Here is a 121,896-nt window from a genome sequence, read left to right as displayed (position 1 = left end):
TTGAGACCTCTAAAGGCTCATAATTTTGTTGAAGAAAGGACAGCCATCTTTGCTCCCTAATTGTAAGACTTTTGTATTTTTGGCTTTATAAGTAATCAACCTAAAGAATTTTTAATTTCTGGGTTATCTATTTCCTTAGATATCATCTTGTATATACATAGCTGCCATTAGCATTTGTCTACTTAAGAATCATATTAAGTAAATTTATCCACATAAACATCATAAAAGATGAAAGAAATACTGTAATATGTGTTCTTAGCAAAATGAGATGGTCCAGATTTTTGTTGCAAAAGATTGTGTAACCAAGTTATCCTTTTGAATGAATAACTGGATGAAAATAACATTTTTTTGACCTTAGAAATGTTAACACGATGATCCTTGAGTTTGAGAAATTCATCTAGGAGATGGTAATCCAAAGATTAACAGTCTAAGATTTCACAGTCATTATCAGGATCTAGATTGCTGTTCTCTGTCTCTTGGCATTCATCTTCCAAATTCTGAATTCTCAACTATATTTATTGAAAACTAAAAACATGTACAAAGGTCTTGAAAAATGCTGCAGTACTTTAGGCATTGCAAAGAGAAAATGCAAGAATGATAGCTTACTCCACTATTGTATTGTCTTGGGTAATTCTATCATTTTTCTGGTTGTCTTATTATTTTAGTCTTTTTAAAAGAAGAGTTGGAATAATTGATGAGTAAATCATTTCATGATGAATTAGCAGAATGTTTCAAGATACAGGAAAAATAAGATCACTAAGATCCCATAATGTATCCTAGATTTACAAGAGTCCAATGGACTCATAAAGCAATTGCAAGTTTTATTCTATTTTTTTTTTTACACTTGATCTTAGCCAAAAGGCCGAGAAGCGATATTCTATTTTTTTTTTTAAAAAAAGCGTCTGACTCTTGCTTTTGGCTCAGGTAATGATCTCATGGTTCGTGGGTTTGAGCCCCATGTTGGGCTCTGTGCTGACAGCATGGAGCCTACTTGGGATTGATACTCTATCTCCCTCTCTCTCTGCCTCTCCCCCTTCACTCCCCTCTCAAATAAATAAATTAAAAAAATTATTTTCTGTGTTCTTTGGAAGATCTCTAAGAAAGGTTAAAAAGTCATTAAGTATGGATTCTTACATATAGAACTCAAAAAAAAAAGAAAATTCCAGAAAACTAAAGTTGGGTCCAGTAGATCTTGATGCTGTATCTGATGGTTAAATGCAAACCAGTTCATCTTAAAGTACATAAAGACAGATCTAAATGAATTCATTACCCATCCTAACATCTGTTTCATTGTAACAGGGAACAGAGGCTTTTGTTCAGCCAAGAACAAGGGAATTATGACTGTTTAGTCTTCATTGAGCTGCATGGTGGCAAGACACATTTCTGGGGACAATGAAATGAATGAAATTACCGAAGGTACTATATTTTGGTTTATTCCTCACTGAATTCCAAGATCCCCATGGATCCTCTCTTCTATGTCTATTGGTTATTGGATCGTGTTTCTTTTTGTGTATGTCCTTATTCCACTTTTATACCATAGTCCACAGCTGTTTACTTGCTGTGCTTTCAGTCAAGAATCCTCATTGAGGTAGCATCCTGAGCTCACCTTATTTGCAGGCCTATGCTAAATTTTGTGGTTTATTTTTTTTATTTTTTTTATTTTTTAGTGTTTATTTTTGACAGAGAGAGAGAGAGAGAGAGAGAGAGACAGAGCACGAGTGGGGGAGGGGCAGAGAGGGAGACACAGAATCCAAAGCGGGCTCCAGGCTCTGAGCGGTCAGCACAGAGCCCTACGCAGGGTCCAACTCACAGACCAGGAGAGCATGACCTGAGCCGAACTCGGACACTCAACAGACTGAGCCACCCAGGCACCCCTAAATTTTGTTTGATTCCCATTTCCTCCTCAGAATTTTATTCAAATTTGACAGACAAAGTCATCCTCTTCTACCTTACAAAACAACCTTAGCATACACTTTATAGGCCGAAAATACATGTTTGGTGCACATCTTATTTCTCAACTATAATGAAGAACAAGGATTTGATCTTTTTTCCAACTCCTTAAAATGCTTCGAGGGCTAAGCCTGGCAAGGTTTTAGGTGTAGTCATGTCTGGAATTAATTCCATGAGCAACCTCACTTAGGGATGAGGTGCTTGAGATCGCCAAGCTGTAATGTCTTTCCAACCCGTTTCTGTCTCTCCCATTTTGCTCAGCTCTTCCTTTGGGAAAGAGAAGCAGAAAACGCATTAAGATGAATCAGCCAGAGATTGCAGTAGTGGGGAGGAGAGGTGGCCGATGTAGTATAGGAGGCAAGAGGTAGACTGTCTAGGAATACAAAAATCCAATGTACAGGCCACGGATTTTGGCCTGTTTTGCCTACATCAATATCACTAGCATTGCTACTGTACCTGGCACATTGTAGATGTTCAGTAAATATTTGTTGCACTAAGTGAACAAACGAACTTCTCACTTTGTATTTTTTTTGGGAGATGCGGTTTTGTAGTCCTAGGAATCAACCAGGGCCCTACAGGTGAGGATGTCCTCCTACTGGACGTTGAGTGGCCACAGAAGGTGCCACTCTGGCCTGCGGCCCTCAGGGAGTGGGGCCGGACGCGGTTCCTGGGAAGGGATTAAGGCGCTCCAGTTCCGCTGGGGTCCCTAGCCCTCTGGAGTTTCCCAGTCTGGTTTGTCTTGGTTGTCCCCGCCCCTCAGGCTCCGTAGCCTCCCTTCCCTCCAGCCTCTTCTCCTTCCCCACCCTTCACTCGGCTCCGCCCGGGTCCCGCACTCTCACCATTAGTTCCCTCCCCTGGTAGCCCCGCCCCGGCTCCGTCCCCGCCCCTTCCACCTCCCTCCTCTCCCCTCGCGCCTTATACCCGCTCGGTTCTGCCCGGTCCCGCACTCTCCCCTTAAGTTCCCCGGCGCGGCCGCCCCGCCCCGCCAGCCCTTGACGTGGCAGAGGCGGCACCAGCCATGTTGGCCCAGTCGTGTTCTGCGCGGAGGCCGGGGGCGGGGCGGCGCCGGCCCTGATCGAGTGCCACGGCTGCTCCAGCTCGTCGGAAAGGACCGATTTTGCTGGGCGGAGGTTGCAACCGGCGCGGATCTTGTCTGGGGGCACGGTGGTAGGGACTGACTTCTGGGCCGCCTCCTCCCGGCTCCCTGGAGGGGACGCGGGCTCTCAGCGGAAAGCGGGGGAGGGGCAGCTGTGCGGCTGTGGGCCGGCGGGCGGGTGGGCCGGGGTCTCCGGGATGGTGCCCGCTCTGCTTCATGATACTCGGGAACAGGTTGGACGCGCCTGCTGTGGCGAGCGGGCTCTGGGGGGCAGCCTTGAATCTTGACCCCTTCGCCCTCTCACCAACCGCTCTGCTTCGTTTTTCCGGGGCCTGGGGGCCCGGTCCCCTCACCAAGCTCCCTTGGATAAGGTGCGAAAGATAGAAGTCGGGTGAAAAAAGGTAGTTCAGCATCTCGCCCAGCGCCCACTCCCGCCTCCCGGGCGATCTGCCTTCCTTACTCCAGCCTATCACCGGTTCTGGACCCTTGGGCTTCTTGGTTCTTACCTTGCTGGATCTGAAGTGCCCTAGACTTTGAACCCAGGTGACTTCGTCACCGGTAGTTTGGCCTTGGGAGTCAAAGGGGATAAGGAGAATTGCCAGGTAAAGCTAACGCCTTAGGCCTCAATTACAAGTGGAGTTCAGTTTTCAGGTCCGATCAGTCTTTTCTGTTGTGCTAGTGTTTTCTTCCCGTTTTGGTGGGAAGGGAAAAGCATGGTCAATCTACATGTAACCTCTGGGGTATGTTGAATTCACGTGAATTTCTTCGACCTCCACCCTGCAAAGCCATGTATACCTAGCCAAATTAACTTGGTTAAAAAAAGTTTTAGATTTAAATATAAATGTTAAGTCTCCCTTCTCTCTCCTTTTCAGTAGCCTAATTAACATCGTTTTGGAAGTCTGACCATTTTTATTTGACTCATACAATTTTAGAGTTAGAAGGGGCCTTGTAGTTTCTAGCCTAAGCCCCTTATCTTTTTCATGAGAAATTGAGGATCATAGAGGTTAAGCTTTTGTCCAAGATCAACAGCTATGGAAAGCAATTGAAAACACTTTATTGAGGTTTTTACAATTGAAAAGTAGAGAGGCACACTTAATTGTTAAATACATCTGATTGGAAGAAACTCAAATTTTACTTGCAACTGAGGATATTTTTCATTTAGAGTCTGTAAAAGTGCTCTAATATTGAAAATTTCCCATTATTTATTGAATAAGTGAAGCTTTTAAAAATACTGTGGGCATGTATTTGATATGCTAGGTTAAAGAAACATTAAGTGTTTTGCTTCTTTGCTTTTAGTTATACCAGGAGTAATTAATTAACCAAAGTAACTCCCACTCACAATAAGTTGTGCTGGGAAATGACACATTTCTTTAGAATGGTCTTTTGTATTTGTACCACTTAAAAAAATATGACTACTATATTAAATCTCCATCCTAATATAGTGTCTGAATCATTTTTATTTGGCTTTAACATAATTTTAAGGGAGAGAGTGCTGATCAAATAATGATATTTTATAAAAAGCTAGTTTGTAAAAAGAATTTATTTCAGATATGCCATTGTTGGATATGGGGCCCAGCCTGGCAGGTGTTCTATTAGAAAGCTATCTAGAAATTAACACTAGAAAAAACACTACCTAGAAAATCTAGAATTAGTGATTTTGAAATGGCACAATACCTACTGTGGAAAGGTGAGGGAAGTCAAGGAGGTGTTGTGCATGGCCATGTAATTGGACCAGTTCAGAAGAAACAGGTGGGACTTTTTAAAAAATAATACTGGAAAGTGAGAATGTACAACATAAAACAGATGTTATATAGTGAGCATATATGATCTTAGAGCAGAGAGATTGAAAGGAAAAAGTGAGGAAAAGGAAGTTAATTGTGCACAAAATATCACACAGGTGGTATTTAGTGTGTCATAATAAAAAGTCAGGATGTGGAGTTACAATCTGGTTATTGTGTGTAAATGTCTTTATGCTAAGTCTCATAGAGCCTTTCTCTACTGGGTTCCTTGATGGTATTAAGTAAGCCCTATTGTCCTAAGATGGTCGTCCTTAGGACCACTTTAGACTCTTAAACATTACTGAGGATCAAAACAAAAAGAAAAAAAAACAAAAAAGAAAAACCACACCCCTGCCTTAATAGAAGACAGGTGGATTTTCATATCTATTTTTGCGGTCAGTCTATTGTGATATGTTATTATACTTGAATTGTATGAAAGAAATCTGGCTTCACATAGATATGTAGTTGGAAAAAGGGGTATTTTAATAGCTTTTTCAGGTAATTCTGCATATTCTTCTTTAATACTACACTGCAGGGGCACCTAGGTGACTCAGTGGGTTAAGCGTCCGACTCTTGATCTCAGCTCAGGTCTTGATCCCAGCCCTACAAGAGGATGAGTTCGAGCCCCACGCTGGGGTTTGGAGTTCAAGCTCCACACCCAGTGCAGAGCCACTTTAAAAAAAAAAAAAAAAAAGATACTGCACTACAACTTGATGGTTAATTCATAAATCAAGGGTTAATAGCAGTGTGAAATTTGAAATCTTAGAAATGAACTTTTTGCACTCTATTGCATTAAAATTCATTGGTCTGTTCTGCACTTTGAATGGGTCTTTACTCATGCATGGATCTTTACCTTCGCATGATTTTGTAACATCATGAATTGATCATTTGGGAGATTTTGCTTCACTGAGTAAGGTATATTTTCTAAATGTGGACATGGTTCATTATATAATAGAAAAATCACAATAATAACATTACTGATCTCAGAAAAATCTTTACATATTAGCAAGCTGTGAAGCTCATGGTAGTGGACCCAAGGTTTTCAAAAATTTTGATATTTGCTTGAAAACTCAAATTTTTTCGTTGTTAATAAATACTGTCAATTATTTTCCAGGTTACAGGCTCACTTCAACATTATTGAGAAAATGTATGCCACATAGCTAACTACTAGTTATGTACCAGTTTTGGAGAATTGAGAAAGTAGTCAAAACATTTTTTTGTGTTTTTGTGGTTCAGATAAAAAACCCTGATTGGTCTGGTATTTTAATGCTTTTTGGTGATGCATTTTAGATGACATAGATTATACATTGCAATTAGGTAATAAACAGAAAACTTCATTTGCTTAACATTCTGTAGAAATTATGGGAAGGTTTGCATAGTTCTGGAATTTATATTCACATCTGTAACACAGAAGCTATTGCTAATCTGCAGACTATGAAGCAGGCTCCAGGCTCTGAGCTGTCAGCACAGAGTTCGGCACGGGGCTCGAACTCCCGGAACCATGAGATCATGACCTATGCCCAAGTTGGATGTTTAAATGACTGAGCCACTCAGATGCCCCTGTTTCTCCTTTAAAACTGAGGTTGGAGGTTGGGGGGGGGGGGGGTCGCCTGGGTGGTGGAGTTGGTTAAGCACCCGGCTCTTGATTTCAGCTCAGGTCATGATCTCACGGTTTGTGAGATTGAGCCCCATGTGGGGCTCTGCACTGATAACTTGGAGCCTGCTTAGGATTCTCTCTCTCTCTCTCTCTCTCTCTCTCTCTCTCTCTCTCTGTCTCTCTGTGCCCCCTTACCCCCTCCCTGCTTGTACTCTCATGTTGTCTCTTTCAAAATAAATCAATGAATGTGAGAAAAATTAAAAAATAAACAAGTAAAACTGAGATTGGCATGTAACACACCTCTGACTATCCCAGATCTTTGTTTTATCATTATTTTTCAACACCCACATTTTCTTGAAAACTCACAGTCTGTCTCTCCAAACTGCCTTCTATATTTAGTTTAAAGATAATCTTTTCTAAACAAATTTAGTTACCTTAGGATTCCTCTTTATCCTTATCAGCCTTTGAAAACTCTGTCTGCTTTTGATTAGTGTAAAATTCTCTAGTTGTGTCTGAGATTCTGATAGGAAATAGTGGTTAATTTTTCTTTTTTTTTTTAAACTGAGGTATGTTTAATATATAACATTCTTATTTCTTTCAAAGAAAAGAAAATTCTTAGCTGCTAAGGTAGTCATATTTGTTGAGCTTCACTTTTTGGAATGTTCATTATCAAATCTTTGAAAAATTTTCTAAAATTAAAATTATTGTATTCAGTATGTTTTTTTCAAATACCTTTTCTTCCCTCAGTTACATTTTAGAATCAGTTCCTCATCCTATTGTTCTTTGCAACTTCACCTTCCATGTTGGCTCTTTTGGCATCCTACCTTCGTAATTCTTCAGTTCTTGATGTCCTTCATCTCTCCTACAAATCTTTTGGCCAGCCACCTAATACTTGAAACTCTCTGTCCTCTCAGAACTTTGTATTTTACAATTTCCTTCCATCACTGATCACTGCCGAAGTTTGAGATTGTGAGATAGAACTGTTGCCTAGGCAGGAAAGCTGGCATTCTAGACAGGCAGTAAGAGAGTAACAAGATGGAGATGTCTCTTGATACTGGGCCCAAACCAGAGTGGCATCCTCTTCCGCCTGCTAATAAATGTAAATGATTATATTGAAATTGTATACCTCAAATTAGAGTTTAAAATGCTCTCCCACTTTCCAAAATAATAAAAAAAAATGCCCTCCTAAATTGGAATATTAAAAATATTCTGGGTGAGGGGCACCTGGGTGGCTCAAGTTGGTTGGGTGTCTGATTGGTTCAGGTCATGATCTCATGGTTCATGAGTTTGAGCCCCACATGGGGCTCTCTGCTGTTAGCATGGAGCCCGATTTAGATCTCTGTCCCCCTGTCTCTCTGCACCTCCTCCACTCATGTGCTCTTTCTGTCAAAAATAAACATTTAAAAAAATATTCTGGCTTAATTTTCTGCAAAAGAAGTTAAATGGCATGTAAATCATAGGGAACACCACTTATGAAGCATTTTATTTATTGTGCCACAAATTCCCTATATTTGCACAATGAAAAAATTACCTGTCTAAAACAGCAGTACCTAGTTTTAGAAAAATCTTTTTGTTATGCACTGTTAAGCATTCACTTCTAGCAAGTTTAGTAGAAACTTGTCATTTTCTACATACAAAACCATATGAACTTTAGAATTTAATGGTTTCAGTAATCTGTTCATTAGAATAATATAACTTACAAGGCTGATATGGAAAACATGGGATCTAAATTTTCCCCCATTTTTACCTTTGTTTCTTATACACACTTAAATAAATAGGACACATATTTCATTATTATTATTATTTTTTGCTCTAGCTTTTTCAAGAATGAATAAATAAGGATAAAATACCTCTTGCTGGGCTTAATGAGCATTGGGTTCTGGAGGGTGATTTATTTTTTTTGTTATAAGTGAGGTTATTGTTGCTTGCTAATTTTTTTCTGAGATGAATACCTTTATTTCATTTTGATTTCTCGTGGATTAATATTGCTGAACATGGGAAAAACATTTATTTTAGATTTCCTTACGAGGATTTTTAAACATCTTAAATTTTGTCACAGAAATAAGAATCAGGCTCTACAATGACAACCTATTTGGAATTCATCCAACAAAATGAAGAACGAGATGGAGTCCGATTTAGCTGGAATGTTTGGCCATCAAGTCGACTAGAAGCTACAAGAATGGTTGTTCCCGTAGCAGCCTTATTTACACCACTGAAGGAGAGACCTGATTTACCACCTATTCAGTATGAACCTGTTCTGTGTAGCAGGACCACTTGCCGTGCAGTTTTGAATCCTTTATGGTAATTAAAATATATTGAAACAATTAATGTGGCAATATGATTTATTTTTATTATTATTATTATTTTTTAAAGTTTATTTTTGACAGAGAGAGAGAGAGAGACAGAGCATGAGTGGGGGAGGGGCAGAGAGAGGGAGGCACAGATTCTGAAGCAGGCTCCAGGCTCTGAGCTGTCAGCACAGAGCCCGATGCGGAGCTCGAACTCACGGACCTCGAGATCATGACCTGAGCCGAAGTCGGGCGCTCAACTGACTGAGCCACCCAGGCGCCTCTGTGGCTATATGATTTAAAAATGTAGTTTCTTGTTCATTTATATAAAAATGTCTTTTTTATTTATAGTTATTTTTTCAAATTAGGATAGTCAAATCCAAACAGCTGTAAAATTGAAGGATATTCTAGTTGTAGTGAGTTGATTACAGACCAAATGTAAAATTGTCACTATATGAACTGTTAGATCCAATCACTAGTATATCTAGATGCTGTGTGTCATTAGACCCATCTCGTGTCATTAGAAGTCATAATTGATTGGTATGGTGTTTGAATTAAAAATGTTACAATTTCCTATAGCATAAACCAGAATATCAAGAATCTTCCTTTATTCCTCTTTCCATTCTGTCTCCCCACCCAGTCCATTAGCAACTCAGATTGATTCTGCCTCCAGAACATTACTGATTCTGTCTCCTGTATTCAGTTGCTGCTAGTACACTCTACTTTAAGATACACCATCTTTTTACTGGACAATTTCATTACCCACCTAACTGGCCCCCTTGTTTCCATTCTTGTCTTTCAGTACTTTATTCTCTATCCAGATGCTAGAATGTTACAAATGGATATCAGATTATTAAAATCCTTCAGTTTTGTTTTATTATACTTGGAATGAGAAATCCAAACTGCTAGTTAAGACTTACAAAACCCTGTGTGTTATATCATCCATTTCCCTTATTGTTATCTACCTTATACCTTACCCTCTTTCTGATCCTTGAACATACCAAATTTATTCCTATCTTGGAATTTGTATAATAGCTGTATATTCTGCTGGATTACTCTGCCCCTAGATTTTCCTGTGCCCTGTTCTTTTCATTTAGATCAAACTTCAATTGTTTATTTCAGAAGGTCTTCTTTTAAAGTAGCCATCCCAGGGGACCATGGTGTCTCAGTCTGTCAAGTGTCTGACTCTTGATTTCATCTCAGGTCATGATCTCATGGTTCCTAGGTTTGATCCCCACCCCACCCCATTGGGCTCTGCGCTGACAGTACAGAGCCTGCTTGGGATTCTCTCTCTCCCTCTCTCTCTGCCCCTCCCTTTTCTCTCTTTCAAAATAAATAAATGAACTTTAAAAAATAAATAATGTAGTCCTCCCAAACACACTTTCACATCCTTCTTTGTTATCTTTAGTCTCTTATTGTCACTGTCTGAAAGTATCATTTGTATTTATACATCTACTTTCTTTTTGTATGTCTTTCTGTTCCAGAATAAGCTCCATGATAGCAGGGACCTTTGATCTCTTGTTTACTGCTGTATCACCAGCACCTAGGATAATGGCTGGTACATATTAAGCATTGAATAAATACATTTTTGAATTAAATGAATGTTTTCTAGATCTGAGTGTAGAAATCACTGAATCATTTGAAAAAAAAAATCATTTTTACTGATATTTGCTATATATTAAAAGTGATAATATGTTCATTTGAACATTTGTATATACAGTTAAAAATATGAGTTCTTTTAGAAAGAAGTTAATTTTATTAAAATTAGGATCATTGTACAATGGAACTGAAACATGAGCTCTATTGTATCTTTTCTTAAAACAGTCAAGTGGATTACCGAGCAAAACTCTGGGCTTGCAACTTTTGTTACCAAAGGAATCAGGTAAGAAAACCCCCAATGCAGATGTTAATGCTGTAGTACTGGTCTTAATATGTAGAAAAATGCATATTTTAAAAAAAGATGAAATAATTTTTCATATGATGAAAAATAGTTTTTAGTAGTTAAGTGATCAGAAAATTATTTGCAGTTTAAAATTTCATTCTGGCAAATAATTCATTCAAAATGTTCATTGTTTTCTCTCTGTAGTTTCCACCTACTTACGCTGGTATATCTGAATTGAATCAACCTGCGGAGCTCTTACCTCAGTTTTCTAGCATTGAATATGTAGTTCTGGTAAGAACATAAATCCTTAAGAAAGTCTTAAATATTCGGCGATTTACTTTATACCAATAGAATTGTTAAATTGAGATGACCTAAAGGGCATTGTTCTCGATTCCCACATTGAATTGATGGAGCATTTGAGAGGTAAGAACTGTCCTATTCAATTTGAACAAGGTAATTTCCCTGTTGTAGTTATTTAATGGGTGGCTAGGATATTGGGTGGTGTGGTGTGATTTGCTATACTGAGTAGATCAATAAACAGTACACTCTCAATGTTGCTGTGTGGTTGGAAGGTCAGTTCACAAATAGTTAAGTTACTATGATGCTAGAACCTGATGATATATAATCCAAGTCTAACTGTTAAAGTTACTTTTGCATTGGTCCTTGTTAAGAAAATCATTTTTCTTCCCTTTCTGAACAGCTTTACGTAGTTGTTTACATATTTAAGTTGTAAAGTAACGATATCCTCTGTGATTCTAGTAGAGAAAGCAGAGTATGGTTCATGTGCGCCAGGAAGTAGCAGCCTAACTAGTTCCCAGTTCTCTTATGGTCTAATTCAGGTTGAGATCTTTATTGTTTTCTTTTTAAGCTTTATAACTACTGTTTCCTTATTTTAGGAGAAATAAATACTTGTTATAAGAAATGAAGCCTTATGCAGTTAAACAGATCAAAGATGAAAGTCTCCTTTATGTAATTATAAATAATGTTTTTAAACTTAATTTTTCCTTTGATATGTCTCATATATCTCTCCATGCATAGATAACTTCTCTCATTTCTGAAATGATTTTATTAAGATTTCATTGTATGAATGTATTTTAAATTATTTAGTCCTCTACTAATTATCCTTGTATATTGTGCTGACTGTTAATACATTATTTCCTAATTATTACAACATTTTTTAAAAGCGTGGTCCTCAGATGCCTTTGATATTCCTCTATGTGGTTGATACTTGCATGGAAGATGAAGATTTACAAGCCCTGAAAGAATCTATGCAGATGTCATTGAGTCTTTTACCACCTACAGCTTTGGTTGGACTTATTACTTTTGGGAGAATGGTACAGGTTCATGAACTTGGATGTGAGGGCATTTCAAAAAGCTACGTGTTCAGAGGAACAAAAGATTTGTCTGCCAAACAACTGCAGGTAAACAACAAGAATGGTAGTTTCAGCCTTATCTGTGGGCATCACTCCATAAATGTCTATAAATGCCTTCTGGATTTAAGTTTCTAGAAAATATTTTTACTGTGAATGACTAATATAATTGTATTATGACAAAGGCTTTATTTAATGTTGACATCAGTTTTCTTTCATTTGCCCTTGAATTGTTGTTATACAGATGGAAGACCCCTCACTTTTTCTTTTTTTAGTTTTTTTTTTAAGTTTATTTATTTTTGAGAGAGACAGTTTGTGCACACATATGAGCAGGGGAGGGGCAGAGAGAGAGGGAGACACAGAATCCAAAGCAGGCTCCAGGCTCTGAGCTGGCAGCACAAAGCCCATCGTGGGGCTCGAACTCATGAGCGGTGAGATTGTGACCTGAGCTGAAGTCAGACGCTTAACCAACAGAGCCACCCAAGTGCCCCAAAGACCCCTCACTTTTAATGGTGAGACTGAAGGTGTTTTGCTAGAGATTTGAAGGGCTAATGGGAGAGTCATGCTGAAGACTGAGGGAAAGCAACCACAGAATATTAGCTTTTGTTTTTTGACATCTCATTTAGGACCTGAACACTCTTACTATGTTTGGCAGGGGGAGGTATTTTAAGTCTTGAGAGTTGTATGTATGTATGAACCAAGAGTACATATTTTTTCATACACTGGACAACATTTTTATTTTTGGAGCAAATTGAAGCTTTATCTTCCAAGGCGGAGAGGTTATGTGTGACTTACTAGGATCATCTAGGGATATTTTTCAATAATATATATATATATTTTTTGCCCAGAGATTTTGCTAGACCATGAGAAAGTAAGTGAACGTGTGCTTGTTTTGGGAGGCTGTTGAGAGGGTAGGATTGTTCATGTAAGGCATTTGAAAAACTTTATAAATGATTCTGATACAATGTTGATAAGAACAGTTACCCTGGAAGATGGTAGGTAAGTCTTGCATAAAGTAGACAGCTAGGAAGTCAGACTTTGGAGCATCCAGGTATCCCAAATGAAAAGGAAAAGAAGATTTTGAGAACAATATTAAATGATTCTAATTTGAAGCTTAGCAGACTGGGGTAGTAGTGCTGCAGTTAACTGAGATAGAAAGTAGTGGAGGAATTTGCAAGTTTGGATGGGGAGGATGATGAACAGTGAATAAGATCACGAATAAGGTTTGAGGAGGTGAAGAAAATTAGAGTTTGCGCTCTTTCCAGAGGTTTGTTGAAGGTAAGGAAGACAATAGTGTGGGAATTTGAGAGAACCGAGTTAACAGGTTTAGGTTAGGAAGGGAACTTGAATGTGTTTATACATAGAAGGGGAAGAGAGACTAAAGAGGGTGAATTGAAAGCAAGAGTGAGCTGAGCTTTCAGAGGACATGATAGGGATGCCTTCAGGAAGAGAGGAAGCAGAGTACCTTGGAGAGGAGGCTCATCAGTTTCCATGAGACAGGACAGAAAGTGGGCAAGTTTAATCTTTCTGTGCCTTAGTTTTTTTCATCTGTGGAAGAGTTAAAAATAGTGTCTACCTTATACAGTGGTCATGAAAATTGAATGGATTGTGCCTGTAACTGTTTCCTATTGTTATTTTGAAGCTGCAAACTTATTTAAAGTTCTGTAGTGTTACTTCTGATTGTAGAGTACATTTTACTTGAGTTACGTTATTGCATTTGAAACACATAAGATACCTGCTTTTTTATTGCAGGCAATAAATGCCTACAGACTAAATTTTTTCCTCCATTGAAATGTTTTTATTATTTTTTTTTTTGCCATCTTTATTCAAATATTTCACGGCAGTTATGTTAACAATTACAGTAAAGGTTCAAAATTCCAGAATCCAAAAATGAAATAATTTACTTCAAACTAATGTAAAATGAAGTCAAATGCAAAATGTCAATTTAATACAATTCTGAATTAAACTATAAACTCAAAATAGACTGTAGTTGATGAAGTCTATTTAACCTACAAAGTTGATTAGGAGGTCTCCCAAAGTCTAAATAACTGAATGTACAAAATACTAAAGATGCAGGTATAAGCCCAAATTCAAGCTTACAATGTGATTACAAGTAATTATTATAATAACAATGGCATTCAGCTATGGAACCTGACACTGAAGATACCTACTGAATAGCACCATAGCTGAACCAGCTTAATCAAAAAATGGGAAGATACTCTCACCCCACTCCCTAAAAATAAAATCTAGGAAACCTACAAATACATTGGCATATGAGAGAAATCAAGTCATGAAAGGACATTAAACAAAACTAAATCACAGGTGAGATTCAAGCTGAAAAACACAACTCTACAGCCATTAGTTTCAACCCTAGTGCAGTTCCATCATCTTCAGAAAGTTCCCATGGTCCCCATAGCTGAGCATTAACTATTGTTGGGCTGTGCTGTGATGAAATGCTTTTGTTTTCCTTCTCTATCCATTTGGTTGAAAAGAGCCTGGTCTTTGCTCCCCAAATAGTCCTGAATTCAAATCCGAAACTCTTCTAGTTGTGTAATATTGGGTTGATCTCTGCTTGTTTTCTTATCCTCTGTGGAAAAGGGTAAATAATTCTTACTTTACCAGATTACTATTCATGCTAAGGGAAATAATGTAAGAACAGTCAGTATAGTGTTAACTCTTACAGGGCTTTGTGGCAAACCCTGGCTTAATATCTTGCTGTGCAACTTACTAGTTGTGTAACCTTTAGCAGGTTAAAAACCTTTCTGAGTGTCAGTTTTCATTTATAAAGCAGGGATTAAAAAATATTCTTCATTATTATTCTGTGAAGAAATAGTATATGTGAAGAGTTTAGCACAGAGTCTAGCACGTAGTAAGTTCTTAGGAAAAAGTTGCTCTTCCTGCTAGGAGTGTAGGAAATATAGGATTAGTTCAATAATTTTTTCTTTGCAAATCTTTAGACTTTCTGATTTTCTGTTGTATACTTTTACTCTGTTACTTCATGACCAAGATTCAAGAAAACTTCAGTAAAATAACATTATTTTCATGTGTCTAGAGAGGAATTTTGTACACTTAAAAATCAAAACAAAACTGGTTAGGAATTAAGTCAGGAAATTAAGTATAGACATACATATGTATATCTTATAACCCCTTTTATACGATTCCATGTACCTCTCCTTTATAACATTTAATACAATTGTAATTTTATACTTTTTTAGCTAATGATTTTATTAACTGCTGTCTGTTTCACCAGATCTTAATTTCATAAGGTCAGGGGCTATATATATATATTTTACCATTAGATGCCTGGCACATAGCAGGTACTTGAAATATAGTTGCTCAAAGGGATGGATGAATACAAGTTAAGAAATATAGACATTCATGCGGGGCGCCTGGGTGGCTTAGTCTGTTAAGCCTCCGGCTCTTGATTTTAGTTCAGGTCATGATCTTACATTCATGAGACTGAGCCCCATGAGATGAGCCCCATGTCGGGCTCTTTGCTGACAGCACGGAGGCTGCTTGGGATTCTTTCTCCCTCTCTCTCTGCCCCTCCCCTGTTGGCACTCGTGTGTGCTCTCTTGCTCTAAATAAATAAGATAAAACTTAAAAGAAGTACAGACATTGATGTTACATAGTAACTTTTTGACTCTTAATTAGAAATAAACTATTTCTGAGCTAGTATCCCTGTTTGCTCATATAGCACCTTATACTTTGTTCTCTTATGCTTGTTATTTCCTTGCATTGTTCTTGTTTACCTGAGGGTCTCCCTAAGTAGACCTTTTGCATTCTAAGGAAAGAGACTTTATGTTCTTTATTTTTGTGTTCCTAATACCTAGCACAGCATTTTGCATATGGTAAGTAGTTGATACATCTTTGTAGGAGTACTTAAATGGATATCACAAAAATAATCTCTTTACAGGAAATGCTGGGACTCTCTAAAGTACCCGTTACTCAAGCTACACGTGGTCCTCAGGTACAACAGCCACCTCCTTCCAATAGGTAATTATTAAATATGGCAAAGAGAATTTTACAATTTGTGCAGCTCTTTTAAGCATCCTGTACCCTTAACTGGAACATAGACATTCAGTAATACTATATTGTTATATTTTTAGGAATATAAATACACAGCATTAGTACGTCTTCTAAAAAGTTGAGGCAGAATCATGCCACTGAAATGGTTGGTTTCTTATTATTACAGTGTTAAGGACTTTTTTAGTTTTGATATATTCCTGATCTCCTGTTTTTAAGTTCATAAACTAGTTGAAGGCAGCCAAACAAAAGTAGGGCCTAAAAAACTTTTCATTTAGCCTTAGAGGTAGTTTCCCCCTCCCCAAACTTACTAATCAGAAGTAGTATTACTAAAATTGAGTTGACATATCTTCTCATAATTATTTCAGTAGCCCTAAGGCTGACTAACTGGTAAATGAAAGACGTAGTCCTGATATAATACTTGGTGTGAGTGTTTCACTTACAGTGGTTGTACTAAAACTTTGGTTGTGGACCAGTAGATAGCATCACCTGGGAACTTGTTTGAGATGCACATTCTCAGACCTGCAGAAACAAGACCCTGGAATCTGTTAAAATGAGTCCTCCCACCAATTCTTATGCACACAAAAGTTAGAGAACCATGGGTCTACCATGTATTCAAATTACTTTTTTCTATTTCTTTTTTAATTTTTTTTTTTTTTTCAACGTTTTTTATTTATTTTTGGGACAGAGAGAGACAGAGCATGAACGGGGGAGGGGCAGAGAGAGAGGGAGACACAGAATCGGAAACAGGCTCCAGGCTCCGAGCCATCAGCCCAGAGCCTGACGCGGGGCTCGAACTCACGGACCGTGAGATCGTGACCTGGCTGAAGTCGGACGCTTAACCGACTGCGCCACCCAGGCGCCCCACTTTTTTCTATTTCTAAAAAAGGAAACAGTTTGTTTCTTACAGTCTTACCCATAAACATTTATAAATGACTTTTGATTTAATTTTGTTTTGCAGATTCTTGCAGCCAGTACAGAAAATAGACATGAATCTCACAGATCTTCTGGGAGAACTGCAGCGAGACCCTTGGCCTGTACCACAGGGGAAGAGACCTTTGCGTTCCTCTGGGGTGGCACTTTCCATAGCTGTAGGACTACTTGAGGTAGTGACAATAGCTTTGTTTTGGAATGTAAACATGTATGTTTGTGTATCAGTGATATCTACAAGGCAACGTTGAGTGAAAAAATTAGGTCCTTAAGACAGCAAATACTTAAAATTTGATCTGTGGTATATTTTTTTGTGTATAGAGATGCTTCTGGAAGGGTGTTTGTTCATCCAAATGTTAACAGTGGTAGAATAAGGGGAATTTTGCTTTTAAGTAGAATTTGAAAATTTTACACTACACATGCCTTAGCTTTATAATTAGAAAAGAGACTTTAAAAAAAAAGCTTTTTAAAAAATGAGATGCTATCAAATTTACAGAAAAGTTGTAAAGAACATTTCTCCCTCTGAACTATTTAAGTTGCTGACATGATGTTCCTAACCACTTGAATACTTTAGTTGTTTCCTATGAATCAGGATATTTTTGTATATAACTACAATATAATTATTAAAATCACAATATTAACACTGATACATTACTATCACCTAGCTTTCAGATCTCATTCAAGTTTTATAGATTATTTCAATAATTTCTTTTACTAAAAAGAATCTTATTAAAAATTTATTTTACTAAAAATACATTCAGAGACATGTATTTAGTGGTATGTCTATTTAGTCTCCTACAGTGTGGAACAGTCCCTCAACTTTTCTTTGACTTTCATGACTTTAACGCTTTAGAAGATTCAGGCCAGTTATTTTATAGACTCTCAAATTACTTTTGTTTTGATATGTCCTCACAATTAGATTCAGGTCTTATAGCAGCAGGACTATCATAGAAATAACGCTGTGTTCTCATTACACCCTGCCAGGTGGCACATGATTTTCATTTGCCCCATTCAAGGTGATATAATCACCATGATCACTTACTAAGATTGTGTCTGCCATGTTTTTCCACTGTAAAATTACTCTTATTTCCCCTCCTTTTGTAATCAATAAACATTAGAAAATGAGAGTCTTTGAAACCAAGCAAATATCCCATTCTGCATAAAACTTTCAGTTTCTATATTTATTTATTAATACCATTATGGAGTTTACATCTCCTTCTTTCTGTGTATAATTGCTTTGTTCCACAGTTAATGGTATTTATATAATTATATTAGAAATACTTTGCAATATCCGTAAGCAGTTGTTGGACAAAAATACAGAGCACGTTTTTCAAGTTACATTATAGCTTCAGAAAAGAATGTAAATGATACAGCTTTTGCAATCCTGTCTGTTTTTGAGTCCTCAAAATTTCTAGTCTACTGATAGCACTCTTATTTTTCATTTATGTAGTTACTTATTTTATTTTATTTTATTTTATTTTATTTATTTATTTTTTTTAATTTTTAACGTTTATTTCTGAGACAGGGAGAGACAGAGCATGAACAGGGGAGGGTCAGAGAGAGGGAGACACAGAATATGAAGCAGGCTCCAGGCTCTGAGCTGTCAGCACAGAGCCCGACGCGGGGCTAGAACTCACGGACGGCGAGATCATGACCCGAGCCGAAGTCGGCCGCCCAACCGACTGAGCCACCCAGGCGCCCCTGTAGTTACTTATTTTAAAAATTCTACCATTTTTCTCATTTCACTTTGGAAGAAGGAAAGGTAGATTGGAATACTCAGTCCATCATCTTAAACTAGAAAGATAAGCCATGCATATGTTTTAAACATAAAAAAGAAAAATAAAACTACAGCAGCAAAACAGGAAGATGTCCCTTTTCTTACTCCTTCTCTACTCCTCCCAGTCTAGGACTGGTTAAGCAGGAGCAGCATCCTTATTTATAGGGATCAGGCTTATAGATTATTTAAAACAAATTTTTTTAACATTTATTCATTTTTGAGAGACAGAACATGAGCATGGGAGGGGCAGAGGAAGGGAGACACAGAATCCGAAGCAGGCTCCAGGCTCTGAGCTGTCAGTACAGAGCCTGACGTAGGGTTCAAACCCATGAACTGTACATCATGACCTGAGTCGAAGTCAGATGCTTAACCAACTGAGCCACCCAGGCACCCCATATGAATTATTTTAAAGCTAGGAAGGCACTATCATTTAAGATAAGATTTCAAAAGAAAGGTATTCAAACAAATACCATGTGTTTAAATTTCATTTTAAACATTTGATTATTCTTGGATAATTTATGCTTTCTTGTTTTCTAGAAAGAATTATCAGAATTCACTTTTAGAAATATATATCCTTGTATCTTCCTTTAAACTCTTTTGACAACTTACTTTTTTCTGATAGTGTACTTTTCCCAACACTGGTGCTCGTATCATGATGTTCATTGGCGGTCCAGCCACTCAGGGGCCTGGAATGGTGGTTGGAGATGAATTGAAGACACCTATAAGATCATGGCATGACATTGAAAAAGACAATGCCAAATATGTTAAAAAGGGAACAAAGGTAATTTGGTTAAGTTTTTTGTTTTAATAGAAAAATTTCATTTGATGGAAGAGGAAGAATAAGCATACTTTATAATAAGAAATCTGATATTGTGAAGTCTGATGCTGTAACTACTGTTCAGAATTGGAGAAATAGTCTCTTTTTTTTTTTTGATAGTTTAAGTTACAATTTTTCTGGTTGTAAATATTTAAAGACTTAATAGTAGCACCAGAAGGTAGCTCTTTTTTTTTTTTTTTTTTTGTGGTTGTATTTTTTTTTTTTCCCAGTGTCTCTTTAAAGATTACGCCTGAGAGAAACCCTGTATGCCTTTTTTGATATTCATGTTAAAGAATATCTTTCCTGCTTCAGGAAAAATTTCTTGAATTTTTCAGTTTTTCATTTGTAAGAGGCTTCCTCTAGATATATATTTTGTTCATAGGGTGAATAGTCCATCACTGACTTATGAGTTGTTTTATGTTCATGTAACTTTAATTTTATTTGAGTTTGTGCTAGTACATTTTCACTTTTGACTATTGACTCCCTTGAATTGGTTCTGGTGTTAGTGTTCCTTTAAAAAAAAAAAATTCTCTGGAGTTTACAATTTTAGTTTAGTTGTACTATATTAACACTTCTTTTTGGTAGTCATAATATTTATAAAAGTATAAATAATAACATAATTTTTGTCACTATTACTGGATTTTTTTCCTGCCACCAGATTTCCCTTTTGAGGTTGGAAGTTTTCTTAGAGCTTCAAAAAATGTTTTGTATTTGTTTATCTTACAGCTTTTGTTAGTGTTTTTCTGTATTTTGGTGTTTTTGTTATCTGGGTGTGGACTCAGCCAAGAAAAAGAGTTCTGTGTTCCTCTTCTACTATGTTTATGTATGAAGAGCAAGATATTTCTTATACCTTTTCTCCAAGTTTAGCTTAATTTAGGAGTTTATTAGAATGCCTTAAAAATGTGAAAGTGTCAGACTTCTAGAAGTTATTGTATCACTTTATGAGGAGTTTTCTATTATAGAAAATTAGAACATATCACACTTAAATTATTATGGGTTATAGTTTTAGTATTTTTTTAGGCCATTTTGATATCTTTATGGGAAAAATGATTTATAGGATGGTTGAGTTTATACATTGATTTGATTTGATTTAAAAAATCTTTTGTAGCATTTTGAAGCATTGGCTAATCGAGCTGCTACGACTGGTCATGTTATTGATATATATGCCTGTGCGTTAGATCAGACAGGTCTCCTGGAGATGAAATGCTGTCCCAACCTTACTGGGTATGTATTTAAATTTTTGTAGTTTTTAGGATTATAGGCTAATAATTAGTTTACAAAATATAGACCAATAATGACAGTTTAGGAAAATCAGCCATCATTCTACCACTCCAGGACAACTCCTAACAGTTTTTGATATTGCTTTCAGTAAAGCTCACTTTACATTTTTTTCTAAAATTCAGTTTTATAACTGTTCTGTTTGAACAGAACACAAGTTCTGTTTGAAAAGTTCATCTTGATGTCCTGCAGTCATTGTTTTATTATTGTAGAGCTTTTTGAGCTATAATTCACACACCATAAAATTTACCCATTTAAAGCATACAATTGAATGTGGGTTTTTTTTGATCTGTTCACAGGTTGAGGAACCATCACCAAATTTAGTTTTAGAACATTTACATTACCCCAAGAAGTAACTGTACCCATTAGCAGTCAATGCCCTTTGCGGTTTCCTTCTCCTTCTCTCTCAGCCTAGACCCCTAATCTACTTTCTGTCTATAGATTTACCTTCTCTGGATCTTAGGGAAAAACCATTTCATCTTTCACCATTAAGTATGATGTTCGCTGTGAGTTGTTTTTTTTTTTTTTTTTTTAATTTTTTTTTTTTTAATGTTTATTTTTGAGAGCGAGAGCAAGCGAGAAAGACAGTGTGTGTCAGGGAGAGGCAGAGAGAAAGGGAGACACAGAATCCGAAGCAGGCTCCAGGCTCTGAGCTGTCAGCAGCTTGACACGGGGCCCGAACTCACGAATTGTGAGATCATTGACCTAAGCTGAAGTCAGACACTTAACCGACTGAGCCACTCAGTCTCCCTTGCTGTGGGTTTTTGTAGATGCCTTGATCAGGTTGAAGGATTTTCTATCCTTAGTTGAGGATTTTGTCATAAAAGGGTGTTAGGTTTGGTTAAATGCTTTTTCTACATCTATTGAGATGATCACATGGTTTTTGTCCTTTTTTCTATTAATATGTTGTATTACAGTGATTTTTATGTGTTAAATCAACCTTATATTCTTGGGATGAATCTCATTTGTGAATAATACTTTTTATATATATCAAATTGCTGGATTTGATTTGTTAATATTTTTTGAGGATTTTGCGTCTATCTTCTTAAGGGATCTTCATCTATAGTTGTTTTATTTTTCTTCTTGTGATATCTTTGGTATTGGCATCAGGATAATACCGGATTCATAAAATGAGTTGGGAAGTGTTCCTTCCTCTTGCATTGGCAAGAATTACTTCGGGGATAATTTAAATAGGCTTTAAAAAACTCAATTAGGGGGGCTCCTGGGTGGCTCAGTCGGTTAAGCATCCGACTTCGGCTCAGGTCGTGATCTCATGGTTCATGAGTTCGAGTTCCATATTGGGCTCTGTGCTGACAATGCAGAGGCTGCTTTGGGTCCTCTGTCTCCCTCTCTCTCTGCCCTGCTTACACTCTTTCTCTCTAAAAAATACAGGGGCGCCTGGGTGGCTCAGTCAGTTAAGCGTCCGACTTCAGCTCAGGTCACGATCTCACGGTCCGTGGGTTCGAGGCCTGCGTCGGGCTCTGGGCTGATGGCTCAGAGCCTGGAGCCTGCTTCTGATTCTGTGTCTCCCTCTCTCTCTGCCCCTCCCCCACTCATGCTCTGTCTCTCTCTGTCTCAAAAATAAATAAACGTTAAAAAAAAAATACAAAGACATTAAAAAAAATTATGTATGTCAATTAATTTCTCAGGTTTATTTATTTAATTTTATTCATCTAATAAATACTAATGAGCACTTACTATGTATCAAACTGTTCAGGGTATTGGATATACACAATGAACGAAACCTAAAAATTTACCCTCATGGAGCTTATCTTCCAGTGTAGGAGTGTTCAGTGTAATTTTCTATTGTACATGTTCTCTGTGTTGTCCCACTGAAATCTGGTGAGTGTGACTGAGGGACTGAATTTAAAATTTCATTTTAATTGATTTACATGTAAGTTTTTGTATTTTCTAATTAAAAAAAATTTTTTTAACGTTTATTTATTTTTGAGAGACAGAGATAGAGTGTGAGCAGGGGAGGGATGGAGAGAGAGGATGGACACAGAATCCAAAGCAGGCTCCAGGCTCAGCTGTCAGCACAGAGCCTGATGCAAGGTTTGAATTCATGAACCATGAGATCATGACCTGAGCCAAAGTGGGATGCTTAACTGACTAAACCACACAGGTGCCCCATTTACATGTAAATTTAAATAGCCGCATGTTTGGATGCACAGTTCTAGTGAGAGGAGATGAGACAAGTAAAGTAGATAGGATGTCAGTAGGTAACAAATGTTAAGGAGAATAATAATGCAGGAAATGAGGTTTGCAGTTCTAAAGGGGTGAGAAGGGAAGGCCTCATTGAAGATGAGGTTTTAGCAAAGACCTAAGGAAATGAGGTAGTCAGCCATATGCATAGATGAAGGAAGAGTGTTCAAACAGAATAGCAAGGGCAAAGTTGAGAACATGCATAGGGCGTTTGAAATATAACAAAGAGGCCACAGTAGTGGAGTGGGGTGAGTGAGAGGGACAGATTGTGATGGTCTTTTGACTATGGTAAGGGCTTTGGATTTCACTTTTGTTTTTTTAATTTTTTTTTATGTTTATTTTTGAGAGAGACAGACCACAAGCGGGGAAGGGGCAGAGAGAGAGGGAGACACAGAATCCAAAGCAGGCTCCAGGCTCCAAGCTGTCAGCACAGAGCCTGATGTGGGGCTCTGACCCACGAACTGTGAGATCATGACCTGAGCCAAAGTCGGATGCTTAACTGACTGAGCCACCCAGGCGCCCCTGGATTTCACTTTGAGTAAGATCAGTAGAGGAGTGATATGATCTGTAATGCTGTAAAAAGGATCATCTGACTCCATTTACCTTCAGTGGTGAATAGGAATGCAGGAATACCAAGTGGTGGCCGAGAAGTGGTTGGGTTTTGGATATATTTAGAAGTAGAAGATTTGCTGATAGATTGGATCAGGGTTTGGGGAAAACTGAAAATCAAAGGAATTTACTGGAAGGATTGAATTGCCTTTTATTGAAATGAGTAAGACTGTGAAAAGAAGAGTATTTGGAGAGAAGATTAGGAGTTTAGTTCTGAACATGTTTGGTTTAAGATGCCAGTTGATATCCATGAGATGTTGAGTAGGCAGTTTGATATTATAACATAGAATACAGAAGATAGATCTGGGCTGGAGACACAAATGTGGGAGTTGTCAGAATATGGTGTGTGTGTGTGTGTGTGTTTTAATGTTTATTTTGAGAGAGATAGAGTATGAGCAGGGGAGGGGCAGAGAGAGAGGGAGAGAATCTCTAGCCGTCTCTGCTCTGTCCGTTCAGAGTCAAACATGGGGCTTGATCCCATGAATCGTGAGACCGTGACCTGAGTGGAAATCAAGAGTTGGATGCTTACCCAGCTGATCCACCCAGGCACCCCACTGGCGTTTTTTTTAATAGCAGTAAAAATGGATGAGATTGTAAGATTTAGCAATCTAAGAGCAGTGCAAGTTGACTTAGAGTGAAGTAGAAAAAGAACAGAGGGGTGCCTGGGTGGCTCAGTTAGGCATCCGACTTTGGCTCAGGTCCTGATCTCGTGGTTTGTGAGTTCAAGCCCTGCGTCTGGCTCTGTGCTGACAGCTCAGAGCCTGGAGCCTGCTTCAGATTCTGTGTCTCCCCCTCTCTCTGCCCCTCCCATGTTCATGCTCTGTCTCTCTCTGTCTCTCAATAATAAATAAACATTAAAAAAAAAAAAAAGAACAGAAAGAGAGGATTGGAAACAGTTGGTAGAGATTACAAGTTCGCAAACTTTCATATGTGCAGATCATCTGGTTATCTTGTTAAAGTTAACAGATAACTTTAACAGATATAAACAGATAACAGATAACTTTAACAGTTAAAGTTAACAGATAAAGTTAACAATCACGGCTGTGCATAGGATGGGACTTGAAATTCTCCTTTTCAAACAAGATCCTTGCTGATAATAATGTTGCTAGACCAAGGGCCACACCGAGTAGTGAGGTTATAGACAGTTATTTCGTGGAGGTTTGTTGTGAAAAGGAAAAGATAAGTAGGGTGGTGTAGTGTAAGTTGTCTTTAATGTAGGATGCATATCACTAGGTATAGTGATAACATAGATCATCATAGATGACGTTTATAAAAGTAGAAAATCTTGGGGCGCCTGGGTGGCGCAGTCGGTTAAGCGTCCGACTTCAGCCAGGTCACGATCTCGCGGTCCGTGAGTTCGAGCCCCGCGTCAGGCTCTGGGCTGGTGGCTCGGAGCCTGGAGCCTGTTTCCGATTCTGTGTCTCCCTCTCTCTCTGCCCCTCCCCCGTTCATGCTCTGTCTCTCTCTGTCCCAAAAATAAATTAAAAAACGTTGAAAAAAAAAAAAAAAAAAGTAGAAAATCTAAAAGAAACTATTTACTAACTGTTGGAATTAATATGTTAAGTTGTCAAGACTTCTAGATCAAGGTCATTGTACAAAATTCAACTATATTTTTGTATACCAGTGACAAATAAAGAGAAAACAACATTTAAAAAGATATATAATATATAATAACATCAGAGATAACATAAATCCAGTATCAAAAATAAAATTATCCTTAATTAATTATGCCATATCAGTTTTATTCTTTTGCCTATTTTAATTTTTATTGTATTGTTTGAAAGCTACTTAAAATATTTTAAAAATATGAGCAAATGTATGTAAATGTTTGTATGCATAGGAGTTTATGGGTGTATCTATCCCCTTTTTGTAGAACAGGAGAAAATTCTACATATCCTTATCCACTTTGCATTTTCACTTATATTCTAGATAGTAGTCTATAACAGTATATTACCTCATTGTGTGGATGTACCATATTTTACCCAACTAGTCTCTAATAGATGGTCCTCCGGATTGTTTCCAATCTTTTATAACTAGTAATACTGAATACACTTGTGCATATATTTGCTTTTTGTTTTTGTTGCCAGAATATTTTTGGGATAGATTCCTAATAGTGGGTTGGCTAGATTAAAGAGAAACCACAAGTGTAATTTTGTTAGATATTGGAAAATTCCCTTGTGTTGAGGTTGCATCATTTTGCATTCCCACTAGCAGTGTATGAGGGTAACTGTTTCTACAACCTCACCAACAGAATATGTCATCGGACTGTGATTTTTGCTGATCTATTAGAGAAAAAATGGTACCTCAGAACTGTTTTTATTTGATAGTTAATGTTTTTTAAAACTTAAAAAAATGAGAACAGGTACATGGCTTACTGAAAAAATTTGTACAGTACATGTACATAGTGCTTAAAGTGAAAATCGTTCCATAGCATCCTCCTATTCTTCTTCGCTAAGTTTCATGATCCTGTTATGTCTGATGTGATTGATACACACAGACAGTATATGCATATATATACATATACAGGTATGTATTTGTTTTCAAGAATGAGAATGTGTGCTGGAGAACTGGGTGGCTGGGATGGAAGAGACACATTTGCTACCGTGTACCATTTTGTATCTTTTGAATTTTTGTAGCATGTGGATGTGTTATCTATTTATAAAAAATAATGTTAATAAATTACTGAGAACAAATGCAAGTGTTAGGGGCACTCAGATGCTCTCAGGATTGAGATTATTTGTAGGGTGAAGATATTCTCATATATTTGAGTTTTTAAAATTAATGGTAGTAGAGTACATTTAGAAAGTATCTTTAAAATTTGTTGGTAGTATTGAGAGGTAATTTACTTTTCTGGTTTTAACACATAGGCCCAGTACTTGTGTCACATATATTATTTTTTGTTCTTTCTGTGCAGAGGATACATGGTAATGGGTGACTCTTTCAACACTTCCTTATTCAAGCAGACTTTTCAAAGAGTTTTTACCAAAGATATGCATGGACAGTTTAAAATGGGCTTTGGTGGTACATTAGAAATAAAGGTAAGCATCAAAACTTGACATGTGTGGTATGTTATCAAAAGAAATTTGTAGTCTTGACCATAATATTTAAATATCATTAATCAAATTCAATATAGACTTTAAAAGTAGAGATTTTGTTTACCAGAAAAATGTATCATCATTAAATGTACATTAAATTTTACTTGAGCATTTACAAATAATTATTGGAAAAGGAGATACTATATAGGTAAAATTTCCTTTAACTGCTTTTTCTTTATATAGGATTTAACTTTTTAAGTGTGTTTTTTCTTTTTTAGTGCTGTATTTACTTCTGTGAGTGCTAGATTTTTTTTATTTTGGGAATCAGTAACTGAAGAGAAATCTATTCCATTTGGATAATCAGTAATTGTTTTTTGATTAGTAGGTTGTTGATATTATTTACTTCTTTTTTTTTTTTTTTTTTTTAGAGAAAGAGAGTGCATGCGCATGTGTGTACATGTGGGCAGAGGAGGGGCAGAGACAGAGACTCCTAAGCAGGTTTCATGCCCAGTACAGAGCCTGATGCAGGGCTCGATCCCACAACCGTGGAATCATGACCTGACCCTAAGTCAAGAGTCAGGTGCTCAACCAACTGAGCCACCCAGGTTCCCTGATACTGTTCACTTCAAATTTTGATTTAAAAAACCCAAAAGTTTAGTGTTATAAAAGCGTATTACAAAATCATTGACTTTGAACTTCCATTAAATATTTCTTCGTAATCTTTTTATTTTATTGAATGCTTGCTAAGTGTATAGCATTAGGCAGGGAAATTATGAGGATCTCAAGGGATATATAAGGCACAGTGCTTCTTAAGAAGAAACTTAAGTCTTGTGGAACCTGGCTAGCTGTCAGTGGAGCATGTAACTCTTGATCTCAGGGTTGTGAGTTCAAGCCCCACATTGGGTGGGAAGACTACTTTAAAAAAAAAGAAACTGGGGCACCTGGGTGGCTCGGTCGGTTAAGCATCCGACTTTGGCTCAGGTCATGATCTCGAGGTCCGTGAGTTTGAGCCCCACGTCGGGCTCTGTGCTGACTGCTCAGAGCCTGGAGCTTGTTTCAGATTCTGTGTCTCCCCCTCTCTCTGCCCCTCCCCTGTTCATGCTCTGTCTCTCTCTGTTTCAAAAAGAAATAAACGTTAAAAAAAAAATTAAAAAAAAAAAAGAAACTTAGTTTTGATAGATAAAATTAACATTTGTGATAGAATGAAATAACAGTAGATTATAAAAGTCCTATAAAGGTTTAGGGAAGAAAAATGAATGTATGCAGGACACAATTTATTCTTGGTGATAAATGGTTTTATAGTGAATTACAGTGGTTTTGAAAGATGGCAGAATTTAAGTTCGTTGAGGAAAACACATTTTAGTTAGGATCCCATGTGAGGAAAGGTAAAGAAGTGAGAATCAGCGTGGTATATTTGGGGAAACTTCCCAGTGAGAGTGGATGGTTTGTATTGCAGTGTAAGGGAAATAGTTTTAATTATGTGGTCAGTTGTATTTTGGTGATGCATGTGTAGCCAGAAGAAGCCATTGTAAGTTAATAAAGAATAGTGTTTCAGGTAAAATTTGTCTGACAATGGTATTCAGTTTGTCAGGAAGAAGAATCTCGAGTAGGAAAAGTGATTTCTAATTTTCTTAGATGGAAACTAACAATGGCTTAAATTTTGGTGTCAGAGATTGGAAAGAAACCAATCTTGGTGACAAATTTTCTACAGGAGGAAAAACAGAAGATAGTGTTTAAAGTTTAGAATTAGGATGTATGAATTTTGGGTACGGTATTATTTTGAATTGAGGGTGAGATTACCAAATGGAGACCTCCTATGGGCAGCTGGAAATAGAGTATTGAAGTTAGGTCAGGGCTAGATTGTAAATTTGGGAGTTATAAACCTCGAAGTGTCCACTGATTTCATTATTGTTATTTTTTTAAGTGTATTTATTTATTTTGAGAGAGAGAGAGAGCGCGCGAGTGTATGTACATGCACATGAGCAGAGGAGGGGCAGAGAGAGAGAGAGAGAAAGAGAAACCTAAGCAGGCTCTGCACCGACAGTGCAGAGCCTGATGTGGGGCTTGATCCCACGAACCATGAGATCATGACCTGAGCCAAAATCAAGAGTCATGAACTCGACCAACTGAGCCACCAAGGCACCCCTGATTCATTATTATTATTTTTTTTAAATTTTTGTTTTTAACCTTTATTTTTGAGACAGAGAGAGACAGAGCATGAACGGGGGAGGGTCAGAGAGAGGGAGACACAGAATCTGAAACAGGCTCCAGGCTCTGAGCTGTCAGCACAGAGTCTGACGTGGAGCTTGAACTCACAGACTGCGAGATCACGACCTGAGCTGAAGTCGGACGCTCAACCGACTGAGCCACCCAGGCGCCCCTATTATTTTTAACATTAGTTTGTTTTCATTAACCTCTGGGTTATAAATGTGGAAGGGTGTCTTTATTCTTTTTTTTTTTTTTTAAGAGCCAGAGAGAGTGTGAGCATGGGGAGAGGGGCAGAGGGAGGGAGGGAGAGAGAGAGAGAGAGAGAGAGAGAGAGAGAGAGAGAGATACTGAGAATCTTAAATAGGCTCCATACTTAGTGTGGATCCTGACATGGGGCTTGATCCCAGCTGCCCCAGATGTCTTTATTCTTATGTACTTATAGTTGAATGTATATTTGAACTTATCTTTGAGGACACTAAAGTGTTCACTGTATGCTTATTTTGCAGACCTCAAGGGAAATAAAGATTTCAGGAGCTATTGGACCCTGTGTGTCTCTCAATTCTAAAGGACCTTGTGTGTCTGAAAATGTAAGTCACCTTTAATTTACTCTAAAAAGAAAATCTAGTTAATTCGAAGGACAGACCAACAATAGACTTGGAATGACAGCCTATAGTAATCCTTTCAAAATTATTGTGTGGGCTAAGTTTTTCAGTAGAATGTGGTTCCGTTTCCATTAGTATACATCTGTTTGTGGTTGGTCTTTATGCATACCCTTTTTACCATCTACCCCTAAATTAAAACCTTCGTGCTGTCACCAGTCTTTTGTTTTTTTATGCCTAAGTTATTCCTTCCCCCAGTGTGCCTAAAAAACCCAACAACTGTGATTTGGAAATTTGGAGACTTCTGAAAGTCAAATCTGAATTTTTTTTTGTTAGTAGGATTTCCAACAAAGTAACCAAATTAGCCAGATTTTAGTTTCAATTCCTTTCTTTTTTGTTACCCATCTAGTGGATGTATAGTACACTTTAAAATGGTAGAATTATGTACCTGTAGAGAGGATGATGGAGCAAATAAGGTGAGTAATCATCTGTAAAATGTCAGAGTTTAAAAATTAATTTTAAGCAGTTTGCATGGTAAAAATTCTTATCTAAGAAGTTTTTTTGGGAATCAGAGTGTTTGGTTTATGGAATTCTGATCTAGAGAACCTGTATTCTATATATGCATATGTTATGTGTTAAGTCAGTATCTCTTTATACCAATGAAACAGTTGGATAGAAGGATAGTTGTAATTACTTCATTAAATAGTTTATACTGTCTACAATATTAAGAACTTGTATCAATATTTAGAAAGAATTTCAATTGTTTTATAATTTTATTGTGTAAAAATTACTTGATTTTATTTAATGATAAATTTATATGACTTTAAAAATCTTAGACTTTTAACATTCATTAAATTAGTTAGACACCTGAAATTTAGTTTTTCTTACTGGAGTTTTTTCTCCCCCTTTTACCTTAATATATATTATAGTAATAAATTGGGAGCACCTGGCTGGCTCAGTCGGTGGAGCATGTGAATCTTGATCTTGTGGTTGTGAGTTTGAGCCCCACCTTGGGTATAGAGATCACTTAAAAATAAAATCTTAAAAAATTGTGTTCTCTAGCTTTCAAACATACTATTTTTTTTTTTTTTTTTTTTACAGGAGATAGGAACAGGTGGCACTTGTCAATGGAAGATATGTGGACTCAGTCCCACTACAACCTTAGCCATATATTTTGAGGTTGTCAATCAGGTATGAGTTTTTATCTTGAAGTACTCAATTTAGGCCATAAATATTTCATATTTTTTCTAATAGTAATTATGACCTAGAGCTTATTCTGTTTTGGAATTTTTGTTTGTCATTTTCTGTTTTTCAAGACTAAACTCTTTGGTGACAGGATAAACTATAATAGAAAGAGATGTTAGGGAAACCTGCAAATTCCCAGCATTGGACAACCCAACTTTTAGTCTCAGTTTTCTTGTTGTTGTTGTTGTTTTAATATAAAATTGAAGACTAAATAAATCTTAAATTCTGTTCTAGCTATGCATTTTTATAATTAGGTATCTAGGTCCTCCTGATTGTCACAAGGTATATAACGATACATGAAATCTCTACAAGAAAGTTTAATATGTCAAAATTCATAAAAAAGGATTGGAAGGTAAAGATTCCAGTACTTGAAAAGATTTTTTTTTTTTCTGCTGCAGGAAGAAGTTATCATATTAAAGAACGATATAATGTACAAATTACTGACTTACATATTAATAGTTTTTAGGCATAAAATGAACCACAAAGTATAAATAGCCTTCCTAAGACATGTACAGGCATTTTTTTTCTTTAAGCGTCAAAATATGTGAAAAAGAGTTGTTCTTAACCAAAAAAAAAAAAAAAAAAAAAAAATCAAAAAAGCAAGAATGCTAATTGTCAAAGGTCATGAAGAAAGTTTCTCTTATTGACCACTTGCTATTTCTTTCTGAGGACCATTATTATATACTACTGTTGGACTTTTCTCATTAATAGTTTTCTGTTGGTCACCTCTTCATCAGGTGATTATTTTCCTAAAAGTTGTGTTTTCATTTTTCGTAGCGAGGGGAGGAGAACTTGCTTCAATTTCTCTTTATCCAATTACTATTAGGCAAAATTGCCTTACTTATGCCTTTCTGTATCTCATCATTTCTTTATACTTCTCCCTTCGTTTTGTTTCATGTCCTCTGAATTACATATTACTTGCAATTGATATCATAGCTGGAGTCATGTCTCTATCCTTCATCATTTTCCTCCTTTCCCAGGTCCATTTCTCTTATGTGGCAAATCATAGCCGTTTGGTATGCACTGGAAACAGGCATCCCTCTAGTCGATTTTAGAATGAATTTCATTAATGCTAGGGTAACTATATGATAAGACTGTAATAGATTTTGCTTAGTTTTTACTCTTATTTTTACATAGCATAATGCTCCAATTCCTCAAGGAGGGCGTGGTGCCATCCAGTTTGTGACTCAGTATCAGCATTCAAGTGGACAGAGACGCATCCGAGTGACCACCATTGCTAGGAAGTAAGTTGTATTTTTTAGAGATTTAATTTACGTATCAAAACTATCCTGGTTCATGTTCCAAACTGGGTTTCTGTTTTGAGTGACATCCATAATTATAAAATGAATATTTATGACTAATAGCATTTTATTTCTTTTTAATTTAGCTTATTTGCCAGAATATTCATTGTTAGGATCTGTAAAGCAATTTAAAAAACTACTCCTAAGACATATTCTTCAAAATAATTCCTTTATTGGGGCACCTGGGTGGTTAAGCATTTGACTTTGGCTCAGGTCATGATCTCACAGTTTGTGGGTTAGAGCCCTGCGTCGGGCTCTGTGCTGACAGCTTGGAGCCTGGAGCCTGCTTTGGATTCTGTGTCTCCCTCTCTCTCTACACCTCGCCTGCTACACTCTGTCTCTGTCTCTGTCTCTGTCTCCAAAATAAATAAACATTATAAAAAAATTTCCTTTATTTACCATATTTCTCTGAGAGGAGGAGAAATGCTAATAAACATTATCCTATTATAGGCAATAATAATATGTATATACATACCTCATATAACACAATAATTAATAGCATTACTTTTCAATTGATGATAAAGTTCTTAGCTACTATTATCATTGTATGTTTTTTCAACTCTTATTATAATGTCATTTAATTCATGTACCAAATCTTCATTCAGTGTCTCCTTTGTGGCATAGGTAATTTTGGGGCAGGGTATGGAATGCAAAGGACTTGAACATACTTGGTCTGCTATATGATATGGAAGAGTCCAGTCCTCAACCTCTCTGTAGTGAGGGGACAGTGTTTTTTTCCTTCCAATTTTTTGGAGACTGATACTTGTAAATACACTAAAAATGCATTACTAGAAAATGAAATTTAAAAAATTCACAATGCAGGTCCCTATTTTTATTATTAGACTTATTAAACAAAAAATTATTTTGTTAAATTGCTTAAAAATTAGTAAACATATAGTCTCAGTTTCTGTTCTTACCACATGGTGAACTGATACTAGGTTTGTATACCACACTTTGAGTAGCACTGGTTGAGACCACAAAAGGTGAAGTCTCTTAACAGTTAATATTATAGGGTAGTATTTTGTGTAACAAAGCCATGTCCTCCATTTATTAATGTAGTTAACAGTTTCCAAAAGGAAGTGATTAGGCATGACAGATGCCTTTTCTTGTTCCTATCTATATGATGTATTCTCTGAATAAGACATATATTTGGTGACGTGTTCTTGCACAGCATTTGCACAGAGAACAGGTTGAACTGAACCTATAGCCCCTCTGTTTTCTTACAAATAAATTATTTCTCAGCTCCTTTGATAACCCCTCTGTATATATTTGTGACATGTAAAACAAAGGGAAGATCATTTTGGAATAAAATTAGTCAGGAAAGGATTCTTAGATGAGGTGTGTCTGGAAGCAAACCAGTTTTTGGTCTATTTCTGTTTGTCTTGAACTTGATTGTCTGGGTAGGGAAAGTGTTGATCAGTATAAACTTAACCTGATTTAAGCATGGGCTAGAAAATGAACACAGAGACATCTGAAGCTCTCATTTTATTGAACTGTATTTATACTCTAGCTTCATTCCTGAAAATCATGAGATTGTTTTGGTGAGTGATGGACATTAGCTTTATGTTTGAACTGAATATTGGTTGTATGGTCTGTTACTTATCACAGGATTATACGTAGATTTATTTATTGTCCTCCTCTGTTACCTTGCTTTGACTTAAAATCCTGCATCAGTGTCAGGGGAATATATTATTCATTTGAGCTAAATATCCCAGCTGACTAAGCATTCACTTAGATTTGTTAATACTTCATATCAGGAACTTGGAAGTTTGATTCTTGGCAAACATGTCAATTTATTTATGCCCCCTCAACACACACACACAGACACACACACCCACATGCACACACACGTGCAACTTAAATTGGACATTCAGAACATTTACTTAAGGAAACAACTGGACATACCAAGTTGAGGGATATTTTACAAAGTTACTGGCTTAGAATTGTCAAAAAATGTCTTGGAAGGCAAGAAAAGCATTAGTAACCAGTCCAGATTAAAGGAGACTAAAGAGATGTTACAACTAAAGCCAATATGTGATTCTGGATAAAATCCTGTGTCAGGAAAATATTTGCTATAGAGGATGCCATTGAGACAATTGGAGACATTTGAATATGGTTTATGTATAGGATGATAATATTAAATCCATGTGTAATTTCATGAATTGATAATTAAGGCTATATAAGACTATAAGATACTCTTGTTCTTAAGAGATATATACTGAAGTATTCACGGGAGAGGGTCATAATATCTCTAACTTAATCTCAAAAAGTTTGGCAAATGAAAAAGTATGTTTATGTATAAAGGAAGAGAGAATGATGGGGCAAATATGTTAAAATGCTATCAATTGATATATCTAGATGATAGATATATAGGAATTTATTCTACTCATAGCTTTTATGTGTAAAATATTTTTAAAATGAAAAGTTTTAAAAAGTTAGATAACCCAGTGAAGAAATGGGCAGGGGACCCAGGCAGGAGCCTGGGTGGCTCAATCGGTTGAGTGTCCAACTCCTGGTTTCCGCTCAGGTCATGATCTCATGGTTCTTGGGTTCAAGCCCTGTGTCAGGCTGTGTGCTGGCAGTATGGGGCCTGATAGGGATTCTCTCTGTCCTTTGTGCCCCTCCTCCTGCTCACACTTTATCTCTTTCATTTCTCTCTCTCAAAATAAATAAACTTAAAAAGGGGGGTGGGGGTGGGCAGAGGAGTTCCTGGGTGGCTCAGTTGGTTGAACATCTCTGACTCTTGATTTTGGCTCAGGTCATGATCCTAGGGTCATGGGATCCACGACTGATCCACACTGAGTGTAGAGGCTGCTTAAGATTCTTTCTCCTTCTCTGCCTCTCTCCTCCACTCGTGCTCTCGCTCTCTTTCTGGAAAAAAAAAAAGGCAAAAGATATGAATAGATTTTTCCAAAGAAGACATGCCAATGGCCAATAGAGACATGAAAAGATGCTCAACATCATTCATTATCAGGAAATACAAATCAAAACTTTAATGAGATATCACTTTACACCTGTCAGATGGCTAAAATTAACACAGGAAACAACAGATGTTGGTGAGGATGTGGAGAAAGGGGAACCCTCTTACACTGTTTGTGGAAATGCAAACTGGTACAGACCCTGTGGAAAACAGTATGGAGGTTCCTCAAAAAGTTAAAAATAGAACTACCCTACAGTTGAGAAATTGCTCTACGAGGTATTTATCATGAGGATACAAAAATACTGGTTCGAAGGGACACATGCACCCCGATGTTTATAGCAGCAGTATCTACAATACTCAAATTATGGAAAGAACCTAAATGTCTATTGACTGACAAATGGATACAGATGTGGTGTGTATACATACAGTGGAATATTAGCCATCAAAAAGAATGAAATCTTTCCATTTGTAACAACGTGGATGGAGTTAGAATGTATTATGCTAAGTGAAATAAATCCGAGAAAGACAAATACCATATGATTTCACTCATGTGAATTTAAGGAACAAAACAGATGAACATAGAGGGGGGAAAAAGAAAGACAAATCATAAAACAGACTCTTAACTATAGAGAACAAACTGAGGGTTGGTGGAAGGGAGATGGGTGGGGGATGAGGTAAGCGGGTGATAGGCATTAAGGCAGGCACTTGTTGAGATAAGCACTGGGTGTTATATGTAAGTGATGAATCACTAAATCCTACTCCTGAAACTAATATGACACTATATGTTAACTAACTGGAATTTTAAAAAAAACGTGAAACAAACAAGAATAGGTAGTCTTTTGAGAGAAAGGGAGTTTCTTGGAGAAATTTCATGGGTTTATATATTTTTAAGTTTTTATTTTATTATTAATTTTGAGAAGAGACAGAGACAGCATGAGTGGGGGAGGTCAGAGAGAGGGAGAGAGAGAATCCCAAGCAGGCTCTGCGCTGGTAGCACAGGGCCCGGTGTAGGGCCTGAACCCATGAAACTGCGAGATCATGACCTGAGCTGAAACCAAGAGTCGTACACTTAACCACTGAGCCATCCAGGTGCCCCTATATATTTTCAGTTTGCACAGAATTTATGAGGCCATTGTAGAGCTATATATCATGTATGTTTTGGTGCTATTTATGTCATGTCTCACCCAAACACCCATCTTTTCAAATTAACTTATCCTATTTTGAATAATCAGCACTTATTTTTTTCTTTATTTATTAGTAATATGATTTTAGGGGCCTAGGCGAGTGTACTTGTTTAAGTGAGCCATGTGAAAGTAAAGAACTCAGGTTCCTGAGATACAGTCAAAAGTTACCCTATTTTTCATATAGAAAACAACTTTGACCTGGGAAGTTTGGTTTAAAACTACTTGTAAGAATTACAGTGAGGAGGGGATATTGGAAGTAAGATAGATTTTACAATGTGAACAAACTCTTTAAACTTTATTTTAAGAGCATAATTTTTAATTTATAGCTAAATAAGATTTAATTCGTGAATTTGCATGCGCTTACTTGTCAATGTAGTTAAAATGTCACCTTTATGTTTCAGATTGCAGCAAGAGAATATCATGGTCATCTTAGTTGGGAAAATGCTGATTTAGATAATTTTGGTTTTAGTTCTTTAAATTAAAATTTTTTAATTTTTTAAATTAAAATTTAAAATTTAAAAATTTTTTAAATTAAAATTTGAATTAAATTTTTTAAATTAAAAAATTTTTAAATTAATTTTTTAATTAAAATTAAAGTTTTTTAAATTAAAATTTAAAAAATAATGTAAACCATTAGTATAACCACCAAGTTTAAATTACTTTAAAAAATAATTTCAAAATTGCTGGTTCTTATTCTTTTACTGATTCTCATTCTTTTTTGCCTCTTGCTATATCTCTAGACTGAGATACTTAACAGTTACCAGTCATCTGGAAAATATTAAAAAATTATTTGTCTACTTGAAAAAAATTAAAAATAAAGAAGGAAGAATTTTGAATATGTTACTGCCTAAATCTTGGGGGGATGACTTCTTGCATCTTGGAGTCATGCAAAAGTGGTCTAGCTTTTCAAAAATCTTTAAATTTTTCTAGACTTGCTTAAAGTGAGGTACTTTGGAATTAGAATCAACTGAAGTATTACAAAACTCTGTGAAACATTAGACAAAAACTGTTGCTGGGTCTCCCCAGGATTAGTTTGACTGGATTGGATTTATAGAACATGTGAATTTAATAGATTACTGCTATTTTATGTGTAATACCAAATTAATCCCTTAGACTAAAATTTTTACTAACATTTAGCATGGAGGGAAAAGAATACATAGAAACTATAATTGTATCATTTTTTTCCATTAATTGAATTAAATACCAATGAGAAAATAATTTTTGATAATTTTTAGTTTACAGTTTAGTAAATGAGTTACTTATTTTTGTTATATTTCCATGTTTCTGCCTTTAAAAAATTGAAGAAATAAATTTTCTTTTTTTTTCCTTTTTTGAAATTTATTTTATTTTATTTTTTTTATTTTTAAATGTTTTTACATTTATTTATTTTTGAGAGACAGAGCACAAGTGGGGAGGGGCAGAGAGAGAAGGAGATAGAATCTGAAGCAGGCTCCAGGCTCCGAGCTGTCAGCCCAGAGCTCGATGCGGGGCTCGAACTCACAAACCGTGAGATCATGACCTGAGCCGAAGTTGGGCGCTCAGTCAACTGAGCCACTCAGGCTCCCCCTCTTTTTTTTTTTTTTTTTTTTAAATAAGATAGAGAAAGCAAGTGGGAGAGGGGCAGAGAGAGAGGGAGAGAGAGAGAGAATCCCAAATGGTCTCTGTACTGCCAGTGCAGAGCCCAATGCAGGCCTTAAACCCACAAACCAGGAGATCATGACCCAAGCCAAAGTCGGAGGCTTAACTTATTGAGCCACCCAGATGCCCTTGAAGAAATACAATTTAAAGTCTGATATAGAGACTTGTGTATCTATGTGCACATGTGCACATTCACACACATACCTGTGCTATTTTCTTAGTTGTAAAAATCTTAATGTCTTAAGGAGTGTGTTTGGAGATTTGTCTTTATAATTACTTTAGAGGACTTGGGGTGCCTGGGTGACTACGTCAATTGGGCATCCCTTCGGCTCAGGTCATGATCTCACAGTCTGTGAGTTCAAGCCCCATGTCGGGCTCTGCACTGACAGCTCAGAGCCTGGAGCCTACTTCAGATTCTGTCTCCCTCTCCTTCTACCTCTCCTCCACTCACACTCTGTTTCTCTCTCTCAAAAATAAAATAAAAACATAAATAAAATAATTACTTTAGAGGACTTTATTAGGTTTGGATATATTTTTCTGAAAAATAATGCTATACTGAAACTGCTGTTAGTGATTTTTAAAATGTTAATTTTCCAGATGATGTTGGAATTTTGAAATATTGGAGTAATTTTCTGCATCATTTTAATTTAAATCTGTGTCATAGTCAACTATGATATTGTGAATATAATAATGCAGCGCATTTCTATGCTTTCTTCTTGGCTTTAGCTGGGCGGATGCTCAAACTCAAATCCAAAACATTGCTGCATCTTTTGACCAGGAGGCAGCTGCCATTCTTATGGCCCGGCTGGCAATATACAGGGCGGAAACAGAGGAAGGACCAGATGTCCTTAGATGGCTAGACAGACAGCTCATTCGACTGGTAAGATGGAAACATGGTGCTTTATTCAATCTGTATGTTTTTGTCACAAGTATTTATTGCTGATAATCTCTTTCAACATATTTAACACTTTAACTGCAAGACTGTATGAGGGATACCTATTCAACTTGCTGAGAAAGGCAGCTTGAATGAATAGTAAGTACCTTTATGTCTCCAACTGAGCTAAAATACCTTTTTCTTTAAAATGAAAGAGTGATAATTATGTAACCTATTCTTTTTCTTTCTTTTTTTTTTTGGTTGGGGGTGCTGGTATATCATTTGTTCCAAATTTGATCCTAAATTATTGTGACTGTTTTTTAGTGCTTATTTGCATATTTTTTCTTCATTGCTATGGTTTTAGTTTTCTGTGTTTATTTAAGAGAAGTTAATTGGGATATAAAAATTATACACTTTAACATACAAAAATATGGGTAAGTTTTGATTATCTGGATCTATGTTACTAAAGTATGTGTTAGTAAAGTTATTGATAATGATGGTATATTTGGGTTTTTGACACGGCAGGAACCCATTATTTACAGTATGACCTAGAATGCTTAATTAAGTTCTGATTTTTTTTTTAAGTTTAAAAAAAAAAATATTTAATTTTGAGAGAGAAAGCATAAGCTGGGGAGGGGCAGACAGAGAGGGGTACACAGGATCTGTAGCGGGCTCTGTGCTGACAGCAGCGAGCCCAACATAGGGCTTGAGCTCACAGACCATGAGATTATGACTGAAGGTGGACGTGCAACTCACTGAACCATCCAGGTGCCCCAATTAAGTTGTATTCTTTTTTTTTTTTTTGAGACAGAGAGGGATAGAGAGCAAGCAGGGGAAGTGCAGAGAGAGAGGGTGAGAGAATCCCAAGCAGGCTCTGTGCTGTCAGCACAAAGCCTAATGTGAGCCTTGATCCCATGAACCATGAGATCATGACCTGCGCTGAGATCAACAGTCAGATGCTTAACTGCCTGAGCCACCTAGGCACCCCAATTAAGTTCTGTTCTTAATACCCCGTTTTTACTCAGCAAACTCTGGCCTATTATTTTAGTCAAACACCCTGTTGAGAACTCTCTCTGCTAAGCTATCAGATTTCTTTTTTTTTTTTTAACATTTATTATTGAGAGACAGAGAGAGACAAAGCATGAGCAGGGGAGGGGCAGAGAGAGAGGGAGACCCAGAATCTGAAGCAGGTTCCAGGCTCTGAGCTGTCAGCACAGAGCCTGACGCAGGGCTCGAACTCACAAACCGCAAGATCATGACCTGAGCCAAAGTTGGACGCTTAACTGACTGAGCCACCCAGGCGCCCCTAAGCTATCAGATTTCTGTTTCTAGCAGGAGTTTTTTGTGCTCTTTGTTTAGATTTTTATGTAGTTTTTAACACATTCTTGAGTGAATTAGTCTTTGTTTAATAAGATCAGAGGGGCGCCTGGGTGGCTCAGTCAGTTAAGCGTCTGACTTTGGCTCAGGTCATGATCTCGTGGTCCATGAGTTCGAGTCCCGCATCAGGTTCTGTGCTGACAGCTTGGAGCCTAGAGTCTGCTTCAGATTCTGTCTCCCTCTCGCTCTGCCTCCTCCCCCTCTTGTGCTCTGTCTGTCTCTCTCTCTCTCTCAAAAATAAAAAAAATTAAAAAAATAAAATAAAATTTGTCGTTAAGTAGCGTCATCCAGAACTTTTTTTTTCATTTTAACTTCAAGAGTGTTTTTATACTAGCACCTCTCTGTGAAGAAAACAGTGTTACAACATCAGCATATCTTTTTAAAAGAGGTAAAACCTCTCATAGAGTCAACCATCAATTGGACACCATCAGTACAAATACCAACACAGTTCCTCTAAGATGAACCATTGTTTCTAGATAGGAAGATAAAATATTAAATATATTTTGACTTTTGCTAGTTTAGGACAGCAGAAACATTTTCTTGAATTTCACTATCATTTAGCAGTTAGACATGACATTAGTGAAATCAGTTGACTCATCAAACTGAATAGAGAAGCTGTTATATTTTTAAGTGGGCTTCATACCCAATGTTGGGCTTTAACTCACGACCCTGAGGTTGGGAGTCTCATGCTCTACCTCCTGAGCCAGCTAGGCACGCCCTTTCCTGAGCCTTTTCAATGAAGGTGACTTTGTTTTAATAAATACTTTATTGTTTTGAGAAGAAGGTATTTGAAGTAATCAGCACCTTTATTTGCTAAATGGCTGTGATTTGTAGGAAAGTGCTTTTGCATTTTATTAGAACTATTTCTGAATTTGTAGGTTATCAAATATGACAGAAAATTTAATAGTACAACTTGGTTATCAGTCCACATAAAACCCACTGATAAGTAGCTTTCATTGTAAATATAGACCTTTTCTGTGTCCTTTGCTGCACGAGTGTAGTGAAGTGACTCAGAAGATTATAATTCTTTAGAATTCTTTGTGGGCTTATGTCTAGAATCTTTTTCTTCTATCTTACACCTGAACTTCAAAATTTGCTGCATTGTTTGACATACTTGTAAAACAGAAATACTATTAAAATATAAAACAAAATGGCCTTGTAAAGAACTAAATGAGACAGTTAAACAAAAAGTACAAAATTACAAAAACCTAAAATTATAATTCATGTCTGCACATTCTGCAGTTTTATAGCATTACAATGGCAGTGCAGGGCTTTTGGGGATAGAGAATAGATGAGTCATGGCATGCTGAAAATTTTACTCTTCTGTCACACCAGTATAGCTTGTCTCTTCCATTTTTTAAAAAAATTTTTTTTAACATTTATTCATTTTTTAAGAGAGAGAGACAGAGTGCAGTCAGGGGAAGGGAAGAGACAGAATCCGAAGCAGGCTCCAGGCTCTGAGCTGTCGGCAACAGAGCCCGATGCAGGGCTTGAATTCGTGAACCATGAGATCATGACCTGAGCCAAAGTCAGACGCTCAACCGACTGAGGCACTCAGGTGCCCCATATCTTCCATTTTTTAAAAACATATTTATTTTGAGAGAGAGAGCATGCATGTAAGTAGGGGAGGGGCAGAGAGAGAGGGAGAGAGAGAATTCCAAGGAGACTCCATGTGAAGTTTGATGCAAGGTTTCATCTCAATCGTGAGAGCATGACTAGAGCCGAAATCAAGAGTCAGACGCTTAAATGATTGAGCCACCTAGGCACCCCTAGCTTGTCTCTTCCTATAATTCAGTTGGCAAACGTGTGTAAGAGAAAATTGGTAGAGGTAATTTGGGAGGAAGAGGCTGGCATTATCAGACTATCACCCTGCTTTCTGGGCAAAATAGCTTTCACCAGTTATTGGTGGCCTCCCTTGTCTTACATCAAAAACTGGAAATGGAGTTCTCCAAGTGAGCATAGTCCTACTGCATAGTGCCACACAGGACTGTAAGATGGCTAGAAGAAATTGCTAATAGGATTTAGAAAACTGTCCATCATCGTGGCTGGCATTTTATGGTATGCAGAGTTCAAACACCAATTTTTGACAAAATCACAGTCTCTTATGAACCCCTAGTGACTAAGAGACCCTCATATGTGGTAAATGTGGTGAGAAGGTGATCTTTACATTTTTCTTTGATTGAATATTAGCATACAGTTGAAGTGAAGCTTCAGGTGATGACCAATGAACCTTAGTTATGGAAGCTAAACACTTTTGTACTGATTTCGCACTGCTGAAATTTTAGCTGTAGCAATTATAACACAAATAGAGAAGGGGTTAGTAATACCTTTTAGGTACTATACTTTTGTAAATTTTTGCTAATGAAAAAAAATCTATGAAATTATATCAAACTTCTTGCCTTAATTTGGCATAGTGAATATAATTTTCTTTTTTTCTTGATGACTCTAATTTTTGTTAAACATCTTTTGGGGCACCTGGTTGGCTCTATCAGTTAAGTGTTTGACTTAATTTCTGCTCAGGTCATTGTTCTCACGGTAGTGACATCTGAGGCTCTGAGCTAGGCACGGAGCCTGCTTAAGATTCTCTCCCTATGTCCTGTCTCTTTCCTGCATGCAAGCCTGTGTGCATGCATTCTCTCTCAAAAAAATAAAAAAAACCCAAAAAACAAAACAAACATCTTAAAAAAAAAAAATTTTTTTTAATGTTTATTTTTGAGAGAGACAGAGCGTGTGGGGGGGGGGAGGGGCAGAGAGAGAGGGAGACACAGAATCCAAAGCAGGCTTCAGGCTCCGAGGTATCAGCACAGAGCCCGACATGGAGCTTGAACCCGTGAACCGTGAGGTCATGACCTGAGCCAAAGTTGGATGCTTAATTGACTGAGCCACCCAGGTGCCCCAAAACCAAGCATCTTTTTAAAAAAGACTGTTTTGTAGATAATGGGGCAATGTATGGCCAGATCGGTGCCGTACCACAATTGCTTCTGACATTTTTACTCTAAGTCTTTGCTTCCCTTTGTCAGAATCACTTAAGACACTGGTATCAACATATGATTTGTTGCATCCATCCCCAGTCTCTTTTTGAGTCCATCTTATTTATGCCCAGCTTCATGGATTTGTTTCTTACCTTTTTTGTTGTTGTTCCTTACATTTTTGACTCCTGACCTTTTCTACTGAGTGACATCCTTTTACAACTTAAACTTGATATTTGACTTTTTTTTTTTCTATTTTAGACTTTTGGTTTACCGCTAACAAGTGTTTTGTTAGTTATTTTGAAAATAATTGTTTTTTCCCTGTTCAGTTCATCTGATTAGATTTGGCCTAGGAAATGTCTCTTGTTTAAGACTCTTGGGACTTTCCTACTAAATGCTACCCCAGCCAAATTTTTTCTTAACATTAGTGTGACAAGGCACTTTACATGTGTTTTTTTTTTAATTTTTTTTTTTAACGTTTATTTATTTTGGAGACAGAGAGAGACAGAACATGAATGGGGGAGGGTCAGAGAGAGGGAGACACAGAATCTGAAACAGGCTCCAGGCTCTGAGCTGTCAGCACAGAGCCTGACGCGGGACTCGAACTCACCACGAGATCATGCCCTGAGCCAAAGTCGGCCGCTTAACCGACTGAGCCACCCAGGCGCCCCTAGATGTGTTGTTTTTAAAGATGACCACATTTCTGGGGTGCCTGGGTGGCCCAGTTAGTTGAGTGTCCGACTTCAGCTCAGGTCATGATCTCACGGTCTGTGGGTTTGAGCCCCGTGTCAGGCTCTGTGCTGATAGCTCAGAGCCTAGAGCCTGCTTCGGATTCTGTGTCTCCCTCTCTTTGGCTCTCCTCCGTTCATGCTCTGTCTCTCTCTGTGTCAAAAATAAACAAACATTAAAAAATAAATTAAAAAAAAAAAAGATGACCACATTTGTCAGTACCATTTTCTTTTTATTTTTTCTTAATTTTTTTTAAACGTTTATTTATTTTTGAGACAGAGAGACAGAGCATGAACGGGGGAGGGTCAGAGAGAGAAGGAGACACAGAATATCCGAAACAGGCTCCAGGCTCTGAGCTGTCAGCACGGAGCCCGACGTGGGGCTCAAACCCACGAACTGTGCGATCACGACCTGAGCTAAAGTCGGACGCTTAACCGACTGAGCCACCCGGTGCCCAGTACCATTTTCTTATAGAGGTTAGACTTTGACCATTAGGGTCCTTTTGTTTGTATGCCTTTATGCATAAATAATTACTGAATTAAAGACAGAACTAGATATCTTGCAAGTGTTATTTTCCTCAAGAAAATTATATTACTGTTGCTTTATCTGCCTGGTTTTATTAACTGTTGAATAAGTCAGACCATGAATCTTTGATACACTTCCTTTATGCTTCAATCTTTTTTTTTTCCCATCTATATTTGTGTTTTGGTTAGGTTGTATAGGACTGTTCCTCATGATTCCAGTAATTAATGCTAGGGCACTTGATAAATGTTCAAAAAATTTTTAAGAAGTGGGGCACTTGGGTGGCTCAGTCGGTTGAGCATCCGGTCATGATCTTGTGGTCTGTGAGTTCGAGCCCCGCATCAGGCTCTGTGCTGACAGCTCGGAGCCTGGAGCCTGTTTCAGATTCTGTGTCTCCCTCTCTCTCTGCCCCTCCCCCGCTCATTTCTGTCTCTCTCTCTGTCAAAAATAAATAAACATTAAAAAAATTAAAAAAAAATTTTTTAGGAAGTAATGCAAAGATTAGAAATGTGTATATATATTTATATATATATATATATAATGCAAGTTTTATATTGTTATCTGTAGTATAACCTATACAACTTTAATCTATACATATATACTTATACCCGATACATACTTTATTTAGGTTGTATATATAGTTTATACTTTAGGCTATATTTATCAGGAAATAGGTTAATATGCATTTAACCTGGAGGCAGAAGGACTTTTAACATGAAATGAAAAGCAGGAGCATTAAATAAGAATATTAAGAGATGTATTAAAATGAAACAAAATCTGTGTGGTAAAAATACCATTAGCAGAATTTAATGCCATCTTTTATGTATGATTTGTATGTAGGACATATTCTTTACATTTGGCAGAATGTGGAAATATTCATGTATATGTGCTCTTATAAATCAATAAGATTTGGGCAAAAAGAGCAAAGGTCATGAACAAGGAATTAGCAAAAGAGGGAATGCAAGTGACCGGTAAACATAACGAAAAAATTATCAATCTTATTTATAATCAAAGTTAGAAAATAGAAAAAGACAACAATATTTGTCAAACTGGTAAGAATTAGAAAAACACAGTAATGCTTAAGAATTGGTTAGTATTCAGGGAAACAGCATCATAGGTTGTAGGTTTGAATTGTACAACTTTTATAAACATTTGTATAACCTTATATGTAGAAGGTAGCTGGTGACATATATCAAAAACTTAAAAACTTCTTTTTACCTAGAAATTCTACAACTAAGAATTTATCCTAAAGATATAACAGGATAAATATATATGCTAATAGTGAGGGATTAGATAAGATTGTTATGGTGTATATTTTAATGTAGTGGAATACTAGTCAGCTTTTAAAAATGAAATAATAGATTATACTTAGTTATATGAAAAATGTTCAGTGGAATAATAGATTATATTTAGTGATATACAAAATGTTAATAATGCAGGGAAAATTTTGGACGTAAGTCTCAAACATGCCCTACTCTGAAAATTAGCCTTGTGGATATCACTGGTTACCCAAGTATAACAACAATGGGCTCCTGGCTGGCTCATTTGGTAGAGCATGTGACTCTTGATCTTGGGTCATGAGTTCGAGCTCCATGTTGGGCATAGAGCTTACTTAAAAGAAAAAAAAAGATTTCTTGGGGCACCTGGGGTAGCTCAGTCAGTAAGCATCTGACTTTGGCTCAGATCATAATTTCATAGTTTGTGAGTTTAAGTCCCACATCAGGTGAGCTCGAGCCCTGCTTTTGGTGAGCCCCACTTATCTGTCTCTCCCTCTCCCACTCTCTCTCACTTGTGCCCTCTGTCTCTCTCTCAAAAAAAAAAAAAAAAAAAAAAAAATCCAAACATTTGAAGATGAGTGGTTACTTCATTGGAGCAATATGTTGTTTGCTTCTCAAATTCAAATGTATTTCTTTAGTTGTAATTATTCTCTTGGTAAGTCTATAAGTAATATTCAAATTTTATCCTATATCAGTTATCTGCCTTCTAAAGAGTAATAGCCTTTTAAAAATAGAAAACATATAGGCAAGAGGGTTGTTTAGCTGTGTGCCAGGGAAAATATTGCTAACACATTTTATTTTATTTAGTGTCAGAAATTTGGAGAATATCACAAAGATGATCCAAGCTCCTTCAGATTTTCAGAAACTTTCTCCCTTTACCCTCAGGTGAGTAGATAAAAGGTCCATGTTCTTTTCTTAGTGTTGGCAGTAGCATTGGGTCTCATTTTTCCTGTTGTATTTTATTACTCGTCTTATAGGACCTGTTGTATTGGGTTATTCTTTTGGTAATGTTGTAAGTTTGGGATAGCTAAGAAATCACTATTGTGCTTGAGTAGTCAGTGAAAAGTATATAGTATTTTTTTTTTTTTTACACCCACCCCTAAATGTATAGTATTTTTATGATGGCCTTGAAAATATTCATCTGTTTGTGGTGAGTAGAAATTTACACTGGAGTCCTAGTGTGGAGTAGAATCAGATGTCAGGCAGATTAACTTTTACTTTCCATCTAATATAAAGGATCTAATTACAGTAGTACCAAAAGGAAGTAACTTTACTGGTCAGCTAGTCTTACAGAACAATCTGATATACCAGGTAAATAGAAAGAGCTGATTTTATGTATCTTAGGGAAGTTTTTCCACTTGGGTAGTTGAATCTACCTGTCTTATTTTGATCGATACTTAAAAAAGTCTAGGTTGCTTATTTATATGATGAATAGCATAGGTAACATTTATTCACCTGAGTTCTGTGTGAAGGGAACTTTAGGAGAATAAAGATGGCTGACATGGATCCTCCTTTCAAGGATCTTTCAGTTTGAAGGGTGTCATTTGAAATATACCTAATGCAGAACAGAAAGAGAGAAATGCTATGAGAGATATGCAAAACTTAAAGGAAATTTAGAGGAATCCTTCCAAGTGAATGTTGTGATACACCTTTATAGAAGAAGGAGCATTTTAGCTCAGTCTGGAATAATGATTATATTGAGATGTGGAAATTTAAATTTTGCCCATGAAAACTTTGCTTAAACCTTCAGCTTTCTTTTCTGAACTACTCTTATTAATATTTTTTTTGAACATTTTTTATTGATCTCTGGTGTAGAAACTTGTTTATGCAGGGAGACTTCCCTAAACCTCTGGTTGCAGGTTTGGAGAACTAGCAAAAGGCAGAGTCTATTTGTTTTAAAGCAGACAGAACCGTTTTGATTTGGGAATCCTTAGGCCTATTAGTAGCAGAAACTAATAGGAAAGAGAATGAAGGCATTAGCCTAATAAGTATTTGACTGAAAGCCATACACTTTCCTTTTTCTTCTCTCCTAACTCCAAACCTTCTCTTTAGGCTTTTGATAGTTGATAGATCTCCCAAGAGATCTGGACATCCCATCTTTTCCCCTCTATTGGAAATAGCAGAGGGCCCAGAAATAATTTTTTTGGGGGGGTTTCAAAGCCTGATGGTCTTCCAAAAGGTGGCATAGCTTACATTTAAAGAAGGTCTTTATTTCTAAAATATTTACCCCCAAATTTACCAATTACACATTTCTGTTAGTAAGGAATGGCTAAAGTGGTGAGGGATGAGAGAGCCTCTCAGTGAGTTCTGATCACTGAAAACAGAAAAGGAATGAGAATGTCACTGAGCTGCCTTTGCTGGGAAAGAAGCGTGGACTGAGTCCCAGGCAGGAGCAACACACAAGCACTTGGGCCCTGAGGGCTGAAGGAAGTTGGGAGGAAACTCCAAGACAAATGAGAATTCTTTGGAGAGCTGATTCTGTTGATTGTATCTGAGACTCTTATTCAGGCCTAACTCTTCCCCTTTTGAGCTCTTTAATATGAGGAGTGGGTAGAAGGAAAATGAAAGGAGAAAGAAGTAATGAAAAAAAGTCTAGAGAATGTTTCTTAGGGATGAGGAAGAACTTAAAAATGTGAATATATGTAAGTCCTTTTCTTTTTTTTTTGTCATCGCTGACCCTTCCCAGTACAACTTTTGAGAGCCCTACAAAAAGTAGAAAATCTGTTAATCTACTTTTACTCTTGGAGTCTTTTGATGGTGGTAAGGAATAGTAATAAAAAAGTTCAGAGTTGTGGCCAAAGATATGAGGAATAAAAACAAAGGATGCTGATAATGCACCATGTAATATAACTTAGACCAGAGCAAGGAGTTTTTTGTTCCTATTTTTGTTTTCCTTTTGAGTCACCTCTTTTACTTTAATTTTTTTATTGTTTTGTATATACATACACACACACACACACCTACACACATATTTTTAATTAACTTATTTTTTGAGAGGGAGAGAGTGCACATGTGAGCTGGGGAGAAGAGGGGCAGAGGGAGAGAAAGAGAGAATCCCAAGCAGGCTCCATGCTGCGTATAGGACGCCGTGACCCTGAAAGTATGACCTGAGCCAAAATCAAGAGTTGGACACCCAATGGGGCGCCTGGGTGGCTCAGTCGGTTAAGCGTCTTACTTCTGCTCAGGTCATGATCTCGCGGTTCGTCAGTTCGAGCCCCGCATCGGGCTCTGTGCTGACAGCTCAGAGCCTGGAGCCTGTTTCGGATTCTGTGTCTCCCTCTCTCTCTGCCCCTCCCCCGCTTGTGCTCTGTTTCTCTCTCTCTCTATATATATATCAAAAATAAAATGTAAAAAAAAAATAAAAAAGTTGTACACTCAACTGAGTGTCTTCTTGTTGAATTATATTTTTAAATAACTGATAAAGATCATAGTAAGATTCTGAGGAGTACAGTTTAGAATGTTCTTATTATAACTTGTTTTATTGTGTTAATAGTTATAATCAGATGCTTTTGTAATAGTAAACTGTTGCAATAAAATCAGTAAAACCTATCTCACATGTTTTTTTCTTGTAGTTTATGTTTCATTTAAGAAGATCTCCTTTCTTGCAAGTTTTTAACAATAGTCCTGATGAGAGTTCATATTATCGTCATCATTTTATGCGTCAAGATTTGACTCAGTCTCTAATCATGATTCAGCCTATTCTGTATGCATATTCTTTTAGTGGACCACCAGAGGTAAGAGAAACAGAAAACAAAAATTTGTTGCTGTGATGTGTCATCAAAAAGTGAAAACAATTAAGTTTTTCTTGGAATATAGTTACTACATACAAGAATTTAGTTTAAGAAGTTATGTTACATTATTCATATATTTGCAGATATTTATGAGTGCTTATTATATGCTAGATTGCACTAGGAAATCATTTAAAAAAATAGAAAAATTGAGGTGGAAGAAACTTTTAAGATCAATTTATGCAGTTATTTGGTTGATCAAATTCTGTAGGGTTTATGATTGTTCTCATATCTTTAACGGTGCCCAGAGGTAATGATTCTAGAACCTGTAGCTTATTCCAGGGTTTAGTGTCTGACAGGACATTCTGTCTGAACAAAGCTTCTTGCTTAAAATGTCATTTTCTTGTAGCCTCTCTTGAACATGAGATACAGTTGATTATAAAGATGTATGCTTAGGTGATGATAAAGTTATCCGTGATAAAGCTATGCCATTCCTAGCAAACTGTCCCACTTATTTTAACCTATTATCAAATAAACAGTTTTTTCTATTTTGTAGCTAATGTTGTCTGTTTTACCACTTAAAAGTATATAATGACTATATGTGAAAATAATATTGAAGAATGGTCAGTATAAAGAGGGTATTTATAATATCTCTTGATTCATGATCTCTCGTGATGCCTTTATATACTGTTTTGTAAAAAATAGTTTATAAAACATTCTATTTTGTTACTATAATTTTTTTTTAGCAGTTTGTCATAGTTTCTACTTTTCTAGAAAATATAAGGTGTTAATGTGATGGTCTAGTTATTTATTTGGTCTTGTAGTTCTTTGAATCAGAAAAGAGAGTTTTAGAGATTTTGTTTCTAATTTCAGAGTAATATATGTAAATTTAGATACCTGTAAAATGTAGATTACTGTTTAGAAGAAATCTGGAATCCCATCATCCCTATTACCTGCTGCTGTTAAATTCTAACCTTGCCATTTAATCCATGAACGCCATTAGCTTCATTTACTTAAGGCTTTGCTTTTGGAGTTTTCCTCCTTCCTGCATCATCACCTGCTGTTCCTCTGGATCATTCTCATTAACATAGAACCCTAAATAGCACCCACGTTAAAAACCAACAAACAGAACCACCTTTGGCTTCACATTTTTTCTAATTGCCACCTCATTTCTTTGGTCTCACTTGCAGCTAAACTCAGTAAGTTACTTGAGTAACTGTATGATCTCACCTCACATTCTCTTCTCAACCTAGATTATTCAGATTCTTGTCCCTAACATTACACTGAAACAACTCTTACCAAGCGGCTACCAATGTCCCACATCTTGCCAGAACTCTCAACAGCATTTACCTAATGAGGATTGTCCTTAGAAACCTTTTGTCCTAGGCTTCTCTGACACCTGCAGTACCTACTAGTTTTCCTCCTAATCACTGCCTGTTCCTTCTCCGTCTCCTTTTGCTGACTTCTTCCTTTCAGATCTCTTAAGTGTTGGCATGCTCTAGGGCTCTATCTCTGGATTCTTCTCTGTCTTCCTTTCTCTGAGTGATACAGTATAATCACATAGCTTTAATTACCATCTTTATGCATGTGATACCCAAATTTATGTCATTAATTCTGGCCACTCCCTTTCATTTTCTATTTAGAACTATTTTTCTGTCTCCAAATTTCCCCTTTCCCAAGCTTTTTGTCTGTCACTCAGTGGGGTCATCACCAGACTTAGGAGTTATCCCTGATTTTCTCTTGGCTTTACTCTGGTTTTCTATTGTTACTTTAGTTGTGATTTCTCAGAAAATTAAAATATACTGTAAGAATTCATGAAAGCAAGATGTCTTAAGTTGTAAGGTAGAAATTTAAAGTTTTAAAAATATCTTGGAAAGATCTATTTTGTATCTTTAAATAATTTATTTTTCCATCTTCCTCTTCTCTCATTGTTTTCTTCCATTAGCCGGTTCTTCTTGATAGCAGCAGTATTCTTGCAGATCGCATTCTTCTCATGGACACGTTCTTCCAGATTTTGATTTACCATGGTGAGGTAAGATTCCATAGCATTTAAAGGCATGCATGTGTGTGCAATAAAGTCTTTTTATTTATGGAAACTTTCCCCTCTTCACTAAATGGCTACTGTTTCCTCTATGATAAACTTTTATTTCCATTTTTATAAAATAGGTTTAAATATGATTTTTCCTACTACAGGTTTTTAGACTTCATTTGCAGTTTACCCACCTGTGGTTATTTTGTCCATTTGTCTACATACGATTCAACAAGTGGATTTTACACAAAGCATAGTATTGTGAAAGTAAGGACATCGATGTAAACATAGGAGTATAATACTTTTGATTTTACCTGAAGACCTCAAGAGGAGAAAAGTCTGCCTTTGTCAGTAGGCAGGCTTTCCCTTTCATTATTTCACGTAATCATTTAAAAAGTATTCTGTATGATGTGTATAAAGCACTTTATTCTTAAAAATATTCCACATGATCTAAAAACTCATTTAAAGCATAAGTGAATTAAAATTTATACCTTCTCTTAATTGGAATGGTAAATTATTGAAAAGAGAAGAATATTTGAGTAGTCAGTAAACTTTAATTCAGTTCTTTAGCAGAGGTCTGTTCATTCCTGCACTTACTCACTCAGCAATAATTAAATGCTTTCTCTGTATAAGAAAGTACTGTTTTCTGGATGCCTTGAAAGATAGAGATTCGTTTTTCATAGACCCACACTCAAACTTCTAGTCTAGAATTATAGTAACTTGTGCAGATTTACTTTTCCAATTGTTTTAGTTGTGATTTTAGATTTGCACTGTAAGAGTAGAGGTGTTACTCAAAATATCCTTTTGAGTAATATTATCTAGACCTTTTAAAAGATTTACTGATTATTGTTTTTAATTGATATCAGTACTAATGTCCTTTAATTTTTAAGAATAATGCCTATTACATGACAGAGTGAAATATTTTGCTTTTGTGTGTGTGTGTGTGTGTGTGTGTGTGTAATTTTAAGTAGCTTGTTAATGTAATTAAAGGAGAAGTCTGAAATGCACATGACTGTTCCTCTGTTAACTACAAAGATATAAAGTGATGCAGAGTATGTATTGACTGATGCAGTTAAGTTAGAAACCAAACCAAATTTAAATTTTTGGTTGATTTAATCCCATGCTTTTTGGAGCCATTACCTTAATAAAAGAATTGACTCAGATGCTCTTTCCAGGCATATTTATAGTGTTATTGCTATTATTATTAAAGTTTTTATGTTTTCGTGTCTTGCTAGAATGTAACTCCATTGATAAAGATTTTGTAATAGTCGGTGATTAATTTTGGAGTATCTGGGAAGTCTTCTGTTAGCAAATTTTCTGGTTTATTACTTCTTTTTACTTTTAAAGGAGAAGTAACCTCATTTTTCATCTATTTACTCAAAAATACTGAAAGCAGTATTAATTTAAAACCTGAGATAAATGAAATAATGATCTATAGTTTTTTTATTTTCTGAAGATTAATTCCTTTGTAAAAATCTCTTAAAGATTTTGAATAGGTAAGAAATTAAAAGTAATAATTCCTTTAATTGTTTTAAAATTAGACCATTGCACAGTGGCGCAAGTCAGGATACCAAGACATGCCAGAATATGAAAATTTCCGCCATCTTCTACAAGCCCCAGTGGATGATGCCCAGGAGATTCTTCACTCCAGATTTCCAATGCCAAGATACATTGATACTGAACATGGAGGTAGCCAGGTAAGTACAGTTAATTTGCTTGTTGCTAGTTTTGTAATGAGTTGTTGCTATTTGCCTTCTGACTTTAATTTGAATAGACTGCTTCCCAAGGCAAGTAAAAGAGGGAGGAGATGGATAGGAGGAGGTTTACAAGGGAAAATATGCTTGCTTTTTGCCTTAGCTTTGAGTGCAAAGCAGTGGTTATTGACTCGTTACCTAAAGCTAGCAGTTTCTCCCATCTTCTGCTACCAGCCCAGATTTAATAACAGAGCCAGGATGGTGTTATGGTGGTTTGTCTGCTTTAGCTGAGCAAGAAGAGCAAGTTGGAAAATAATTTAGTGTACCTTTTTCAGTGTAATTTTCTTTAATCTGTGTATTTAATGAAAAAGTCTATGAATATGAAGTTTATGGTAACAATTTTTTGTTTTCTTCATTCTGTCATTTCAGTTTTGTAGAAAATTGTCATGTAATAGGAAAACATTCTGATATTACAAAAGGCTTTGTGGTTTTTAGAATTATTAGGATTAAATAAGATACATGTACATATACACATGTACACATATGTGTGCATATAGCCTTTCAGAAGGCTAAGTTGAAGACCCCTTAACATACACTCTTTTTTTTTTAAATGTTTGTTTATTTCTGAGAGAGAGAAAGTGCAAGCAGGGAAGGGACAGAGAGAGAGGAAGACACAGAATCCAAAGCAGGCAACAGGCTCTGAACTGTCAGCACAGAGCCCAACGTGGGGCTCAAACTCATGAACTGCGAGATCATGACATGAGCCAAAGCTGGACACCCGACTGACTGAGCCACTCAAGAGCCTCCTCCCTTCCGCCTTTTTTAATTTAATTTGAGGTTGAGAGTAAGTGGGGGAAAGGGGCAGAGGGAAAGACAGAGAATCTCAAGCAGGCTTCATGCTCAGCATGGAGCCTGATGTGGAGTTCAATCCCATGAGCCTAGGATCATGACCTGAGCCAAAATCAAGAGTTGGATGCTCAACCTACTGAGCCACCCAGACACCCCCATACACTTGTTTTTTTTTTTGTTTGTTTGTTTTTGTTTTGTTTTTTAACTTTGTTTTTATTTATTTTGAGAGAGAGAGCAAGCAGGGGAGGGACAGAGAGAGAGAGAGAAACAGAATCCCAAGCAGGCTCTATGCTGTCAGCATAGAGTCCGATGTGGGGCTCAGTCTCATAAACCATGAGATCACGACCTGAGTAGAAATCAAGAGTTGGACACTTAACCGACTATGTCACCCAGGTGCCTCAGGTGCCTCTGTACACTCTGAAAACACTTTTTACTTCTCCCTTGTAATTTTATTAGAATTATAATAAAGTAATTATAGATTATTATAAGTTTGTTTCTCTCCTCCTTAAAGGCAGGGATCTTGCTTCATTTATTGTCGTATCCATAGTGCCTAGTGCAGTATTATAAAGTAGGTGGTAAATATCAGTAACTATTATTCAGAAATGATAGCAGTTATTTTTAGGATTTTATTATATTTATAATAGGAGCTACCATGTATTGAGAATTTGCAAAGCTGATAGTACTTTACACACCTTATCCCATTGGACCCTCCTAACAATTCTGTTGTTACCTCCATTTTACAGATAATAAAACCAAGACTTAGGTTACTTGTCGCCAAGGAAACACAGTAAATGCAGAAACTGGGATTTGAATCTAGGTGTTCTGACTCTAGAGCCAATTTTCTTGTGTTAAGCTGCTTACTCATAGAGTAGAAAATGATTTTGTGTGGTACTTAATTTCAAAAGATAGGACTGCTTGTGTTCTTCCAATATGAAATTATATTCATGCCTGGTTCTCTCATCAATGTCTTACCATCTTACCATGTATAGTGCTATTTTCTGCTTTTATTTTGGTTATTATTTTTACAATGATGTGACTTAATGGATAGATGGTTAAAATGTTAGGTAACTTGTCTTATGGAATAGCCTGCAGTTTAAAAAAGTTTGAGAGTCATTGTTTAAAGAATGTATAGGTCACTTTTTGGAACTTCAAACCTCTGATGATGTTTCAGACCAAGTGTTTAGTAAAATTCACACTAATCTTGTCCTACTTGTTGCACACATAATTTTTATATACTGAATTTTTGACTAATTTATTATTTGTTGTTATGAATGTATGATTTAGAGAGAAGAGGGTATATTTATTTGTAACATGTAGTGGCCTACTATTTCCAAAATTAGTTCATTTTTAAAAAGTTGCCTTTTAATTAAATTTTAGATCACATAATGTATTTGTTTGGTTCATATTAACTAAATCTATTTTTGATGGATGTTATTTCTTTTTTGCTTTTAAGGCCCGTTTCCTGCTTTCAAAAGTCAACCCTTCCCAGACTCATAATAATATGTATGCCTGGGGACAGGTAAGTGTAAATAGTGGATCTTGGAAATTATTTCTTTATGTATTTAAAGTTTGTCATTTTAATGAGAACTACACATTTTCCTACATATTTGCTAATGATTTCTGTTGCAAAAGTAATGAAAAAATGAGTAGAAAATCGAATTAAGCATTTGGTGTCACCATAGAAAGTAAAAAGTAATTATGTCAAATAGAATTCCTTCATATCCCGAGTTTAGTACTACACCCTTGAGACAAAAAGCAATATGGTATATAAGATAGGAAGTGATGATTTAAGCCAATACTAGGACATGAACTACAAAAGGGCCACACATAGTAAGTTGGAGAGGTCAGGGATTGTAATTGAATAAGAGTGGCAGGAAGCCTGGAAATCATTGTTAATATATTTTAATTTTTTTAAATGTCCTACCTCTTGATACAGTATATCAACATTTATTGAGTGTCCAATGTACAGGATTCTGTATTGGTACTTTAGAGTACATAGTGATCATCCTTTTTTTTTTTTTTTTTTTTTTTATGTTTCAGGTTCTTATTTAAATTCTAGTTAGTTAACATACAGTGTAATACTTGTTTCAGGAGTAGAATTTAGTGATTCATCGTTTTTATCATCCCTGCTTTTTTTTTTATTTTTTTATTTTTTTAAATGTTTATTTATATTTTGAGAGAGACAGAGCATGAGCCGGGGAGGGGCAGAGAGAGAGGGAGACACAGAATCTGAAGCAGGCTCCAGGCTCCGAGCTGTCAGCACAGAGCCTGACACGGGGCTTGAACTTACAAGCCATGAGATCATGACCTGAGCCCAAGTCAGACACTTAACCAACTGAGCCACCCAGGTGCCCCTTGATCATCCCTGCTTTTAAAGAGTTTGTAGTCTAGTATTAGGAAAAGATACATATCTGAGTAATTAAAATACACGAGTCAGTATAAGATATGTTGTTTTAGAAAGATATAAAATATAGAGGGTTTAGAGAAGGAAGAGAGCACATGGTGGCAGCAGGAGACAGTGTGTGATAAGAAAAGAGCTCAGGAGAGGGGACATTTCCTTATAGAATGGTTACTATTTGAAGAAGTAGAAATTGTATGAGGAAGGGAATTCCAGGTAGAGGACAGTAAGGTACAGGGACATATAGGGATGAATAGAACAATAAACTGGAAATGTATTGTGCAGTTAAATTGTAGAGGATTTTGAATGCCAGATTGAGTGCTGAGGAGCTGAATCTATTGGTAAGTAATAAAACATTTTTTGGGCAGAGGAGCAAATTTGAGTCTTAGAAAATATAGTTGAATCTTAAGATTAATTGAGAACAGTCTGTAGGTTGAAACTATATTTTGAAGTAATCCAAATGAGGGGGATTGAAGGCAAGATAGTGAAAAGGAATAGATTTTGGTGATATTTTAAAAGTGGAACCAGTGAGATTTGCTAGAAGTTGTAGGAAAGTAAAAGTTACTCTAAGGCAAGATCGCTAAATGCAAAATCTGAATTCTGATTGGATTCTAGATTAGAGAAAACAGCTATAAAGAACATAAATGGGATGATTTGTATCCCATTTGAATATGGACCATATATCAGATACAGGTATAATATTAAATTTCTGGAGTGTGATTCTGCTGTTGTGGTTATATAGGAGGGTGTCCTTGACCTTGGGAGATATATCCTGAAGTGTTTGGGGGTGGGGCACCTGATTGGCTCAGTCGGTTAAGCATCCGACTTTGGCTCAGGTCATGGTCTTGCAGTTCATGCATTTGAGTCCCGTGTTGGGGTCTGTGCTGACAGCTTGGAGCCTGAAGCCTGCTTCAGATTCTGTGTTTCCCTCTCTCTCTGCTTCTCCCCTGCTCATACTCTGTGTATCTTTAAAAAATAAATAAACATTAAAAAAAAACTGTTTGGGGGTAAAATATCATGAAGTGTTCAACTTACAGAAATGATTCAACAGAAAAAAAAGGAGAGGAAGAATATATAGAAACAAAGCAAATGTGGCAAAATAAAATGTTAATCAGTGAATTTAGGTAGAGTATGTGGGTGTTCATTGTACTTTTTTCTCAACTGTTCTGTAGGTTTGAATTTTTAAAAAATAGTTGAGGGAGGGGCGCCTGGATGGCACAGTCAGTTAGGTGTCCAACTTCGGCTCAGGTCATGATTTCGCAGTTTGTGAGTTCAAGTCCTGCGTCGGGCTCTGTGCTGACAGCTCAGAGCCTGGAGCCTGCTTCAGATTCTGTGTCTCCTTCTCTCTCTTCCCTTCCCCCACTTGTGCTCTGTCTCTCTCTATCAAAAATAAATAAATGTAAAAAATAGTTGAGGGAGTACAAGGTAAATGTAGGGTTTTGAGCCTGGGTAACTAGGAGAACATGTGCCAGTAAGTGGGAAGGTAGAGAGAAAACGTTTGATTTTACGCACGTTGAGTTTGAGGTAACATCTAGATGGCCAAATTGAGCAGGGTGTTAGAAATTTGCGTTTGGTGATGAGGCAAGGATGTAAAAGTTGATCATGGACAAGTTATATTTAAAGTCATCGGTGTTACTTGTCCAAGGAAAGTGCAGAGAGGCAGAGGAAGGATGAGATAAAACCTTGAGGAAGTACAAGTGGTAGGAGTATTTTATAAATAATTACAGAGGTGGGAGGAAAATGAAAAGAATACTATACCATGGCATAATAGGTGAGGGAGGACTTTATAGAAAAAAGAAGCAAGAGAGTTAACAGATTCTGAGATGCTGCAGATGTTTGAAGGAGGATGAGGGTAGATGGATTTCAAGGGTCATTTGTGGCCTTGGTAAGCAGTTATTTTATTTTATTTTATTTTATTTTATTTTATTTATTTTTTTAATGTTTATTTATTTTTGAGAGAGAGACAGAGTGTGAGCAGGGGAAGGGCAGAGACAGAGGGAGGCATAGAATCTGAAGCAGGCTCTAGGCTCTGAGCTGTCAGCACAGAACCAAACGTGGGGCTCAAACTCATGAACTGTGAGATCATGACCTCAGCCCAAGTCGGACATTTAACTGACTGAGCCACCCAGGCACCCCTCTGGTAGGCAGTTTTATTTTATTAAAAAAAAAAAAAATTTTTTAACGTTTATTTTTTTTTGAGACAGAGAGAGACAGAGCATGAACGGGGGAGGGTCACAGAGAGAGGGAGACACAGAATCTGAAACAGGCTCCAGGCTCTGAGCTGTCAGCACAGAGCCCGACGCGGGGCTCGAACCCACCGACTGTGAGATCGTGACCTGAGCCGAAGTTGGACGCTTAACCGACCAAGCCACCCAGGCACCCCTCTGGTAGGCAGTTTTAAATAGTGGTTGAGTAGAAGATAGATTGTAAGGAATTAGTGGGTGCTAAAGAAGTGGAGGTTGTAATTGTAAATGGTTCTTTTGCAAATTTAGCCTGATTTCAAGTAATAGGATAGAAGGTTGATTGTTATTAGGGTAAAGGCACGGAGTTTATTTGTAGACCAAATATAAGATGCTGACAAAATAACAGCTTATAACAGCTTATAGATATTTAAGATCCTCAGAAGCAGACCATGTGATCACAAGCACGATATGGAGTTTCAGCATTGGTAAGGAGGCAGGACATTTATTTCTGCAAAAGCAAATGGTATGAAGGGTGATGACAGAGAAGGACATTGAGGAGAGAAAGCTCACATTGGGTAATTGCCTGTTTCTTTTCAGTAATGGTGAATTATTTGCTAAGAGTGAGAAATGCTAGGGGTAAAGGACTAGAAAATAGAAAAGATGTTAAAACAGCTATAAGGAGGGGCGCCTGGGTGTCTCAGTCGGTTAAGCATCAGACTTTGGCTCAGGTCATAATCTCGCGGTGCGTGAGTTCGAGCCCCGTGTCGGGTTCTGTGCTGACAGCTCAGAGCCTGGAGCCAGTTTCAGATTCTGTGTCTCCCTCTCTCTCTGACCCTCCCCCGTTCATGCTCTGTCTCTCTCTGTCTCAAAAAAAATAAATAAACGTTTAAAAAAAAAAAAACAGCTATACGGAATATAAGAAAGCAACAGCAGGTAAATAAGCTTTTACAGCAGTGAGGGGCCACTTTATTTACTATTAATTTCTGTAGCTTGCTTCCATTATGTTCTTTAGCCATGCTTTATAGTTCAGGCATTGCATCAAAGATGATAGACTTTGGGGGGTGATTTATCACTTCAGATAAGAAAGATGGACACATTAAAGGGAGTGCAATAATTTAGAGCAATGTTAAATGACTATGAAGTTCAGGCTGGGTAGAAAATAAATGAAGCAGTGATTAGGATGAAGATGCCTTCCGTTTGAATATAGAGGTGCCTCAATATTTTGCCCTCATTTTTCTGCATACAATTCTCTTCTTCTGGGCAATTGCATACATCCTGTGTCTTCAGCTTTCATCTGAGGCTAACTTACAAACCTCTCCCTTTGGTTTGGCCTCACATTGAGCTATAGACTGTTACACATCACTTGAGTTTCCTTAGACATTTCATAAGCTGTGTGTGCCAACTTGAACTTCTCTTTCATACCATCTTGTTCTGCCTGACTTTCTCATTTTTACAGAGGGCCCCACCATATCTCATTTCCCAAGGCTTGGAACTGTAGTCATTTGCATTTTATTTTCTCCCTTCTGTCTCTAACTATTCACAAATGGTATTTCCCTTATCTGTTCCCTCCTTTCCCGGTCACTAACTGAGGTCAAGCCCTGTTACTACTCACATAGACTGTCAGTGCTTCAGCCCTTTTCTTTCCATTTTGGCACTGGCCAGAGTAGTCTCTGTAATGCAGTTCTTGGTCAGAGTACTTCCTAGAAATCTTTAATCTTAAAGAACCCCTTATGGAATTACATATAAACTCTTTATAAGACCTTCTTTTGAGGGTACTTATGGCATAATCCAAATAAGTTTTCCCACTTTTAGCTACTGTTTAGTCTTATTCCACTTTGAATACACTAAGCATGTTACCCTCTGTGTGACTTGTCCCCATCACCACTTGTACACATGGTAGCCGTCCATCAAGGCTGAGTTCAAAGTTCACGTACTCCTTGAAACTTTTTCTGTCATTGCATGACTTGATTTGTATACTATCTCTGCCCCTTCATTCCTTATTTTCATCCATTAAAAAAAAATTTTTTTTAACATTTATTCATTTTTGAGAGTGAGAGAGACAGAGCATGAGCGGGGGAGGGGCAGAGAGAGAGGGAGACACAGAATCAGAAGCAGGCTTCAGGCTCCAAGCTGTCGGCACAGGGCCCAACGCAGGGCTCGGACTCATGGACTGCGAGATCATGACCTGAGCCGAAGTCAGACACTCAACTGACTGAGCCACCCAGGTGACCCCTCATCCATTTCTGATGGGCCTTATCCCTCCCGTTAGATTATAAGTTACTTGGGAGTAATAGCTATGTCCTTTTAATTTTTGACTTTCCACAGTACTTAAACGTAGCATGTATTGAGTATTACAGATCTGGGCAGGAGAACAGAGATTAGAGTATGGGAGCTTTGTGGAGGTGTTCAGGAGTTAAGGAGCATTTATGATATAGATAAATAAGTTGAATCCATGGTCTAAAAGTTCTGAAAGGTAAGGTTTTTATAGTGAGGACAGGAGCTCACTCTGGGAAGATGTAGAAAGAGTATATAGCACATGAGAGTAAAAGATGTATGCCTATATAATGGATATACATATAAATCATCAGTATCACTCTACCCCATTCCACTTGCTGTAGAACAAAAAGCCAACTATGACGTGGAATTTTGGAATACAGAATGTACCATAAGTCAGCCTTTCCATTATACTTTAGTTATCTGAGTACTGGTTTTAGTTCTGGATCTCACAACTTAAGAGAAACTTGTTTAGGGAAAAAAGTTGCAAGAAAACAGGAAAGTAGCACCAGTTAATGAAGTTCATGGAAATGGTGATTAATCGTCAATATGGAGAAGGGGAGGTTGAAGGATACTTTAAAATAGTATTTGTCGGGTCCCCTATCAAATGCTCTGAGGGGCCAGGTGACTAACAGATGAGTGAAGCTGGATGAATATAAGAAAATCTGATACTCTCATTGTGAAGAGGCAATACCTGGGGTCAGAGGGCTTATGGGAAGGATACAGAAATCCTTTTCCAAAGGGGGTAACTGTTCCTCCCCTCCAGCTGATTGTTGCCATTCACATAATTTAGTTAACAAAATGTTGTGAGCCCACATTAATGCAGACCAAATAAAATATATCTTTGTAGCTTAATTTCTGCATTAAAAAATATAGTTTAGGGGCACCTGGGTGGCTCAGTCAGTTAAGCATCCAACTTCAGCTCAGGTCATGATCTCACAGTTCATGGGTTTGAGCCCTGTATCTCGCTCTCTGCTGACAGCTCAGAGTCTGGAGCCTGCTTCGGATTCTGTGTCTCCCTCTCTCTCTGCCCCTCCCCTGCTCACGCTCTGTCTCCCTCTCTCAAAAATAAACAAACCTTAAAAAAAATTTTTTTTAATGTAGTTTAGATCATGTAAATAATAACTTGCTTCTTGCTTTTCTGGGTTTAAATTACAACATGGGGGCACCTGGTTGACTCGGTAGAGCATGTGACTCTCGACCTCGGGGTCATGAGTTCAAGCCCCACATTGGGCATGGAGCCTACTTAAAAAAAAATTACAACATGGAGATGTAGTTGGTAGACTTATAAAGAACTTTTGAGCCGTTAAACATGGAGAAACATCATTCTGGGCTGGTAGTTGAAACCTCTATAAGTTTTCAAAGTCTTCTCTTTGCCTTTTCTTCCTTGTGTATTACAAAGTTTAATACGTGCTTGATATGCACGGTAAGACTTGGTAAATATTAGTTTTTCTTGTTATCAATGGGGAAAGAAATTAAGTCTCTCCCTAAAGATATTTTAAATAGGAAAGAAAATCTGTTTTAAACTTTGAAGTTTAATTATTATAGCCTGGAAGCAAAGGCATAAATGAGAGCCCTAAGGTCTTTCTTGACCTACGATTTTTGTAAATTATGCTAATATTTTTATAGATATCATAACTAATAAATTGAGTCTATGCTGTTTTAGTTACTGTGCTAAGATTTTTATGCAGTCCTATTTAATCATCAAAACACTCTTATGAGGTGAGTACTATTAACTGTATTTTTCAGAAGAGGAAATTGAGGCTTATATAGCTTAAGTAACTTATCCAGGATCACATAGGCAAATTATGGCAGGTCTGGATTTGACTATAGGCCTTTATGACTGGAGAATCTGAATTTTTAATCATTAAATTAAATTGATGATTGCTATTTAGGAAGTTAACTTAGTAGCCAGGCATTTTACTAAAAATTATACAATCTTACACTTTAGTTTTCTTTTTGTCAGAAATCGAGTCCCCAGTGAGTTTTATCTATGGATGGCCTGAAGAGGGCACCACAGCAACACTGTTTCCCCATTGCTTGTAGTGCTTCATATACTAAATGATATAAAGTTTAGATCTTTCTGCCTGAACCTGGATATATTTTAAGGAGGAAAAAGGTGCAGTTGAAAAATTAAGATCAATCAGCTGCAAGTTTTTGATAAGTTTGAGGTGACCGTTACTATTTATAATTTCAAATAAGATCTCTACAGTATATAAATTAGAAAATTGATATATATTTTGCCTTGACCAGGAGAAATAGATCTGAGATTGGGTGAATTGAGGTGGAAAATGTGTAAATTGAAGAAAAATCAGGAATAGTTGCAGAAAGAAAAAATCCAAGAGCTACCAGGTTATTACTAGTCTAAGTCATATTTTTGAGACCTTTGCTTCTCTGTGTTAACTGTGAATGTTGAATAAGGAAAGATATTTCAGTGTTATAAAATAATAGGTTTTTCAGAAAAGGTAATAATGATAATAGTTGAAACATGTATTCCTGTTGTGTGTGTCAGGTATTCTGTTTCTTTACACAGTTGAATTTTTTAATCATTATAACAACCATGTGAAATAGGTCCTGTTATTATCCTTATTTTAAAGATGAGGAAACTAAGACACAGAGGGGTTAAGTAACTTCCTCAAAGTCATACAGGCAGTAAGTGGCTGAGCAAGGAACTGAGCCCATGCAGTCTGGCTCCAAACTCCAAGCTGTTAATCCCAGTGCTATTGTCTCCCTTCCTTAACAAGTTTTTAAAATTCTTATAATTAGCTCATGAAAATACGTAATAAAATGGACTTTTCTTTATTCAGCAGAAGTTATGGCAGGTCTGTGGCTATGCCAGACTAGAATTTACAAGAGCTATAAATTTCCATCTTACAGTTGATCCTTACTTGCTGATCTCTGAAAATTACCTAACTACTTTGTTTTAGATTTTTTATATTTACTTATAAATGAGAACTTGAGTATTAGGTGAAAAATTTAAAAATCCAGATATAAAATCTAGAAAACCTTTTTTAAAAAATTATTTATTTATTTATTTTGAGAGAGAGAAAGAAAGAGTAAGTGGGGGAGGGGCAGAAAGCGAGAATCCCAAGCAAAAATCCTGGGGTTCAATCCCAGGAACTGTGAGATCATGACTTGGGCCGAAATCAAGAGTCAGATAGATTCTCAACTGACTGAGCCACCCAAGCACCCCTAGAAAACCTTTTTCATTATTAGTGGATTGGATTACCAGGGTCATTCTGTCAACACAGTTTTTATTAAAATAAAGGATAGGAATTTTCCCTAACTCTTGTTACTTAGAACCCACAGAGATCAATTAAAGTGACTTGAATGAAAAGTTATAAGAATAGTTTATTTTAAAAATGCTGTGTGGATGCCTGGGTGGCTCAGTCAGTTAAGTGTCTGACTTTGGATCTGGTCATGATCTCACAGTTCATGAGTTTGAGCCTTACATTAGGCTCTCTGCTGTCAGCACAGAGCCTGCTTCAGATTCTCTGTCCCCTTCTCGGTCTGCCCCTACCCCACTTGTTCTCTCTTTCCCTCTCTCTCAAAAAAATAAAAATGTAAGATTAAATAAAAATACTGTAAATATTCTTCCTTCCAACTGGCATTTCTGTTAAAATATGTGCAGTTTTTTTTTTTTTAAAGTCGGGGGGAGAGGGTCAGAGAGAAAGGGAGAGAGAATTTCAAGCAGACTCCATGCTCAGTGCAGAGCCCAACGTGGGTCTTGATCCCGGGATTCTGGGATCATGACCTGAGCCAAAATCAAGAGTCAGATGCTCAACTGACTGAGCCACCCAGGTGTCCCCAAATATGTGCAATATTATTTTCCTTATTTTTCTTTTTTTTTTTTATTTGAGAGAGAGCTTGTGAGCAGGGGCGAGGGGCAGAGGGAGAGGGAGAACAAGAGAACCTCAAGTAGGCTCCATGTTCAGCACAGAGCCTGACATGGGGCTCTATCCCATGACCCTGGAATTATGACCTGAGCTGAAAGCAAGAGTGGATACTCAACCAGCTGAGCCACCCTGGTGCCCTGAAATATGTGCAATTTTATTTTTTTATTTTTATTTTAGAGAGAAAGCGAGGGAGCACAAGCAGGAGAGAGGGGGAAAGAGAGAAGAGAGGGAGGGGACAGAGAGAGGGAGGGGGGGAGAGAGAGAGAGAGAGGGAGAGAGAATCTTAAAAAGGCTCCATGCTGAGTGTGGAGTCCAGTGCAGGGCTCTATCCCATGACCTTGGCCAAAATCAAGAATCAGAAGCCCAAAATCAAGAGTCAGAAGCTCATCCGACTAAGCCACCCAGGTGCCTCTCAAGTGTATTTTAGTAGGCAGCAATAATCTCACCAAGAGAGATTTATTCCTTAGTAGTGATAAAAGCGGCAATACAGTCAAGACAAATGAGCACTTACTTTAGTACTATAAAGATTAAGTTGGGTCTGGAGCTATTCTGATTCTGCAGTGCAAATCTGATGCTGACCACTTACTGGTAATGCAGATTCTGCAAGTGAAAGGACATGGTTCAGAACAAGACTGCCCCCAACTTCAGATGCCAGCTGCAGGTGGGATCCCAGGTTCCCTGTACTTCTGACCAACTAGCTACAGATCTGTGTGTGTGTGTGTGTGTGTGTGTGTGTGTGCGCACGCGCATGCGTGTGTATGTGTGTGTGTGTGGTTGTAGGGGGTAGCTTCCCCACAAGCCCCCCCTCAGGTTTGATAATTCCCTAGAACAACTCACAGAACTCAGGAGAGCACTGTTACTTATGATCACAGTTTTATATTAAAGATTACAAATAAGGATTAGCAAAGAGACCCACAGAGTGAGGTCTGGAAGGGTTCTAGATAGAGCTTTTGTGCTCTTTCTCTGTAGAATCAGGATGTGTCACCCTCCTAGCATTGATAAATTTGTTAAACAGGAAGCTCCACTGTGCTTTGGTATCCAGAGTTAACTTGTTTGTTTCTTTACTACCAGCCAGGATTGATTGAATCTCCAGCTCCCTTCCTCTTTTCCCTCCCTTCACCTCACTTCCCTTCCCTAAAGGTCAGGCTGTCTTAAATCCCCCCACCCCACCCTCTAATCATATTGATCTTTCTGGTGATTGGCCCTCACCCTGAGTTATCTCAAAGCATAAACTCAAGTGTGATCTGAGGGCTTATGAATAACAAAGACACTATGTTAGGAAATTCCAAGGAATTTCCCTCTTAGGAACCTGGGACTAAGTAAGGCCAGTCAGATTCTGTATTATACAACTGGAGCGTAGGCATTATTCTGCTTACAGTGATTTTCTTGTGATTTATTTATTTATTTACTTATTTACATTTAAAAAAATGTTTATTCCTTTATTTTTGAGAGAGAGAGAGAAAGAGAGAGAGTAGAGAGTATGAGCACACATGTGCACAAGCCGGGGAGGGGCAGAGAGAGAGAGGGAGACGGGATCCAAAGCAGGCTCTGTGCTGTCAGCACACTCTATGTTAAAACTGCTATGTTTTAATCATAGCAAATATCCTTCTTTTCTTCCAGGAGTCTGGAGCACCTATTCTCACAGATGATGTTAGTTTACAAGTGTTTATGGATCACTTGAAGAAACTTGCTGTGTCAAGTGCTGCTTGAAGTGCTAAACATATTAAGGACACTTAAGATGAAATAATACTTCAATTTCCTTTTTCAGTTTATCTGTGGAAACCAATACAGGTATCTCTCTAGACTCTTTGTATTAGTATGGTTTGAGACATGTGGGAAAATGTTCACATTTGTAGAATAAGCTGGAATATAAGAGCAATAAGAACAAATTTATTTTGCTTGCCACAGTATTATGGCTGGTTCTAGAAATCTGAGGTCTTTATAACTTAATTATGTTAAAGAGTTGAAATAGAGTTGGCCTTGCACTACAGAGACATAACTCATTTGTATATTGCAGAAAAATACAAAGTGGCACTGAATGTCCTTGCTGACTTTTTGAAAACTTGTTTCTTGATTTTAACCAAGTAAGCAAAATCATTGACAGTAATGATAAATGTGAACATTTTTGCCTATTCGTTGAAATATATCTGTGATTTTCGAGCACTTATGTATACACCTTTTTCTGTACTTATTCTGTTAAGGCAGATTTATTTTTATGATGATTTGTTTAGGGATTATTTGACTTTATATATGGTAATTTTCATGAAGATAATTTAATGTTTTTGGTCATTTGGAAAAATAGTTTAGAGATGGAAAGTTTTTTGGGGTAACAATCCCACAACTGACAAATGTGAAATTCCCATAAAGTACCCAACCTATGTAATGAGACGTGATAAGTTTTTTAAAAAGGGAGATAGAAATTAAACCATTTTGTCAGAATGCATTTTAGGAAGGCTTTGCAGTAAAATAACTGTCATCACTACTAAACCAAATTTGGTTTTTACTGCATGGTTATGTTGTTTCCCCTTGTTTTTCTGAGGTAAATTTTATATTATATCCTTCAGTATTTTAACACTATTTTGGGAGTTTACATATTATTTCTTATTTCTGCTTCCATATTGTGAAATGTATTAAGTTCTTACTCAAACAGTATTATATAATATTTTGTTGAATTATATCATGTGGTGATGCTCAGTTTTATTTTGATTTATTCATTAGTATAATTCACTTTTACCTTTTAAAGTTTACTTGTAGCAAATGTTTACATTGCTAAAGCCAGATATGTTTGACAATGAAATTTATATCAAGTACTGCAAATAAAAGGTGGTGCTATGATAAATGCTTGGAAGGACAGTTTGATGATTGTACTTGCATGAACACAATCGTATGATAAAACAGAAACTTAAAAAAAAAGTTTATATGTTGTATTCAATTAAATAAATTGCTCTGTTCCATTTTATTTGAGTTGAACTGTGCTAGGCCTAAATACCAATAAAATATACTTTTTCTGTGTTTTCCTGCTTATTTCAAAGTCTAATAAAGCCTGAGAAGCCTAATGTAAAATTAGAGCAATTATAAAATCTGCTATGAGTAGATTAAAAAGTATTCATTTTTTAAGAATAGCAGCTTTATTGGGGTATAATTCACACACCCACACAATTCACCCATTTAAAGCGTACAGCTCAGTGGTTCTTAGAATATTCAGAGTTGTGTAATCATCGACCACAGTTATTTTAAATGTTTTTATGTATTTTTGAGGAAGAGAGGAAGAGCACAAACAGGGGAGGGGCAGAGAAAGAGGGAGATGGGGGTGTGAAGCAGACTCTGCAGTGACAGCAGAGAGCCTGATGTGGGAGTCAAACTCAAAAGCTGTGAGATCATGACCTGAGCCTAAGACAGATGCTTAACCAACAGAACCACTCAGGTATCACAACCACCATCAGTTTTATAGTATTTTCATCCTCCCCAAAGTAGTTGTTTTGGCTATAAGGAAATTGTGTTTTGGAGTTAAACACACTTTTGAAAGCCCCTGTGATGATGATACTTTTATTTGTGTGGCCCCTTAACTTAAGCTCTTTAAGAATGCATTGTTACTCTCGAATGATAGAAGTCAGTACTTACCCTTTACTTCTAACTCAATTACACAAGCTGAAGCACCTTTGTATTGAAGGGATAAAGAGGAGCAAATGTATCATGCCCTTTTAACTTGACATTTAAAAGAAATAACCTGGGATCTGTTTGTGTCTAATTTAGATATTACTAAATTATTAGCTATTTAATTTGATTGTTGAAGAACGAAATGTTTAACCCTTTTAATGAAATTTAGAGTGAATAAAGAGCATTTGTGAACTCAGCAGCAGCACTGAGAAGCTCCAGTAGGTCCAGAACTATTTTGTGTTCACTGTTGAGCCTACTGCCCCCTAGTGGCCTTACCTCTAAAAACAACTTTAGGGTCACCTGGCTGGCTCAGTTGGTTAGGTGACCGACTTTGGCTCAGGTCATGATCTTGCAGTTTGTGAGTTCGAGCCCCGCATGGGGCTCTGTGCTGACAGCTCAGAGCCTGGAGCCTGCTTCAGATTCTGTGTCTCCCCCTCTCTCTACCCCTCCCCTGATCACACTCTGTGTCTGTTTCCCAGTAATAAATAAATATTAAAAAAATTAAAAAACAACTTTAGACCTCATCTGTGTAGTTTTATTTTGTTGTAACAACATAAATTTATTCTTTTGTTGGCTGATTCCAAAAGTGAGCTGACATTTTCTCTATCCAGTTCCCCACTTGATTGATAAACTTGCGTCTTATATTCCCTACCTCCACAGACTGCATCTGAGAATGTGCTTGTCCAGGCCAGAAACCAACGAATCATTTTCCATTCTTACTCTCCACATCGTTAGTAACTACTATATTCACCAGTTCAGCCTCTCTAATAATCCCCCTAATCTATTTACTTCGTTCCGTTTTACTGCTGTTCTACCTTCATTGTATCTTACGTGGTTGGGGCAGCAGCCCCCTAACCAGTCTACTTTCCCCAGTCTCCTCCACCCCGCTCTTCAATTCACTGAAATACAAATCTGATGATGTCATTCCCTTTGCCCTAATAATAAAATCCAAATACTTTGATCCAGTAACATTGCATACTACATATCAATTGGTTCCTAGATCTCCTTTAGAAAAATAGCACAAGGGCGCAGATGAAAAGATGTGCAGTATTGGAGAGAGGTCTCTAGTTCTACCTAAGCATTAGTCTTAGGTGTAGTGCTTGGGAATTATATAGTGACAAAAGCGAATGCATTTTTCATTAACTGTTACAAATTAAGTGTTGTGGCTTATTGCACTTGGTTTTATTTTAAATGAAAATAATTTTTCAGTTATTTTTCAAACACCAACAAATTAGGATTATTTGCTTTCTAATGCTCGTCTTTCCATTTTATTTTCATTTTCCATGTTTCCGATATACATGCATGCATACTGTTTATACTCCCACATGCTTGATTTGCATTCATTTTGAGCATTTTATCAAGTAATTCAGATGGTTTCTCTTGCTTGCTTTTTAATAGTTTATGTAGTGAAATTAAAACACTTCATCCTTTCTTTAATAGAAAAACAAAAGCTGATCTAGATTTAACGTATTATTATCTGATGAATATAATAATCAGTATACAATACTAGATATGGAATAATGAAGTTACATTACTAAAGAAATTCAGATTTTTTTTCTTTCCCATCTATGGATTATACCGACATAAAGTCCAATAATTTGGGTTGAGGATGTGATACTGGGAAGTTGGGGGTTTTTTCCCTCCTAAGGAAACATTAAAAAAAAAACAAACCCAAAAATATTAAAATGTCTCAAGCATTTGGAAGATGATGGAGATGTCAGTTTTAGGCTTAATCAACATAAAATTAGCTATGTATTTTTAAAAGTTAAGGATAACACAGATCAAACCAATGAAACTTTCAAACCAGATCATGTAGCTTCCAAACCAGTGGAAGAAAAAAAGCAATAAAAGCAATCTGATCATGGGGCACCTGGGTGGCTCAGTCAGTTGATTAAGTGTCCAACTCTTGGTTTCGTCTCAGGTCATGATCTAACAGTTTGTGTGTTCGAGCTCCATGTCAGGCTCTGTACAGACAGCTCAGGGCCTGGAGCCTGCTTCAGATTCTCTGTCTCCCTCTCTCTGCCCCTCCCCTGCTTGTGCTCTCTCTCTGTCAAGAATGAATAAACATTTAAAAAAATTAAAGCAATGTGGTAAAAAAAAAAAAAAAAAAAAGGCAAGAAAAATGAAGGTAGCAAAGGGAAAGCATGGTAAAAGACAAAGGAAAAAATACTGGATTAATACTTTTTAGTGTATTTTATTAAAATTGAAAAACATTTAATGGGTTTTCACTGTAATGAGCAAAATCATATACTATTTGAAGAACACTTTTTATTAATTTCAAGTTTTTTTTTCATTTGAAGCAACAGATATAAATAGCAAAACTTTCTAAGTAAATTTGATATTTTCACAAATTGCATAAATTCCTAAATTCTTAAAACTTTCTTCGGGATTGATGCTAGCGACTTTCAAAAAGCTTCTTGGTAAAACAATTTCCACTATAGTATATAAATTAGAAAATTGAAGATAAATTCCTATTACATTTGGTAAAACCCTCTGAAGTTTTTCTTCTTTCACAAAAATGAGAGCAAGTGGCTGAGTGATGGTACACATTGACATTTGATCCTTTGGTTTCGAAGAAATGTCCAGTTAGTTATAGATCAAGCATTTGAATATTGCTTATTTCTTTTGACCATGTAGGACAAACATCTGTTACTTTCATGGTGTTCTTTGAAATTTGATTCTTCAGTATAAATGTTTATTTTCTTATATTTTGTTACTGCATCTTTAATTGTCTTCTCTACAGTTTCTGTGTGCTGATCTAAAGCTTAGTGTTTGTTTTTTTAATTTTTATTTATTTTTGAGGGAGAGAGAGAGAGAGAGAACAAGCAGGGGAGGGGCAGAGAGAGAGAGAGGGGACAGAGGATTCAAAGCAGGCTCTGTGCTGACAACAGAGAGACCGATGTGGGGCTCAAACTCATGAACCATGAGATCATGACCTAAGTAGAAGTCAGGCACTTAATCCAACTGAGCCACCCAGGCACCCCTAAAACTTAGCATTTTACTGTAAATTGTTTAAGCCTGGTTTAGACTGCAACTGTTTTGAGTTTTGATTAATGTCATCTAAAACTTTACACCAAGAAAAATTTCTAAATTGTTCCACTGATGTAATGATTTATTTTATTAAAACATTTTTTTCATGTTTATTTATTTATTTTGAGAGAGAGTGGGGTGAAGGGCAAAGAGGGAGACAGAATTGCAAGCAGGCTCCATGTTGTCAGCACAGAGCCCAATGCAGGTCTTGAACCCATGAACCGTGAGATCATGACCTGAGCAGAAATCAAGAGTCACATGCTTAAGTGACTGAGCCACCCAGGCACCCCAAGAAGCATAATTGTTTAGTTGCTTAATGACCAAGCCATCTAAAATTTTTCCTCTCATGAATTTCAGGGAAGATTAGATGTTATAATCATACATTTACTACCCAGGAATGTAGAAGTAGTTTCAAACTTAAGAAATTGTGGAATTTTGGAGTTCAAAGCTCCACTGAAGTCAAGAATTATCCAATTCAAGAATTCCCTGTCAAAGCCCCAGATTGTTGGTCATCTGACCTCTGTAAAGTACTTTCAGTGACAAGTAAAACATGATAGCTGTAAATTGCTGAATCCTGCAAATGACTTAACACGTTTAAAGATAATGTTAGTGAATTGGGAACGAATAACATGTCACATACCAAAATAAACCTTGACCAGAATTTGATGGAGAATATTTAAATCTGTTTTATACAACACATTCTGAGGAACTGTGATCATTGACCTACAAAGCCATCCGGCATTCTCTGATATTGTCATTAAAAGAGAGCAGGGCGGCCTATAATGCAGGAGGTGTTTGCCAATTTAGAAAAACCGCTTCCAAGCAGGACATCGTGCACCCACTTTCTAACAGAGCACTGTGTGTTTTCCAGCTGCAATAACCAGAGTATTTAAGTAAAGAAACGTGCATTGCAGAGCCAAGTGGTGTGAATCTGTTTTCCATAGGAAATATGGCTTGCTCTCCTGGGGAAAATGCTGTTTTCTGCCCTGGGTCTAGATAATGCTCAGCTGCCTTAACAGGGCAGAGCAGTCCCAGAATGATCCTTCTGTATATGTTTAACCTATTCTGGGAACTGCACTGTTTGTTTTGACAAAGTAGGGAGATCCATAGAATCAACAATTTTTGTAGAGGTTAGAGATTTTTTTAAGAATAACAAATTTGGAGATTGCTTTTGAGTTACAGTAAGGATGTCATTTTGAACTGCGGTAAGTATACTGATAAAAGAACCTCTAGAAATGAAGGATTACATTTCACTTTATTTAGTGCATTAGAGCAGATAGTTCCTGTCTTCAAGGCAATTTAAAAATAACTTAATCTGCAAAGGTTTAAACATTAATCTTCATAAAATCCTTGTGAGATGCTGATAGGTCAAATACTTTGCATGTTTGAAAACATCTGTGAAGAAGTAAAATTCAACAGAGATGTATCCTACAGCAGTACTTCCCAAACTTGAACATGCATAGGAATCACCTACAGATAATCAAAATGCAGATTTTGAAGTAGGTCTGAAACTGAGTCTGAGGTTTGGCACTTTTAACAAGTTCCCAGGTGATACCAGTGTTGCTTTCTGGACCACAATTTAAATAGCAAGTTCTGCTAAAAGCAACATTTTCAGCATGTTTTGGGACTTCCACACAAAGAAGTCCAACAGTCAGTTGGAAATGTGCATTCTGGAATCAGGAGACTCAGGTTTTGGAACCATAAGCATAGAGTTTGATAGCTGAAGCTATGAAATTAGATGAAGTTCTTTTATTAATTATTTACTAAGTGCTAACAAGGTATGTAGGGAGCACAGTCAGGCAGTCTTCCTCTGTTGAGCATGGATTATGCCATCATGTATGGTCTCTTGGAACGTTTAATTCTAAAATTCTATTTTTAATGAGAACATTAAGCCAACTGATTTATCAAATATATCTTTTTCAGCAAGGAAGTATTTCTATTAGAAAAGCTATCAAGTTACTGAAATATTAATGGTAGTACAATATCATGTGACCAAGGAGAATGTTTTCATTGAATCCCGGGTTTTGATAATACCCAGAAATAGGTTCTGTATTTTAACAGGGGTTTTGAGAAAATAAGATCCTAAGTAATAATCTGTGAAATGGCTTAATTAACAATTGCCTTTAATCATTTTAAGGATGATATGTTCCATTTTTTAGGACCATGAGAGAGATTGCTAAGACATGTTATGAAGTGTTCTTAATTAGGTATGTTTATTATGCATGAGGGTAGACATGGATCTTGCCAAAGTTAGAAAAATAAATTTGATAGTCTGAGCAGACTTTAGACCAACAGACTACAGTTTTGTGTATGTTCTTGTCTTCTCATCTTCTCATCTATTTACAGTGAACCTTTTCGATTATGTTTACTTATTGAACGTCATACACACATTTGACATGGCTTGTTGTAAATGACTCTAATGATTAGTTTCCATTTGGAGTCTAAAGTCCAGCATGGTTTCAGGGAACTAATGTTTTGTTATTGCAGGTTCTCTGGCAGGAACACTCAGCACCACTCATAGCACTGTGCGTACTCAGCCTATACCGGTGACAGCTACATCTGCTTCTCCACCTGCACCTTACAGTTTTATTTATTTATTTATTTAAAAAAATTTTTTTAATGTTTTTTATTCATTTTTGAGACAGAGAGAGACAGAGCGTGAGCAGGGGAGGGGCAGAGAGAGAGGGAGACACAGAATCTGAAGCAGGTTCTAGGCTCTGGGCTGTCAGCACAGAGCCCAACGCGGGGCTTGAACTCACAAACTGCGAGATCATGACCTGAGCCGAAGTCAGACGTTCAACCGACTGAGCCACCCAGGTGCCCCTATAGTTTTAAGTTAATAGCATTTGTTGTCTGTAGAACTTAAGAATCTGACTGTATCTAATGAAGGAGACTAACTGGATTGAAAAAACTCTCCACCTTTCTGCAAGACCTTCCATAAAATCATATTTCTGTGGAGTGATGTGGGGATTTCTTTTGATTAAATAGATTATGAAGCTGTGATTGTCAGAGATACATTTAAATTTGTCCAGAGAATACTTTTATTTATTAAGAATATAATCACAAAATGTGTTTAATAATGATGTAGCTATGATATATGTTATATATATATATGGCTCAGTTTCTGTCATAGTTAAAACCCACTTATAACTTAAAACCTAAGGTTACCACTACAGAGGAAGAAAACCAAATCTTTTACATAGTGTATGAGACATGTCAGTCACCATGCCTGCTACACCCAAGATGTCCTGCCTCTTACAGCCCTCTGCTGAGTTAAGCAGCCAACCTCAGTCTCTTTCCTAAGCAAAGGGATGGGATCAAATTTTCTAAAGGCACTCCTAAAAGTTGAATAGAAAAATCCAGAGAACAGTAGCCATTCTGTAATGAGAGGAAAAATGATAGAAAAGAAACAAAATGTGGTGGAACATTAAGGTTAAGATCCATGAAGTCCAGCTGGGGAATGGTTTCTAGATTGCCTTGAATCTTGCAGAATTGCTATTTCTGGAATCCTTTCATCCTGATTCCCAAATGTGCCCTTACAACAAATCCCCATTATGTGAGAAGAATTAAACTTATTGGTGAAACGAAGATCACAGTGACCATGATAAATTTACCTTTTGACCTGATATTGCAAAGAATAGGGATTTGGTATTCATGAAACTAATCAGAGGAACTGAGAGTGTGGCACATTTGGATACAGTCCCAGGAGTTGTAGTGTTTTATCTGCCCATCTGGTTTAGGGGTCTTTCTAACACTATCCAGCAGGATTACTAACTTACAGCTTTCTGAAGACAACAAAAGCCTTAATATCAATGAGTAACAGGAGTTATATATGATTCACTCCACATCTTTGTAACTAGTACATTGAATGAGTAGGATCATGAGCCATAATTATGAAAGCTACTGTAATTTGTGTCTGCCTGTCCCTTTAAAGTTGTTCAGCGTGTGTAGTTTCCCACCCCTCAGCCACCTAATGGAGACTGTAGCTGGCTGATCACTTTTAGGTTACTCCCACCAAATAGACTTAAAGATCACTCTAAGTCATAGACGTAGTCCCATTTAACAATGGCTAGGTCCTGTGCTAGGTGGGAAGCATGCATCACCCCATTTATAGTTCTGCTTGATGGCCTATCTTACAGCTCACTCTGGGATCTGCTATCTATGTTATCTGGACATCTTCGTCCAAGCCCTTTGTTACACACCCACAAGAAGAGTATGAATGGTATGCATAAAGAGAATCCCACTGTCAGTCTCTGGTTCTTCTCTCACAGATACTTTTTTTTTTTTTTTTTTTTTTTTGAGGGAGAGAAAACGCACGAGCATGAGCGGGGGAGGGGCAGAAAGAAGGGGAGACACAGAATCTGGAGCAGGCTTCAGGCTCCAAGCTGTCAGCACAGAGCCTGCTGTGGGGCTCAAACCCATGAACTGTGAGATCATGACCTAAGCAGAAGTCGGACACTTAACCAACTAAGCCACCCAGATGCCCCTCTCACAGATACTTCTTAATCAGCATGTCTTGGGAATGGGTCTGTTTTCTGATACATTCTTGCCCAGATTTTTCTCCTGAGTCCCACCCTCTCGACTCTTCCTCCACACTCTATTTCGTGATACACAGTTCTTACTGTTATTCCTAGTTACAGGATTTGCTTATAAACTGCTCAAAGTAAACCTTAACAGCTGAACCTTCATCAACCAATTCTTTTTTACATTTTTTAAAATGTTTATTTATTTTTGAGAGAGAAGAACAGCGTGTAAGTGTGGGAGGGGCAGAGAGAGAGGGAAACACAGAATTTGAAGCAGGCTCTAGGCTCAGAGCTGTCAGCAGAGAGCCTGATGCAGAACTCATGACCTGAGCTGAAGTTGGATGCTTAACTGACTGAGCCACCCAGGTTCCCATTCATCAGCCAATTCTAATGAAAGGTTATGCTTGCCTTTAAAATGCTGGACAAAGCCATCTGCCTGCTTTTCTTGTTAATGAGGAAGGTGACACGAGGCAGCAGCTCTCTGCACAATGTTGTGTGGTTATGGTCTTTTCTGCCTGCTGGGTCTACTCTACTGGGTGGGGATTCCTTGTGGGCTATAACCACAGGAAGTCCCTCCCTGCTTGGAGTCTGGATTAAAAATGGACACTTCTTTTCACAACTCAATGACACCATATGTAGCATAAATGTTTCTTGGAAGTTGTAGCTAAAAAGTAACTCAGAGATATTACCATTCAATCACTATATTATATGTAATAGTATGTAGGTTACATAAGCCCTCAGAGATTAGAGATAAAAATGATTTATACAGCAGTGCTTTGTGCTAAAAATATCAGTTGCTGATGATTCTAGAAAGTTATAGAACTAACCTACCAGTCAGATATCTGTAGGGAGGAAGGCATATTTAATATTTGCCTATCAATGAAAGATTTTTTATGTGTTAGAGGACTCATACAATAGAGTATAATTGTCATTTATTTCTGAATCCTGTGATTTCATAAAATTAATAAAGTTTTATTTCTAGCAAATTCTTTACTATTAAATTTTTAGAAGGATGTGAGACAAAACTTGTCAAGAGACAAAAATGATTCTGTGTTCTTTTTTTCTGTTGAGGAATGTGTCATTACATTTCTCTGTATTATTTTCACTTTCTATTATTTGTGGAATTGCTGAACTAGTTTTTGAATTCAGGGAACACTTTAATTCACTCTGATTTTTTATATTATTAAGCCTTCAGTGAACAAAGGAGAAAATCACTAAAGGAAGAAAATAAATAATAACATAATAAAAACAGCAAAGGGAAGCATTTCAGAGAAACATGTTAGAAAATGCTAAGGATAGGGGAGCCTGTGTGGCTTAGTTGGTTAAGTGTCCGACTTTGGCTCAGGTCAGGATCTCATGGTTTGTGGGTTCAAGCCTTGTGTTTGGCTCTGTGCTGACAGCTCAAAGCCTGGAGCCAACTTCAGATTCTGTGTTTCCCTCTGTCTCTGTCTGTCCTCTGCTTATGCTCTGTCTCTGTCTCTCAAAAATAAGTAAAAACTTTTAAAAATTAAAGAAAAAAAGAAAGTGCTAATAATAAATTTCAATCGAGGGGAATATTGCTTGGAGTCACTAACACTTTTTAACCTCAGGGGGGCAGTAGCTACTACATAACTGAAAACAAATCATGTTTAATATCTTCCTCCTGCACTTTAAATTCTGAACTTTTCTAGTTCTTTATGTGATTTTTTTTCCTATCAACACCCATGCTTTAGTGTTTGTTTTCTGAAAGCTAATACCTACTCCTGTCTGAAATAATTGGACCTCAAAAGTGAAAAATAGTTTGTTGAAAGTGTACAAAATTGGAGAGATGACTTTAGTTCCACATCATGCATGACAAGCTTTCATAATCGGAGTTCCCAGAAGAAAATTATAAATACATGACATGTTTTATTTGCTTTGTAAATCAATTCTTTTAAAAGCAGTGATTATGGACTCTATAACACAATAAGAGAGGCTGCATTGATATTGAGGTCACACATTATCCTAGTATCTCCAGATATGACCATATTTTTGGCTTATAATTTCTTGTAGAATATTTAATATTTTGACCATATTTCCATTCTTGTCATAACCTAAATATAGATTTAAAGTATGATGATAGTCTTTTTCTTTTTTTTTTAATGTTTATTTATTTTTGAGACACAGACAGAGCACGAGTAGGGGAGGGGCAGAGAGAGGGAGACACAGAATCCGAAGCAGTCTCCAGACTCTGAGCTGTCAGCACAGAGCCTGACATGGGGTTCAAACTCACAAACCCTAAGATTGTAGAGGCTAGTCAGTCACGGAGAGTCGGGACATCGAGACTTTTCTTTCCAGGAAGCAGCTTTATTTGTGCCAGCACAGGCTCATCGGGCTAAGACCCCAAAAGGCTGAGCCCCAAGTGCAGTGGGGTGTTGTCTTTCATACAATTTTTACTCCTTTGTCTCCCAATCAGTCTGAATGGGCAGTCTATGTTACAGAGTCATGAGGAATGCCATGCATGCACACATAGCCAGGTTACCTTCCCTTGTCTTGAAGTTTTCACCACATTCCTTACAGAGGGGCTCTATCACATTCCCCCCTTTGATGCTCAGATCCCCTATCTTGGGTTAAAGAGCATCATCTTAGTTCAGAGGTTTATATTTCCATAGCATCACCACATGCGTGGCAGTTTTCTTTTTGACAATTACCTCAATAAGGCTGGAGACAGACCATATAACCGGGGGAGCTAGGCAAGGTAGGATTAAGCAAGGCCCCCAAATCAAGAGGATAATACCTGTGATGGTTTTGAATCCCCTGAGTGTTGAAAACCATCCTCCAAATACCTCCCCGGGGTTCCAACCTTTCCAGGTCTGGACTAGGACATGAGCAACCGTTCTCATTCCATCTGTGATCTCCTCTAAGACTTTTCCTTCATCATCTATCTGTAGGCAGCAGTTGCTCAGATTAAATTTTCCACAAACTCCTCCCTCAGAAGCAAGCAAGCAATCTAAGGCCCAGCAATTTTGATAGATAGCATTGTGCATTTTCGTCTGATGCTTGGCTAGTAAGTTAAGAGCTCTGGCAGTTTCATCGGTTATAATTTCTGCAACTGCTTGCAGTCTGATTATGTGGTTTAGCGTGTAAATGGGAGTGCAGTAGCCCCAGGAGCAATCCTCTGCCCAGGTGGCAGGGACATAATATTGGATTATATGCTCGGGAGGCCATTCATCATCTTTCCAATCGCCAGTTTGTAGGGCACGTCATTTCCATTGAGTCTCCCTGTCCCCATACACTTGGACTCCCAATTGTTCCCCTCTGGCAAGTGGGAACAGGAAGAAAGATGGACGAATAGTTCTCAGCACACATGACCCTGACCTGAGGGACGTACTGTATGGGCTGTCCTTCCACATATCCAGTATAGTCCACCTGGGGCCCACCACTTGATGGCTGCATTGAAGTTGTCCCAAGCCTTTAGAGATCAGAGAAGCTAGACAAGGGGTGGGGATCTGGCTCAAGGAGATCTGGAGAGCCCCACCATTGGGTTTCCCAGGCAGTTGAGTTATAAAATCTTTGGCCTGGGCATGTTAAGCTTCCAACATAAATGGTGAACTTTCTTCCCCATTGGGCAAGGCAGTTTTCCCCAATAATTGGGGTTTTGAGGAGCTAAGCCCTGGTAGTAGGACTGGGGTATTCTGTTCCCTTATATGGTTTGCAAGGATATAATTCTCTAGCCTTCCATGGCCATTGACCTCCCATGTTGGTTCCCCCGCATACATAGCAAGAAGAGATCTTCAGAATCTGGGCTATAGTCTCTGCTAGGGCTAGAAACAAGTTCCTTGCTGTGACTGAAATGGGAGGGGGCTACTTCTTATTTCTTCATAGAAGGAGTAGAAGCCTTGATGGGACATGGTTGGATGGGTGGTAATGACTCTCTTGAAATATAGCACAGTCCCTGGGTTTCTCCCTTGCCCATGAATCCAGATGCCAATTCGGGTGCCCCTTTGCCATTTTTAGTCTCCTGGGTTAATGATGGTAAAATGAACAGGATTACAGGCTTTTGATTGACAACCTGATGTAGTGGTCCCCTTCTTAAGGAGCACTGTTGTGCCTTCTTTTTCCCAAGTAGCCCATGAAACACAGCTTCAGCTGGGGCATAAAAACTCAGGTGTATAGGCATATAAACCGTTTTCCTCACACACGTATTTGTCATTGAGTGGGTATTCCCGCTCCCAATCTAAGCCTCTGCATGGTATATCAAGAGTCCTTGGGCCCTCTCTGAAAAGTGCCCACTTTTTTCATATGACAGATGCCTCTGGGCCAATACCTATAACCGCACATACATCAAACAGTATTGATACCAGTCATTTGGGGTTACTAATTTGTGTCTGACTGACCAAAGCCCACCCTCCCCCACCTTAGGAGGATCGGACTTCCAACCAATCTTTGCTAGGGGAGTATTGTGGGTCAAAGCAAGTGTACTGACTCTCCCGTTGACAGGTAGCATAGGTGGTCTTATTGTGTCTGCAGGTCTCCAGGACTTTTCCTTGGCATGACAAGTGCGTATGATATAGTAAGGTCCAGGTGACTCCCTGGCCTGACCTGGTTATGTGAATACATGCATCACAAGAAGAGGAATCTAGGTCTACAGAAGGGGTCCAGATTAGAAGCAACCAATACCAAATGAAGCATCCTATCTATAAAAGGAAGGTAAGTGCTAACAGAAACCTCTTAGAACACTCCCAGCTAGGTGGGGCGGCCTCTGCCAATCCTATGGCGGAAAGTAGAGCAAGAATCACAATAACAGTGAGACACAGGGGTGGTGGTGCATCACAGTAAGGAAACAGATATAGAAAACAAGGACAGTCTGTTTGTTTCACTGGACCGTCGATTCTTCAAGCTTCTGTGTGTAGATTAGTTAGCTTCTGCAGTCACTAAAGCAGGGCTGCAGTCTCCCAGAGCCTTTGGAGTTGCAGATTGCTTCTTCTGTGTGGTCAACTTGCATGGTGTTAATGGATGAGGAATGAACTCCCAGTTTTGAGATGCCAGCTTCACTCTGCTGTGGTGAATCCAGGGACCTACTTTGGCTACCTTTACTGCAGTAGGTGTGGACAAAATAATAGCGAACGGGCCTCTCCAGAGGGGTTTTAGGGGTTGGACATTCCACTCCTTCACCTATACAGCATCTACTGGTTAAAGGTGTGAGCAGCTGTGGTCAGACTCACAGGTAATCACTCCCTAACCCAATGGTGTAAGGTGGTTAGGGAGAGCTAAGGGCCTGCATCTGTTGCCTTAGGGTTAGATTGCCTATCTCATTTAGATCACCTCTTATGCCCTTGATAATGGGGGGGAGGGCATCCATAAAAGGTTTCATAAGGGGAGAACCCCCATCTACTTAGTGGGGCTACACCTGATTCTTAACAAGGTGATTGGCAACATCTGGTCCCAGTGTAGGTGGGTTTCCTGACATAGTTTACTTCATTGCAGCTTCAGGGTTTGGTTCGCTCGTTCCACCTTCCGGGAGCTCTGGGGTCAGTATGCCATGTGTAACTTCCAGGTGATCTTTAACCCCTTTGCCACCAGCCACACCACCTCAGCCTCGAATGCTGGCCCGTTATCTGATCCCATAGTGATAGGGATCCCAAACCGAGGAATGATTTCTTTTTCTTTTTAGTATTTGTTTTATTTTTGAGAGAGAGAGACAAAGAGACAAAGCACGAGTGTTGGAGGGGCAGAGCGAAAGGAGACACAGAATTGGAAGCAGGCTCCAGGCTCTGAGCTGTCAGCACAGAGCCCGACATGGGTCCTGAACCCACAAACCTCAAGATCATGACTTGAACTGAAGTCAGAGGCTTAATCAACTGAGCCACCCAGAGGCCCTGAGGAATGATTTCTTTCAGAAGTCGGGCCATTTCATGTGCCTCTTCTGTGCAAGTAGGGAAGGCTTCCACCCACCCTGAGAAAGGACACACAAAGACCAACAGATATTTACAGCCTTGGACCTGGGGAAGCTCAGTGAAGTCCATCATCATATTTTCAAATGGGGCTCCCTGGACACTCTGCACCCCAGGGGTACCCTTGGGTCCCTGATGTGGGTTATTCTGGGCACACATTTCACATTGCTCACACACGGCTCAGACAATGCTGGAGAGTTGAGGGATGTAGAAATGTTGGCTCAGCGTAGTCTTGAGAGCTGTCCAGCCAATATGGGTTTCCTGATGGAACTGCTTGACAAAAGCTGGAGCCAGGGCCTTAGGAATTGCTACTTGGCTGTCTTCAAATTTCCACCATCCACCTGGGAGGTAGCTTCCATTTTCAGTCATAAAACAGGTACTGTCATGTTGTAATTAGGGTCCCATTCTGCCAGTGGACTAGGGAACAGTGCAGCGGCTAAAGCTGCTGATTGTTTCTTTGGAGGCTGCAGGCTTTGCCTCTCGGTCTGCCTTATGGTTTCCCCATGCAGCCGTGGTGTCTCTCCTTTGATCTCCCTGACAATGCATGACTGCCACTCTTTTAGGGGCCCACACAGTGTCTAAGAGTTCAAGGATTTCCTTATCACACTTTATGTCTTTTTCTCCTGAGTTTATTAGACCCTTCTCTTTATATAAAGCCACATGTATGTGGAGGGTGGTGAAGGTATACTTAGAGTCTGTGTATATTAACATGTATGCCTGCCGCCAGTTGGAGGGCTCAGGTTAGTGCGATGAGCTCTGCCTTCTGTGCCAAAGTCCCCTTTGGCAGGGGTTTGGCCCCAATGATAGAATTCAGGGTCACCACCACCCTGCAAGGCATTCTCCCTCTTTCACAAAACTGCTATGTCAGTGAAATACTCAGCGTCAGGGACCTTGAGGGGCTGGTCCTTCCAAGTCTGGTCAGCTAGAGAACACCTTATCCATGACTTTGATGCAGTCATGGTCTGGTTGATCTGGCCTGACAGGCTGTAGGGTTGCAGGGTTTAGGGTTCACTACTTCTAGGTGAATGTGTGGGTTCTCACATAGCATTCCCTGATATCTGATCATCCTGGCATTTGTTAGTCAGTATTGTCCCTTGTATTCCATTGTCAATATTGAATGTGGCATTTGGACTGTCAATTCTTGTCCCATAGATAACTTGTCATCCTCAGACACTAAGAAGGCCATGGCTGCAAGTTCCCATAGGCAGAACAGCCAGCCTTGGGCAACACAGTCAAGCTGCTTGGAGAGATATGCCACCGGGTGATGCCATGACCACAACATCTGGGTTATGACTCCCACTGTGATGCCAGGACACATAGGAGGGTAAGGAGCTGCCTATTTCCTTCCACGCAGTCCTCCCGAGACCTTCCAGCTGCAGTAAGTCATCTATGTGCTGAAGCAGGACACAGCCATATTGATCCACTGGGAAGGCTCTTAGGTCTGAGGCTAATGCAGTGCCAAAAATGGTGGGGTAGTTTTTGAACCTCTGAGGCAATCTGGTCCAAGTCAACAGGCTCTTGTCACGATTTTCAGGATTCTCCCCCTAGAAGGTGAAGATCAGTTGATTCTGGGGGTGGCGGGGGCGGGGGGCAGGTGGATGCAGAAGAAGGCATCCTTGAGGTCTAGGCATGTGAAGGCAGCTACGGCAGGGGTAAGACCCAAGATAGTGTATGGGTTTGGGACAACTGGGTGCAGGGTGACGGCGGCCTGGTTTATTGGGCGCAGGTCTTGGACTGGCAGATAGTCATCAGTACCTGGTTTCTGGATTGGGAGGAGAGGCATGTTCCAAGATGATTGACAGGGTCAGAGGATTCCGTATTTTAGAAGTCTTTCCAGGTGCTTCTGTATCTCCACCTGTGCTTTACAACGGATGAAATATTGTTTTTGGTGGATTGGCCCTGACCCTGGCTTTAGTTGTACAGTTGCTGGAGGTATGTTCCGGGGCCAGTGCTGGTGGGTTGTCCTCAGCCCACACCCCCGGTACTCTTCAGAGGGAAGCTCAGGTCCCTGTTGTGGCCCCTCCATGAGACTGTAGAGGTGCCATTCTTCCCCTTGGGGAATTGTGAGAGCCATACTCTTTTCTTCCGGTTTTCTTAGAGTCAGAGCAGCTTGTCTATGGGAGTTGAAAGTTATCTGGGCCTGTAGCTTTCCCAGCAGGTCCTGGCCCATTAAAGCCACGGGGCAGTTGGGGAGTTACAGGAGTTCATGGATGACTTCATGGCCACCTAAATTGCATCGCTGAGGCAGCAGGAAAGGATGGTGTGTCTGATTGCCCATGGCCCCCACAATGGTGGCTTGTTTCTGTGAGAGGGGGCCCATGGGTTGGGTCATCACCGAGTGACTGCCCCAGTAGCTACCATGAAGTCGATAGGTGGCCTCCCCACATTAATTCAGACCATAGGCTCTTGGGGGCCTTAACAAAATAGAGCCTGGTCTGTGCTATCCCTCCTCATAGTCCTCCATGGTGGCTAGCCCCACAAAATCCTCTTCAGGGGCCCCATGAGGCTGTGATGCTGGTTGGTACTGGCCCTGGACCACATGGCCTCTTTCTTTCTTCTTGGGGCCCTGCTGAGAATTACCCAGCCACAGGGGGCACTCAGTTTTCCAGTGGCTCTCCTGATGACAATGAGCACACTGGTTCCGTTCTAACTTTGGTCCTGGGTGAGATGATCCTCCCCAACGTTCCCCTTTTTGGCCCCGGCCCTGTCCCTGTGGGGCACCTTTCCAGGAGCATTCTGACTGCTTTACCAAGGCAACAGCTAACAAGTTTGCCTTTTTCTGAATCTTCTTGTGTTCTTGCCTCTGCACTGCCTGATCACGGATGACAAACACCTGAGTTGCTACTTCCAGTGACTGACTGGCATTCATGCCTGTGAAACCTGCTAGCTTTTGCAGCTTGCACTGGATGTCCCCTTCAGCCTGACCTATGAAAGCCACAATGACGATCGGCTGGTTAATGAGTGCCTCTGGATCAAGAGGAGTGTAGAGATGAAATGCCTCACATAGTCTCTCATAGAACTGGCTCGGGCTCTTCTCGGGTCCCTGGAGCACTTCTGATGTTTTATTCATATTTATGGCCTCCCCCCCCCCCTTTCTTCATGCCATTTAGAAGGGTTTCTTGATACTGTTCAGTCCTTGTGAGCCCTCCATATGCACTTGAGTCATTTGGGTCCCATTTGGGGCCCTCCCTAGGGAAGTGAGTCTGAGCATAAGCATGGGTGTCTAGTGTCCCAGCTGGGGCATTCTCCTCTAACCATTTTAGAGCCACTTGGGTAATTTGGGGATACTTCTCCGTGTTAAAGAGGGTCAGGAGGAGTTGGTGGGAGTCCATTCGAGTAGGTTTATGGGTTTGAATTATGGACTGCATTAATTCAATCATAGCCTGGGGCTTCTCCTATAGGAGGGAGTATGGTGCTTCTAATTTAGGAGGTCCATAGTGGTAAAGGGTTGGTACACAAAAACACTGGACTCCTCGGATCTGGTCTTCCTGATCATAATAGATGGGTCCCCTAGTTTCCCTCAGTGGCATCTGTAGGGCTCCCTGGTGTTGCTGCAGGGAGCGACTGTCTTCCCTGGCCTGATCTTCTAGCTGCCTTCCAGCAGGGGTGTATGCAGTTAGGACCCAGTGAGCCAGTCACATCCAGAGAGGCTGGTGGTGCTAGAGGAGGCAAGGCCTCAGGACTAGGGGCAGGCTCCGGTGGGGCTTCAGAAGCCCTGGTGGCTGGAGGTGCAGGTGGCAGTGAGGGGTACAGTGGGCAATATGGTGGTGGGGTCCCCTCAGGCTCTCCCCACAGTATGGGTTTTTCAGCTTTTGGCCGGCATTTGGAGGAAACCGTGACATGAGCCATTATAACTTTACAGTTCTCTTCAATACAGACTTTTAGCCAAGGCGACCAGGATAGGACCAGGTCTTGCCAACAGTCAATATAAGGAAATTGGTCAGGGTGGCCTGGATCCCCCACAACGACTCTGAACACTCGGCCAACGAGTTCATTTTCTTTTTTTTCTTTCTTTTTTTTTTTTTTTTCCAACTTTTTTTTTTTAATTTTTACTTATTTATTTATTTTTTTGAGACAGAGACAGAGCATGAACAGGGGAGGGGCAGAGACAGGGAGACACAGAAATGGAAGCAGGCTCCAGGCTCTGAGCCATCAGCCCAGAGCCCGATGAGGGGCTCGAACTCACGGACCGCGAGATCGTTACCTGAGCTGAAGTCGGACGCTTAACCGACTGAGCCACCCAGGTGCACCCAATGAGTTCATTTTCAAGTGGGCCTTTGGAGGGCCAGCTTACCAAGATCAATGGCCAATTAATTTCCCAGAATGTCCGGAGCTTTCTGGGAGTTTTTTTTCACACTATAATCTCCTGAACATCCCTTTTTGAAATTCCTCAACATACACTGTAGGGGAGTCAGTTTACTCTGCTTTCTTCCCCCTAACGGACAACTTACTTGCACAAGAGAGAAAAAGGGGGAAGGGAGGGACTAATTTGGAGCGGACGCACACGCCCTTCGGCCCGTTTCCGGCGGCTCTCCTCTCAGAGGTATTTCAGGCGCCTCTTAGTATTGACGGGTTCAGTATCAAGCCCTGCTTCGGATAGACTGCGCGGGAAGTCTGACACCGCCCTAAGCCATATGAGGTTGCCAGGGAACCGCGGACCAGGACTCAACACTCGCTTCGGCTCATTGGTCAGGTCAGAACTTTTCTGCTGTCGGTTGCATTCACACACAGCCACACAGCGACTCCATCCCGCTGCCCAGTGCCCAGCGCCTTAGCGTTGTGGTTCCGGTTGCCTACTCCCGCAACCCTGGCAGGTGGTCAGGCTCCTCTTCTGCCTCTTAGGGGCAGGTCTGCCCAAACGATCCTGGGTGCTTACCAGTCTGATGGGCGGTGCTCCTTGAGGTGGTTTCTGGGCTTCACTGGGTCCCTTTGTGCACCTGGGGTCCTTGCCCCAGTGCGCTGGGAGGGGCTGGTCTATGAATCAAGCGGTCAGCTGGCGCCAGGTGATGTTACTTCTCCCGGTGCCCCAAGTTTCATACCCCGGCCACAAGGGAGGTGAAACACCGTCTCCGCTTCCGGGGTGAGCCCCCATGAAATGTAGTGGCCAGTCACACACAGTGGATACACTGAGGCTTTTCTTTCCGTGCCAACATGGGCTCAGCGTGCCAAGACCCCAAAAGGTTGAGCCCCGAGCACAGCGGGGGCAGAGGCAGGGGTTGCCTTTTGTACAATTTTTGCTCCTTTGTCTCCCATATATGGTAACATACAGTCTGAATGGCGGTCTATGATACAGAGTGGTGAGGAATGTTGCGCACGCGCACATAGCCAGGTTGCCTTCCTTTGTCTTGAGGTTTTCACCACATTCTGTAGGGAGGGGCTCTACCACAAGGTCATGACCTGAACTGAAGTCAGTCGCTTAACCGACTGAGCAACCGAGGCGTCCCATGACCGTCTTTTTTTTTTTTTTTTTTTTTTTTTTTTTTGGAAAAGCACAACAGCCATAATCAGAGGAATTTGTGTCAGAAAGTTATATTTTATAGTGGAAGATCCTAAAATGTTAAAAACTCTTTCACTTGTGTTCAGTTTCTGTGCTTGAGTGAATTACTTATCATGAGTGGAGATCTTCTATGGGGATAAACAGCTTTGGTAAATGTTAGAAATAGTGCATGTTTCAGCTATTTTTTTTCTTTTTTTTTTAATTTTTAGTGTTTATTTATTTTTCAGAGAGAGAGAGAGAGACAGAAAGAGAGAGAGAGTGTAAGCAGGGGAGGAGCAGAGAGAGAGGGAGACACAGAATCTGAGACAGGCTCCAGGCTCTGAGCTGTCAGCACAAAGCCCAATGCCGGGCTCAAACTCATGAACCCTTAGATCATGACCTGAGCTGAAGTCAGAGGCTTCACCGACTGAGCCACCCAGGTGCCCCTGTTTTAAAGCATTTTAAAGCATTAACTTTTGAGTATTTGCCCTTATTTCCATTTGGGGTAATCCAAGATAGTTTAGTTTCAGAGATTTTTTTCTTCTGTTATTTTTTTTAGAAATAATAATCAGATATGTTGTCATCTAGCAAGGAAAAGATATAGTTCATATCTTATTTTATTTTATTTTATTTTATTTTATTTTATTTATTTTTGAGAGTGAGCACTAGTGGAGATGGGCAGAGGGGGAGAGAGAAAGAGAGAGAGAGAGAATATTACAGGCTCCACGCTTACTGTGGGTCCTAACTCCGGGTTCCATCCCAGGACCCTGGGATCATGACCTGGGCTGAAATCAAGAATTGGAAGCTCAACCGACTGAGCCACCCAGCTGCCTCTAATTCATATCTTGTAAGGAAAAAAAAATCAACTGATGTTGACTTTAAGCACAAATGTGGACAGCAGAGTATGGCAGAGTGAGATGTTTAGGGGCATGGACACTACATGGGTTCAAGTCCCAGTTTTGCCACTCCCTGGGTGAATCACTTTGGGCACATTGTGCAGCCTCTCTGGGCCTGCTTCCTCAGCTCTGAGATGGGGACCATCATAGTACCTACCTCATAGGGTTGTGTGAGGATTAAGTGACAGTGCTTGTAATATGTAGTCAGGCCTCCTAAGACAATGATGACAGCCAAAACTTACAGGGCATTTAATAAATGCCAGCTAGTGTTCTGTGTGCTAAGGATAACCTCTGAGACAGGCACTATTATTATTCCCATTTTGCCAATGAGGAAACTAAGGCACTGAGTGGTTAAATAACTTACTCAAGATCACATAGCTACTTAGTGGTGGACTAGAGAGCCCAGGTGGTTTGCTCCAGAATACTTGCTCTTTTTCTGCCCTATTCCCTGAGGGTGGCTAAAATTCCTGTGGAACTTGTACGTGCTGGAGGTCAGGGAAGTGTGTTAGTGGAGGTCGTTGAGAGGGTTGAACTGTGGGCTGGCCCCAGGCAACTGGAGGCTCTTCACCCCCTCCTTGTCCTTGTAATGTAAATTCCCCCTGCCACCAGCACCCTTCCCTCTTTGTAACACAGCCTTGATAGAGGTTGACTGAATCCAGTCAAGGCAGCTGCAGAAACTTGTTTTGATGTATGTATACATTGTGAAATGATCACCACAGTCCAGCTATATAACTTATTCATCATCTCTACCTAGTAACCATTTTGTGTTAGTGTGTGTGGTGAAAAGACTTAAATTGAGATCCTTAGCAAATTTGAAGTATACAATGCAGTTTTGTTGCAGTTTCCTTCTTAACATTTTTTTTTTTTAAATGTTCTGTTAATATTTTGAGAGAGAGAGTGTGAGCAGAGGAGGAGCAGAAAGAGGGAGACAGAATCTGAAGCAGGCTCTAAGCTCTGGGCTGTCAGAGTAGAGCCAGATGCGGGGCTCGAACTCAAAAGCTCTGAGATCATGGCCTGAGTTGAAGTTGGAGACTTACCTGACTGAAACACCCAGGTGCCCCATTTTTTCCTTCTCTTTTAAGGCTGATAATTGTTCATTGTGTGTGTAATATATATAATATTGAATGATTATTCAGCCTTAAAAAAAAGAAGGGTATCCTGCCATTTTCAACAGTATGGATGAAACTGGAAGACATTATGCTAAGTGAAATAAGCAGACACAGAAAGCCAAATACTGCACAATACTGCATACTTATTTTTTTTTTAAGTTTATTTATTTGGAGAGAGACAGAAAAAGTGTACGTGCAAGTGGGGGAGGGGCAGAGAGAGAGGGAGAGAGAGAGAGAGAGAGAGAGAGAGAGAATCCCAAGCAGTTTCCATGCTGTCAGCATGGAGCCTGAGCAGGGCTCAAACCCATGAACTGCAAGATCATGACCTGAGCCAAAGTTGGACACTTAACTTACTGAGCCACCCAGGCGCCCCACGGCATACTTATTTTTAAAGATACTTTCCCAGTAAAGCCTTTTCTGACTTTCCATGGCTTGCTCCATAGCTACCTGTACACAGTTGCCTATATATATATATATTTATTTTATTTTATTTTATTTTATTTTATTTTATTTTATTTTATTTTATTTATTTTTATTTATTTATTTATTTATTTATTTTTCACTGTGTCTGTCTTTCCCACTAGAATGTGCTGCTGTCCCTATTCAGGGCAGTTATTTTTGCCCAGTTTTTGTATTCCCAGGGCTTATTAGATTGCTTGGCTCATAAAAGGCTATCAAATATTTGTTGAATGAATAAATGAAGGAATGAACTAATGAATAGACTTATCAGGGTAGTGGGTATTATTTTGTGAAGGGTTATGGCCAGCCCTTGACACACAAATTCCCTGAGAGGCACAAATGGAAAACACCTGGATCCTGCAATGCAGACAAGGGTATTAGAGCTGGTGCAACAAGAATGTTGAGGCATGCAATCTGAACATTAGGGATTGGCATTGGCTTCTTGAGTAGCAAATGTTGTTTCTGGATTTTAATGTGTCTGAGGCATTAACAAATCAGGGAGCCCTCCATTCTATGCTTCTCTGACCTAGTGAGCTAAAATTCCAGTGTGCCACCATGGAAAGCAGGGAAGTAATGGTGAGCTGCATCTAGCCACCTGCATTTTAGACAGATACTCTTTGCACTATTTGCTGTGTTGGGAGTGGACCAAAATAAAAGCAGCTTAAGCTACTTGAAGTCTTCCATCTTGCAAAACCTCAAAATTAAAGCAGGCTTCAGTAGTCTAGTCTAATTTGTTATTGTCAGTTTTTTTATGTTTTTTGCTAAACTAACTGGTTTGAAACTGTATTTTATTGTTTGATGCAGATTTTCAAAACTTTTAGTCTTGTATTTAAAAAAAAAAAAGTCGTATCTCAATTCCTGATCCTCTGAGTACTTTCTCTTTGCTTGCTGATTAAAATCAACAGAATTTTGTCCATTTTATGGGTTTTTTCAAAGAGCTATCTTTGGGGTTATTTATCAATTCTGTTTTCTTATTCATTACTTTCTTCTTTTATTAATTCCTTTTTTGTGCTTACCCTTGACTTGTTTTATTTTCTTATAAATGCTCAGTTCATTTATTTTAATGCTTAATATTTAAAGTGTTTATTAATATTTTTGTCTGAGTGTCTCATTGGTGATATCATATCCTCTTATATGTAGTGTTCTCATTTTGGTTATCTCTCAGTTGATCCTAATCATAGCTTTCATTTTTTTTTTTTTTTTTTTACTTGATAGGTTTATAGGAAGTATACATATCTATTATATGTATATCATATCCATGGCATACATTATACCGTATCCCTGGTGTACATATCCATTAACTTGGGCTTACTATGTATTTCTTGAAATATCATCCTTGTTTATTTTTTGCCTACTTGATTTCTCAGGATAGAGACTGTGTCAAAGTCTCCTGCTACTACTGAGATGCTGAAAGTGTATTCTTGTATTTCTGAACACCTGTTTCCTGTATGTGTTTCAATACAATCCTAGTCAGCATAAAAGATTTGACTGTTATGATGGTATTAAGGATCATGTCACTTATTAATATAACATGATCCTATTTACCCCATGTAAGGCTTTTGGCCTTAAATTCCTCTCTTAATTTGATATTAGTATTTTCATTGTTGCTTCTTTTATATTTGTCTTTGTCTTTCATACATTTTCCTTCCCTTTAACTTTTATCTCTTTATGTCACTTTGTATTAGATAGGGCTCTTAAAGACAATCTGCAACCCATTTGACTCTAAGACATTTGGTTTTACTTTTCATCTTGTTTCAAGTTTTATTTTCCTTTTTTTTGTTTTTTTGCATTTTCATTATTTTGAAGTATGGATCTCATTTTCTTTGCTTTTTATCTTCCTTTGGAGATACTCACACACATATTTGAATTCTGCTCGTGGTACTTAGTTTCAAAGTTTTTCAAAAGCATTCTGCAACTTAAATTTCTCTACCATAAATGAGTAGAACTATATCTTTGATTACCATGGCAGAGTAGTTTCATCTACCTTCCACCTTCTCATTCCTCATTGTCCCTCACCCACCCAGTTTTTGTTAATGGGATCTGGATTTTTACATCTAGATTATTGTAAAAATTTTAAAAGTTATGTTTTGATATTGCTTTAGTTTAGTTTTTTTTTTTTAAACCTATTTCTGCAGTATTTAAATTAAACATAAAAATCCTTTTGTGTTATGACTCCCTCATTTTTAACTTCCTTTTAGGCCTCTTCTCTTGGTCATTTGAAATTTGTCTTCCAATATGTATTTTTTTTCCTCTATGTATTTTTTAAAAGAATTATACATGAGTGGGTATATTTTCTGAAATATTTATTTGTTTTATTGCTTTCCCAAGTGTGAGACAACTTGGTTGCACATAAAATTCTTGGATCAAAATGAGTTTCTCCTTAAAAGGTTTAAAAGCTTTTTTCCAATGACCGTTGGCCTTGAATCTTACAGTACATCGTGTTTTAATCCAGAGTTGAAAAAAATAGGTGGTAGTGTGGTGTAATGGTTCAGAGGACTGACACGAGTACCTCGCAAACAGGGGTTCAAGGCTTCTATTTACCACTTATCTGCCTACTACTTACCAGCCATAGGATATTGGAAAAGTTAGGTCTTGGTTTTCCCACTAGTGTAAAGAAGGAAACTGATGTTGAGATTAACCTCACAGAGTTATTGTGAGGATTCAGTGAGTTAATTTATATAACCGCCTAGCATCTGTTATCATTTATTTGATTTCCTATTCTGTTTCATTTTGGACTTCTTTTTCTGGGGATATCTGTTGTCTAAATTTCAATGTCTTCTTTCTTTTTCCTCCATGGTCATCATCCCCTCTCTCATTGCTTTCATCTTTGATCTCTACCTCTGTATTTTATAAGAGTATATAAGTTTGCCTTCATTTTTTTTTCTTTTATCATACCTGCCTTTTCTCTCAACCTAGATTGAATTCTGCTAATATGTGTCTAAAGCTTTTTAAAGTTGTGAAATATGAACATACAGAAAAGTGTCTACATCCTAAACGTACAGCTTGAGAAATTATAAGAGAACAAAGTGGGTACCAAGTCAGGTTGAGAAAGAATATTGTAGCATTCCAGGGTCTCCACACAGGCCTCATCTCAGGCACAGACCCTTTGCTCCTGTCAAATGTCCCATACTTCTTTTTTAATTTTTTAAAAATGTTTATTCATATTTGAGCGGGGGGGGGGGGGGGGGGAAGTGTGTGGGGGAGGGGCAGAGAGAGAGGGAGACACAGAATCTGAAACAGGCTCCAGGCTCTGAGCTGTCAGCACAGAGCCCGATGCAGGGCTGGAACTCACAAACCATGAGATCATAACCTGAGCAGCAGTCAGATCATAAACTGAGCCACCCAGGTGCCCTAGATGTGCCACACTTCTGATCTTAACCACTGCCTTACTTTTGTTTTTTAATAATTTGACTACCTACGTATGCATCCCTAAATATCATAGCATTTCAACTTCTAGGGGCACCTGGGTGGCTCAGTTGGTTGAGAGTCCAACTTTGGCTTGAGTCATGTTCTCGTGGTTGGTGGGTTCAAGTCCCACATCAGGCTTTATGCAGACAATGCAGGGCCAGCTTTGGATTCTCTGTGTCCCTCTTGCTCTCTGCACCTCCCCCACTTGCACGTGTGTGTGTGTGTGTGTGTGTATATATATATGTGTACACGCGCATGCGCATCCGTGCTCTCAAAAATAAATAAGTATTAAAAAATTAAAAAAATGTTTCTGGCTTCTTCCACAGAGTGTGTGATGAGTGTTGTGGTGAGTAGTTTTAGGTTGCTCGTTTTCATTTCTGAAGAGTATTCTATTGTTTGTGTGTACTAACATACTATCCCATTTACAGTTGGACAGTGCGTTGTCTTTTTTTGCTAATACAAGCAATGCTGCTGTAAACATTCTTTAAAAACTTAAAAAAATAAAACTGTATATATTTAAGCTATACAATGTGGTGATTTGATATACATTTACATAGTGAAATGATTACTACAGTCAAGCTAATTTAACGTATCTTCTCCTATACTCACATTTTTTGTATGTGATTACAGCATCTAAAATCTACTCTCTTAGCAAATGTCTGGTATTCAATATAGTATTAACTTGAAGTGTGTATCCTGGTGCCCCTGTGACATTTCTTTGGATAAATATTAGATCTAAGAGAGGGTTTATTGGTTAATAGGGTATGCATGTGATTAGCCTAGTAGATATCATCAAACCATTCACCAAACAGTGCTGTGTGCCATAGTGCACATAGTGATTTCCTTAAAATCATTTATCATTTTGCCGTCTCATTTCAGCCTGCTCCTTCCTTGTCCCACTTCTCTTCATTAAATCCTGTGTCTTTTTATATTTTCCTTAAAAAGCTAATCAGAGTTTGGAAAATTTCTTCTGGAGTATAAAAAGAGTTTATTTTTGGAGGTTCTTTTTTTCTTCGTCTCTTACATATTGTTCTCTTTTTCTTTATCCTGTGATTTCTTCCCATAGACTCATGTTGGTTTTTCTTCCTTCTTTTCCTTGAACAAGGTGAGATAAATCCAGACTGTATTTATCATCAGACAGGGTGAGTAGGTCCTTTTTTATTTGCACTTCACTCATATCTCCCACAAAAACGTATAGATGTCTTGATATGGTCCAAAGATGTTTTGATATGGTCTCTTTTCCAGAAGAGATAAATGTTTTTAATGGGTTCTTTTTCAGAGAAGGGCAGGTTAATGCACTTGAGCCTTCAACTTTACTTCCCATTTCTTTTTAAAAATTTTTAAATGTTTATTTTTTGAGAGAGAGACAGACAGGCAGACAGACAGACATATGCAGACAGCAAGCCGGGGAGGGGCAGAGAGAGAGAGAGGGAGAGAGAAATCCCAAGCAGGCTCCCCACTGTCCATGCAGAGCCTGATGTGGAGAACTCACGAACTGTGAGATCGTGACCTGAGCCAAAACCAAGAGTCACATGCTCAACTGACTGAGCCAGCCGCTCAGGCGCCCCACCTAACTTCACATTTGTAAGTAGGCATTTGTTTAACTGACGCACCGTCTATCTCTAATGCTTGATTCTGTGATATATGAAGCATCGTAATACATAAAAACTGCTATCCCCAGCAGTCAGGTTACTATGGCAGAAGCCACCAGCTGCCACCGAACCCGCGATGCATCTTCTTGCACCTCTGTACGCATACTTATCACCCACGACTTCCTGGCATTTGCAGTCTCTGCTTGGGTAGAGATTTGGGGGAGTAGGGTGGGGAAAGGGAGTATTGGGGTGATACTGTATTTGGCACATGGAGAATCACCTAAGGGAGGATAAAGGGCAGTGACCTTTTTCTCTGGGTTACATTCTTTTGGACTCTGAGTCAGTGAATGGAAAGTGGGGGTGGATAAAAATATCTTTTTTGAGTTTGAGGTGAAGCTCAAGCCCTTGTGGTAATGTGGGGGAGGTGGGTTAATGGTTGGGAAGGGGCCTGGGGGCACCCTCTGGGCAGCCGGTAATCTTTCTATTGATCTGGGTGCTAGTTACACAGGTGAGTTTAGTTTGTGAAAATTCAATGTATCATTTAGGATACATGAGCTTTCCTGTATCTATATTACACTTTAATAAAAAAATCTTGTTGCTTGTGTCAATAAAGAATCTGTATTTTTTTTTTCTCCCCTAAGTGGCTTCTTTTTCATGATGCAAACCAGAGTATGTGGCATTTTTCTATTTGTACATTTCCAGAAGTCTTGGACTTTGATTCCACTAAGATTCAGGCACAAGGTTATTGATCACTTAGTTATATGTGTGGTGGGTTTTGTCTTATATTTTCATGGCTATTTCAGTGCAAACATAGGAGCACCTTTATGGGAGGATGTTAACCATATTCCACTTTGGCCTGGAAGGCATAAGACATTACACATAATTAGCAAAGTAGAGACACATGAAGGCAATGTATATAGTCTTAAATCTGAACCGTATCCGCTGGAAACATTATAGTAAAGAAGCATTAATATCTGTGAAGAATTAAATCTAAATCTGTCTTGTCATTTTATGGGATAATGGTACCAGTTTTAGGATGACTACTGAGATTTTTAAAACTTACCTTTTGAGCTATTTAAACTAATTTTATGTCTCAGCATAAAAGCAGATTGATGACATCTAGTGAATTGACGATGTCAAGATAGACAATCCACATAATTAAAAATGTATCCTCTTTCACATACCATTAGTATCATATGTACCCTGAGGAGTAAAAACTACTAGTTTTTCCTGAATTAGTTATATTTTTAAATGGACCAGGACAGTGTTTTTCAAACCTGATTGTGTATCAAAATCATTTTAGGGAGCTTGTAAAAAATCTATACTTAATTGCTGTCACACCCAGACTTACTGAGATAGTATACCCATGGGTGTGCCTGGATGTGGTATGCATTTTAATGCTTTGGACTTGGGTATACATTTTCTCTTTCTGTTTTTCTAAGACTCTGAAATGCTATCCTTACAGCTACATCTGGCCCAGAGGGATCGTTGGGTCTGGTCTTCTGGTCCTAAGGGCTCCTTGTATAGACTGTCTTGAAGGGAAAGCAACTGTCTTTCAAGAAGGTGCTGTTGAGGGGCTCCTAGGTGGCTCAATTGGTTGAGTGTCTGACTCTGGATTTTGGCTCAGGTCATGATCCCAGGGTCGTTGGATTGAGCCCCTCATCAGGCTCCATGCTGAGTGTGGAGCCTGCTTAAGATTCTCTCTCCCCCACTCCCTGCTTGCTCTATCTCTCTCCTTAAAAAAACAAACAAAAAAAAAAAAAAAAAAAGAGGGAGTTGTTGACATTTTGTAACAATTTCAGAGTTGGGATGGATTTTAGGGAAGAGGAGGCAATGTGAGTCCAGTAGTATCATGCATAGGGAGCTGAAACTTGAGTGTATGGGGTCATGGAAGAAGTCTAGAATCCCATGGAAAACCACTGTTAAAACTGGGGCTGTCGATTACACCTCACTGGCTACAAGTGTCCATGAGGGCAGGCTGATGGAATAGAAACAACAAGGGCATTGTAAGCACAAAGTTTAATATTTGAATCCAAGTTTTTACACTTTATAACTGTTTGACTTTGACCAAGTTAATCTACTTGTCAGAGCTTCAGTTCTTTTCATTAAAAAATGAAGGAAAATAATATCTACCTCATTGGGTTGTTGTTGAGAAAATGTGAATGTGAACATGCCTTGGTATAGGGCCTGGGACATAGAAGGCTCTCAAGAAATATGTTTTTTCTCCTTATCTATGCATTCTCCTTCTTTTCAATCCACTCTTTATGAGTTTTTAAGAATTTTTTCAGATGGAGTGAATGGGATTTAAAATTTTTTTTAATTTAAATTTTTAATTTTATTTTTAGAGACAAAGAGCATGAACAGGGGAGAGGGGCCGAGGGAGAGAATCTTAATCAGGATCCATACCCAGTACAGAGCCCGATGCAGGGCTCGATCTCATGACCCTGGGATCATGAGCTGAGCTGAAATCAAGAGTTGAATGCTCAACTGACTGAGTATCCAGGTACCCTTCCCTAAAAAATTTTTTTCTTTAAATTGAGGTATAATTATAGCACTGCTAGGAATTTACCCAAGGGATACAGGAGTACTGATGCATAGGGGCACTTGGACCCCAATGTTTATAGCAGCACTCTCAACAATAGCCAAATTATGGAAAGAGCCTAAATGTCCATCAACTGATGAATGGATAAAGAAATTGTGGTTTATATACACAATGGAATACTACATGGCAATGACAAAGAATGAAATATGGACTTTTGTAGCAACGTGGATGGAACTGGAGAGTGTGATGCTAAGTGAAATAAGCCATACAGAGAAAGACAGATACCATATGGTTTCACTCTTATGTGGATCCTGAGAAACTTAACAGAAACCCATGGGGGAGGGGAAGGAAAAAAAAAAAAAAAAGTTAGAGTGGGAGAGAGCCAAAGCGTAAGAGACTGTTAAAAACTGAGAACAAATTGAGGGTTGATGGGGGGTGGGAGGGAGGGGAGGGTGGGTGATGGGTATTGAGGAGGGCACCTTTTGGGATGAGCACTGGGTGTTGTATGGAAACCAATTTGACAATAAATTTCATATATTAAAAAAAATGTGATTTTGAATAAAAAAATATTGAGGTATAATTGATATGTAACGTAACAGGTGCACAACATAGTGATTCAGTGTTTGTATACACTGAAATTATCACCACAATAATTCTAGTTACCATCTATCTCCATAAAAGTTATAAAATTTAAATTTAAACTTAAATGTTTTTATTGTGATGAGAACTTTTAAGATTTATTCTCTTAGCAACTTTCAAATGTGAAATACAGTATTATTAACTATAGTCACTATGTTGTACATGAAATCCCCATGACTTATTTATTTTACAACTGGAAATTTGTACCTCTTCATCCCCATGACCTATTCATTTTACCCTCAACCCCCTTTCTCTCTGACAACAGCTAATCTGTTCTCTGATCTGTGAGTTTTGTTTTGTTTGTTCATTTGTTTTGTTTCTTTTTGAGTTTTTAATGTTTCATTTGTTGCTATGGTAGTTTTGTATCAAAAGTAATAAAAAAAATAATGAATTCCATTCATTCATTCATTCAACAAATATTTTTCAAGTACCTGTTTCAGTTATCCATTGTATAATAAATCCCCAAATATAGTGGCTTAAAACAATAAAAAAGCTCAGTTTTCTTATAGTTCTGCAGTATGGGCTCAGTTGCAGAGTTTGATTGATCTTATTGGTCACTCCTGTGGCTCACTCAACTTGGGGAGCAGCTGAGGGTTGGACTAAATTGCAACACTGGGATGACAAGGGCCTCCTTCCCTTCAGCAGAGCAGCCCAACTTCTTATATAGTAGCTCAGAACCCCCATGGGCTCAAAAGTAGAAGTTCCAGATCTTCTCAAGGCTTAGACCAGGAATTGACAGTGTCACTTCCAAGTCTCTGATTAGAAGCAATCACATAGTATATGCCCCAATTAAGTGGACAGGGAAGTACACAAATGTGTGAATATTGGGTGTTGTGGTTCACTGGGAGTTACTGATGTAATTGTCACAATGACTGTTGCTGTGGTAGATATTGACAAAGGGTCAATGATATGAGGAAGCAAAACTGATGTCAAAAGGTTACATTCTAGTTGGAAATGAGGTTAATATAGAAGTACTTACAAATAATACTGAATTAAGGCTATTAAGTCCTTATACAATTGTCAGATCTGTGCTGAGAGAAGAATTCTGTATGGAGATGGAGTGCTTGAGGCAAAGTCATGGATGCACGCATAGTGAGTGAGGTGGATTCTTGAGAGATGGGTAAGAGTTTCCCTAAGAGGAAGGCTGTGTACTTCAACAGTCGTTAAGCTCTGTGATAGTTCATACTCCACACCTGGGATGTTTGATGTCCTTTCTGAACAGGTGCTTGGTTTTAGAATCTTTCTAGGCCACCCCCATTCCTCAGATGCCTTCTGGTTTATTAGGTGGAGCTTAGCTCAGGAGGGAAGGAGATAGAGACATGTGCAGCAAGAGCAAAGAGGATAGAGCTTGACAAAGCAGGGCAGGGATGAAAGAAACTACATGTTATTTTCAGGCCGGGCTACCTTCAGGGGGACATGCATTTGTATCTTCTGCAGGGATGGTGCCTGCATTTACATTGTTGGAGTCTTCCAAAGGCACAACAGCTAAGGTTATTTTCCATTCTTAAAATCCTGTTTGCCTGACAAGATAGGATTTTAAGTTTGAAATTCTGTTCTTGCAAAAAGACCAATAGTCTCACTATTGTATAATTGTCTTTATGTGTATTTAAAAATTTTAGGCATATCAAAGATATTTTGAACTCCTAAAGGGCCTGACTTTACACACAAAATCTGTCTTCTTTTCCCCCTTCTTAGTGTGTGGACTTTGGGTGGAGCTGATTTTGACCCCTGTGCCAGAGGTGACCCTGTGACTCAGGGCCGGGCCTCTTACCAATAGCCTCAGGACTTCTTCCAGAACTTTGGGGAAGAGGATCTCTTTTCCTGGGTCTCCAACTTCTAGGATTATACAAAGTACCTTGTGGGGAGAGCTTGCCTGGGAAAGAAACCGCAGAGGGAAAAGCACAGCCGAAGGGATGGAGAAGGAGGCAGAGATCCTGATGACACTGATAGAATGTGTGGACAGAGCTGGCCCTTAATTCCTTCTCCTTCCTCTTATGGGAACCAATGTGGGCCATTTATTAGAATTCGTTCTTGTCAGTGAAAGAGAAGACCATATAGGCCAGGGTGAGTGGAAAGACAAAAAGATGCAGGAGGTCAGAGAAGAGCAAGATCAGAGGCAGCCGATGTGACTGGGAAGATGTAGATGTGGTGGACTTAGCTGGACTCAGGAGGATGGAGATGGATAGGCCTGGTGAATGGAGAGAAAGAAGGGCTGAGGGAAAGGGTGTGAGAAGAGAAGTGTCTTCCATTATTGAAAGAAAAACGATCAAATGTGAGAAAGAGAGGAATAGGTTAGAGCAATCTCCTAGTAGAGTCAAGTCTTGCAGAAACGGAAGTGAACTAGACTTCCTCTCATCCCAGATATTTATTTATATCTTCAAATAGTTCTTTTTTTTTTTCTAAGTTTGTTTATTTATTTATTTTGAGAGAGAGAGAGAGAGAGAGAAAGCAGGGGAGGGGCAGAGAGAGAAGGAGGAGAGAGAGAATCCCAAGCAGGCTCTGTGCTGTCAATGCAGAGCCTGGTCTCGGCTCAAACTCACAAAACGTGAAATCATGACCTGAGCCGAAATCAAGAGTTGGATGCTTAACTGACTGAGTCACCTAGGTGCCCTGTGGTTCTTTTTCTTAATAAAGACGTACTCAGTTTCTCTTAGAATACTATTTGGAAAGAAAAATAAAATGCAAAAAGAGAAAGCAGTTATTAACGAAATCTTCCAAAGAGTAGTTTGGTTAACCACAAAAAGAAAAAAACAATGCTTTGCTTCCATCTGGGTTAAACAGGGTACCACTTCTGGTTTCAGTGCAGTCAGTCCTCACAGATCCAATAATATCAGATCTGGCCTTTAGCATTTGAAAGGGGAATTTGACCTTTAAGTTTGAAAGGAAATGAGAAACAAAGGGATTACATAATTAAAAATCTGTTTCTGTCTCTTAAAAGCAATTCAATTTAGGTCAGGAGCCAACAGTCTTCCTTTCCCTCTAATTGTTTTACCTTGGCTCCGGGTACCCTGTTCTTGTTTCTCCTGTGAATAGCTCATTAGTGTTGGGCAGATGTTCCCCTTGGGTGCACTGTGTTAATGGGGAAATAATGGAGGCAGCATTGTCATCCAAGAGAAGTTAATATTGGATCCAAAATAGAACGATGAATGAGAACATGTGCCTCCTACATGCCTGTTAGCAGCAAACTCTCAACTGTGGTTTATTTTGTATTTGACCTTGGTAAACCTACCATTAAGAAAGATGAGGTGAAAATATATGAAATGTATGGCTGTATCCTTCTACCCAGGTCATCTTCCTTTTAACATTTGAAAAGAAATGAGGTAGATATATATATAAAAAAAATCATGCAGATGGATATTTGAATATAACTGATACATATATCAAGACTAAACCACTAAACCCATCAGTTAGGCACAATTCTGGGAATACATGATAAGTCACTGAGAAGTACAAGACTAACTGAAAATTTTGTTTTGGACTAGGTAATACAGTTACAAGTTTCAAACATCAAAAAATAAGAGGTTTATCCCTGTCCCCCATCAGCTCAGTTGGTTTTCTCACAGGTGAACACTGTTTCAAGTTTCTTACTTGCCCTTCGGATAACTTTTATGCACGTATGCACATATAAACCAATCAAATGTATCTTCTTTATTTCACCTTCTTTTGTGAACAGTTGGTTGCATACTCTAAATTTTCTGCCTCTTCATTTTGCTTTTTCACTTAATACATGTTGGGTATGTAAAAACTGATGATTTTTAAAGTGCACTAGATGTGGACTCTGGAAATTTGTGTACAAATCTTACCACTGTATTTAGGGCATAATATTGCTTGCTTTTAAAAAGTGATACAGTAAAAAGAAATAAGTAAATGCTGGATAACTACTTAAATGATCAATTTCAGCCATAGCTACTCAGTTTTATTTTGGGCAGTTTTTTTTTTTTTACTTTTTATCCATGTAAGTCATAGTTCTTATAGAAAAATTAGAAAATAGAAATAAGCAAAGAGAAAGAAATCATCCATAAGTTTTGTCTTTCAAAAATATCCATTTATATCTTGGTGCTTAATCAAATCTTTCTTCCCTTTCCCTATTTTTCTGTGTATACATACACACATGTTCAAAGATACATGCAAACAAACATATTTTAAAAATGAGATCACATTATACTTCTAGTTTTGTAACCTGTTTTTCTTACTTAACAAGTTTCCATATCAGTGAAAACAGGTCTATCCCATAACTTTAAGTCACAGCAGACTATTTCATTGTATGGATAGTCCATAATGAATATTTAACCAATCCCCTGTGGTTGAAGAGTTCACCAATTTCAAGTATTTGCTATCATAAATGACTCACATTCTAACATTTTTACAAGCTTAATGCCTTATTGAGAAATTTTCAGATACTTTGCCAAAAGATATTATACCTCTTTGATCTCTCCTCTCCTCTCTTCTACCCTCCCCTCCATCCCCTCCTGTGTCTCTGTGTCCTTTTTTTTTTTTTTTTTTTTTTTTTGGCAGCGGTGGGGGGTGGGGGAGTTTCCATCAATAAGGTATTTAATTCTGTCCTGGTAAGATAATGGGCCTAAATCAGGGTGGGCAACTGACAAAGAGTGTAAGAAGAGGCTTTAACAGCTGGTGGGAGAAAAGAGAGGTTTCTGCCTCTGTAAACTCTCCATGGGCATTAAGGTGGCATATAGCCCTGCCTCTGCAACGCTTCCCATATAGTAATTTTTTTGTTGTTTATTTATTTTTGAGAGGGAGAGAGAGCTAGCACGAGTGGGGGAAGGGCAAAAAGAGGAGACAGAATCCCAAGCAGGCTCCACACTGTCAGCACAGAGCCCAGTGCAGGGCTCAAACTCATGAACTGCAAGATAATGACCTGAGCTTAACTGACTGAGCCACCCAGGCACCCCTAGTGTTTCTGATATAGTATTTAATACAGGATTTTGGGGGGATATAGTATTTTAATGAGAGCTCACTGGTATCAACACACAGCCATGTGAACTAGATACTTAGCCTCCCAAGGTGACTGCTCTTTCAGCGTGGTGTTCTGTGTGTGTGTGTGTGTGTGTGTGTGTGTGTGTGTGTGTTTGTGTGTGTTTGCATCAGAGCTTCTGGGCCCAATTCTCCAGGATTTCTCAATTAGTTCACAGTATCTGTGAGCCCAGGATGGCAGAGGAACAAGACAGTCACTGATGATGAGCAGCAATCAGAGCGCTTTTCGTCCCATTGTGATAACTCTGGTCTTCATCTCCCAAATTATCTGGCCTTAAGTTTCGAGATTTGGGATGTTATTTCAAGCTGCAGGTTGTTAAAGTAAAAAATAAAAAAAACCCTTTCTTACCTCCAGTGCAATTAATAGATGTCTTTCTTGTTAAGTAGTTCAAAGTCTTCCATATTTCCTTTTAAAAAAATGAAAGAAGTATTAGGTTACACAAGCCGGAGTGATTGATACTCAAGACCCTGTCTTTCTAACCATTTTAATGTGGCATAACATTTCCTAAACTACACTGGAGCATGAGAATTCTCTGGGGTCTGATTTTAAAAGTGTTCAGGGCATTCTGATTAGATAGCTTGTGTTTGCTCCTCTGGACCCACTTCCTTTGGCTTTTCTCCATCCAGCTCCATGTCCCAGGAGGGTGACCTCTATTAACACTTGAAAGAGCTCCTCTTCCTCCTGGCTTCTGGTTGGGTTCAGTCAGTAAGAGGTTAGAGGGAGGGCAATTGGGGTACTTCCCTGCTTAGCTTTCTTCCTGCAGGCTACTGTGAGTGGTGGGAGGTAATAGCTGAGGCTAGTCTCAAGTATTGAACTATCCATTGTGCTTTCCCTGCCACATCTTTGTAAAAAAAAAAAAAAAAAAGTTATGGGTTGAATTGCATCTCCTTAAAGTTATTGAAGTCCTAACCTGTGAATGTAAGACCTTTGGAAATTTGGAAGGTCTTTGAAAATAGGGTCTTTGCAGATGATCAAGTTAGATGAGGTCGTTAGGGTGGTCCTTATTTCAATGTGACTGGTATCCTTATAAAAAAAGGGAAATTTGGACTCAGAAACACACACACACACACACACACACAGGGAGAATGCCGTGTGAAGATAAAGGCAGAAATTCAACATAAGCCAAGGAATATCAAAGATGGCCAACAAGCCACCGTCGCTGGAGAGAGGCATGGAACAGATTCTCCCTCACAGCCCTTAGAAGGAACTCTCCTTCCAGCCTCCAGAATTGTGAGACAATACATCTCTGTTGTTTAAGCCACCCAGTTTGTGATACTTTGTTATAGCAGCCCCAGGCAAATAAAACAGGTCCTTTATTAAGTTCTCTTCCAGTTATCCAATTTGTATGTACTGTGTCTTTTATGTGGGGCTCTAACTGATTCTCATCCTATGAGATTTTGAGGTTTTGGCATAGATCAAGGAATCTATATGTTAACACACACCCTAGGTGACCCTTAGGATGAGGTTTGGGGAGTCTGCTGAGCTAGATAGGGATATAGGCTTTGAGTCAAACTCACCTGCATTCTGAAACTGGCTCTGTTTCTAGCTAAGTATGCATGGGTACCACTCTGAGCTTCAGTGTCATCTGTAAAGTCTTTATCACTTCTATCTAATTTTGTGCCCTGTTTCCTTGGCTTGTTCTGAACTGGCCACCTGCCCTCTTAGAGCAGACATTAAAAATATTTGTATGCAGATGACCTCTACATGTGTATACATAGTTCTAGACTTACCTCACATTTCAGCTACAGTTCTGAATTTCCAGTTGTTCTCTACAAGTCATTGATATCTGGTAATAGCTATTTCCCTAATTATTTTAGTGGGTTTTTGTATCGCTGTCATTAAAAAAAGCAATTGTATCATGTGCTATTGTGAATTTAAAAATGTTAATTCAATCTTTTTTAAAACAGGTGGCAGATTATTTGGCAGATCCAAATAAATAAAACAACCTATTGATTGAATATTTTCATTTACATCTTTCAGTATCACCTCAAACTCAGCATGCTTAAAACTAAACTCTTCAACCTCTTTCCAAATTGACTTCCTTCCTGATTTTTTTGAGATCCTTTAGTTAGTGACACTATTATTTTTTCAGCCAAACGAGTGAGAGCCTTTTAGTATCCTTTGGTTCCCTCTCTTTCCCCATATACCTTCATACCATTAATTATTTAAAAAAAAAATTTTTTTTTATGTTTGTTTATTTTTGAGAAACAGAGTGAGACAAAGCATGAGCGAGGGAGGGGCAGAGAGAGAAGGAGACACAGAATCTGAAGCAGGCTCCAGGCTATGAGCAAGCGGTCAGCACAGAGCCTGATTCGGGGCTCAAACCCACGAACTGTGATATCATGACCCGAGCCGAAGTCGGACGCTCAACCGACTGAGCCACCCAGGTGCCCCCATACCATTAATTATTATGATTCCATTGCCACCAGACTCCTGGCTCTTATCCTTTTCCACTTTCTTTAATCATATCTTGGTAGTTTCTCTGAATTCTGCCTCTCTTCCCTCCCAAGCTCTCTGTAGTTTTCTAGAAGAGAAATAGATCTGGAATTCTCTTTAATGACTTTTCCTTTTCCACAGAGTTCCAGCTCTCTGACCTGGTTTTCCAGGTCTTCCTCAGGCTGTCCCCCTACCCACATTTCCAATCTCATTTCTTCTGTTTTCTCACATGCATGTTTTTCTCAGTCAGATTTATCTATTTACTTGTTTCAAGATGCTGTCCTTACTTTCTGTGAAAGTAACTCACTGAATTCCTTTAATATCTTCTCTTCCTTTAAGGGTATCTGTAAGGGCTCTTTTTGTAGATGGCCCTGTCCTAGACCTAATGAAGATTTACAGAATGAGGTAAACATGTTCCTTGACCTTGAGAAGCTGTTGGGAAAATGAGGAGAAATGGATAGAGTTCACCTCTTTGCTTTAGCTGTCTTCATGATCAATGTCTGTTTTGACTAAGTCAATTTTATGGAGCCTGGAACTGGTGGTTAAAGACCAGATTGAATACTGCAACCATGTTATGTATGTCCATTTGTATTTTTCAAGTTGGCTGGGCCAGGGGCCATACATTCTGTGTGGTACTATCACTGGGGTTAAACGTGTATATATAAGTCATTCTTGAAATGGGTTATTATTCTTCATAAAGATTTTTTTCAGTATAAAACAAACACTATGGCTTTATCACAACACAAGAAAACATGAGTCACAAACTTACAGTCCAAAGACAGTGATTATAAGACCTAGATAAAGTTTTTTAAAAAATTTTGATGCTGTCATTTATTTTTTTCCACTCACCATAGCAACTAGAAAAAAACATTAAAACAGCAGCAAAAAGTCTTGTATTAATCTTTGGGAACTAATTTCAAGTAGAGCTTTTCATTGTTCTTTTTCATAGCACTTGGTTGTTTCTTCATTATTTGCAATACTGTATTTTCTCAATTCTCATTTGTTTCTCTCATGTAAATTTCATAAGGGCAGTGGATGAATTTGTTTTGTTCCTTAGTGAATCCCAAGAGCCCACCACAGTGCCTGACTAGAGTTGGTCTTCTGGAAGTTCCCTACCTCCCTTCTCCTTTTCAGTTGTTTTTAGAAAACTGTAGCAACAAGAGCTTAACTCTGCCCAAATTTTTGTCTCTATCTGAAATAAGGTAACTTTCTTTATTTTTTTCACCAGGATGCTTACAATCTTACTTGATATTATTTTCAGTTGGTTATTATAGTTTTCTTTTTTATTTACTTAAGGGGATGTGTTTGAGGTAGCCTTGCATTTAATTTTTGTATTTCAGTTTTAATATTAAATATTATACTCATAATGCATTTTTTGGAATAATATAAATACTCGTTTTTAAAAAGGAATAAACTAATATACTTTGTTTAAAGCTTAAGACATTAAATTTTTGTATTAGTCATACATTGTGTATACATGTATGTATTAATGTCTTGAGATGGACTCACAGGGGATTGTATCTGCAGTAAAACCCTCAGGGACATACTGTATATTAGAAATATAATTATACTGCTAAACTACAAGCAAGTGTATTCTTTTTCAATCTAACCAAGTATGGCTCTCAGCTTATAGTTTTCGTTTTGTTTCAAGATGCATTTTTTTCTTAAAGACCTCAAGGAATTATGATACATAAGAAATGGGTTTATGTTTTGTTGCTAAAGTATGATCAGGCCAAAAATGACATGTATCTTAGTGATGACAATTTATCTATTCAGGCATTTTTAGTTAGCATTAGAGTTTCTGAAAAAACCCTTCCAGACGCTATAAAATAGAATTCATCTTAAAAACCATATTGTTGATACCACTGTTCTCACATGTCTTTTACACTTTGCTTACCTGTCATTTACACTATTAACTCCACTGAAGCATGTATGTAAAAAAGCATTTTCTTTTTTTTTTTTAAATTGGGATATAATTGACATACAACATTATATTACAAAAGTGCATTTCCCATATGAAAATCTTGTCCTACCACACTAGTAGTCACTTACCTAGTTACTAACATAACATGTGACTCTCACATTGTTTTTCTTGAAAATTAGCTTGATGGATTCATTTTCAAGGATTATCAATAATTTGGGGTGAATTACAAGCTCCCACTGAAATAGGTCTTTATACATTGGAATCTATTTTTCTTGACAAAGCATCTCTCCTTAATGGGCAAGGATTAACAGAGGTAAGACCACCCAAGACCCCAGATGGATCAGTGTTGCTCAGTGGCTAGAGGCTACTGAACAGCCAAAGATGCACTTGGTTGGCATGAGGAAAACTGCACAAACCTTCCTCTGCCCATCCCTTCTTTAGTTTGGTCCTGATTTTCTATGTTACCTGACACCTGGCAGGCACCCAAATATTTGTCCATTGAATGAGTACATTCAGTAGTTAGAGAGGAGCTTTTTAAGTTAATCGTAGACAATAACAAAAAAATAAGTTGGTGGAAACGTGTCCATTAATATTATATACCAGTTACAGTAAAACCTTGATTTGTGAGCATAATTCATTCCTGAAACATGCTTGCAATCCAAAGCACTTGCATATCAAAGTGAATTTCCCCATAAGAAATAATGGAACCTGAGATGATTCATCTCCTCAACCCAAAAATATCCATATAAAAATGATTACAATACCTTAATATAATACAAAATAATAAAGAAAATACAAACTATAAAGAAAAATAAATTAACCTGCATTTACCTTTGAAAATCTTCTTGGTTGGTGTGAGGGAGAAAAGAGAGAGGAAGGTTATTGTGTAGGATGACTTTGACTATCATTAATGGAATCACTGTTATCTATTGGTTCAATGGAATCTTTTACTGCATGGGCACCATTGTATATGTTTGCATGAATGTTGACTACAGTACAACATTAAATACAGTCACATACTGTATTTAATGAGCTGGCAATAAGGCAGCACAGGAAAGGGTCTATATCTGCAGGCAGGCTGACCTAGAATTGCAGCAAAGCATTCCTAAGCTTACTCTTGTATGGAAAATCAAAGGACTGTCCATAGGTGCTTTGAAGTGACAAAAAATACACTAGTGTCTGTTGTGGGCACCTTCCAACATTCTGAAAAATCACCGATTTCTGCCAAATACCGAGACCCAAGACTGAACATCCGAACATGAGAGACAATCACCCACAATCCTACAGCGAGAGAGAGAGAGAGAGAGAGAGAGAGAGAGAGAGAGAAAGATAAAGAGAGAAAAGAACCATTGGCTCAGTTGTGATCATGTGATGTTCGGTGTCACATACTACTTGTCTTGCAAGACATTGCTTGTTTATCAAGTTAAAATTTATTAGAAATGTTTGCTTGTCTTATAGAACACTTGAAGAACAAGTTACTTGCAATCCAAGGTTTTACTCTGTATTCAAATAAGATGAAGTTGTCTGGAGGCTAAAGGGAGCTGGCATTAATATTTATTTTCTCCGGGTTATTGGAGATACAGTCCAGTAACTGTCAGGGACATGGTGGAAAAAAATCTAGTGCAAAGAGATGGTGTCAAAGTATTAAAAGGATGTCTCTTTCACTTCCCCTTTCTGCTGCTTTTCATTGGTGCTAACCAGTGATACTGGCAAGGGCCCTGGCATGGGACCCCGATGGCAGTATCTGAGGTATTATCTCGGAGCCTAGCTTGTCGTTATTGATTGTGTAAATTTATTTAATCAGGTAGAATTTATTCCCTACTATATTTACATAGGTAGTTGTTGAGAAATAATAATTTATCTTACATTTAAAAATGATCAGGATGTAGTGTCTTATTTGCATATGAATTCTGATTATATATTGTGGTGGTTGCCAGGCTTGTCACTGCAACTAACAGCAGTAATCTGGGAAAATATTCTTAGGATTTTAATATTAAACCAAGAAATTTAAAAAAAATGATCCCTAGGGCATGAAAAGAGACCCTAACGTCCCCAGTGGGTTGGGTATAACATGATTTTTGCTCTTTGACTCTATACATAGCAGTTGCTTAAACAAATGGGTGCTGTTTTTATTTCCAAGTGCTCAATTTTATTTATTTACTTATCAAAAAAATTTTTTTAAGTGTACTTATTTTGAGAGTGTGTGTGAGAGAGAAAGAGAGCAAGCAGGGGAGGAGCAGAGAGAGAGAATCCCAAGCAGGATCTGCATCACCAGCACAGAGCTGGATGCAGGGCTCAAACTCATGAACCATGGGATCATGACCCAAGCTGAAATCAACAGTTGGTTGCTTAAACTGATTGAGCCAACCAGGTATCCCCATGTGCTAAATTTTAAATTGCCTTTGGGCTGTACAGTTACAGTCTCAAAAATAATATGGTAAATATTTGTACATTTTAAAAGAATATTAACATTTCTATTTTCTATTTAAGAGAAGGAAATAAAAACAAGCCCCATTACTTGTGGGAGAATTACTCTTTTTTTCTTTAAAGATGTTTTTTGCTTTTTAATGTTTATTTTGGAGAAAGAGATAGAGTGCAAGCAGGAGAGGGGCAGAGAGAGAGGGGGACAGGGGATCAGAAGCAGGCTCCGGGCTGATAGCAGAGAGCCTGACGCAGGGCTTGAACTCACGAACCACAAGATCATGACCTGAGCCGAAGTCAGACACTCAACTGACTGTGCCACCCAGGCACCCCTAGAATTACTCTTTGATTACATCAAACACTTTGGGACTGTTTATTAAATTACTATTCAGGCTCTTATTGGTTGCAAGAGGGCAGAGGGATATAGTGCATCATTTTAAAAGAAACCATAGTGACTTTTGATCTTGGGTTGTGCACAATGGTTTACTCTCCCTTCACTTGGCTACTGCTGTCATTAGAAGTGCATACTATCTTTTGAGTAAAAAGACAATTATAATCATTTTGATGTATACTGATTTGCCCAGAAGATGTTAATTTTTATTATAGCCTAGATAATGAGAGGAGAGAATAAACCTGTGGAAATAGAGGTAGTATTTAAAATAAAATTCTTAAATTCACTGATCTCAACTTGTCATTCTTATTTGAGATAATAAAAAGATACCTTAGGGAAGAATGCAGATTCTGACTAATGATTAAATCTGAAGGCAGCACGGGGCAGGGGAGTTTGAAACTCATATCATTTTATTATTGTCAATAGCAGTCACAAAGACTGACAAGAACACCTAATAGATACCTCCTTCAATAAATTTATGAGCTAATCTGAGTTAATCTTTGTAAAATCCCATGAGCCATCTATACCTGGACACTATACCAAGCAATTCATAAGAGGCCACATGGCTTTCTCATAATTAGAAAAGAGTTAGAGCCTGGTGTATTTTATGCAATCATAAAAAAGCCTCAATTCACTCTTCTGTGATTAAAACTCCAAGATATACAGAGAAGGAACAAAAAGCTCTATATTGGAATTCTCCAGCATGTTTAAGAAGGAATTGAGTGGCTCAGACCTAAAGCCATCATACACAACATTGATTAATCAAAACATAAATGTGAACAGGTCCCAGGTTGTTAAAAAGAATCTGACAGCACTGAAACTTGGCTGAGAGGATTGGGCACCTTAACTAAATTATGAGGCAGGCAAAGTGTGAGACTCAGTTTCCCTGTCCCCAGAATAAGGCTTTAAGATTTAGATGATCTGATAATTATCTTTTGGGCTTAAAATGCCATGAGGCTATAATTCTAAAATTTAGGGATTGTCTATTTCCTTGTCTCTAAGCTGTCTTTGGAGCACCTCCCTCATCTACTAGTTGTGAGCCTTTTTGCCACATCTCAGACCTAACTAAGGGGACTCACTCAGCTGTGTCTCTTACAGGCTCTAGGTGTTTTGTTTTGTTTTTTTTCCTTCTGTACTCTCTCCTCTCATGTATCCTTCACCTTCAGGACCTCCTAAACCAGCAACCTAATTTGTTCAAATGATTATTCTAATGTGTTACCTCTAACCTGATATATTTGCATTTATAGAGGGATATTTTCAAATGTTTATGCACTTTTTCCCTTATTTTGTTTAGCCCTTGCAGCATTTAGACAGTGAGGTTGAATCCTATCGTGCCAAGGGAAGGAAGAATACCAAGAAACACAGAGAGAAGAAAAAGATCTCATTGAGTTTCTATCTAGATTGAGCAATGACAACAACAGCACTAGAAACAATAGATACAAAATTCCTGGATTTTAATTATTTAATTTAATTTATTTAAACAACAAGTGCTAGATTCTGCTTCTGGTAATTGCTTAGTAGCTTCTATCAGAATAACCCTTCCACAAATAACTATAAACTTTGCATAAAATAAAAAACACAACCATCTAAAGATATCAGGAAACAAACCAAAGTAAGCACATATCGTATGTTTTTTATGTGGACTTTTGGAGGAAGGAAGCAGTACTGAGTGGGTTTCCAATTTCTTATAGGTTTCAGCCTGAAGCTAAGTCCCAGTTGTCACAATAGAAAACCAAACATGGATAGAAACCCTATAGCCTGAGTTTAAAGCTTGCGGCAACCACAGCAGTTGAAATGCAAGGGGGTAGTTTTTGAAAAGAGAGAGCTGCGGAGAGGGAGCCCAAATTCTTCCTATCAATTGCCCAAATGTCTGAATGAGCCCTGAATGACACACATATGGGAAGACTCCAAGCTTCCCAGCCAAGGCTTAAAGAACTGGGCTGAGATTTCTGAGCTTGAATTCAGCCTAATTCACAAAAGTTAACTTTTTGTGAAATAAACAGACAAACGAAAATAAAACTCTTTGGAGAAACATAACAGAATTCATTTTTTTGATGTTGAAATTGAACAGCATATAAAAACACATAGAACCTCTTTGTCTAGCTTAACAAATTGTCCAGTTTAAGAAAGAAGGTACTGCTAGTAATTGAGAATCTTTTAGCATGCTCATTCATGATCATAGACCCCTTCCTTCCTCCTAATGGTAAACACAACCTTGATGATTGGTTATTGTTTCTTTTCTTTTTTCTTTTTTTTTTAAAATAATTTTACCACCTACTATAAGAGCAATCATGCCATAATTACTCTTATACAAGGGCCACAATTACAGGCACACACATTTTTATAGGATGAATACTTAAGAATGGCATTGCTGAGTCATAGAATATGCATGTCTTTGCCTTTCCTGAATAATATCACAGTATTTTCCAAGTAGTCCTACTAATTTTCATGCCCACCAGTAGTATATGAAGGTTCCTGTTGTTTAAAATCCTTGACAACTCCTTTTTTTGTATCAAATTTTAATTTTCTTGCTAGTAATGCTCACAATATTTTGCAGTCCTCATTCTCAGCTGATGACTGTTTCTCCTGTTTCTCTGAGAAAATACAGTTGGAATAGACACACCACAGCTCACAATTCACAACTTCTACCTCCCCATCTGCATCACTGCCCCTGTACATGCATTTTCTCCTATGCTTATGGAGGAATAGTCTCTGCTGTTAGCTGTAGCAATCATCCCACTTGTGCCCTGGATCCATTCTTTATTATCTATGCAAGGACATTGAATACTGTCCTCTTTTTCCCGCATCATCATTTACCCTTGTTTTACAATAGTTTCCATTTCTGTTTCTCCCAACCTAAAATACATAAAATAGTGGTTAACACAACGGACAGCAACTGCTCCACCTTTCTGCTTTTCTTTACAGCAAAACTATTAAAGAGTTGCCTCTTGTCTCCAATTCCTTACTTCCCATTCTTAAACTCAGTACAATCAAGCTTTCTTCCCTACTATTTCACCAAAACTTCTCTTGTCAAAGTCACCAACTGATTGCTGGATCGCTAACTCCAGGGTTACTTCTCAGATCTGTCAGCAGTATTTGACATTACTTTCTTTAATTTTCCAGGATACCTTCCAAGTTTCCTCCTACTCCACTGGTTATTCTTTCTTGGTCTCCTTTGCTGGTTCCTGCTCTTCACTCTAATCTCTTAACATTGGATACTCTGGACCTCAGTCCTTGCATTTCACCTTCATTTTTTTCCCCTCTCTATTGGTGAACTTACCCCGTGTCATGGTTTTAAACAATATAATTAAGCTCATAATGCCCAAATTATATTTCCTTTCTGGATCTGTTCAGGGAACTCCAGATTTGTTTGTTCACCTGCTTACTTGACCAATTTTCTTGGATATCTAATAAATCCCTTAACATGCCCAAAAACAGGCTTTTGATTTTTCTTAGAGTTCGCATAACATTTGCTTATTGCAAATTAGAAAAAGATGTATCTTTCTCTAGACAGATGCTGCCGTGTAGGGTGCACTGCTTTGGCTTCTCTTTTTTGCAGCTTCCCTTATCTTTCTCTTCAAACTGTTCCCACAGGTTTTCATTTCAGATAATAGCGACTCCATCCTTCCTGTTGTTCCAGTCTAATATTTTGCAGTTGTCCTCGACTTTGTTCTTTTTCCCAACCACGTCCAATTAACCATTAGTCCTGATGGATATAGAAGGTTGGATAAGGGGGAAGAAAATTCTAGCCAACGGAATAATGTGTCAAGACAGGGAGCCCAAAGAGCAGGTAACACATTTGAGGAGGTAGTGTAGCTCTTGAGCCTTGGCAACATTTTTCATGCTATGCCTTTTGCCTGGAATGTCTTCTTTTCCACCTTGCACAGCCCATTGCATGTTTTACAGCTTAGCTCAGATAGGATCTACTCTATTGGAACTTCTTTAACACTGTCTTTTTCTAATTATTACTCTTTATGTCAGTTTGGTTTTGCCTTTGTTTTCTCATCTGCACAATGGGGATAGTAATACTACCCGATTCATAGAATTTTTATGAGATTAAATTGAGTTAATACTTGTAGGTTGCATAGAACAGTGCTTGGCACATGGTAAATACTATTGGTTTTGATAATGCTGATGATGTCACTGTCTTCCCAGTAGATTGTGTGCTCCTGAGGAGTCAGTGGAGTTACGTGGTTTATCTTTGAATACCCAGCATTTAACATAGTGCTAAGGACTTAGTAGATGATTAATAAATGTTTTTTGAAGGGGTGGATTCATATTACCAGTCATGCAGATGTGGTTGTGGTTGGATCCACACAGATACATGGAGGCAGCAGTGGTACACTGGAAAAAGGGCTGGAATTAGATTTTGTGGCAAAGTTCTGGCTCAGACTTTACCAGCTGCATACATTTGGGCAAGCCACTTGGCCTTTCTGAACCTTAGTTTCTACAGCTGAAATTAGGGATAATAATATTTCAGGATATTTAAGAATCATTTGAGATAAGGTACATGACAGTACTTGGTAATCTATAGCTCATGATACTGTAAGGTTTTTTGGTATTCACATTTGTAATTCAAGGTATATCTGCTATAATTACAAAGAAATGAGACTTGTATAAGTAAACCAAGTTGTATAAGAAAACCAATCTTGTTATTTTATTTTTATTTTATTTTATTATTTTTTTTGGAGAGAGAGAGAGAGTGTACGAGTGAGAGAGAGGGGCAGAGGAAGAGAGAGAGAATCTCAAGCAGGTGCCACATTCATCATGGAGCCCGATGAGGGACTCCATCTCATGACCCTATGATCATGACCTGAGCCAAAATCAAGAATCAGATGTTCAACCTCCTGAGACACCCAGGCGCCCCCAATCCTGTCATTTTATACTTATCATTGTTATATATGTATGTGGATCTTTTTACTCTTTGTAAGGGAAGGTGATGTGTGGCTAATGATTACTTTTGCAAGTATGATGGAGGCTGTGAGAACATTTCTTTTTTTTTTTTTTAATTTTTTTTAATGTTTATTTATTTTTGACAGAGAGAGAAACAGAGCATGAGTGGGGGAAGGGCAGAGAGAGAGAGGGAGACACGGAATCAGAAGCAGGCTCCAGGCTCTGAGCTGTCAGCACAGAGCCCGATGCGGGGCTCGAGCTCACAGACCGCTAGATCATGACCTGAGCCAAAGTCCGATGCTCAATCGACTGAGCCACCCAGGCACCCCAGCTGTGAGAACATTTCTATAGTCTGCTCCCAGAACATTATTTTCTGGCTTGCTTGAGTCCTCACAGTTGAAGTGAACAGCTTTCTGCAATCAGCTTCTTAGTCTTCCTCTGTCTTAGAAAATCAGTTTGTGAAAGATAATGTATAATCACACAGTATATTGAAACTAATTTGTAGAATTAAATTAAAAAAAATTATGAGTTGGTTAATAGTTTTTTATCAAAATGAATTGCTAGGTGATTAAATCCACACTAAAACCCTTGACATTCAAATAGCTTTCTCTTAGGTGCGTTTTTATCAAGGAGATTGTGTGCAGTGATGAGCAGCCATCAGCGTGAAATGTTAGTCAAACAGAACTCAAATCTCTCACATTCCTCACTACAGTGGGTTGGCTGTCTGTGCTGATATTTGGCAGCAACTCTTAGCTGTCAGGTCTATTGCAGACCCTGAGCCAAGAGGGACTGCTCTGTCAAAATTTGTTCTTGCATGTGAAGCTGTATTTTGTCCCATTTATTAAGGGTTTCTTCTGTGTCCCTCTCATAAAAGTACAGAGAAGAACTGTTTTTGTATTCTGCTGCTATCCATTTAAACCAGCCATGCTGAAATGTAAGAAGCCTAGTTTCTTTGTCAGAGCATTGATTACATTTCAGGTCCTGGATATTGGTGATCTGTCTCATCATTTAGTGTTTAGCAACATTGCTGAACTGCTTCAAGGAGCCACGTGCATCATCAGTGGCAGCTGCAGATCTCACAATCATACTGAAGCTTGTGCATAATTGGTTTGATCTGAAAGATGTGACCCAAACGTGACTGCCTTGCAGCTCTGTATTTTATTACTTGTAAACTTATTTTCAGACTAACTGTTGCTTCTAACTGTAGCTATGACAGTCTCATGAACATCTCAATGTTGTTAGAATGACTCTCAGTTAAGATTAATTTATTTCTTGGGGCATGTGGGTGGTTCAGTCGGTTAAGCATCTGACTCTTGATTTCAGCTCTGGTCATGATCTCATGGTTCATGGGATTGAGCCCCACATCAGGTTCTGTGTTGATAGTGTGGATCCTGCTTGGGAGTCTCCCTCTCTCTCTGACCCTCTCCTGCTTGTGTGCTTTCTCTTTCAAAATAAATAAATAAACTTTAAAAAAAAGGGTTAATTTGTTCATTTTACTCAAATGAATTATATAGAAGGATCTCTATTTTATATAAGAAAATTATATCTAATATGAATGAATATATAGTTTTATTTATTTATATAAATAGATATTTTAAAATGTTTATTTAAATTGAGAGAGAGAGGCAAGGGGAGGGGCAGAGAGAGAGAGAGAGGGAGAGAGAGAATACCAAGCAGGCTCCATGCTGTCAGCACAGAGGCAGATGTGGAGCTCAATCCCATGAACCATGAGATCATGACCTGAGCTGAAATCAAGAGTCAGATGCTTAACTGACTGAGCCACCTAGGTGCCCCTGTAGTTTTATTTTTTTAGTTGAGCCCAAGTTCTCATATAGTCTGAATAATTCAAATCTGTGATTGGGAAAGGCAATTGACTGAATTGTGTCCCCCCAAATTCATATGTTGAGGCCTTAACCCCCAGTGTGACTGCATTTGGAGATAGGGTCTTGAAGAAGGTAATTAAGGTTAAATGAGATCATGAGAGTGGGGCTCTAGTCTGACAGGACTGGTGTCCTTGTGAGAAGAGGAAGAGATACCAGAGCTGTCTTTATCTCTGTGTGCACACAGGAAAAAGTTCTTACAAGGATAGAGTCTGACATGGTGTGCTTAGACAAAGATGAACAGCTTCATGGGCTGGAGACAGGGACATATGAGAGGATGTGGTGGGAAGTGAGAAAGTTAAGTTTGTTTTTTGAATAACTGGATAACCATGAAGGAGCTGGCTACTTGGCTTACTACCTCTTGTATTATAAATCCTGATCATGGAGCAAAAGGAGCAGAAATGGGAAAATCCTTGGACTTCTTAAGGAGGGTCAGGGCTAATAGTCATATTATATTTGCATCACAAAGGCTATTGGGGTAGCCTCCTCGTAATTAAGACCTGAAAAATTAAGATTCAGGTAAAACATGAAGCATTTCCCACAATCTCTAATAGATGTATTGCTATATAGATATTAGATATGTTTCATTACGTGATTTTTGGCTCCTTGGTTAACAGTATTTGAAAACCAGCTTGAGAGTAATGTTCACAGCACCACCCAGATGGCTGTATTCATTAATCTTGTTACTGTCAATGAAAGAAGTGCTCACACAGGCAGCTTTGCTGAACCATCGTGAAAATGTTCCTTTTCCATCTTCTTGAACCAGCAGGCTTCAGCACGATGTGTTGACTGATTAATGCTAGTCTAGGCCAAGCCAAAGTCATGTACAAAGCAGCCAGCTCTCCTCTGAATAATCAACTCTTATTTAGAAGGAAATACAAAGTTGTTTGAAATTAAACACTAACGGGAAAGTGGTGACAGATGTTTAATTGGTTGCTTTCTTGTCCCTTCTTAATGTGTGACACGCCCTCATGAGAAAGGTTAGACGGATTGAATGGAAACAGCCGCTTAACTATCTGCTCTCACACTCATGATAATATTCACTCCTCATTTCTTTTCAATATGTCCTCATTTTATTTTATTTTATTATTTTATTTTACTTTATTTTATTTTACAGAGAGCATGCAAGCAGGCAAGAGAGGCAGAGAGAGAGAGAGAGAGAGAGAGAGAGAGAGAGAGAATCCGGTGGGCTCTGTGTTCAGTGTGGAGGCCGACACAGGGCTTGATCCCATGACCCTTGGGTTATGACCTGAGCCAAAATCAACAGTTGGATGCTCAACCAACTGACCCACTCAGGCCCTCATTGTAAAATTTATTATATTTTATTTTATATTCTCCATTTCTTATAATTTTTCAGTATCTGATTATAAACAAGGAGTTATTGTCCCCATATATTCATTACTGGTTGGAAAGATAGTTTTGAGTGAACTTTATATTTATCACACAGGAAATGTGGAATGCTGAGCTTGGCCCAACCTCGAGAAGTTCAAAGAACTTGTTTCTTTTATTCTAGGCTCTTCAAATACCTTGACCTGCTCACACCAAGGTCTATTGCAAACACACAAGCATCTAGGCACCTTTCATAGAGCTCATATTCTATAGTGTTCATCAAGACCTTCACAAATTCTCTTCTTGCTTCTACCTTCCATTTATTTCTTTCTTTCTTCCTTTAAGTTTATTTATTTATTTTGAGAGAGAGAGAGAGAGAGAGACAGTGTGAGGACAGTGGAGGAGAAGAGAGAGGGGGAGAGGGAGACTCCCAAGCAGGCTTCACACTGTCAGCACAGAGCCTGATGCAGGGCTCGAACTCACAAAACCATGAGATCATGACCTGATCCAAAACCAAGAGTTGGACGCTTAACCGACTGAGCCACCCAGGCGCCCCATCTACTTTCCATTACTGATCTACCCCCATGTCTGAAACCCACCTTTCTAACTATGCTTTTGGCATAATTTGGTATTTGCTCTCTGGCTTTGTGCAACAGTGGCTGCTAGTAAGGTTACACTCAGATCTTCTGGCTTGCTTTGGAGGGGCGTGAACAGAGAAATGAACGTTCTAAAGGTAGCTGCTGAATGGGGGTACATATACACGGTATTGAGCAGAGAACCTGCCACAGGTCATGACATACACTTCAGTGAATGGCAATTTCCTGCCATTTTCTATCCTTAGCGTTTTCAGGTATCAGAAGAAGGAGATGACAGGAGGGAAGTTGAGAATTTTAGGCTATTTGCTAGATGGAATCAGAATTGAGAAGGGAGATTTTGGAGTGTAGAGTTAACATTTTTCTCTCTCCTTTGATCCATCATAAGATCTAGTTTCATGTTAGACCTTCCTCATTGGCATGGTGGCTGAGGTTGGGAAACATGGGTTCAAATCCAGATTCACAGGCTGTGTGACCTTGAGAAAATTATTTAATGCCTCTGTGCCTCATCTGTGAAATGGAGATAATAACAGTACCTAACTGAGAATTATTTAGAGGAGTAAAAGGCATCACATGTAAAGCACCTAGAAACAGATCTTGGTGCTTAACAACTGCTTGATCACATTAGCTATTAGTATTGTTATGATTATTTTGCTGTTCTCCGCAAAAAAGTATCTGGCATTTGGGGTGCCTGGGTGGCTCAGTTAGTTAAGTGTTTGACTTTGGCTCAGGTTATGATCTCCCGGTTTGTGGCTTTGAGCCCCACATTGAGCTCTGTGCTGACAATATGGATCCTAGGCCTGCTTCAGATCCTGTGTCTCCTTCTCTTTCTGCCTCTCCCCCTCACTCTGTCTCTCTCTCTCTGTCTCTTTCAGTCTCAAAAATAAAATAAACATTAAAAAATTCTTTTAAAAAGGTATCCGGCATGTAGCAATGTTATTATTACTAACATTATTATTGTTACCCATATTAGTCACTTCCTATAGGTATGACGTAGATTCAGGGTATAGTTTTGTGCATTTTTAGCCTTATTTAAATGGCACGTGTGTTTGTTCATAAAGACTGCAAACTCACTCTCATTTGAGCTTTTATTTTTGCCTTTTTCAGAACCACCAGAGGCTGTCTCCTAGACAGGTGAAGTCACTCATCTCTTTGCAGCTGTGTGCTGAGACTTGGCAGCCAGTATGTAAGAGACCCTTGGAGGAGATATGTCTTGTATCAGAATGCAATTTACAACATGATGCCTTGACTACTGATGCTTTGGACTGACTCACTTTTTTCCTCAGTGACTAACTCCTTTAGTTACTCCTTCCCCTACCTGTGGATTGTCTATGTGGATTACTGCTTTCTTGCCTCTGTCTTGCTGTGAATTGTTTGATTCCTGGGTCTGGCCTGATGGAATTTCATCTTCCATTCCTGGGTTCGAAGAATTGGATAATGCTTACCTTGCTGACCTGGAGGCTAGTCCTTGAGTCCTGATTTTTGATTCTTACCTGCCCTTATATTACTGATGACCTCTGAGTCTAAACATCTTCCTGGTTATACTCAACCATCACAACCAGTCCTGCCCAAGAGACAAGAGCCTTTCCTGAAAATTGGTGTGGCTGACATATACCATGTCAGGTAAGTTTGCATTTGGTAGTTTGTTCTAGAGGATTCCAAGAAAATTCTTTGCCTCGCCTCCTATGGTTCATGTGGTGTGAGTCAGTGGGTATTGTTTAACCACAAGTAAAAAGTGGGTTTGAATATTTGTCCTTGAGACTGGATACTTCCACTGTGGGGGTGGGGTCAAAGAACAGTTTAGAGTGACCTGCTGAATCCATACATATTCTTTGTCCCAAATGGCGGGCACTTTTTATTTTGTTTTCTTCAACCACAAATCTGTGTAGCACTGCGTGATTTGCAACTTCTTGAGAGAGTAAGTTTTTGTTTGTGTCACAAACTCAGAGTCCTTGATGACATGTTGACAGGTACTGGAAATGATGGGATTGGAGAGCTGACAGGTGACTCATGCATATGGATGTCTTCTGTGATTATACATAGCAATTTATCTGGGGTTATTTATGGTAGCATTGTCACGGCGATCAATGAGCAGTAAACAAGGCTCTCAAAGCCACAGGCAGGGTTTTTACAGCCTCTGACCAACTGTGTTACTTCCATTTTAAAAAGCAAGTTTGATGATTAGCTTATTGAACTGAAGAGTCTTAATATAATTCTCTTTTTCTCCCATAAAACTTAAAAATCATGATGAGCTACAGAAAGTCTGATGAGATGGAAAAGAACTGGGTTTGTGGTTGAAGCCAGAATTCCAGGCTTCACTGAGTGGTTCTATGACCTCGGACCAGTCACCCATTTTGAGGCTTAGTTTCTCCATTCTTTTTGGGGGCTTAATAGTGTTTGTTCTAGCATAATTCATGAGACTGTTGTAAGGAAGAAATTAAATGATGACTATGAAAGAGTAGTACAGCATGCCCACGAGAAATAAGCCTGCACACAGCATTCTGTGAGAGAGGCTGTGCATCTGGTTCTGCTCATTTTAGGCACCAGAATCTTGACTTCATTGCTCAGGAATCCATATACAGTAATACTTTGAAAGGGAGGTTCTTAGCTTAGATTTTAGGAAGATGACAAAAGGATTCCATGAGAATGATTGAATCTACACTTCCTAATGAAACAATATACACTCAACTCTCCATCAGCTAAATAATGGTAAATTCAATACTATACAGGCTATACCAGGATCCTCTGGCAAATCTAGTTCTTTACACTAAGCAGCTGATAAGACCAACTCCTCAATGTGTCAGATAAGATGCTCTCAGGTCTGTTCTGCGGATACCTCTGTTTAGCTATCGTTAGCTGATACCTTCTGTATTCTGATCCTGGTGGAATTGACTGGAAGTTTTCACTTTATTATTTTTTCAGGAATCATTTCTAGTGGCATATTTTTCAATCTCTGATGATGTGATTGATCAAAGGTCACTTTGCTCATTATTTCGATTTAGAGACTGTTTCCTTCTCTGTAAAATGCTGCTTTTCCAAGCTGTGGAAACTCAAGATTTCTGTAAGTTAGTGAGTCTATAGAAAGGAGGCTTTTAACTAGAGAGACAAAACGTTACCTTGGTGAAGTGGATAAGCTACTGTGTGCTTTCCTCATCCTACACGAAGATGCACCCTGGGTCCTCTGGTTCATATGGGTGGGGGACCTGCCAAGCAGAGGAGCTATGAATTCCCTCACACTCCTATTTGTATTCTCTCCTGTAT

The 121,896-nt window shown here is 38.4% G+C and overlaps 1 protein-coding gene across 3 annotated transcripts; it reads left to right on the top strand.

Moving 5' to 3' along the window:
• The first annotated feature begins 1,299 nt into the window (after positions 1–1,299).
• Positions 1,300–67,544, top strand: SEC23A (SEC23 homolog A, COPII component). Of its 3 annotated transcripts, none has more exons than XM_078448309.2 (20): positions 1,300–1,416; positions 8,481–8,722; positions 10,534–10,591; positions 10,796–10,882; positions 11,776–12,012; positions 15,878–15,957; positions 16,949–17,093; positions 19,317–19,475; positions 20,620–20,735; positions 26,518–26,641; positions 29,353–29,433; positions 30,547–30,636; positions 31,828–31,934; positions 38,460–38,613; positions 46,289–46,366; positions 49,054–49,215; positions 51,155–51,241; positions 52,780–52,935; positions 55,235–55,300; positions 66,153–67,544. In XM_078448309.2, the coding sequence occupies exons 2-20, from the start codon at positions 8,502–8,504 to the stop codon at positions 66,240–66,242; spliced, it is 2,298 nt and encodes a 765-aa protein (XP_078304435.1). In that variant the 5' UTR covers positions 1,300–1,416; positions 8,481–8,501; the 3' UTR covers positions 66,243–67,544. The 3 variants fall into 3 exon arrangements, with proteins under 3 accessions (XP_078304435.1, XP_078304437.1, XP_078304434.1); XM_078448311.2 differs by lacking the exon at positions 1,300–1,416 and adding an exon at positions 2,879–3,080; XM_078448308.2 differs by lacking the exon at positions 1,300–1,416 and adding an exon at positions 2,880–3,117.
• Positions 67,545–121,896: the final 54,352 nt, after the last annotated feature.

Source organism: Panthera onca, chromosome B3 (genome assembly GCF_046562875.1).
Source record: "Panthera onca isolate mPanOnc1 chromosome B3, mPanOnc1 haplotype 2, whole genome shotgun sequence".
Taxonomy (NCBI): Eukaryota; Metazoa; Chordata; class Mammalia; order Carnivora; family Felidae; genus Panthera; species Panthera onca.
The sequence above is the reverse complement of the archived record's forward strand: the minus strand, read 5'-3'. Positions and strand labels throughout refer to the sequence as shown.

Excerpts from the sequence above, each read along its gene's own strand:
- SEC23A (XM_078448309.2), top strand. The coding sequence starts at position 8,502 with ATGACAACCTATTTGGAATTCATCCAACAAAATGAAGAACGAGATGGA. Across the intron at positions 8,723-10,533 it reads GCAGTTTTGAATCCTTTATG|TCAAGTGGATTACCGAGCAA; the intron begins GTAATTAAAATA and ends TTCTTAAAACAG. Across the intron at positions 46,367-49,053 it reads CTTTCTCCCTTTACCCTCAG|TTTATGTTTCATTTAAGAAG; the intron begins GTGAGTAGATAA and ends TTTTTCTTGTAG.